Genomic DNA, 144179 nt, shown 5'->3' with positions numbered 1-144179 from the left:
TGGCCTGGAGGTCAAACCTGTCTTGGCCTGTGAGGTGGCTGGCTCGCTCCCTTCCTCGGAGATAAGGTGCAGATGTTGAGGAGGAAAACTGTGGTTTAGGAAAACTGCTGTCATGCTACACTGTGAGGAGGTGATTCAGTCAAATGATGATAATCTGGGTTATTCTCAAATGTTAAAACATTGAATGGTCATCATTGTCAGATGTTCTTACTTGTCGGGTTGACATTCAAAGAATGCCTTGTATTTTCGACTTCAAGAAAAAGAAGCTTGTTGTAGTTTATTTAATTAGTTGCTTGCGTAACTCAACTGATCTAACATGTTATATATAATATCCACCAAAACCTTTGTTAACCTTTTGACCCAAAAATAGGATTTAGTACATGCTGAATCCTACCATGAGAATTGCAGTAAAGACCTTGTGAGCCTAAACCAAAAAGCTACCACGGAAGTGTTGGGACCAACATACTACCAAGACTGGAGAGTATTGAGACCAAGATACTACCAAGACTGGAGAGTATTGAGACCAAGATACTTCCAAGACTGGAGAGTATTGAGACCAAGATACTACCAAGACTGGATAGTATTGAGACCAAGATACTACCAAGACCGGAGAGTATTGAGACCAAGATACTACAAAGACTGGATAGTATTGAGACCAAGATACTTCCAAGACTGGAGAGTATTGAGACCAAGATACTACAAAGACCGGAGAGTTTTGAGACCAATATACTACCAAGACCAAGTACAATACTTTGCCAGATTGAGAAAAAGGAAAAACTGAAATACACAGTAATCAGATAATTTATAAAATGACTCGCTTAATTAAAGAATTTTGACAACAGCATGTGCTGTCAGTTGATGTCTTTGGATAAGTGCTGTAATGAGGCGTGTCTACGTTTGTGTCAAAAATAATCACAGTATTTTGGCCTAAAAGCAGGCGAGATAGAGAGAACCTGATACCAAGACAAGACCAAGACCACCAACAATCGAGACAGAGAAAAGACCAATAATAATTCAGTTATATCAGTTATTTCAAGTACAACTTCATATTTTGTTTATATATAGCATATAAGTGTTTCTATTCACCACACATTTTTTCTTGTTTAAAATTCAGCGTGGGTAGACCAAAATCATGAACAATCCGTTCATGTTGACATTCAGTCACGACTCCTATAATGTTGGCAGTAGTTTGGTTTTCTCAATGAATCTGGACATCATGTACAGAAATGTTATTTATCACAATACCATCTTATTCAGAGTATAGTCCAACAAGCAATAGTTTTGTTACTTTAAGTTTTCCTATTTTTCCATGTCTTTTGAATTTAGATTTTCAGAAAAAAAAACAATATGATTGTTTTTATTGTTACTGCCACACTTTCTCATCATCTGAATCCTTAATCTGGATGAAATATCTATTGATTACTCTTTTCAAGGCACTCGGCAAATAAACCAGTGTACACCTGATGTCTTCTGATGAAAACTGGAAGTTAACTTAACATTATGACTTGAAGAATTGAACCGTCTGCCACAATGAAACTATTTTAAAAATGAAATTTTAGTGGAAGAAAGTATTGTGTGAAGCGAAGAGATGAACTGCTGACCTATCGCCAAATATCCCAGAATGATTCAAACAAAAGCTGCAACTCGTAAACAAGTTTATATCGGACTCGAACTGGTGACCAAGTGGAAAAAGAGGTTGTTTGAATCACTAAACAGAAAAGCTGAGACCCATCTGGATCCAGTTGCACATCAAAGAGCAGAAAAGGAAAAATAAACACTTTTTATATGATTTCTCTTTCAAAAGTCTCTCTGCTGGCATCAAGACCGAATCTGTTTTTGTGACTCAGTTAAAATCGTCTTTTTCATGTCTGTTTGTGTGCATAAGTGATTATAGGGCTTCATTTGCATATGTGTGTGTTTTCCCGTATTGATCCTGATTGATGTGGCTGAGCTGAGAGATGTTTATGTTTCAGCTGCAATTAGATGGGAAACTAGAACAGAGGTGAAGAAGCAGATCTGGAGCCAGAGAAAAACGCACATGAAGGGGAAAGGAAATTAAACAAGTAAATGAAAAACACGAGGCCAGGGCAGATAGAAGATAATGAAGGTTTAATATGTTGTTTTTTTTGATTGGTCGATCATTATACTCAACATGTTAAAATGTATAGAAATAGCAATTTTTTTTCAAATTTCAGTTGAAAAAACAGACCGATGAAGGTCACAACACGTTATGTTAAAATGTCATGTGGAAACATGATGATCATATAGATATAGAAGATCATCACATAAATGAAATTTAACAAAAATGTGGTGATTGACAAACAACGTCAATGCATATACTTTTTACGAGCACAAGCACGAATACTTTTTTTTAAAACCTTTCAAAGTTGATCACCAATTTAAAAGTAATTCTCACCCCATTCAAACCCATTATTATTTCTTCTAAGATTAAAATAAAATCACCTTTAATTTTTCAAACTGTTGCTTTTTATCCATTTTTTCTTTAATGTATGGCCTCAATCATTTAATAAACAGAGTTATGACAGAATCACATTTGTAGTTTCCAATCCTCATCCTGAATCATCCGTCATTATACGGAAAGTGTTACTTATAAACACGGTCAACAGATTTCAAACTCTCTGGGCCTACATAAGGAGACACTTGTCCTGCTCACAACAAGTCCTTACAAACAATAATGCAGGAAATTTAAAACCGATGAGGGCAAAAGGGCAGAAAATACTCAGCGTACAAATGGAGGAAATGCAGGTTATTTTCTCAAGCAAAATTCATGCATAAACCAAGTCAGCAATCGTCTCTCATGCCATCCTCTGCATGACAACGACTCAAAGCACTCAAACGATTGCTTGACAAATCCAAACCAAAGATTTTAAAATATGACATTGCGGTTTTATTGGCAGTTCTTTTATTCAGAGCTGAGTCGACTGATTCCTGGAAGATTCCGTCTCCTGCGACACATTAAGTTCCATGAATGTAAAAAGAAAGAGATAAAAGTTTCATCATGATGAGGGTAAACAGGTTTGTTTCATGCAGGGGATGACAGAGATTATTTATTTATGACAATATAATCAGATTCTTTAAGAAACTGGTTTATCAATATTTAGCTAATTTCAGGTTTTTGAGAACATGATGTATAAAATATGATGATCCATGATCCACATCTTTAATGTTTTATTTTCATTTGTATTATTATTGTGTTGTAGCTGGCATAGCCAGGGATGCAGCTTTGCTTTGCACTTGAAAACTTTAGCATTTTATATTTGGGTTATTTCCGAATTCAAATTTCCACTTCGAATTCATGTGCCAACTTCACGACATTCTAGCGGCAGCCTTAGACAACCAAATGACTCAAAACTTCGCACCGACAAAGTTCGGACAAAGATCAGTGACCCCCCAACATTTGGCAGTCACAGTAGCGTTCCGGAAATCGTGACCTGTCAGCATTGATAGCGACCCAAGCCTCTATCTAGAATCCTTCCCCCTCGAATCCGGTATTTAAACTTTGGGCGGCGCCAAGACGAACATTGTTTTTAGTAAAGGTGATATAAAATGATGTCATCGTTGCTAGCATCTTGGTCGACTAAAATTTTTCACTTGGACTTACATTCCCCCTTCTTCCCACAGTCTCAAATAACTTCAATTATGATTAGAAAATGGTTTGTTTCATGAAGTTCAACGTGGAAACTTATGCACTACAGCATTCTTGTAAAAACAAAAAACTAAAATATTTTGTGAAGTAAAATAAAGGTCAGGGGATTGATTTGAAAATCATCTGTTTCGTTGGGATTCTTGTGGTCCGTGGCTGGAATAAGTCGACAGTGAAGTGTGCCTTTGTTTTTCCCTGCCATCTTTCTCAGCATCTCTGCAGTAATTAATAACATAAAGCAGCAGCAGCAGAATTGGCATATTTAAGCTGCACTGTGTGTTTCCCCGGGTTTGGAATTCTGTCCACATGTTCTTATTTGATCCCAGTTATTGCAGTCACTGAAACACAAATCCCAGCGACATTCCCGTAGCCACATGACTGGGACAGCCCGGGGTCAGAGCGCAGAGACGATTTTGCATGTGTGTGTGTGTTGGCTTGTTCTGGTAGAAGACTTCCATATGATTCGGCTGCTACAAGTTCACCACATCGCCCCCGTCTGGTAGGTGTTAGCCTTCGTTGTTGACCTAATTACGCGATTCTTCATTATGGAGGGAATTTAAAGGTCATTTATCCATAAACAGTGAGTCATATATCTATAGATTCTATTGACTTTTAAGATGTGTCCACATAACAGGTATTAATGGGGATTATCAAGAGAATGTACAAATATCGGGAATTCTGAATGATTCGTCAGACAAATATGTGTAAATATTTCTTCAATTTTAATTTACACCATACTCCGCAGGGTGTCCTGATTTCACCTTAAAAATACGATACAAGCCAGGTCACCCAAGAGAGACTCAGAGTAGAGTCACTGCGCTTTGCACTGATAATAGATTTTTAGTGACCGGATACCAACTGGCCAGCTTCATAGAAAGGTGTCCCAGGATTGACCCACTTGAAGGACAACCGAGGTTGACCCAGGAAACCCTCATGTGTTTTTTGTTAATGTGGGAATGACCTGGAATTCTCCCAGGAGTGGAAGGGAAGTCTCTGATGTAGGGGAAGTTGTGGCCGGTGTAGATGCACATTCAATAACCCTAAAACCATATCAGTGTTTTGAATGATAATTCAGACAATTGAATAGATTATTGACATAGATCTGTAGGGAATTTTCAGTTATTTAGAGATTGTGGAGCCAGATTTTATTGTGTTTTCGTCGGATAAGCTCATCCGTGTAGACAGCAGAATCTGACCCATCTTCAGGCCACACTTGTAATTGTCTTATCTTAAATAGAAGTGGTTTGAGTAAAGAGAAGAAGCTAACCACGCAAATGGACTGTTTAGAGTTTGGAAAGACGTCCAACTTCTCATCCAAGACGCTTCTTCAGATGCCACAAATTCTTGGATGAGTTTTTAAATGTCCTTCCAAACTCTACACAGTCCATTTGCCTCGTTTTTGAGTCTCTATAAAAACAATGACAGTGTTTCCCACAGAAATGTCAGAGTCTATGGGAGAGAAAAGTGGTTAGTGTTGGGCAACAGAGCGGCAGCTGTTATTCAAACTTTTACCATACCATACCAGAAAACTGACCAGAAACTGTTTCCTTCAACTGAGAAAAACTTGACATGATCTGGAGCTTGTAATCCATGCTTTTGTTTCTTCTCGTCTGGACTATTGTAACAGTTTGTTTTCATGTCTTAACAAGAAGGAGCTGTCTCGTCTGCAGTTGATTCAGAACTCCGCAGCGAGAATTCTGACACGCTCTAGTAGAAGAACTCACATTTCTCCGATCCTTAAAACTCTTCACTGGCTTACAGTTTCTTTCAGGATTAACTTTAAAATTCTGGTTCTTACTTTCAGAGCTATTCAAAGTCAGGCTCCTCCTTACATCACTGATCTGATCCAGCCTTACACCCCAGCTCGGGCTCTTAGGTCTGTGGATCAGAAACTACTGATGGTTCCTGAACACGGTTCAGGACCAGAGGAGAGAAATCCTTCCAGGCTGTTGCTCCTAAGCTTTGAAAATATCTTTATCTCCCTCTGTGTTGATGGTTCTACTGACTCCTTCAAGAAACATATAAACTATATAAAAGTCTTAATATATTGTGAGAAGCCAAGATAGCCAGAATTGAATCTAGTACAAAAAAAGGGAAGGATGAGAGAAGAGACTAAGTCCAGGTGGATTTTTGGTCTTACAATTGTTGCTGAAATTATGCATATTAACACAATCTGTTTAACATGTATCAACTATGGCACAGTTTTTAGTGAAATAGGAAGTAATTAACATGTCATGTCGGCCCTTCTGCCCCCTTTTGTTCTGTCTTACGTTGAAAGGAACTAGAATTCTGGAGGTCTTCCTTACTTATTGTGGTTTGAATACGAAAAATGTTACTCTGGTTATCAATAAGGCATCACCGCATCATGGCCGCGTTCTAAAAATGTTCTGGTCATCGTGGTCTGTGTGATGGATTCCTACTCTGACAACTTTACTGTTAGTGAGCGCCATATGTAGCAAGGAGCCGTGAAAAGTTAAGTCCATGCTTGGTCCGCAGGTCACCCAATATGCTGCTAAAAGCCCTGCTTGAGTCAGTGGTCAACACACACCGACACACATATTTGAATCTAACAATTTGCGGTTGAAAAATGTTTTATTTCATTTATTATGTTTAATGATGTGTTCGGTGTGAGCGACGCTCTTACAGTGACACAGAACAGAGAGTTGGCAGAGACCGCCGCCTGCTTGACTCATATGGACGCACAAATGTTACAGTAAGACACTGACCTTTGTCTGACACTCTGTGGCTAAACAAGTTGGAAAAATGTCTCCCACATTGTTAACATAGTTTTGCCTCCTGACTATTCACACTGTCTCGAAAAGACCAGGCGCACAAAAGGCTCCCAGGGTGCATTAACCTCAGGTGTGGGGGGGGGGGGGGCAAAAGAGATATTTACTGTCAGAAAACAAGACACAATAACAAATATGAACCAGGAATATCCTAGAAGACTACAAGGACTCCGGACTTCCCGTTTGTTCTACCACGATACACATAGGAGGTGACAGTGAGGTGTTTGAGAGTCACTGAAGCCTGCCTGGGAACTTTTACGTTGACCAGTCCTTTGGGGAGCGTAAATGCAGTTTATTGGCTTTTGGGGGGCAAGTAACACCGAGTCAGGGCACGGTTCTCATTCTTCCCCGTCTGATTCCCTTGCTCGTCCAGGACAAGCTCACGACTTATGTTGCCTTTTTGTTAAAAGCTCTAAAAGATGATGTAAACCAGACGATTGAGAGGAAAAAAAAAAGATACTTTTTCACGTCTTCTCCCCGGCCTGAATCAATCCTCCATCTGTCTCCTTTGCATCTCCTGCCCTTTTCACCTTCTCATCCTTGTGGCGAAGAATCCGGAGGAAAAATGTGACTTCTCTTTGTACCCACATTTTCCCCGTTCTCATTTCCTTCAACATATTTTCCTCCCATCATGGCCCGCTTTGCAATTTCTCTTGCTTCTCTTTCTCGGGGGTGAAGAGTGCAGGGAGCATTTTTTGCTCAGGCATTTATGTCCATTACTGACCAATGGAGGTTTACCTAAAGAAAAAAAACAACCAAGAATTAGGAATGAATGAGGTTGTTCATCATGTGCAGCTGCTGTTGCACCAGTGGCATCTCATCACGATGAATGACAGATGTTACTTGTGCACGTCGTCTTGTGTAGCATGAAGACTTCATGAAAAAACAAATGATATGATTTTCTCTTCAGTCAAATAGAGAAACTTTACAGTAGGGATTGTTGCATTTTCTCACTAGAGGATTAATAAAGTTTCTTATCTCAAGACTGTCCCTGTATTTGTCAGCTCAAAGGGCAGTTTTTTTGAAGTAAAATAGCAATGAATGGCTAGAAATATCATCCAACTCAGGGCCAAATGCCTGTGTTGAAGATAATCTTGTATTCAAAATGGTTACCAATGGATAAACCATATTAACTTTTCATAGGCTACTTATTTATATGTGTATTAATAGGAAAGTCATAGATTAACATCATAAATCACTAACTCACACCTTTTTCATTGTGATCCACCCTTAATAGCATGATATTACGGAGTTTACAACACCTTAATTACTGATCATAAAGAAGTAATTCAAGATTAACTTTTGGTGAACTTCTCTCCATTTACCCCTTATTAGGTGTAATTACCATTACCACTGTTAAAAAGCAAAGCTATAAAAAGTATTAATAACATCCTAACTAATCAAAAACAGATATTCGTAATTATGATACATCACCAGTTCTAATGTGGTAACGTAATCATACTTAATTCACAAGTATTTGACAGTTATAAAGTCATAATATGTTTAACACTTCGTTTTTTTTATACTGGGTAAACACTAATCTACAAGTAATAACACAATCCTTATTATTGTACATATTCACGTACTTATTTTTGACTAATTAGGATCCTTTTAATACTAGTAAAGTTTTTTTTTTTCCTTTAAATAGAGAAGGGATTATTGAAACTGCCACTTACATATAATAAGAGGTAAAAATAGAGGTTATAGTTTTCACCAAAGTTAAGCTTTAATTACTACTTTATTACCTGTTAATAATAATTAATAAAATACATTTTTCAGCGTGAACTCATAATTATAATTGCTATTAAGGGTAGAAAATAGACCCAAAGAACAAGGTCGATGTTAGTACTTTATAACGGTCAATACGTGGCTTTAAAATCATGTTACAAACTTGGATGCAAGAATAGATCCAAGAAAGAAATAAAAAAAGTTAAATTTATCAAACAATAGCAAGCAATAATCTGGCAGTGATTGTTTTTGTGGTTCAGATTCTTCCTGAATAGTTGCCAATTATTGTTGTTTAAACTTTGTAATGTCATCATTGTGTGTCACAAGCCGAAATAAGAGTCGCTAAATGCTCAAACATGGTGTCTTCATTAATCATTTAAAAAATTAATATATATTTATCCATCAACATATCTAAAATAATATTATTTAGAAACTATACTATGATTTACTTGAAATTTCTTTATTTGACTTCAGAACCAGAATTCAGTACCCAGAGTCACACACGTGGAATAGAGAGGAAGCGCATGTTTGTGGTCAGCCTCGCGGAATTACCATAACGATTATTTCGTCATTTGGCAAAGCTCAGGGGGTAAGAAGGAAAGACTCCACGAAAACACCAAAAGCCACAATAAAGCATTGCTGCTGAGGCTGGAAACAAGGGGCAAACAGACAGTGGGCGGACGACAAAAACATAAGTGACTCCCATGGAAGGATAATTAGAAGCATGACGGCATTCAAAGGAGCTCAAGGTCATTTTTAGGAAGAGGAACAAGAGACCTAAATGTCCCTAAGGGGATAAAAGGAAACACTTGATTAGGCCCAACAGTGATAAAATGGATTCCTGGTGTTTTAATTTCCCATCTGAGTTGTTAAGATCCTAAGCCTCTATATATCTACATTAATCTTTTTTGCATGTTAAGCTTAAAGGTTCTGTTTTGTTTGTAACAATTTGATAAAGGTTGGAGGTCAGAGCATCAGAACCTCTATCCAAGATGAAACAATCAAGACTAGTAAGATGACCCCAAGAGATGAAGCTCTAAGTGAATGTCTCAGACAATGGAAATTGACAGAATAAGAGCCACACCAGTCAAGGTCCCAGATGCAGGCAGTGCAACGAGGGCACAAAACTGTTGAACTGTTTCATTGAGATCGACTTTAGATGAATAAAGTGTATCTCAATGAAACAATTCAGCCCCTAACAGCAAGTGTAGGATACTGGCAGGTAAAGTACTACCATAGAATGAATGACTTTCAATTACGTTGTGACGGATACATCAGAGGAGCGGATCTCATTAGTTAGATGCTCAAACGGGACACAAAATGGAGTCGCCACTATTGTGAAATTAATTGAATTCTTAAGAATGCCTCCAATAGTAGTTCTCACAACTTTAGACATGGCGCTTTAGACATGTCTCTTATTCAACACTGCAGAAAACTGACAAGAAAATATTTCCTTCAACTGAGAAAAATCTCTAAATTTAGGAAAATGATGTCACAACATGATCTGGATCTTAAAATCCATGCGTTTGTATCTTCTCATTTAGACTATTGTAATATACCTTATATTGGTGTCTAAACAAGAAGGAGCTGTCTCGCCTGCAGTTAATACAAAACTCTGCAGCAAGAATTCTGACCCGCTCAAGTAGAAGAACTCACATTTCTCCGATCCTTAAGACTCTTTCAGGATCAATTTAAAAATTCTGGTTCTTACTTTCAGAGCTATTCATGGTCAGGCTCCTCCTTACATCAGTTATCTGATCCAGCCTTACACCCCAGCTCGGGCTCTGAGGTCTGTGGATCAGAATCTCCTGATGGTTCTTGAACACGGTTCAGGACCAGAGGAGAGAAATCCTTCCAGGCTGTTGCTCCTAAGCTTTGGAACGATCTTCCTCTCCCTCTGTTTTCGATGGATCTACTGACTCCTTCAAGAAACATCTTAAGACGTTTTTATTTGTTCAGGCTTTTCCTTGACTTTCTGGAACTCCTGTTGTGTTATCAGTTTTATCTTGATCTTTAAAATATATACTTTATTGAAGATTGTTTTGATTGTTTAAGCGCTTTGTGACCCTGGTCTGGAAAAGTGCTTTTATATATATATATATATATATATATATATATATATATATATATATATATATATATCTTAAGATATTCTTTATTGTGCAGAAATTGGTATTGTGCTGATTGGTTGCAAAGGTTCAACTGATTTGACAAAGGAGGTTATGTTCATCACCGGCGACTAGCACATGATCAAATAAAGAGCAAGACGTATCGCTCCAGAAAACTAATAACGGGTCGAACAAATGCGAAGAGAGACGGATGACACCATGATGAGAGACGTGAAGGATTTCATTCAGAGCTCTTCAACATTCCACCTCTAAGATTTGTTCATCATTAATGAGGTTTGCGGTATAATTTCAAATGATTTATCCAGAAACAGTGATTAGAAAGAGAAGAAAGGTTTGATATCCATTTCCACAATGAAGTGTCTGTCTGATGCACCTGAAGCCCACTCCTGCTGGACATCGCTCAATGACTGCATCTGTCTTTAAGTGTCTATAACAGCCTTCATTCTGTCAGATAAACTGCCAAGTCTTTCAGCATCTTCACATTTGGACACCTGCAGAAAACAGCCACAGATGGACCACCTGCAGGTATTCTACGTTGGCAAACAACGAGGTTTCTTTGGACAGCAAACCACAAACCAACAAGTGGGAAAGTTGTTGATCTCATTTTATTTTGACCTTAGAGGTGAAGTCTGACTCATGATTTCCGATGTTCAGAAATATAGCTGTGGAAGCTAAGTTATTGCTGGCTGGGTCTCATCTGTGAAGTGAGCAATCGCTGCCATAAAAAGTGATTTGCTGCTTAAAGTGAGGTCACACAGGTTTTTATAGATTTCAACCAAAAACAGAACAAAGCTGAGAAGATATGACATCATAGCAGTCATGTGTGTCCATCTTTTTCTGGCGGTAACCACAAATCACAGTCTACCTATATCTGGCCGTATATTAGACCGTGTGTGTACGTCAATGTGAGTGAGTGTGTGTTTTCTAAAATTGGAGACATTTTTCAGAATACACTCAAAAAAAAAAATCGCTTATGTAAGTAACTAAGTAAGTAATATTTATTTATATAGCGCTTTTCCAGACCAGGGTCACATGTCTACAAATGTGACTTATTGTTAGATGTGTAGTGCAAGTGTGTATAATCTTTTGGCTCAGACAAATATTTTCCATATAATATCCATCTTAGTTTTCCTTTTTTTTATTTGTTGCATTATTGGTAATTATTGAAAACTCAACAATCTGATCAGATCTTTTTCTGACAATCCATTGACACATCTCCAAGATTATAAAAGGACGATAAATGACACAAGTATAAATAAATGTCTAAATGTATAAATAATTAAAAATTTGTATACATATCAAAATGTCAAAATAAATAAATAAACGGCTCTTTGACGAAGAATGGTACTTTTCTTTACATATATAGATTTATTTATTTATACATTTGGACTTTTATTAATTTCGCATTAATTATTTATATATTTCGTAATTTCAACATCAGCTTTAGAAAGATGTTAGGCCCGCCCATTAATTTGGCTAAACCCAATGGAATGACGAAATAAATAAAACACAAAATGTTTAAATACATAAATAAAAGTCAAAATGTATAAATAGATGTATACATATACAGAAAAGCATGGTTTGAGTACAAAAATAAAATAAGAAGTAATTTATTTATACATTTATTCATACATTTATTTATTTATACATTTAGTTGTGTATTAATAAATGTATACATTTATTTATTTATACTTATGTCATTTATCGTATTTCTTACAAGATGGTGCTGATAGTGTCACCTAAATCTAGGTCACAGTTTTAGAAAGCACTGTGAAAGTTCAATTAATGGTGACAAAACGGTAAAAAGCTCTTTCTTATCAACACTTGATGCTCCAACGCAACAATTCAAGTGAACGTTCAGTGTGTCTTGCCCAGGGACACAATGACACAAACACCTACAATCAAAGATACATTTTTCCCAGTTTAATGAAAACCAAAAAATCCATCCTTATATCTGCATTTCAAAATAAAATGTATTTATTATATTCTATGCATTGTTCCAGTTCTGGTTCAGAGCCGGCGCAATAGAGGGTTTGAGAGATTGTTCCAATGATATCATCTCTTTTTGTGTCTTCTGTGACCTCTGACAAGCTGTAAATTGTTCTATCTGTGTCTGCGTGCCTGGAAAATAGCACGTCCACTCAACCTCATAAATATCAAACAGTGAATAATAAAAGCAGACTGTCGGACCTCCGGGCTGACCCTCCACTTAGTCGTCACATCGTGCAGGTTGAAATATTCAGCCTCTTTAGTTGATTAGTGCCTCGCAGCGCCAACAGTGACAGATGTTCTCGGCACATGGCGTCATCAGACATTAACTGAATGGATCTTAAAACACAGAGCTTTTTTATGACCCGTTTATGAGGCATAATTTCTAATAATGCAATAAAAAAGTGTAACTCTCTGGACAAATTCATATATTGACATTGTGATAAATGTCAGCAGTATCTTTTTTGTTATGGCAGTTAATGACCGAATTGTTATGATCCGCTCTTAAGACTTTAGTGCCTCCCTGAGTGGGAATGCAGCATTAAAAACATTCCGTGATTTATATCTTAAATTCCACAATGAGCAACAAATCACTTTGAAGTATGTTTTTAAGAAGCTGAATACACTTTTGAGAAGCAGTTCAATATATAATAAAACATGTAAGCTCCACTTCATCTTTGTAATGAAACAAAATACTGGGTTTATCTTGAATAGTCAAAGTGCTAGACTATTTATAGTGGACTGTCTCTCCTCTTGGTCCAAACCATCTGAGTGTGGCCTTTTTTTTTCTTGTCCAAACATCTTCACTTACCTCTGGTATTCTTAGTTTTCTTTTCCTTCTTCACACATTCTTATTACATTAAGTGATACAAAGTGTCGACTGGTTTACCAAGATAGAACAATTGAGTAAAGATGTGGTCTTTAAACCTCTATTGATCCATTAGCCTGATGTCAGATTACTGTTGTAACAGTTTTATATGTATATTAAATACTAATGCTCATATATAAATATATTTGGTGTGGGTTAACAAGCCTCTAAATAAACAGCCTCACCCTCGCAAAAATAACAAGCTAATCTTAGAGTAGAGAGTCAAAAGTCCAACGTAACCATCATCTTCGCATCATCTGTTAAAGTTAGCTGCAAGGCTACATTCTAAACTATGATTTACATGTTGTTTGGGTTAGTGGGTGGTTAACCCATACAGCCAGACATTTCTAATAATTCTTATGAGGCCTGTACACCCGAGCCTGTAAAACTGAAGACATTTGAAATCTTACATAAAATTCTTCAGTCTTGAGTCCTTCTCTAGATGTTAGCATATTTAAAAGTGTACCTCAGGTTTAAAAGGTCCCTTCAGTATTGTTCATAATCAACATTAACAGATAAAATATTCACACGCAAACATCCTTATTTTACCTCCTACAAGTTTGTTGCCACTCTTTGATTTATGTTCCATAAGTGCTAATAAAGATTATATAGTGAAACAGGATTAATGTTAAATGAATATTCGGCAACGACCGTCATTTCCAGACGATAAAATGCTACGTTTTTTTACACGCTCCAAACTCGACGGTACTGATCAGTACATTTGTGAATCATGCAAACACCCTCATGTTAAAGTTAAAAGGAATCGATCGGGCTGTTGAAGAAGTAAATAAAAGTGCTGCAAGTAAGCTTGGCATCAATGAATCAATGGCGACATGAAAACAGCAGCGTAAAGATCTGACTCATTGCAAAAAGATGACGAATGTTCTCAGAAGAAGTGAAAGTAGATGGCCCTAACTTCACAAGGACTGTTCTGGCAGCCTTTTTTTTATCTAGCTGTTTTACTGCCGTGTTGCATGCACTGTTCAGGAAAAAAAAAGCATATATTTGATTAAAACATAAAATATGTTGCTATATACTATCTTTCTGTATTATTATCTCAATCTAACACCCACAGCTAGACACGGGTCGGTTTCAATATGTACTTTTCTTCTTTTCAAATGTACAATTTATATAATTACATTTATATTAAGGTGCGCTTAAGAGTGCAGACAGTTTGGCAGTCATGTTGAATCTGGTATGTAAACTTGATTCCACTGTGGTGACAGTGCATTGTGGTCATTGTAGTATAATCTTGACAACAGACTTGACATTTTCAAATTATGTAAATGTTACTCGAGCTGGATCCGACGTGATTGATACGAACCACAAAGCTCATGTTATTCCAACTTTAATAAAAAACGTCTTTCAGAAATGACTCAACAGTCCAACATTAGCGTGTATAGGGACCTGACTTACACATGTTTTTGTTGCCAACATTGTGTCACCCGAAATATGAATTAACACCTTGGATATTCTTCATCTGACTGCTCCTCTAAAGATGCATCTTCTCCTCCTGAGAAGCACAAACTCAGCCTTCACCTAACAAGATGTATGACCACTTTGATAGCAGCAATTATCCTCTCCAGCATTTCAGCAGCAACGTCTGCATCTTAGTGCACTGACATCCGGCGGGATTTAGGTCCAATATATCAGTGTGTGTTGTGACGGCCAGAGCCCATCTCTATGTTACCAAGCGCAGCAAAAGACCGCACCGCGTTCCAACAAACAGTTGAACGTAAATCTCGACGAAAATCCGGAGAGTGTGGGCGCGTTTCCGCCGGTGACCCCTTTTATATCGCTCTCGAGTCGGCCGATTTATGACAAGATAGTAAAAAAAATGTATTGATCAGGGGAACATTAGTGAGCTGGTCAACAAGTCACTAAATCTCCTGGAGTCACACATATTACTATATTAATCTTCCAAACCAGCACAATGTCCTCACGCCCCAAAGTTACAAGATATTTTAAGTCCTCTGGAAGTCAAGTCTTTATCAACTGAACAAAAATAAACATCTATTTTATAAACCTCTATTCAATTTGTAGCTGCAAGTTTGTCTGTGGATCACTGACGTGTGATAGCGGCAACAGAGTCAGACCAGGACATGCGAGTACAGCTGTGTTTCTAGCACGGATCGTCCGTCCTCGCTAACAATGATGTCAGAATAATCAGTGCGAGGGGAAGAAAAACCTGAACACAGTTGGGAAGGACACAAAGACGTCTTTATATGCTCATCTGCCCTGGTAACAACCCTCCGACAGCAACAATACGGCCGCTGCACATCTGTCTCAAATTATTTCTGCCAGCAAGCCCTTGCGATAAATCTCCATCACAAAGACCTCAGAGCTTTATCTACATGGAAGACGACAGCGTTAAGACCTCTGACACGGTCCAACTGCCACTAAAAAGAAGGAAAATCATGTTAAACTGGATAATCCGACAGTTGCATTGTCAGGTTGTAGTTTAGAAATATGTTTTTTATTTCAAGATTGTGTCTCTGGACAAATGAGCATCATAATGATCCGTAGTTTAAGGCATGATGATTGCAGGTTTTTTCAACATTTCAGGATGAATACACGTATTGTTGAACGTTACCATTGCTCTCACCAGAAGTACTGTATGGAGTCGTTGTGACCATAATAGAAATGCAGGTACAGTACTGTGATCTCCATATGGCTCCCATTCAGTCTCAGCCAAAGAAAGGCCACATTGTAGTTGAGCTGTAAAAACATCACAGTGGTGACTCTTAAATTATAATGAAAACTCTCCAGCTTTTTTTTTTTTTTTTTTTTTACATCGCCTGAAGGAGTAATTCCACCGCTGCTGCTTGAAGCACCGTCATCGACTTCTACTCTTGTTCTGAGGGCCCGGTAACAAGAAAGACACCTTGGCCATGATTTCTATAAGAATACATTACTAATCACTATTCTAAAGTGGGGGTCAGGGGTCAGCATCACAACAGCCACCTCCAGATGACCAATTGAATCATTTGGTGACATGTTTTCATAAAATCCAAATCATGCCAGTTATTTGCACCAGAACACAGTGACAATTTAGCCTCAAAACAATACTTGCAGAACAGGTGACAATGTTGTTATATCTCTAAATTTTCGGTAAAATTCAGCTCATTCTTTCAGTTCTGGCAACATTTCAAAAGCAACCGATGAACCAGTATTAGATAAAAACCTTTCAGATACTGATCCCTAAACGTACACACGGAATTGTCGTGCCATGATTTGCCTCATTAACAAAAAATTGTGACCCAAGAATCGAATCATGTGGCTTAGAATTCACTGAGGTAAAGTGTTTTATTTGGCCTATTTCACCCGTAGAAGGAGCAGTGTACACAAATAAATGTTATTTAATTTAAAATCTAAATATTTTCAGTATAAATGAGAACTGCAACCAAACTTCAATGAAGCTTTTAATAAGTCGTAATCTAATGGTTCGGTTTAATATAAAGTAATCACATGTATTTATATTTTTTTGTTTTTGTGTTCTGGGTTAACCACTGTGAATGTGGGAAGTCTGCATGACTGGTGCCTCATCGAGACCAATGAATAACATTTGCTTTCTTAATTACACTTAATTCATTACATCGTTCCACTTCTAACAGACAGTATAATCAAGCGAATACTTCAATATAAAGGCTCATTATTGTCTGCATCAGCAAATTCAAAGTGTTTTATACATAAGTGGAGAAATAGTCTTGTTGCCTCTGAAGCAACTCCAGGGAAGAATATCTGCTAATTTGATGCAAAACAAAAAGCAATAAACAATCATTTAACAAAATGTGAGACATAAAATCGTACAATTTTAAAGGCTTGAAACAAAACTACACATTTTCAGACCAACCAAAGTCCCTGAAGGCACCATGGAGTTTTTTCACTACATTTCCATGAGTTTGCATCAAACTGAAGTCATTTAACCATCTCAGTTATATTAATTAAATATAAAATCCTCAATGTAATGATTGACAGATGGTTCTATGACTGAACTGTTAATGTTTACAATGATAAGATGGATTTTACCTTATTGTGACAAATATTTCTTGTCAGATGATTTTATGTGTGGCTTTGAAGCTGCTGATGTCAGCAGAAATCCTCAGCTCTCAAGGGGTTCAATGGAGAAATGATCGATAGATTCATGACTAGATTTATCTACATTTATAGGCTTGTGATAGGTGGTCTCTTAAGTACCCTTATGTGAACACATCAGACACTAGTTTCACACATCTTATACCACACTAGCATGTTTTATTAAAAATACTTGTATTTATAATGTCAAATAAGAGGAACTTAGAGGCACATTTGTTTAATTAAAAAATAAATAAACATTTTCCTTGTTATGATGAACATAATTGTGAGTACAGCTGAGTTTAATTATCAACCCACGCTTGTGGAATGTGTCATTAAATTTTATGTAAAATACAATAGCATTTTTCATCTGTACGCTAATGGTACGATTGACAAAGCTAGTTGGCTAGGCTAGCTAGTAGAACTAGAAGAAGCTAGGAGAACTTCCAAAGACCACATATAATATAATAATTTAATGCAAATCATTCATTTAAAAAACTGTTTTTGAATTCATGCATATGCGAGTGTGACAAAAGGTAGTTTTGTGTTTAGCCTGGAGGCTAATGTTGCAACAACACAGACAGTATAAAACCAAAACAGAACATTTCCGTTAAATTAACTCAAAGTTGGAAAAAAAAAGGTATTATAATTATTTATTTGTGGCCCGTCTTTAAACAATGTCAGATGGTATAGAATAAAGATCATCAAATGTTATTATTTATATAGCTTTGATTATATAGTTAAGAGGGATCATCTTTATTAAGAAAAAATCTAATTGGGAGGAAAATGTCCCAAATTATTAAAAACACCCATAAAATTGTAATACAATTAGGATGAATGACGAAAACGGTATCTCTATGTATGATATATGTATCTCGAGGCCAGTTGACTTTAAAACCCCTATTTTAGACTGTTCCCAAACCAACAGATTTTTTCTCGCAGCGTCAATGATCTGATCCGTGGGTTACGACCTTTATAAGTGGGATGAAAAACAACAGCGGCGCTTATGGACGGACTTTTTAACTTGATTTATTGTGATAAAAGAGAGCTCTGAGGCCTTGGCAGACATCGCCGCATATTAACAAAAATGATTATTGTGCGCTTTTATTTGTGTTGGGACTGGAGCAAGACTCGCTGCACGTGCTTGTGTGTGTGTGAGTGTGTGAGTGTAGACTGGTGTGTATTTGTCTAGCTCCACAATATGGACTTGAACCTTTTCCAGCTACTGGAAACATTTATTTATTCTTTCCTTCTCTTAACGGTCGCTGTGTTAAACGGTGTGTGTCAGGATTTGTGTATTTTCTTATCTCGACACAAAGGATGTCTTCCAGCCTGTGTTGAGTTAAGTTCATAACTTAAGTCTAATATTTCACAAAAACAAGAATATGTCTACAAAAGCTGAGCTGGTGCTGAGAAATGCCACCTCGGTGTCGACACGCCGGTTTAAGAACCCAACCCTAAAAGTCATAAACATTTTCACTTTTCACCATATGTGTGGATCTGTTTCCTGTAATTGGCAGAATCGTCTGATTGGCCGCTGGATCTTTGCCAGCAGCCACTCAAAGGCCTCGTTCTGATTAAAATCATGGCTCCTTAAACAGCAGGGGAGCGACGTGTGTGCATGTGTGTGCGACTCAACACACAAGCACACACCAGTGCACCTCAACACATGATGCACCGTTACAGCACAGATCCACATTCAGACACAATATTTGTATTGTGTGTGTCTGTGTTGCTCAACTGAAACATCAGAAACATGTGTACATGTCTCTTATAGAAGTCGGAGAAGTTGATAGATAAGCGATGTGAATATGAAAGTTAGGCTGGACCACAGATGTACATCTCTACATACTGTTAGCTGTACAATTAAATATGGATTTTTTATTTATTATTTATATCTTTAGTTCTTGTTATGCAAACACGGTAAATATACATATAATTATTGTAATGTCATTCATTTTCTACAGCTTTATCCCTTACCGGGGTCGCATGGAGATTGGAGCCTATCCCAGTATCATAGGGCGAGAGGCAGGGGACACCCTGGACAGGACACCCATTTGTCGCAGGGCACACAAAAACAGACAACCATTCACACACACCATTCATTTAAATAATTATTTATTTAAATCCCTGTTTTTAAAGTCTGGACTACATGTACCTTCCCTGTGCAGTGCATTGTGGGAAATATATGAGTGGCTAGAGTGAGCATAAATTGAGACATTAATAAAGGAACAATACCATGACTTTTACTAATATTTAGGTGGTTAAATTCTGGCTTTTGGTTCCACAACATGCATGTGAAATATATATGTAGGAAAGATGATGTTTATTGAGCAAGATATAAATACTATTTTTTTCCCTTAAGGTTCTTAACGTAATTTTCATAGTGAATGCGCATCAGTGTTGAGCTTTTTGAAGTGTCCAACTTTGGACAGGGATCCAAATCAGAATGAGGGGGCGTGGTCCAACAAGTTTTTCCATAAAAATATCTCAAATCAAATCAGCTAAATCCATTTATGTTTTTGTAATGCCTTTTTTGTTTAAACCCTAAACATTGTAAAGCATTGTAAAATAAGCCATTATTGAGCATATATATTTTTTAAATAATTTGATTAATAGATCATTAAAAAAATATGTTTTAACAAAGTGGAAAACTTTTCTTACTATCAGTGATAGGTTAACGAGGTTTCATAATGCAATGTCCTCATTTTTGAAGGCCACTAGATGGCACTCTCTGCTCTATTATTTGTGGCTCTTAACTCAAAATTCTATTAAACATGATATTATTAAGTGTCTCATGAAACCTCATCAACCAATCACGACTTAGCATTGACAAGCGTTTTACCATGACTTGAACTTCACTGTAGGGAATAATAACAGGTTAAGATCATCTTAAATTCAATAACTAAAAAAAAAAATTGTCAAAAACAGTAATCAAATCAAATTTCAATTTAATAATACAATCATTTTTCATGTCAAATATTTATGGTTCTGTTAAACATTTATGGTGAAAAAAAGAGGAATATTGCTTAACTTGACTTAACTCAGGGTTAAACTAAAGAGTTGCATGTCAAATAAAGAAATATATATATATATATAGTGTTTTCTTTATTGACATTCTTCAGATACGTCTTAAAGCTTCAAAGACATTTCCAAAATGAAGAATCTTCTTTAAGTATGACGGACAGCTTCATGTGTGGAAAATAAAACACACACACATACAAACACGCCAGTCGATAGAAAAAGATTATGCTGAATTCAGCAAAATATATATTTTTCATGTTAAGTGGTCACCAGTGGAAACTGAGGCGGGCTTTGGAACAGAATCAGTGGCGATGTATGTCTCTCCAGTGACTGTCTTTGAATGTGCACGCAGACACACACATGTCCACACACACACACACACACACACACACACCCACACACACACACACACACACAGAGACACAGTTGCTGTGATAAAAAGATATTGGAATTATAATCCAGTCGTTTTCTGTCCAGTTGTCTTTTCCTCTTGCACTCCTCATGTGTTGTGCAACAGCTTGTGAAAAATAACAGGTTTGAGACGATAAACATTTAGATGGAAATGAAAAGATTGTGACTTTATATCGACACTAAACTAGGGTTCAAAATTACGAGAAGTATTGAAGAAGAAATTCAGAGCAAACTTTGCAGGAGATGAAGGCGTTGTGTTTTTCTTTTCCTCTCCTGTCATTCATGTTTTCGTCTACGTCCTCCATTTTTACATCTTTGACTTTAGTCTTGTTTTCTTCATACTTTACTTATATTTTCCATAGATCAGCAGGACTACAATGTTAACGGACAAGGTGAGATACACAGACTCATGACCACACATACATGCACAAGCACGCACACACACACATATACACAAACAGACGCGCACACGCACAGTTAACCACATCATGAGTGGATGAAAATATTAAGCAGACGCTCGTCTCTCCTTGTTGGCACCGATTCTCTCCAGACAGAAACCACTTATCGAGAGTTATAGAGGCGTTTCAGAACCTGGACCCACCAAGGCAGAGCTCCTGAACACACACTTTGGAAGACGGGGAGAGAGTGATCTCAGGGTCTCCACTTCTACACAAATGCAAGCAGACAGGATGAGTGTGATACGGAGGAAAATCTCCCCAGAAAATAGTCATGGTGGCCCCGAAAGTCTGCGTTAAACTGTCCCTGCGGTTGCCATAAAGTCGACTGTTTCATATCATGAGCTGGATTAGAAACTGCACGAAAGACCAGAAGGAACACATTGACAGAGCATACTGCAGCCAAGGAGCTCTTTGCACGACTATATAAGATGTCAAAGATGTGAGAATTGTGGTGAAAAAGAATTAAACTTACGTGAAAACACAGTGAGTGGTGATCTGTGTGTAGTTTCTCTCTCCAGCCAGGAGGTGTGGCCGGACCTACCTTCAGGAAACGCACCTGATCTAAATTAATCTCACCTTTACCTCCTGCTTCACTATTTCCGGATGATTGTTTGCTCCTCCGTGCTGACTTGGTTTTGTCAGCAGACGTCTGTCACTCCCTTATTGACTGATGAAGCTTCATGAAGCAGTGTCTTTACTCCCAGAGCCCACTAGATGGCGGTCTCTGATGAAGATTTTCTGTTCTTGTAGTTCACCTGGGAAACCTTTTTTTGCACCACAATTTAATTATTGCAATATTTGTCAAATACAGACCAACCAAAAATAAATACATTTTGCATTACTCAGATTTTGATTTTGATTTTATTTTATTTGGGGGGTGGGGGTCATTCACCAGTTTCTGCTAGTTCGTTGGAAATCTTTGGCATGTTTCTGGCGTCTCTAATCCATTGGATACCAGTTTGAGGCCAATCCCTGCCACTGCCACTGGAAGGATCTTGGTGCTGCTTAAAAATATATATATATATTTATATCCACTGTATATATAAATAAATGTGTCAAAGACTAATTTTATTTGAGAAGAAATCCTTCTATTTAAAGGTATAACAGAAAGACTCAAAGAAACACCTTTGAGTCAGTGATAACCAATAAAAAAAGAAAGAATATATGTGTTTAAAATGTATTTCTTTTTATTTTCTTTCAAGCAACAAATGTGTAAAAATGTTCAAACAAACAATGCTAAACCAAACTATTTTGCACTCTTCTTCATTTGTTTTTGTTCAACCCTTGTGTCATCTCAGAGTGTTTGCATTCTTTGTGTTGCGTTTACCTTGACCCAGAGACAAACAAAGGGATACCTCAAACACCTTTGTTTTCTGGACTTTGGGCCACCTTGTCTCTAAGATAACACAAGGGTCAAACATGCTGGCAATAATTGTGGTATTAATTCTGTATGAATTATTTATATGATCCACCACAAAACAAAAAGGGTCATTTATAACCAACACACATTAAGAAAAAATGCAAACAAACATGACAACACATTTATCACAACAAAATAGTGACCATCATTTATTTACGATCCATTGAAACCACAAAGATAAATATGACACTTTGTATTGGGCGTGTCCAAAGACTTTGAGTAGATATTATCCGACCAGTTTCCTGCATCATAAACTTATTTATTCATTAACAGAGAATGTAAACTATGTTCTTTTTATAGAAAATTGCATCTATAAACATTTCACGAGCCTAGATCCAATTGGTCAAATGTGTCAATGCTAATTTACTAAATACTGAATAAAAAATCTGTCCCTCTAGTCATAGGTTGTTAATATATTTCTTAGTGTTGAACTTTATAAACTTTATATTTGAACATCTGATGGTTTACTGTGGCTGCCCACATGTTACAAAGAAGTTTGGACACCCTGGATGTAAAATATGTTCTTGATATGTTCCTGACATAAACAATAACTGTGAACCCAACTTGAGAGAAACCTTCTTTACCTCTTCTTTAAAGCCCATCAATCATTTCCTACTAAAACTCCTAGTTCATCCATTTGTGGTGAACAGACTGACGCATGCTCTTGTTTGTTTGTTTGCTTGAATAAAGCGATTTGTTTTGTAATAATTGAAGATGCTTTTGACAACTTCATAATTCCCGTACAAAACCATAACAACCGTTGTGTTGTTAAAACGGATCTAACACTCGCGCGGCAGTTCATGTACAAGACAATGAACAATAAGCTCTTCCAGAAACTCTGTGTGCACTTATATTTATAGAGCAATCATCTCGGTACGAAACAACTTTACAACACAGAGGGATATTGTGTAACCGTGATCACCACACGCGAGATACATGCCCACACAAAGCAATATGTGGCTTGAAACTATTTGAAATAGCACAAACAAATATTAAAAAATAAACCAGAAAATAGCTGGAGCTGTGAAATCACAGGCGCAGGAAACAAACATTAAAAAAAATAAATCTCCTCCAACAATTTGCCACGGCCATGAAACCAATACACACACTTCATTTCATTTAATCACTGTTTTTAACCATCAGCCTCGAGGGTCGTTAACTATTGACTTTAACGAGGAAATGCAAAAATAAAAGTCTCTTACCCCCTAAGACGGCCGAGTAAAAAACACACTTAACAGGCTGACTTGTGATTAGCACTAATGCTAATTGGTTACATGAAATCCCACAATAGTGGTCGAATCTTGCCCGTCGGAACAAGCGTGCGACACAAACTAAAAACAATAATAAAGTCGAACAAAGAGACATTGTTTTTGTGCGATGTATGACTGTGAGACAGGACGAGGTTACAGCTCCCATATCACACACATATAGCGCCCCGATGCTCGCCTCAGAAATATGGGAAGAACATGAAAAGCATGAGTGGCTTCACAAACCTTTGTCTCCTCCACGAGTCACACTTCCTGCCCTTCAAAGGAAGTGGACGTACATGTTAGCGTTAGAGATCAGAGGCCTTCCTTTGTCGATTACAGTGTGTGTGTGTGTGTGTGTGTGTGTGTGTGTGTGTGTGTGTGTGTGTGTGTGTGTGTGTGTGTGTGTGTGTGTGTGTGTGTGTGTGTGTGTGTGTGTGGAGATGACATTCTTCAACAGCGACCTTGAAGATGTTGTCTGTGTATTCACACTGTCCTAAAACCATTTCCTTTCATATTCCCTTCAGAATAAGTCGGTTCTTGACTCTCACGCTCTTCCTCTGCCTCAAGTCCAGTCTCTCTGCTCTTGTAACGGCTGACGTGGATGTTTGAAGCGCCAACCGAGGTCAAGACATCGGAATCGTCGTGTACACATGATCATTAGAAAGAGCAAACTTGGGAATATTCAAGAGAAAAAAAATCAAATTTTGTCGAAGCAAAAGTCCTGCCGGAGTTGGCCCAGAATGTTTCGTTTTTTGTTTTTTTTCCTGACAAACCGCAAAACATCTAATGTTTATACTTTTGTTTTCCCAGAGACACGCGGGACTCTTTCGCGAAAGCTGATGATAAGTTTCCGACATCATTTGAAATACACAAATATGTGGATTGCAAATAAAAAGGAGGAGGGGCAGGTCATGGTCATGTGACAGGAAATTAGTAAATTATTTAAACATTTATTCTGCTACCATGTAAACAAATATTACCCATGAGACAAGATACTGCTAAAAAGTATTTCTAATAAATAAATGATAATTTAATTGGTAAGTTAATGACTGCAACAATGTATACCACAACAAAATCTATGAAATGAACATTGGTAGATGTTTTTTTTCTAGTACCATGACAAAGACCCTTCATTCCTAAACGAATCCTCAGCTTTTGTGCACCTCAGGGTTTCCAACCTGATCATTTTGTTAAGAAATGTATGCTGAAATAAGTATATTATCTTCTTCTATGAATCCAAAAAATGACCATTTAAAATTACATCCTTTAACTTGACCTGCACTGGTCTGAGGTTCATGGGTTACTGAAAAAATAAAAAGTAATATCCCAATGTTTGACATATAAAAAATCCTCCAGATATTTTCAAATCTCAAATTATCATTTATTTGAGAGTGTTTTGCGTTTATGTTTTTTGTCACCTCTTCATCAAATATATTGATCCACTTGTCTTCTGTTCTATGTGCACGTCAGGTGTGTTCGGTCTTATTCACACTGAGTCAAAAACACACACTATCAACCTCAGCCCACATGCTTACCTGAAGTTCCTGCACCTCCTCACATAATAAGATGTTTCACAACCAAAAAAACTGCACTTTACTTAATGTTAAACAAATAAGTTGCTGCTGTGTCGACCAACTTGACTCGGTTGCTGAACTCTTCACCTCGCTAGCATCAAGCTACAAACCACCAGAGATATGGCTGGTTTGATTTTGACATTTTTTATTGTTCCTGTTTCCACAAAAACTTGCACATCTGCCTCGGCGATAATCCTCTGATGTTTATTTGTCGGACATTCTCTTTGTATCGCATCACTCTGCAGCTGATCAGTTTTATAGTGATGATCCGAGGGATGAGCTGGAAGGCAGCCCGCCTCGCCTACCTGACGTCTAGTGAGCGCTGTGAAACTACACATGCACTTCTCAGCCCAACAATTTGATGATTAGCCTCTCGTTAAATTATGCAGCTTTTTCCACTGAGCTGTTCAACTGCATTCCTCACAGCTAGTTAACATGGGGACTAATGACGGACGCATGGTGTGCAAAAATCTTTTTATTGCTCTTTGCGGACAACAAAAAACAAACTACTGACATCTTGAAAACATGCTACAAAACAAACCTCTCTCATTAATTGACAAAGTATATCGTTTTTAAAACACTTAATGTAAAAGTTTGAGTGGCAAACCTTGTGTATTCAGGTGTATTTTTCTCTAACCATCCTTTAAATCAAATTAAAGAATCAAGATACAGATATATAAACGTTTATAAAAATCAATAACTGTCTACCAATTATCAAATACTGCGATGAGTCGCAGTGTAATACTATGGTGACTTGCACAGTAATACTACTGTGACATGCAGAGTAATAGTACAGGGACTTTCAGTCTAATACTACGGTGACTTGCAGAGTAATACTATGGTGACTTGCAGAGTAATACTATGGTGAGTCGCAGAGTAATGCAATGGTGACTTGCAGAGTACTACTACGGTGACTTGCAGAGTAATACTACGGTGACTCACAGAGTAAAACTACGGTGACTTGCAGATTAATACTACAGTGACATGCAGAGTAATACTACGGTGAGTTTCAGAGTAATGCTATAGTGAGTCGTAGAGTAATACTACGGTGAGTCGCAGAGTAATACTACGGTGACATGCAGATTAATACTACAGTGAGTCGCAGAGTAATGCTATGGTGACTTGCAGAGTAATACTACGGTGACTTGCAGAGTAATACTATGGTGACTCACAGAGTAAAACTACGGTGACTTGCAGATTAATACTACAGTGACATGCAGAGTAATACTACGGTGAGTTTCAGGGTAATGCTATAGTGAGTCGTAGAGTAATACTACGGTGAGTCGCAGAGTAATACTACGGTGACATGCAGAGTAATACTATGGTGAGTCGCAGAGTAATGCTACGGTGACTTGCAGAGTAATACTATGGTGAGTCGTAGAGTAATACTACGGTGAGTCGCAGAGTAATACTACGGTGACTTGCAGAGTAATACTATGGTGAGCTGCAGAGTAATACTATGGTGAGTCGTAGAGTAATACTACGGTGAGTCGCAGAGTAATACTACGGTGACTTGCAGAGTAATACTATGGTGAGCTGCAGAGTAATACTATGGTGAGTCGCAGAGTAATACTACAGTGAATCGTTGTTTTTGTCAATCACGCCGTTTTCAGAGTTAAGAGTTGTCGCATCTGCTTAGCGAATACATTGGTTTTATAAATCATAAACCATTGTTTCGATGATACATCATTTCAAAGCGAATCTTCGATCGGCACTGATGGTCTGGAGCTCACAACTCAACCCAGACCCGGGCAGGAATGTGCACTCTGCATGGCCCTGGAGGTGTCAGTGCGAGCTGTTAACGCACATCTGTACACATGTGAGCACTTGCGAGTGCTTGCAAGCTGATATCATGTGTCCGCAGATGTGTGCGCACACGTGTGTGTGCGTGTGTGTGTGTGTGTGTGTGTGTGTGTGCAATGCAGAGGTTTGGGTCGGAATGATAGACTCATGGCTACAGATGTTGCTACTGCAGCTTTTACTAGCTGTAGGTGTTTAATGTTACATGCCTCCTCATTGGTCCGCCACAGCTCATGTGTATGTTGGAGGTGATAATGAAACAACTTGAATCCCGTTCGCCGGTCTCCCCTGCAGCCATTTTCCAACACATCTGGTGAACGTGCCACACTCTGACCTCTTCATGTTCAAAGCAGACAAAACACCTGCGAGGAATTGCACCGACGCATGCTGGCTGTATACAAAGTGAAGTCTGATCAACATTGCAATGAGATGACAGGTGAAAAGAAGAGATGCTGGTTGAAAGACGACAAAGATAGATTTTGATTAGACCTTGTTTTGTGTGACCGAACCGTATTTTGATTTAATTGTATTTTTCTCTCATTAAGAAAAATGTCTGAAACTGTTTGGCTTTACTTCCTGTTTCTTTACTTTGCCTTCCACATAAACATGGACGACACGTCAACTTCATCCATCTTTTCTTAAACTGCATTATGAAGAAGTGTGTTAGAGAAGAACATCAGCCCAATGACAAGTGAGAGGTTATAGTTTTGCTTTCAACTTTAGCTTCTATACTTCGTAGAGTTTGAATGATTTCGGTAACGCGGTCTACCCCGGGCACTCTGGTTTCCTCCCACAGTCCAAAAACATACAGAGGTTGGTTGGGAACTTGGTGAAATAGTCCGTAGGTATGAGTGTGTGTGTGAATGGTTGTCTGTCTTTATGTGCCCTACGACAGACTGGCGTCCTGTCCAGGGTGTCCCTGGCCTCTCACCTCAAACTGGGATAAAATAAGGGAATAAGCGGCAGAGAATAAATGCATATTAAGAACGCTAAATTGCCAGTTTTTTTGTGTGCTCTGAGAAAAACCATCTGGATCCTGTTCTGTATTTGACAGACTGTAGCCAGAGCTCGATGGACTCGTTGCTCACTTTCTACTGGATTGTGCAAGTGAGTTTTAGAATGCTCATGCCAGCAGCTGTCCTATTGAGCTCATATGAATTTGAATTTAAATTATGCAATTATTTCAAATGCTTAAAAAAATGTTTTCAGACTAGGGGGATGCAATTAATGTTGGGTAAAATAACAGGTTAGTTACAAGCTTTTTAGAAAACTAACAAATTCAACCCCCATCATTGTAGAGCAAGATGTACATTCTCTTTTAGAATTCACTGATGAGAACAAATAAAATGATGTTTATTAATTAATTAATAATATATGTACATATATATATATATATATATATATATACTAAACAGGCTTTTACTTTACTACGAATACATGGAGTCATAATATAAGTTGCAGATTTTCTTTGGTAGAAACAACATCAATTTAAGTTACTATGTCGCTGTTGCTGGAAACGGGAGGAAAAAAGCGAGTTATTCGTCGATATTTTATTGTCAGAGCAGACGAGGAGCCCGATGGGAGGGTCATGAAGAGAAGCAGCAGAACTAAGTAGACCTTGAAGAAGAAAATGAAGGTCAAGGAAAATGAGGGAGAAGTGAAGACAGACCACCACCACAGGCCACCCACACTGCATCCACACTCTTTCTGTGGTCAGCAGTTCACCTGCAGTTCACATTGACCAAAACAACACCCCTGAGGAAAGCAGCTAAAGAGAGAACATTGGAAAAGACGAGAGAGGGAGAGAGAGAGAGAGAAAGAGCGAGAGAGAGAGAGAGTGAACACTAGGATGTCGAACGAAAGAATTTGTTTGCTATCTTTCTCACACGTTGAGGTCAACATCATTTACCTTCCTTTGTGATATTAAACCAAAGTATTACTGGCAGGATAAGATTTCAAACTTTGTTACATCTTCACAAAAAAAACAATAACTTTAAATGTTGACATTAGGTGTGTTTTCGTCACAGTTTTCCACTAAAATATCCGAGCTATCTTTAGTGTTCTAGTTCTCAGATGGTGTTGGTGTTGACGGTCTATAGTTTCGGTCTCAGGTTCTCTACGTATCTTCCAGTAATAGTTGACTGCGATCACATTTACTTTATCTAAAAATAAGAATGAACAATAGTGACGTCATTATCATGTGACGGAAACGAAACAAGAAACAAACTAAATGCTGTTTATGTGACAATAATAATTGTCAAACTTACACTGCATGTCGTTGAGCCAGGTGAGTGTGATGCGTTCAATGACGTAGAAACAGCTACGGATCAAACCTTAGTGTAGAAAAAACAAAATACACCGAAAAAAAATCAACAAAACAAAACTCAAATCAACTACCGAACACATTTTATTTTCCAAAATATTTATCATGATCTTAATGTAGAATAATAATAATATTTGTAATTGTGAAATGAGTTGAGATGGGGTTACTTGTGTTGGTTTACACTAAAAAGTAAAATCTATTTAAAGAGATCTAGTGTGTTTCCAATTTGCTTTCGACTGTGTTGTTTCCATTAAAAGTATTTTTTTCTTTTGAAACAATTGATTTTTTGCCCTGGAAATTTTAGTCCATAAAATACTTGAAAATGTTTCGAGTGTACCGTAAAATACATTCCTGCAGTTATAGACACAAATGTTTCACCACAACAACAGGAAGAGCGATATAGAGCCACAATGAGGAATATAAAATGCCTCTTGATTTCATTCACTTTCAAGTTGTACGTGTTGTTGATCACTTGTGATCACTAAATGACAAAACTACAAAAGCTTGTAAACTCTTTATTGATATGATTGGATATTTTCATTTCACAGCAAAAACCCAGCCACGACAAAAAAAAAAGTGTTCATCTACATGCTGTTGTTTGTTAGTGGACGTTATGATTGTTGTGTCGACCAAAGCTTACACACAAACACAACAAAGCTTTGAGACACAAAAAAACATGATCTTTAACATGTACTTATTTCACTGGTAAAAGTAAATCATAACCAATTATACTTGATATTGCTGTTGAATGAGTAACACGTTTATTATCTAAGGCCTAAAAGACGGAGGCAGCTATGTCTGACTGTACATGAAGGCATCACAGCTTAAGATAAAGGAAGCCATTTTTTAATATCTATAAACAGTCTCTCTCACATTCCACCAAAACCTTCTGGTGATGCTTTTTAGTTAGGTGGTTCTGAGGTCTCTGAGGACCCCCCGAGCTGGGGTATAAGGATGGATCAGATCAGTGATGTAAGGAGGAGCCTGACCATGAATAGATCTGAAAGTAAGAACCAGAATTTTAAAGTTGATCCTGAAAGAAACTGGAAGCCAGTGAAGAGTTTTAAGGATCGGGGAAATGTGAGTTCTTCTACTAGAGCGGGTCAGAATTCTCGCTGAGTTTTGTATTAACTGCAGGCGAGACAGCTCCTTCTTGTTTAGACACGAAAATAAACTGTTACAATAGTCTAAACGAGAAAACACAAATGCATGGATTATAAGCTCCAGATCGTGTTGTGAAATCATTTCCTAAATTTACAGATATTTCTCAGTTGAAGGAAACAGTTTTTCTTGAGGAGTTTAACTAAAAATTGTTTAATTTAGCAAAACCAAGTAAAGATGTATCGGAAAAACTTATTTTTTAAATACATGTTTCATATTGAATGTTGTAAGGCCACTTGTTTTTGGGGTTTTAATGCATGCACTTAAAAGTTAAATATTTTATTTAAATATCCTTTTTTTCAGCAAGACAAATACAGTGATTTTCTTCGTCTCAAACTTTCTGCCTGTGATTTGATTTTCTAAGCATAAAAAAATAATTTGCAAGAACTGCTCGGATATTGAAACCTTAACAAACACATGAACTTAAATTGACTGCTGGACACAACAGGCATTTCTGCTGAGTAAGCAACTGCTCTCGATCTTATACTCCACTTCCAGCTGAACAAAGTAGAATAACAGGTGAAAGGAGGCCCAGTAGTTCAACTCAACGCTTTCATACATTCAAACGCAGAATCACTGCACACGCATACACACAGAAACATGTATGTTCAGGAAATTCTGCATAATCCAGGAGGATTAGTATGTCTCCTCTAACACTTCCTGTATGTGCCATATTCAGGCGGTAATTGCCCGAGAGCACATGAAAAAATAGCAGGACCACCAGCCAGCCTTGACCTGAGGTGCGTTTATAAATTCATCCTGTTGAAACCAGCCTAAAACAATAAATGATAATGAAGTTAAACAGGGCAGACAAACCACCTACACATGCTCCTGACACCGCCTGTGTGAAGTTAAAACCCCCTAAGCCACGAGAACAAATCCCGCTCTAAATCTGTTGAGCGCTGGCAGAATAAAAGAGTGGAGAGAGAGAAGGGAGAAGGGATGAAAGGTGAACTAAAGATGGAGGGAAACATTGACACAGCAAAGTGTTGCTGGTTAGAAATGTCAATAGTCGCTGGTGTAAATAAGAGACGGCATGTGGGTGGAAAAAATGATCAGCAAGTATTTATGTGAAGTGTGGGTGAGAAGCTCCTGCTCCTGCAACATAACGAAGGTGGTGTCTTTTTCAGAAGGAGATGATAAACATGTAGCACTGAATATGTAATAATGTGTTAAATATATTTTAATTGAATGTCATCTTTCAATCATCAAACAAATCTCAAGATGGGCTGGAGTTGTGAGGCTGATACAGCAGTTTGAATTTCCATTAAAACATTACATAATTTTATATATATTTTCTTTACATATATAGATCATTATTTTTATTTATTCTTTTTTTTTTTGTTCAATGCTTTTAAAACAGCTGTCTGGGGCATCTGCTCCTTTACATCTGAAAGATTTGAAGTTTTACTTTTTATCTCTAGTTCCTTCAACAGCTAGATTTATCACCTTTAGCCTAAAACAAATTGAATCATATGCATTTCAATATGTTCTCTAATATTAGAGTGTGCATGATGTGAAAATGGACTGTTCAAAGGAAATCAAAAGAAGTTTGATTCTCCCTCCAGAGAATCCCTGTTTCATTTCTCTGAACAGCTCTTGGTGAGATCGATCGCTGTGGACGGAGGCATCGCATCGATGGTCACTCCGGAGCTGTATATCACCCACAATGCACTGTGTTGGTGCATGAAAAATACATCCATACGATGGCAGCAATGCACTCTAAACACTGTTTGTCTGTTGTTTGTTTACGGCCGAATAAGAAGAACATGGTCAGGATGGAAGGTTATTTGAAATAGACAATATTGAGCCATGATTGGATTGTTAGTGAACTAGGTTGTTAGTAACCCATGTGAGCAAGAAAACATCAACCTGCAGTTGAAAAGAGCCAAACTATCTTTGAATTTGTTCCACCTCTTGTTACGGAAACTATCGTCTTAGTCAGTGCACGCTCTTCATCTGTCTTGCTGTTCCTGATAGAGCGCCTCCTGGAGGAGGTTAACCAGTCAAATCAATAGATTAACCGCATCAGGGTTGTGACCATGTGCAAACAGTAGAGGCTTCAGTGATGTTCTTGATCTTTATCTTAATAATAAGAAGCTTATCTGGGCATCTTTGGACTTTTAATGATCACGGAGGCAGAAAGCCACAGGTGTTTAAAAGTGAAAATGCAGATGAGTTTGAAATGAATACATTAAGGACATAAATGAAAGAAATCATAACGATCTGATGGTCAGACTGAAGTAACTGATTTGAGATGCATAACCATCTATAGGGTAAAGTTCCCCGGTTTATGACTTCTTCACGTGAAGGATGCTCCAAAGGAAAGCGTCCTGAAAGAGAATGTTTCTGAATGATCTGACTCTGAAAGAGTCACCGCTGCCTGACCTGACGTCAACCCATTGAAGCGGCGGGGCCGCTGGGACGTGGCGGGGGGTAAGAAGATCAGCTCGCAACATTTCCATCTTTGATTCAACTTCTGCTATCAGCCGTGTTCTCTCACGCCTTTTCTTCTCCCTCATCTCTGTGTGAGCGCGAGACCAGAAAAAAAAAAAAGAGGGGGATTAAACTGAAAAAGAGATTAAAGGAGCAACCGGGGAGACAACCAGGACAAGTAGGCAGACAAGACACGCTGTGATGTACAGATCAGACGGAGAGAAAAAAGGCACGAAAACCTTGGGCGCTTTTGCTTAAAGAGGGCAAGCCTGCTTGAAGAGTGAGTTCACAAGTTCATGGCTGCTGCTAACACTCAACTTTATCATGATGACATAACATTTTGGATGATAGTTAAAAGCCTTTTTCCCCCCAACTTTTAGAACTTATTTTTCTTTCTTTTTTGATCACTCTGATGTCTTGGCTGGTCCGAAGGGTCCCACCATCTTCATAGCAGCATAGTTCTAGAAAGTGAGACGGATGTAAAGAGAGGAAATGGGTTATTCTTTTTTTATTCATCTACAAAAATCAATTATCTCCCCCCCTGTGTGCCATTTCCTTCTATCAAGTTTAATTTGGATTCTTCTACACTTCAAACACTTTCTCAAAGAGGAACTTTCTTTTCTACAATCAAAGTTCTTACAAAGTTTCCCCATCGGATTGTCAAAGTCTGCTTTTTTTAATCGCATTAATCCATTTTTTAATGACTTATTTTACTGTTTCTGTTTGCAACAATGGTCAGTCACACCCTGAAGTGGACATTGGCTGACGAATGGGATTTTTTTTAATCTGCCACAATGACTTTTTAAACATTTCTATTCTTCAGAAAGGTTTAAATGTGTTCCATTCCAAGGCCTCATTTAAGTTCAAACACATATAAATGAATTCCCTCAAGACAGAGTGTGACTCAAACATACTCTCTTACCGGGAAAGAATAGAGGAAGACCCCTAAGAAGAGGAAGAGGAGGAAGAGGACGATGAAGAGCAGGATGAACCACTTGAATCGTCTCCACAGGATGAACCTGAGCGTCTTGTACGGCGAGGAGAACCACAAGAACGACGTCTCTGGTCGTCTGCGAGGTCGGAGAGAGAGTCAAAGGTCATCGTGTGTAAGTGTGTCAGTGTGTAAGTGATTGGGTTATTACTGAGGTTCCTCCAGGTGAGGGTTCATGTTGGGTTCATCTCGGCCGAGACCTGCTGGTCTCTCTTCGTTCTCCTGCTCCGTCACGATCTCCAGAGACATCTCCACCTTCCCCTGCGAGCAGCAAGACATGGATTCATCAGATGAGACTTTTCTCATTTAGAAGACATTTATTTCACTAAATGAATCACCAGAAAAGAAATGAGAAGAAAATAATTAACTAAATGTCATTTATTTTTATGTTTTTTTGAATGATTAAAGAAATGATTCTAAAATTTCCACACAATCGCATTCCTTTTGTTTTTCTAAAATAAGTGCCAATCAAATATTAAATAATATGAAATAATAATAATATGATTTAGTTAAAATTTTAATGTTCCTATTTAAAGGAAATATTTTATTTTAGGTTCTGTTATGAGTGTAATGGGGAAAAAAAAAACAAAAAAAACATTGCGCACTTCTGCATTTACACTTTGATATTTTGAGTGCACAAGTGTGTTCACACTGAGCAGTGTGCGAAAATGTAGTGCGCTGTGCACATTTCATTCGCGCGCCCAAACAGCCAGAAAATTGGGATCAATGGGCACTTTCCACCCTTAACGGCCGCCATATTAGTGACGTAGATGACATTACGTCTAGAGCTACGTCGCTAAACGAAGTTACTTCGCTAAACAAAGCTACGTCGCTAAACGAAGGTACGTCGCTAAACAAAGCTACTTAGCTAAACGAAGTTACTTCGCTAAATGAATTTACGTCGCTAAACGAATTTACGTCGCTAAACGAAGCTACAGCGCTAAACGAAGGTACGTCGCTAAACATAGCTACTTAGCTAAGCAAAGTTACTTCGCTAAACGAAGCTACGTTGCTAAACGAAGCTACGTTGCTAAACGAAGCGACATAGGTAAACGAAGCTACGTCACTGACTTCTTCAGAAAGAATACCAGCTTAAATTATTTGAGAAAACAATCATTTTACCAAAAAACAACACAACAGCAATATTAAGACAATGAAACACAACATAATAACTTGTTTCGATTAGCGAAAAGTGCTGTCTACCTAAGTACTTCAAATTTGCACACTGCACACTGTAAAGCAGGGCACTAAGAGAAGTGCATGATGTGAGAAACCGCACATATGTATTTACCGGTTATGTTTGGTAAGTGTGTAAAAAATAGGTTTTATTTTGACCAAGAGCATTGTTTAGAAGTAAATATCGTAACAACTTTAAGAACTTCCCATAATGGGAGGCCACATTAACTAAGCATCTGTCGGCGTACATCATGAAGAAGTTTAAATAGAAAGGTGAGTGTCTCCTCACTGCGATGGTTCTCTCTCCGTTGTTGGTGCAAGTGCACGGCCACCAGCCCTTCACCGTCCTCTGCTCGAACAGGGAGACCAGTTTGTCGGCCGGCTGCTGGAGGAGCTGCAGGTCACACTTCTCTGGAGACTTGGCCGGGCGCACCATGTGGTTCAAGTCCATGGATATGTGGCCTAAACCAACAGTGACATGTTGCCAAGTTAGTAGTGTGGAAATGTGTAAAAACCTATCCAACATATTGACTCAAATGACTAAAGTTTGAATACATAACAAGAGAAAATCACCATATTTATGAGTCTTTGCACCAAATAAATGTCTTTCAGTTCTTTTATCGCCTCTCAATCAAATTTGATAGAAATCAGCCTTCAGGTTTATCCATAATCCTGCTGTCACACAGTCAAGTAACAGATGTGGCTGCTGGGCACGGTTGTATCTGCCGTCCTTTATCATCAAAATACTCCTGCTAACATGCATGCCAAATGTTCGCAGGTGCTTTTTGCAAAATAAAGAGCAAAACTTTTTTTGTATACATAGCCGTTGCAAAGGGCTCTCTGATGTCCTGATCAGGCTTTCATCTACTACCTTTTGAAACAAATACAAACAGAAATAATTATCTAAGGTTGAAAGAAAATGAGGGTTATAACATGCTGATATCATTTGATTACAGTTTAGTCTTTTGTCAATACAGTTTGCAATTGAAATGTAAATTGAAAACATTTAACTAAATTAGTTAGCAAATAATAAAAAATATAAACACATTATTAATAAAGTGAATAAAATAAAATCTGAAAGTGGTTGATGAGATCTGAATATTTGTTTGATTACAGTTGAGAATTGATTGATTACAGTTGAAAATTGTTTGATTATAGTTGAGAATTGTTTGATTATAGTTGAAAATTGTTTGATTATAGTTGAGAATTGATTGATTACAGTTGAAAATTGATTGATTATAGTTGAGAATTGTTTGATTATAGTTGAAAATTGTTTGATTATAGTTGAGAATTGATTGATTACAGTTGAAAATTGATTGATTATAGTTGAGAATTGTTTGATTATAGTTGAAAATTGTTTGATTATAGTTGAGAATTGTTTGATTATAGTTGAAAATTGTTTGATTATAGTTGAGAATTGTTTGATTATAGTTGAAAATTGTTTGATTACAGTTGAAAATTGATTGATTATAGTTGAGAATTGATCGATCACAGTTGAAAATTGTTTGATTATAGTTGTGAATTGTTTGATTATAGTTGAAAATTGTTTGATTATAAACAATATTGATTGATTGTAAAAATATAAACACATTATTAATAAAGTGAATAAAATAAAATCTGAAAGTGGTTGATGAGATCTGAATATTTGTTTGATTACAGTTGAGAATTGATTGATTACAGTTGAAAATTGTTTGATTATAGTTGAGAATTGTTTGATTATAGTTGAAAATTGTTTGATTATAGTTGAGAATTGATTGATTACAGTTGAAAATTGATTGATTATAGTTGAGAATTGTTTGATTATAGTTGAAAATTGTTTGATTATAGTTGAGAATTGATTGATTACAGTTGAAAATTGATTGATTATAGTTGAGAATTGTTTGATTATAGTTGAAAATTGTTTGATTATAGTTGAGAATTGTTTGATTATAGTTGAAAATTGTTTGATTATAGTTGAGAATTGTTTGATTATAGTTGAAAATTGTTTGATTACAGTTGAAAATTGATTGATTATAGTTGAGAATTGATCGAGCACAGTTGAAAATTGTTTGATTATAGTTGTGAATTGTTTGATTATAGTTGAAAATTGTTTGATTATAGTTGAGAATTGATTGATCACAGTTGAAAATTGTTTGATTATAGTTGTGAATTGTTTGATTACAGTTGAAAATTGATTGATTATAGTTGAGAATTGTTTGATTATAGTTGAAAATTGTTTGATTATAGTTGAGAATTGATTGATTACAGTTGAAAATTGATTGATTATAGTTGAGAATTGTTTGATTATAGTTGAAAATTGTTTGATTATAGTTGAGAATTGATTGATTACAGTTGAAAATTGATTGATTAGAATTGAAAAATGTTGAATTATAGTTGAAAATTGATTGATTATAGTTAAAGATTGTTTGATTACAGTTGAAAATTCTTTGATTACAGTTAAAAAATGTTTAATTACAGTTGAAAAATGTTGAATTATAGTTGAAAATTGATTGATTATAGTTAAAGATTGTTTGATTACAGTTGAAAATTCTTTGCTTACAGTTAAAAAATGTTTAATTACAGTTGAAAATTGTTTGATTAAGGTTGAAAATGAATTGATTATTATTGAATTGTTTTATTATAATTGAAAATTGATTGATTACAATGGAAAAGTGTTGAATTATAGTTGAAAATAGTTTCATTATAATTGAAAATTGATTGATTACAATTGAATAGTATTGATTTTCAGCTGGAAATTGTTTGATTACAGTTAAATATATATTTATTATAGTTGAAAATTATACGAAAAACAATTAATTGAAAATGTATGGTTGCGTTAAAACTTACTGATAATTTTGTAAATGACAAGATGACATTGTAATAAATAAAAAAAAACTCTGTGCGACTATGGTAAAGGATGTTATTCAAGATTTGCCATGAGACACTAATAGAGGTATAGGACACACTTGCTACTGGAATAGTGGAATAGTGAAATGGGAGTAGTTTTATTCATTTGGCTGCATGTTGTGTTTTTAAAATGTGAAATGGAGCCGTTGGCAGAAGTATGCACTGTCTTGGTCTTTTACTTTTTTTTACAGTCTTCTTCAGGAATCAATGAAAAGTCTGTGTTTTTACAGGGATTTTTTCCCAATCAAACAAGAATACAGGTCGTAACTGACAGTCAGCTGACACCTGTAATGATAGTGATTTGAGGATGGATTATACTGTTTAAAAGGAACGTCTCACTGCACTGTCTTCATAGCATTGGTTTAACTGTCCCAGGATATACTGTGGCCCCTCTGGAAAATTAATAGTCTGTCCCTGATTGAGTTTTCCTCGATCACAAATACGCCACTTTTAAGAGGTTTAGCAGCACATGGTCGTTAGAACAACATTAGGTCCGGAGACGTAGATCCACGAGGATCGGCTCCACGTCCGTGAGAGGAGTTTTTCCAGCGTCATAAGCAGTTTAGCAGCACAAATGGAGGATCATGGCTCACGTCTGACCCTCGCGCCACGAAAGAAGATTAGGAGAGTCGGTGGTTGGCTATGACTAGCCGAAGACAAGCGGGAATGGAAGAAATGCTTTGAGGTGGCTGCACACCCACGAGCGCGAGGAGGACCGCGCACTGGACCGGCCCAGTGATGGACAGGAACAGGTCGGAATCTGGATTCCTCATCTCTTAACCGCAGACGAACATTCATTCTGATGAGGGATGAAAGTGAGGAGGCGGGGTTGCTTGGAGGGGACGCAAAGGCAGAGTCCCGGGGTCAACATTTTAACAGCTCGAGGAGACAGAATGAAACGACCCGTCGTTCTGTGAAAATGTGCCAAATCGGTGGAAATAGAAGTGTGCTGATTATAAAGGTAAATGTTATAACAGTAGGTCGCACGAGGCATGCGGCGGGATCCAGATCCAAGACCCGGGCAGGAAAACCGAGAGTGAATTAAACGTGTTGATAGAACGAGAGGACATGGAGGTGTGGGTTTTGTCGGGGGGGGGGGTTGTTTTAGTAGCCTGGAGCGTCTGAATCCATTTCCAGTAAGTTTTTTTTTTTTGGCTTCCTGTGGTTCAGGGGAGAGACGGGTCAACTAATGTTTTATACCCATGAATAGCAGATGGAACCGTCAACCAATCAGTGCAGTTACATTAAATTATGTATAGAAATATTCCACTCATGCCGTCTCAAATAAAATGTTTTTGTTTTGCTTGTTTCGGGTCACAGGTTGTAGTATTTGTGAATACACAGCCTTATTTACCAAGATAGTCGTCAAAGGAGAACTTGTCATTGTCCCAGATTTGAAGGACGAGTTTTGGAGCCACTTTGGTCTCAGCTTTGTCAATGCTCCAGAAATGTTCCTGTGAATACAGAGAGAGAAAATTCAAACTAAAGACTTGTGGATCATCCTATCAAAACCTGGTTCACCAGTGGAAAATGATACACACTTGAAGCTCTTATTAGAGGTCAATGGTAGAGGGAGTGAGGAGTTCATGAGGTTTCATGACACAGTACAGTGTCCTCATGATAGTACATGAACTATTTATTTAAATCAACCTTGAATCACTTAAGAGCCCCAACCCACTGGTCTCTAAAAACACTGTACTGTATTATAAACCTTGAACGTTTCATGAAACCTCATCAAAACACCACTGGGTCAGGAAAGGAAAATGTCGGATTAATGTCTACGAATCCTGATAAAATAGGTCTCTTGTATTAGTTTAACACATAAAAAATATGTTATAGATACATTTTAAAAATAGTACACTTATTTTAAGCAGTTTTATGAACAGGTACATACAATGGAAATACAAATAAATATTCCTACTGTGGAATATAATATAGTCATATGACTAAATTTTATTATATTGGGCTGTACACGTAAATGTAGGGTGTCCCAAAAACATTGTTGTCGTTTTGCAGGCCATCATTTTTGACAATCATTCTTCAAGTCGGGCCATGCCATCCCCTGCATAAGGGAAGTAATTGTGCGTCCTAGAATATGAATTTTTAAGCGTTCAGGAATAATAAGCTTTTTTTCTTCATTTGACTGAAGCATGTCAACACATAATTCTTGATTTTTAGTCAAGAATCTGCTTTTAAAGCCTAAACAAACTGTAGACGGTTTTCCCGGGATACACAAAACATCATTCAAAAAGTCATTTGAGGATTCTGGGATTTTTAAACTTGCTCTTCTTAGGACTTAGCGAGAGTTTTTCACAAACTTGCTCTACCTTTTTTTCTGATGTTCATTGTCTACCAGATCCTGGAGCCCTGCAGAAGCAGCCCGCCTCTACAAAGTTGGGTACCAAGTCCAAATTTGTTGGTACATTTTTCTTTTTTCAAAACTTACATTGAAGGAACACTGTAGTCTTTGATGACTGTTCAGCATATTACAAGACGTAAAATTATTTTCTGGGGGGGAGGGAACAGCATTGCTCAATGTGACCAAAACCAAAAATGAAACATTAATTTTTTCATATTTTTACTGGAATTGAAAAAAGTCTATGGGAAACCCTGTATTTTTAATATTTCTAAACATTGCTGCTGTTGGGGATCTGCATTGCAATGATGTGTCAATGTTATCATGTCACCATGTAAAGGCGACTGTAAAACCATCATTAGACATGTGAAATGTTCATGTATTTATAGAACTAGACAAACAATACATAATCTTTGACTTTATTTTCAATGCCTGAAATATATTATGTAATGTTTTATATTGAACTCAAAGTCAGATTAAAAGCCTTCAGCCGGCGCCATGTTGAGATTGATGTTGTTTCAGAAACATTGTGGAAACCATGATGAACACAGCAGAGCAGAAAACATGGTGACGGGATGTCACTCTGTTGACACTTCTGTCACTACATCACCACTTCCTCACTTGCAGTTTACTGTGTGGATGTGAACATGTACTTCTGCGCCAGAGCACTGTGCATGAGTACGTGTGTGTGTACTCTCCTTATTATCACGTCTAATAAAGTCAAACTTCACTGCCAGACAGTATCTGATCCAGTGTCACCTCTCCGCTAATGGGCTCCACTCTGCAGCTGCAGTACACTTTCTCTTTCCATTCCCTCACTTCTCGCTTTTATCTCGCTCGCAGACTCTGTGGCGGGCGCGCCGATTGAAAATATGGCTTTTCACACATGAAATAAAATGGGCCCTGTGTGATTTGCAACCAAAGTCAATACAACACAACATTACCTCTATAAAGGACTCTGTGACCAGATTTTCCGCAGGCTAAGAGTAACTTTTAATATGGACAAGTGATGATCGATTTGCAGCACAATTGAAAAAGGAAAATCTTCTCTTTTTTTCATTTTTAGTGAGTGTGAAGGCTGTTTCTGGTCTGGTCAAGTTGGATCTTGACTTGTTTATGAGATAGATTAAAATCATAAAACTCAGACTACTTTGAAAACAGTAGTTTAGAATAAATATATTATATATAATAATAAATGCTCGTTCCATACTACGAACATTTTGGATTCACCTCAACAACCGATATTGTCTGTTAGCCCACTGTCAATAATAGTAATAATCTCTTGAGACACGGTCACAACTGTTTGCCGGTTTCCAATCCAAACATATTTCAGAACCTGAAGTAAACGACCATGACTTGAAATAAAGAGGTAGATGTGGATCTGTTTAATGTGACTTTCTAAAGTTAAATTAGTTTTTCAGCATTCACCGTTACAATACACGGCCTCCCCCACTTTAACCAACCTTAACATCTTCCCTAGACACATGCTTTTTTTAACCACATCCATGAACCTCAATGTTTTTTTTCTTCTTTTTTTTTATTTTGTACCACTATTTTTTATCATTCTTCGTACAACTGTCCTGTACAATGAAGAGTCCGGTGAATATCATTTGATCAGAACATTGTTACCATCATATGGTCTTCAAGGAGGGGTAGGTGATCTTGGAAAACAGTTTGCGGAAGCTATGTTTTGAATTCAAAAGTTCAGTCCCCTTTCTTCAGACTCCCCCACCAGGCAACACTTTAAGAGCAGTGCATCAGGTAGGTACGAACAGCTGAGGGCGCTATCACTGTCTGGACCAGATCTTGAGACTGAAATGTGAACACTAGTGAACCGTGCTCTGGCCCAGGACTTGAGTCTGATTGATAAACAAAATAAAGATGTGAATCTTTCTCCAATTATTTCCATGGTTAAGTGATTAAAAGTTATAGTACTGTACGTTCCTCCGGTGCCTTTTCTTTTTGCAACCAGGGTGTGAAGGGTGTTTTATGGAAGAAAGTACAAACTGTTCTAAGTAAGTATCTACACTGAAAAAAATGGGTTTCATTCAATTTAGTATGGTAAGTTTTTACATCTAACTTTGGTTAGCTGTTTCAAAATAAAAGCAAATAATAATAATTCAATTTTAATACCACACTCAAATAAGCTAATACAATTGTTTGCAACATCTCAGGATACTAAATTTAATGAAACCCATTGTTATTCTATTTCTTTTATTTTTAGTGCAAAATCTTTAAGGAACAAAAGACAAATAGTGAGAAATAAATGTCTGGGATCTGTAATTGATTTCACGTAAAACCCATGACATCACACACACAACAGAAGTGAGTATGTTTCTGGTTGAAACAGCATCTCTCCTCCTGACAATCGAGCATTCGATCCACGCCCTCAATTACTACTGATCGCGGGTCGACAAGCCGGGAGCCGTAAATCTCTGAGAAACATACTCCTTGAGCAGAAACTAATTTGACTTCTGCAAATATAAAGTCATGATGTCATGTAAGTTGACAAACGAGGACCAGTCCACAGACAATATAATGACTTCACAGCGACTCTCCACACACACACGTCATACTCTCATAACAACACCCAAACACTACATGTAAACAAAATACACCCTGTCTGCAAATGGAAGTGTGCGTTTGTGTCTGTGTGTGTTGGTTTGTTTGTTGTGATGCGAAGAGAATCGATCAACTTCTACTTGCTTAAGTGCGTTTAACTCTTTACAGCTGAATCCTCAATTTTCCTTTCGTCACCTCATCTTTCTTTCCGGCTGCTTTCATGTAAGAATATGTAATTTAACGTTATAAATCATTTTGAGGGACGACAATAGATTCACGCTCACTCACGTCGTTCAGTCCAGCACATTACAAGCCTCTTTAAAGCATCCGTTCTCCGTGAAGATGTTTTGGGCTTTGTTTACGTCATCCATGAGCTTGATGTGGTTCTTGTGGATTCTACGAACTACTAGTTCGGTTCTGAGGTGACACTTCATTGTTTGCAGTGTAACTGTGCCTTTGTAGATGCATGTTTGTCGCTGAGTGATCTACAACTGTTTGACCCTGTTAGGCTGGAGAAACTTCTTTGATCATAAATGATGTTTTTCAAATTAAAAGTCAAACGTTTTAGCTCTAACTTAATTAAAAAATATATACTTAACTATTTCTTTTACATCTGTGTATTCTGCAGATTTGCCCCCGAACCCTAATATTTTAATAATTCAAATTAAAGGGCAACTGAAGTAAAAACCCAACTCTCCTGACTCACTCTCATGTTTAAAATGTTGAAGTCTTCCTCTCCAAGATGAAGTTAGTCCCTCATCAGGACGATGTTTTGAACTTTATAAAGTCTTCCCCGTCTGAAATCTCGGAGACCGAGAGGTTAAGAGAGTGGGCTTTGTTTATACAACAAGTCCCTTGGAGGTGGAAACTTCCGGGATGGATGCCGTGACAAAATCGATGTTTGACCAATCACAGCTAAGTGGATGTGGTTATGCTAAACAAGATTTAAACTCCAGAAACACAATGGGTTTTCAGCGGCCTGGGCTAAAGCAGATTTTCTAATTTAAATATTTCAATGAAAAGAGAGTTTTGTACAAACAAACACATACTGATGATACAATAGAGGACTAAAATCTATTTAAGACACACTTAAATTAAAACATTAGTTGCCACTTCAAAGTTGTTGTTTTTCTCTTTTAAAAAAAAAATATCCCATAACATATATTTCTTACAATTATGATATACACTGTATGTAACAGGTCATATCTAATATTTTTACATGTGTCGACATGTATTTGAAAAAAAGAATGCATATTTAATAAGTCTCAAATTTTCAAGGAAAGGCCTCGTCATTGTACTAAACATACATACAAATGAGTGAAGACAAGGAAAGGAAGTGGTTATACTGAAAAACAAATCATAAACAAGTGTTCTTTACCTTTTTATCAACAACACAAAGTTGTTCTGCAGGTAAATAATGGAAGGGAAAAATGAATCTGAAGTTGAAGTTTCCTTCTCCTTCCAGAGAGCGATAGTGCACGTCTGTCTTCTGCTTGTTGTACTCGTGTCCGTCGAGCCAACTGAAACCACACCAAAGTCGCTCAATAAACTTGGTCACGGTCAGAAACACAAATTTGATTCGCTCACCCTTTTACATAAATGTCACTCATCTTCTCACCGCTGATGCTGACATCATCCAGGGTGACATCACTCGTGTTCCAAACGATACAACGCAAGAGGAACCTGACAGAAAACAGACAAAGTTCATCCTAGTTTCCAAGTAAGATCGACAATTGCTCATTTGACCGAGCTCGTACTTCTTGGCTTTACGCGGTGTGATGTTAAAAGGGGGTCCAGGTGGACCAAGAGACTTAGGAAATATGTCCACCCACATCATCAGACGACCCTGAAGTGGAAAACATATTTGAAACACGATAGCATCGGACAGTTAGTGGGAGCTTTGTGCGCTACCTGCTCTATGTCAGGTTGCAGTGGGCTGTACAGAGCTCTGGTCTCTACGTGTTCAGGTACCAGTCCCAGTTTCCGCAAGATGTGGAGAGACAGCCTTTCCTCAATGGGTCCGAGGTGACGTCTGGCCTCTTGTTTGTCTTCTAAATACATTTACAACATGAAATCAAATCCAGAAAATCCAGGTTTAAGTAAAGGTCATGGCACAGCTTAAAGGACTAAACATGTGGAAAGTGGAAACACGGCGGACTGGGAGGACTGGGAGGAAAGTGGTTCACATAGGAATTATTCATTCTTCACACACAAATACTCTCTGAGTCCTTCATTGGTCTCTGAATCACAAGTGAATGAGGAAAATTGTTTCCGCTTCCAAGAAAAATGAAAATATCAAACTAGCATCAACAGTTTATGACTGTAAACTTGGAGTCACCTCGACTGAAAAAAAAAGATTTTCGGGAGGGATGACTGACAACAATAAAATGTTAAAAGGCAGATAGGATGGAAACTATGAAGGGGACATTTATTCAAAGCGGAAAGAAGAGATGCAAGAATGTGATAATTAGACAGGACAGAAAAAGGGAAAAGTGAGGTGACAAAATGAAGTTACATTTCAAAATAACCAGTATTTGGGGTGAAAGGGTCAGCAGCGGTTCTCTTCTTGTTGATTTTGGCTTCCATACAAACAATGACGAGGAGGATGACACACATTTGAACCACAACCACAGAAGAACTGTGATCAGTCTAGAGGTTTTGTGTGGGCGAGTCTGGTGCTTAGCTGGTGCTTCAACAAAAACAAGATTTTGTTGTTACTGAGATCAAAGTTCAAGATCAAAATCAACAAGAAAGCTTGTGTTGATGTCTCTGTTTCTACTGTTTCCACTCTTGAGATTTGTGTTCTACCTTCTGAGTGTGTTCTATTACACAAGAGCTGGAGCAAAGCACCGTGTCCATGTCTGTTTCTTGGCTTGTAAGCTCTGATATGATTCAAGAAGCAGAACATGGATAACCATCCAAGATACACACAGTCTTGATTCTGAGCTTTACGGTGTCAAATATTTATCACCAACACCCACCGAGATCTGCAGCTGTATATTCCACTCCTCTGAAGACGACGGAGTTGTTTCTAAAGACGGGCCCCCGCAGGTTTTGCCGCTCGCACACTCGGAACAGTAGTTGTCTTGGCGTCAGCTGCTGTCTCCACTGGTTTACACCTGATCTGGAGGGATTGAAGGGAAGAGAGGAAAATGATTTTATCTAAGTTCACGTCAGGAAGATTCATGTGTACGCTCACTAACATGCAGTAGGACTGCGGTAAACCACACATGGCCCCATGTTTGGACAGAAAACGGTTCTCCAGGTCGATCACAGTCTCTCCGATCTTCTCGTCTTTGGTCAGCATGTCGTGGTCGTACAGCATCACCCTCAGGTCTTTCTCCAGGGGGAGGGAGCAGTGCAGCTCGAACATCCTGCACAGAAACATGATGAGGTCGTCGGCTCCATGAACTGTGAGATATCATGTTGGATGAGAATTGTAACAATTGGACAAGATGGATTTTAATAAACCGTTTAATACAAAACTATCCATTTATTTGTCCACTACTTTTTTAGGCTTAACACTTCCCTCATCCCAGAAAAATATCTGAGAACTTCTTGGCCAATACTTAGAGGTAACTAGGACAATACAGATAAATCTTTTTAGTGAGTACAAAGTCCACCCAACAGAGATCGCGCAGCAGATAAATGAACATACTGACTAATGTAAATATCTTGGAGGACTCAAAATATGGGGCGCCATGTGATCAGTGAGTACTGTGCCGCTAAAATGGGATCCATTCCTATTCTACGTATCAGCGTGGCACCAATCTCCTTGTTCAGGTAGGAAATCAGTGATTGTGTGATAAGTGATATTGAGTTTATTTTACACAATAAAACACTATTTGCAGGCTATAAATTGCATGTTCAGTTGCAGCTTCCCTTTGGTGACACCAGGGATAAAGTGAGGTTAAGATTCGGATGTTCTGGCGATGCTGGTTTGGTCGGAGGCAATCAGAACAATTCATTTGTTTAATCCAACAAGCAACCACCCTCCTGATATGATTGACAGCTGTCTGATCCAATTGAATCGTTCAGCCCTATGACTGTGTGGTTACACAACAATTACTTTGAAACTTTTCGCCCAGAACCGCACATTGTCTATAAAGTTTTCAATGTACTTAAAGGAATTAATTGCCAAAATCAAACTGGAAAAAACCTACTTACTTTCCAAACACCGGCTCTAAAGTACAGGGGATGTAGTTCTCATGGTCGTTGATGGTCTTCTTGCCCAGTGTTAGCTTCACATAAGGGTCACACTGCATGGAAATAGAAAATGAAGAGGTAGTTTAAAAATAATGGAGCGGCTCTGGCTCTGACACAACCTCATCTATTCTCCTCACACCTTTCCATTGGTGTCTTTGGGCTGGAGTCCTTGGGCCTGGATGATGTAGACCCGAACCAAACAGTCCTCAATGCCATTAGGAGGAAGTTTTCTGAGCCTTCTGGGCGGAACCGTGATAGAGGGGTCTTCTGGAAGAGGGTAGATCTTAAACATGCCCTGAAATATGACAAAGGCATATTAGTTAAACAATTTGTTCTTCTTTAATTTATCAACCCTGATACAACTGTAGTTTTTTTTTTTTTGGCTTCCCCAAAAATCTTGCTTAAGGAGTCAATCGGCTCAACTTCCCAAAACGATATCCAGCATGTTTCAAAACCTTATTCAAGATAAACAGAGAATGTTTTGAGTAATGTGAGAATCTATTAGAGACAGGCCAAGAGACACAGACCTCAGCTCCAGGTTACTTCTTTTAAGTTGAAACATAATTAATTTAAAAACATCATAAACTCTGGTATATGATCTGCAGATTTGTAAAGAAGTAAGCGAAAAGAAAAACATGGATTGGAATCACTATATTTGCAGCAATGAGGGGAAAAGGAAAGAGAAAACTTCACCTTGAACTCCCCCACCACGGAAGGATCTTCTGCTTCATCCTGAGTCTTGCCTCTGTACAATTTGAAGGTTTGACAGAAATCGGAAAGACCTTGGAAATCCTCGACCTTTTCCAACTCTCTGTTGTACACCTGAGGAAGGAGAGGGCAACTCATTACATTCCGCTGAATTGGAGTCAGATGTTGCGGTGGCATTGTTCACGGATGAGAACAAGTCATGAATACAAGGATTGAAGGCAGAAGATAGAGGGGCTTTGGAGAGCGGCGAAAGTGAAAACAGAAAAGTAGAGGGAATGGAAGAAAAAGATGCAGTGAGGCAAACAACGTTGAAAGAAAGCAACACAACTAAGAGGATTAAAAAAACTCATTTCTTAAAGCAACTAGTACATGAGCAGACATTTTAAAGGGAAGAAACTGATTCAAAAATGAATGGTATCTATGAAGAGGAAATACAATTAAATGAGCTCCATCGAAACCAACAATCTTATAAGAGCAGATCATGTCAAAAGCTGTAAAACCATGTTTTTATTAGAGCATCACATTCATTTTATTAGAGCCTAAATTGAAAACGCAACCAGGTTATAATCTTCCTGAAAAGAACATGCATTGAATCTTGATTTTATTTCTGAAAATAATGATGTGTGGAATCAAACGGACATAAGTTATAATAATCTTGACCCTTGTGTCGTCTCTGGGTCAAGGTGAACAACCCCCACCACTGCGTATGTATTTCCGGAAGCCAGGGAGGTCGTTCACCTTGACCCAGAGACAACACAAGGGATACCACAAACACATTTGTTTTCAGGCAATCGGGTCACTTTGACCCAGAGACAACCCAACGGTTAAAGGACATCATACTTGTGCTGGTTACTATGTACTTGAGGTAAATTCTTGTTGAGACCAGGCAGGGCTTTAAGCTTTTTTTTAGCATGAATCCAAATTTAATTTATGTTTTCTTGTTTAATGTTTTGTAGATTTTTGTCTGGTTTAAACTCAAATGTAGGCAATTTTTTTTGTCTAAATTTAGGTGAGATTTTGAGAAATCAGTTTTAACTTAAATTCATAAACAAAGCTTTGTAGATGACATTTGATCTAATTATCTTTATACCCTTAACCCCAAGCCATGGTACTAACATGGAGTCTGTTGGAAAACCCCTGCTTGGCAAGTTTAAAATGGTTGTTTTTTTAATAGTTGATATTTGAAAACAGTTGCTCTGTGCTGATGAAGTTGTCCTTTTAATACATTCTAATCTAAATGTACCTTGGTATTAATTAATCATATTAATTGATGAAGAATATGTGAGTATTTGTTTTCATTCCAAATGTATTTATGAAGAAATGTGATGAATCATATTTAAAATGTTTTGCTCAACATCTTCCCAACATAATCCTTTCTGTTATATCTGGGTCAAGGTGACCCTGTGGCCAGGGAGGTTGTTCACCTTCACATGACAAACGTTTTAAGCTTGTTTTTGTATCGTCAGAGCATATTTACAGGTACTTACATCATTACCTTTTCTGCCCATTTGGTCATTTATACTTAAGGAGAATGTTTCTTCATCCTTTTTCTAATAACAGTTATAGTGTGTATTGTGGAATCTTCAGAAATTAAAGAGACTACCTTCGCACCAGAGAAACAATATACAATGAGTCTCTGTTGCGCACAAATATCTTCCCTTCAATCTCAAAACCAAACTGTCTTTTATACACGAACAGTAGAGGAAAGTAGCAGAATGGTTGAATGGCTGAGTGAAACCACGGATGGAAACAACATCTCCGCTGACAGGAGCTCACCAAGGATTGCTAAAGGGCAGCGGGAAAAGAAAAGGTGGAGGGGCAAGCAGAAAGAAGGCGGCAAAATTGGACAAACAGAAGGTAAAGGAGGTTGGAAAGGTTGGAAACAGTGGATCATTTCCTTGTAACAGTAGCAGATCTGACCAAAATGGTTTGTCGGAGGGAAAGAAAAGTTGAAAAAAGGAGGAGGAAGGTGGTGGTAAATTACAGGGAGCAATGGTGTGAGCACCAAGACGAAGGTGAAAGTGAGGTAAGAAGGTGATGGAACTGTTGGGCGTTTTGCAAGTTTCCATCCAACTGTCAAGTGAAATATGGGCGATGTTTTGAACTCCTGCAAAAAAGCACTTTAGATGTGTTTCCATTGGCCACGAATCATTTAATTGGCTCCCGAAATTAAAGGGGAACCTTAAAGTTAAAAGAAAGCATTTAGTGATTGGATGGGATGTTATTACTCGTAATGGGTTGTTCATTCGAACCGATATTAACTCACCTTCATTTTCTTCAACGTCGCGTTTCCTTTTATAATTTCAAAATTGTTGGATAAGTTAATGCATCACTTTAAATGGAGTAAAAGTAAGTTAATTGTTGTGGTTTGGGATATAAGTCTGAATCTGGGAGTTAAGGAAGTTTCGGGCAAAGAAAATTGGGATCAGGGTTGAAAATACTGAGGGTGACACGTAGGGTCTCATTCACGGGGTGAACGACAGCATGAAGTTGGTTCGTTCTACAGACATGAGAAGACATGACGGCGAGTGACGCGATGGCTCCCGTCGTACTCGCCAGTATCAAAGCGAGCAGCCTTTTTTTCCTGAATCTTTTCCTTCCCTGTGGCATTGCTCAAATGAGTCATCTGAGTCAAAATGTCGTGGCATTAGGATGCAAGCAAGGAGATGTGAGGAGATGCCAAATGACACAAAGACGACAGCGAGCGAGGAAATGAGTCTGAACCCTCTGGGAAAGTTCATTAAAATTAGGGAACTTTGAAGCCTGAGATTGAAAAAAAGAGGAGCATAGCTTCTTACTTATGACTCAAGAGATGTTTGCTTTTTGGCAACAACAGGAAAAATGTGGATGAGAAGTTGAAATGAGCAGGACAGGTGTATCTGACGATAAGTCAGGTCATCTATGAAGGACTGACGCGCCTCTATTTCTCTCTTTTGTGGCCACACATCGTTCAATCCCTGACTTTTCTCTCGTGTCTTCAGCTCCTGAGCTTTCTTTGTATTATTTCTATATTTATGTATTTAAGTGATCGTAATTGTATATTAGAATCAATTCTAATGAACTCTTATTCAGCCGGGCTGCAGGAAAGAGAGATTCCGCCACTTCTTTCTGCTCACTCTCTCACCACTCATTAATAAAAATACATAATGTTTCATTAGTCTTTATAAACATTGTTGTTCATTGTTGATATATTTATAAATGTAATCATGTATGTTTATCTATTTTTCCATTATCATTGTTATTTATTACAATCATATTATTAATATTATGTGTATGTATTATTGTTTTAGTTTATGTAATCATTTTTTGTTCTTTTTTTTATGTGTACTGTATGTCTATAATATATATATATAAGTAATATGTATGTATGTTTAATCTATTTGTTTAAAATTGCTGTGACACCATTTCCCAAATTCACCAATTTGGGAAAATTAATTTTTTGTCAATGAATCAAGTATCAATCAATCAATGATTAGAAATACAGTGGGTTAGGCTGTGACTCCTGGAGATGAAATGACACATTTGAAATTGATGAATACTAGAAAAAACTGAAGGATAATAGACAGTCTTTTATTGAGAAACTAATTTAATTTGCACGTTAGCATTCTTTATATACACATGTCCCCATCCAGTGCACTGTTTCTTGTGTTCCTGAAACTTTGAGTGACCAAAACCTGCCTTGCTTGGCCAAGTACCTGGTACTTTGTGAGTTTTAAACACTTGTTTTATCATTTTTAAAGCTTTACTTTCTCCGAATAATACAGATGATCTCAACCGAGTCCTTGTCCAGAGCATAGAAAAACATTTTTCTAAATAATAATTAGACAATTTTTGTTTTACTAAAATACATTAACTCATTGTACTTTTCTTAAGAAAACAACACTGTGAACAAAGTTCAGTAACTCTTAACTCATCGTATACTCACCTTCAGAGTGTCGAACCCCGTCTCAAGATATGAGCCACACTTGTTTTTCTCTCCAGTCGAGGCATAAAACTTACTCCACCAGTCCATGAATTCTTCCCCCTACAAGTGACAAATAGAAACCTTTTGTTAAGTGGAGTCACTACTGTGAATATCTGAGATCAAGTTTTCAATTGTTATGACTACAGAAGAGACTTAACCTCTCGTTATTGTATAATAAATAGATGGCTGTCAACCAATGCGTCACTTGAAACCCACGGCAGTAATTGTTAGGTTTCAGAGGAAAATGGAGTCCTGGGCTGAGAACAAACGTTTCATGTGCTTTTTTCTTTCCACCGATCACAGAGCGAGAAGAGGTTTGCCAACACATGTGACGTATGTAAAAGGCCTCTGGTGGCTCTGTGGCATTAAGGTCATGATATATGGTGTTCTGAGGCAATGGAAACAGGCAACACAGTGTGTATGTGTGTGTGTGTGTGTGTGTAGCCATGAAGTCTATATCAGGAACACACATTATTTTAAAACGTGTTCCATATACAGTTGTACGTTGACATGCACAAGCTTATTATCAGATACGACTTTCTCGTTCATTTAGCTCAAGCCGTGATATCCGCTCTTTTTTGTGCACGCATTTTTGTGTCCATATTTGCATTCTATTCTAACCATTTGTTCTTAGAAAATAAATGCTTGTCAGAAGCGCAGATGGTCCACAAGTGATTTACACTCATTTCCACGGGCACTTATGGGAGATCGTAAAACTAGGTGGAGCTAGTTCAAGAAAATACAAGCTTGTTTCTTGAAGGACTAACGGCAAATGCTCAGGTAAAAAAACCTAAGGTTGCCCGAACATAACCCCAATTCTACGATACGGTACCATGTCCACTAAACATTTGCTTATACCTTAGAGCAGACTCTCAAACTGAATCACATGAGTGGCCCAAATGTCTTTAGCGATCAAGCTATTGAGGCTCAAATGATCTTATTTCTGGGTTCGTCCTTCATCACTTAACAAATTCCAACATCAGATTCGCTCACATTGTTGCCGACCATAATCTCTATCTCTTCTTTCATCCTAAAGACCGACATCTTTATAAATTGATCTTTGTTGATTTTGATGTTAGCGATGAACCTTTTCCCGTTACACTTGTCATAGCTTCAACTTTCAGTTTCAAAGTGAGCTTCGAAGCTACCACCAAATAATAAAATATATTTAAATTACATGATTGTTTTTGTTTGGTTTTGTTTTTTTGTTGCTCTTTTTGTCTGATTATTATACCTGGGTATGTATCTATATATGTATATATAGAATATATATATATTAGGTTGTGTACTTGTATATAAATATAAAATTACATTTTTAAGCTCAGAAACATTTTCTTCTTTCTGATTTTTATCCTGCTATTTCCAGTCACGGTTGAGCTGTTTTAATTTTTAATAAACTGCAGACGTTTCACTTGATTCATTACATCTATATAAATATGACGGCAAACAAACGTGAAACAAAACATGAATCATTTCTCCCAAAGCCGGCCGTACAACTTACCCAGTTTGCCTTCAAGAGAGCATGTTGCACATTAAAAGACAAGCAGAAAAATCATTTCATCATTTCATTTCACACATACTAAATTTTGACACATTAAAAGGACACGCTCGAACCAGCATACACACCCTCAAACAAACTCGCTCGCATTAAACTAACAAGATTAAACACATCGTAAGTAGCTTTTCAACACATTTCATAACGCCTTGTGCTCAAAACCCATTAAGAGACTTATTTGTAATTGAAGTATTAAACATTTTGAGGGGAAAGAAATAAGGTAAATAAATGTTTTACCACATTTTATTGGCATGAGAAGGACACTGTAAAATTGTACGACTGCCCTGGTGAGTCATTTGGGAATTGCCTCATTTAATACTATTTGTTTTATGATATTATCCGCTTTTGTAACGTTTGAACGATTGAAGTGGAACAAAGTCTGCGCTTTAATCAGGTATTTAAACATTCATTTGGCAAACGTGTGACACTGGTGTAGATTCTCACAAACTTCATGTCTGTTGGCACGGATGCAGTGACTATGAAGGTTGGAAAAATGGGACAGATTAGGCCCCAACACACACACACACACACACACACACACACACACACACAGACACACACACACACACAGGCTATATTTAAATATCAAAAGCACTTTTCAGTCTGACCCGTACCCGCCCCTCAACCTTCAACCCTCCGAGGAACACTCAAACTTAAAGCACTTATGACGCATGGAGCACTTTTTTTTCTTGTGTGATTGGGAATTAATATAAAACAAAAGTGCTCTCATGACTTGGAGTTGGTGTAGAATCCCCTTTCTCCTACTTCCCACACACACACACACACACACACACACGCTGTGGTGGGATAACCACCATATTCCTAAATTTTCCAAAGACAGCATGGCATGGAAAAAGGCAACACGTGGCGTTTAAATAGGACATGAAACACACACCCGCATGGCGCTTTGTGTCTGAGGCGTGAAGTGTCCGGTGTGTTTTAATGCGTCCTCTGTGTGGAACCGGTGCCAAGCCTTGATGACAGGGGCGCCGGCGACCGTGTGTGTGTGTGTGTGAGTGTGTGAGCACCCACCAGTGTGTGTCAGGGTGTGTTCGCTCAAGTCAGCGACTCCTGATTGAGACAGATTAAGGCCGCCGGTGGAACGCTCCAGACTGTATTAAAGACACACTCGAGGCTCGGCAACACACGCACATGCAGTGGTGTGTTCAGGGTGTCAGTGTGGTTTGCGAGTCTATCATTACGCCCTACAGGGAAAGCCAGGCTAAACCAAAGCAAGCTGGCATTGCCAAGAGCTCGGTGAACAGAGAGTTGGGGTTTGCTAAGAGCTGCGGGGAAACACCGTCTAGCCCAGGGTCAAAGGTTAGTGGCGGGACAAACTACCACAGCGTTGGATTGTAAGGTTAATTGTTTGCTCAAAGCCATTTCAAAATGATCCTAATCCATTTCACCCTCAGCCACATTTGAGTTTGAATTGTTCATTTATAATTTACATATAATAAACATGTGATTGGATTATTACAACAAATATAGTCATTTGAGTTTGATTCTCTGTTGAAACATATATTTAGCTAACTTGCTTGATGACACGCCGAATCGCACACGGAACCTTCATACAGATATTTAGATATGCAAATTCTTTCATCACAAAAATACATTACATAACCATATAATGTCCAAAACACAGGAAATAATGTCCTATGACTAAAATAACTTTCTTTAGTTTGGTGGATGATATGTTTGAGATGTTAATCTGTTGTTTTAAGTTGAACACAGTTATTGTTTGTAAAATAAGATTTAAGGCAACATTTAAGGCAAAATTAAGAAATCACAGAAATTAAAATGAATAAAATTATTAGTAAATAAGTAACTTATCACAGACCAGGGTCACAAGGCACAGTCAGAATACATGCTTGTACTACCTTGAACAAATTATTAAAATAATAGTAATAAAAACTGAGGCCCGAAAACCAAGGTGTTTGTTGTATTCCTTGTTCACCTTGACCCAAAGACAACACAAGGGATACCTCAAAGAAATTTGTTTTCAGGCCATTGGGTCACGTTGACCCAGGGATAACACAAGCTGTTGTGGCAAGATGAATTTTCTTTTCTTTTTTTAATTGTTTTGCTTTTTTTATACACTTTATAATGTCTGGTATCGAGTAAAACATTTTTTTTTTATGCACTTAAACGGAGAGTAAAGTATTCATTTTGAATTTATCTTGTCCATTTTAATTACATGCACAACATATTTGGATGTAAAGTAAGATTATAAATCAAAATTTATCACAGAAATAAGAAGTTTTATTCTTATATTTAGGAAAAATGAAAGGTAATTTTAATTGAAATATTTTTCATAGTGAGAAATAGAGTTGCACTTTGCAAAATGTATAAACGTGTGGAATAACCCGTGTTTATTGTGAAAGCAAAGACTTATATGGAGACACTAAGGTGATGAAATGGAAAAGGGCTGCAGCTGGTCGTCCCATGGTAGTGGGTGGTGGGTTACAGGATTTATTGAAGATAGAAAACCAAGCGCTCTTAATAAGGGGAACTCTTTATGTTCCTCCATCAGAACCGGGTGGCTGACGTGCCTGCTATGACGTAATAGAAATGTGGATTTTGGCAGCGTTTTAATGAGACACCGTCTCTGTGGCTCAATAGACTCCAACACAAGGGCAACTTTTCATACTCGTGTCTACGGCTTTTATCTCCAATACGCAAATGGCGAAGGTGAAGAATGTGGGAACATTGGGAAATATATCCCTGCAAAGCTGCGCTTGGGACATTCCATCCAATGTGGTTTCAAGGCAGAGAACCAGACCTCAAGAAAGAATCTGTGGCATTCTCGCATAAATAAATGTCTTCTTTGTAATCACTGATTGACATTACATGGTAGTGACTGAATCTCGACCCAAATCCTGACAGCTTTTCCACCCGCAGGACGACCCACACCCACTGACAGCTTCTTTTGTGTAAACCTTTGGCCTGTGTGTGCAAGAACACTGACTTTGTGAATAAGACACTACGACAAAACCCACTAGCTCCACCCACTGCGCTGTGAATCATAACTTGTACAAATAACAGATTAAAAATGTTGGACCACGTTAACAGAAGAAAATGTCTTTCAGATCCGTTTATTTACATTTGTGTGAAGTCAACTTCAAAGTAGGGATAGATTTTTTATTTGAGTCATACACACTGTCTGTCTCAGATTCAATTTTTTAATCCTGAAATGTGAAATCACAGAGGCGTACCATTGATTATTTTAATACATTTGCTCCAGACACGTAGTGTGAATACTTTTTAAATCTGGGCCAGATCTACAATATCACAATGCAACAAAAGAAGGTTGTGTAGTTGCATTTACAGCCTCAATGTAAGTTGGATTTCATCTTAAAGCTGAATAATATTACAATTACAACTGTTTTGAGACACCAAGTGGAAGGACTACTACCAGTTTGATGAAGTATAATGAGGTTAACATGCTTTAGAAAATATTATAAATGCTAAATTATAATCATAAGAGAATATGAATTCTGTTTTTTATGACATGAACACATGGTTAATTCAAAAATAATAGTTTGAAGCAGCAGGTTGCTGACTCCTGCTTTTGTCGTAAGGTCTGTATTGTGTTCAGTACTTTTATGACATAATTTTTAGATTGAATGGATAGAAGTCTAGGCATAAGGTATGCATGAAGAAACTATGATAAAGATCAATGATTATGACACAGTTTCGTGGAGTAGTATCCAAGTCTTGTTTCAAGATTGAGGGATGAATGGAGGATCAAGAACAGCAGACAGATTGAGGGAAGATGGTGGGGATCAGTCATTTCTAGATATAAACAGCCAGATGTTTTTTCTCCTGGGCCATTTTTAGAACAAAAAGTTAGCTGATGGGTTTCCATTGCAGTTTTTAATGCTTCTATTTCTCCTGATGATAAAGGTACTTCCACACCACCCTTCCTTTGTTTGACATACCAGTAAAGAGATTGGTCCTTATCACCAATTAGGATTCATGAGTCATTTGTTCTTCAACCACCGAGGCTACAGTTTTTGTTTGGTGTCTCTGGTTCATCCTTAACCAACATTGACTGTTTACAAGATGAATCTATCAAGGAGGCTCCAAAATCAGGAGCGAAATCCTCATGCTACGTTCAACTGAGAAACAATCAATCAAAATCCTGCTATAGTAGCCCAGCATTGATTTGAACAACTAAAGGTTTATCAAAGTGGGCCGTACAATTGCTTGTGACTGAACACGGAAGCCTTCACGATGTGCACGGGGACATTTGGATTTCATTTAGGCCAGATATTTTAGCAGTCCGCTTCTGGACTGGAACGTCGTTACAGGGGGTAAATTAGCATAGCATAACCAGAAAAACAACAATGATTTAGTAAGTTTTCCCTCGGTCCCTAGTGTCCCAAGGCCAAAAGAATGAATTGGCATGAAGCCATTATTAGTCTTTTTCTTTTTGGTCGGGAGCAGCCAGACAGGATTTATGGAACAAGTGGCAAACTTTTTCAGTGTGGGATTTAAACTTCATTTGACTCTTTCTTGGCCATAAAGCAAGATACTTTGGAGCATTAATGCGAGAGTGGTGCACAACTAAAACCACACTCTACGAAGGGGCACAGAGTCATATAAGACTTGTCAACAGCAGGGGGAAAATGTTTCTGGAAGAAGTGGGGGGGGGCGGCTACTAAAGATGCTGCTACCTTGTGGTTGGGGGAACACAGAGAGATTGGTCGGACCTCTGCAATAACATCTCAGTGTCTGCGTCCTGTAAATGAATCGTGACACAAATGTTAATTTTCCATGTGAGCAAAGGTCTCGAGTGTCTAGAGGGGGAGCTGCATACAAGATTTAGGAGTCATTGAACAACTTGACAACCAGTCTTCTTAAACCTTTCCAACTGAAACTGAATCTGAGTGATCAAGCTTGGAAGCTGCTCTAGAGACTGCAGGCGGCCGCTGTAATCTGTTAATCATCAGATGTTCCTCAGTTTTTGTTGCAGCCGTGAGATTAAGTAGCCAGAATTTACTGCACATATAAGAGTGATGTTTCTTTTTCTGTGCCATTAGGTATCAGTCCTCCTTCTAATTCGGTCATATTTTGACTCCTATGATCCCTTTGCTTCTGTTTGAGTCCCTCACCCCTGCTAACCCGCCTCCCATTTATCCATCCGTGCCTGGCTCGGCCTTTAGTAACTGTCTGCTCAAAAAAGCTTGTGGTATAGAGGATCTATAGCAGCTTTGTTGACTTTGGCCACAGCCAGACAGAAAGCCAAGCCTTTAATTTGACTTTGGTTTCAATATCTGACCCTTAATAAAACAAATAACCTTGTTTGGAGAGAAAGAAATCACCCCCAATTACTATTGAGCGTAGGTAGGGGAGAGTCTGGTGCAGGTCAAGCTTAGTCTTCAAATTGACCTGGCTTAGAAAAATAAAATGGAAGAATGTTACAAGGAACGTGGCCTCCTGTTCAAATTGAGGTTCGAGTTTCATCCGTGACCACAAGACCCGGTGAGTGTTGCTCTGCTAAACCCCAATTTCTAGACTTGAACGCATTTTCCTGAGACGAACCCAAAAAAAAGAGTTTGTTTCTTTCCAGACGGAAAGCTAAATTTTCTTCATGTCTGGCTCATTCCTTCCAGATCAACCTTCGTCTCTCTGAAGTCAGTGTCATCCATCAGTGTCTTTAGTTTAAATAATCTCGGTGGTTTCTTCCCAAAAAGGCAGTGTTGACACAATGAGTGGTGCACATCGGTTTTGATTTGGATGAGAAGGTATTTCTGACACAAAAGAAGATTGCTAACATGTGACTAGAGTCCACTGTCACAAAAAAACTTCCAAATGGTGGAAACAAAAATAACTATTAATGGTACTGTATTATTTGTATATTTTTGACGGATCAATTCACGTCCAAAACTTGACAACATCATCTTTTTAAACCTTCTGAAAATAGTGAGGAATTAAAGCTTTTATGCTGAATTGATATACTGTATATTTTTTACACAATCGAGACACATTTGACAACTTGACAACCCTTTGTTGACTGGCCTCCTACTACTTTCTCAGTACCTCTCTTGTCTTTGTTGGCTTGATCTTTTAAAGTATATATTTTAGCTGTATATTGTTTTTGATTGTTAAAGGGCTTTTTGACCCTGGTCTAGAAAGGCGCTTTAGAAATAACCATTACATACTTACTTGCTTACTATTAGTTTGCTCAATGTAAAACCAATAATGTCAAGCATACACCACTGACTTGGACTCCTGGAACTGTTTAAATGTCTATATTCTGGTACCTAAATATTTGAACAGTTCATGTTTCAGAGTTATCCTGTGAAAAGGATGTGATGAAGACTTGATGAAATAAACATCAGAAAAGTGTGTTATGTCCAGAAAACAGTGTTATACATGTGTGGGTTAACAGGGAAGAGTGTTACCTACATGAAGGCTGGAGCGAGAGTAGGAGAGGTTAATGATTGCAGAGCCGGCTCCATCTGCAAGCTAGACAGACGCACATGCACGCTTGTTAGACCGACAACATTAGCATTCAATCACATTCAGGATCATTTGACATCATCTCATAAACTCAGAAAGTGGTGAACGGAATAACATGACTGGTCAGAAATCTGCTCATGAGATTAAAAATATCAGTAATGTTCTCTATCATTTAAATTATAAATACTTGTACGGATCACAGGCAGCTTAAAAGCTTCATCAAACACAGTATACTATCAGTCACTAAACTTGTCTTTTACTGTAGTGATAAGATATCCATCATTGCAGCATTAAAAACCTTAAGACAACTGACAAAACTACTCTGTTTTGCTGTGAGAGTGTTTTATGAAGCTCCTTGGCAGAGGTATGCATTTCTCTGTGCTTTAATGTATTTTTAAAGAAGCACATTTGTAGTTCAGGCATAGAAATATAAATTTACTTTAAGTATTTCTGTGTTTTTGCAGACATACCACTCACTCATGCTTGTCAGACGTTCACAGTCACAACATGAGTTTTTTTTACAGTGAGTTTTTGGTTGCTTTGAAACTCCAAAACCACAACTCGGTTCAAACACATGTTTCCAGAGGATAAACTGTTGACTCCACAATCAATACATCTATGATTTGTTAGAGTTAAGTTATTCGAAAATGTTACCAAGCTTGAGGGATGAATGGATCTGTAGCATCATAAAGCTTTAGCTAACACTGTCTGAAAGGCTGAATCAATATCATACATATATAGTTTAAATTGTGTGTCTGAGCTTGTGTGTGGCTGTGTTTGTTTGTTTAGTCGTAAACCAACCACTCGAAAAAGAGCTTAGTCTGCAGCCACAAAAGAAACCTGGGACAGATTTGAGGGCAGAAATGGCCGACATTTAAGAGCTGGTGCGTAAACATACATGCCACATAAGTATCCAAGATTTCATCAAAAGTCGGGCAAACATTTATTTGCAACTCTGCAGAACTTTGCAACAAGTTTGCAAGATCAAATTCCATACTGTGTCTGAAAACACTGACATTTTCCACAATCTGAATGCAGTAAATGTTTTGCGCCAGAGTAAATCATAATGTCCAAAAGTGTATTATATTGGTGAGTTCTTTCATTGATAAATAAAAGGAAACATAAAGAGCAGATCTGAACTCTTAATTGCACATCCGACAGTAATACCATCACCACAAATTTTACCACTTGTTGCCACATTCTAATCAACTCCACACAGACCTCGACAAGTTTATTGTTCCGCGAAACGCCACAGTTTTGTACCACCAACAAATAAAAATCACGACTTTGGAAAAACAGTCCATATTTCTCAACATTTATACGTACATGAGGTATATTAAAAACAGCCTCTGCAGATTAAGATGTGTTTGTGTGCTCATGAGAATAATCTCAAGTTTCTCTATAAAAATCAATGATGCGGGTTTAATTAGTTTTCATGTTTGTGTGTATCTATGAAAATAGCTGTTGGCGCCTGTGGGTTACTGACAAACAAACAGCGTAAAAGAGAGTTTAAAGACCAAAGGGTAGATTGGAAAATAATGGCGGGATCACACAGAGTGGAGTAAACCACAGCAAAGGGGACGGAAAAAAACAAGATAGCTTTTAAAGATCTACCAAATTAGAGCATCCGTCAGTGTGATGGTTTTGAACCGAAGATGAACGGCAGTTAAAAAAAGATTAAGGGGAGAGTAGAGAATTGCATGAGAGGAGATGAGATGATAGATATTGCCACTTAAATGGAAATTAATTAAGGAAGACAATAAAAGATGGTTTCACCAAAATGCAGGATTTTTTTTATTTCAAGGACCATGTATTTTTATTTGTATCGGGAATTAAAAAGGAAAAAATATATATATACCTGTATATATATGCTGGCTGGTTACCTTATTGGGAAAACAAAAGCTACTAAGATTTAACTGATCTTTAAGGTAAGAAAAAAAAACTTTTTGGTTGAAAATTGACTGAAAAATGATTCCACATTAATAATACAATAACAAAAAGATAGAGGTTGATTCAAAGGTCACTTATCTTTATAAGGGTTAAGATTTGCTTTTGTGAAAAGAAATAAAACGCCCTCCTTGAACAATCATCTTCAAATATCTATTCAATAGAATAAAAAACTCAAAGACTTACGTGTTCTGGAATGAGCGGCTCTTTGTCGTCGATGTCAATCAGTGCATCTCCGCTCGTCCCCCGAGGAATGTTGCCTTAATAAACAACGCGATACAAATGTTTCTCTACAAGCTCAATTTGAAGCAGTTCACATTCCGCTTGTGTCAAACCTCTGATGTCCTCCATCTCTTCCTCTTCTCCGTCCTCCTCAGTCCTGCACCGGTAGTCGTCCAGAGACCTGATGGTGCACTGACCGACCACCGGTTTCCTCCCAAACTGTCGATTGTCAATGACTTTGATCACGATTGGTGGCATGTAGAGCTCTTCAACTGGAAGTCTCTGTGAAAAGGAGATGGGAGTTTAGAACCTCTTGACAGCACGTGTATCTGAACAGCTTTGCTCTGGCTCAAGGTGCGAATTCTCGTTAATGCTTGTCCTTTCATTCTTCCACCTGTTTGCTCTAGTTTACTGTTGTATACAGTATGTGCTGGTTAAAGGTTAGAAGGGCTAACATGCTTGTTGCTAACATGAATCACTGGCTCCAAGGCTCTAAAAAAGTGTGGGTGTATTCCAGTATATTCAAGCCTTCTTGGGGCGAGAAGCATTGTATGTTTTTGAACAATAGGAGGAAATCGGAGTGCTTGGAAAACAAACAGAAATGCACACATAGAAGAAGCAAACTACATGTAGCAAGAACTAACCTTTTTTTTCTGTATAACTTTGGCAAGAATAAGAACCTAAGTGACCCATAGATGTCTCAGTTTGATCCTGTCCGATGAAAACCAACTTTCACTGACTGCAGATATTGCTGCAACAAGTTGATGCTACAGATCATTGAGTGTCTTTAATCACTTTTTTTGTTTAACTTTCATGATGTCAGCTAGGTTTAATTTGAGTTCTTCTTGGTATGATGCTCAATGATAGGGATGCACCAATCCAATATTAGGATAGGGTATCAGTCGATCCAGCCTCCCTAAGTCAGGTATCTGTGCAAATGCTCCAATCCAAGCCGTTTAATAACTATATTGTACAGCTATATTGTCAAGCAGCAGCTCAAAACAGTGGCTCGGCTAGAGAAAAAGAATGATGACACAAAAATACATTAAAAACATTTAGTCATAACACTGTTAAATGCTTTTTGTATTCAGTTAATAATCTTGACACTTGCAGGGTTGTTTGCACTTTGTTCCAAATTGTCCCTCTTAGTATTTTGTTTCACCAATGTGTCAACTTCACCAACCACTAATTGTTTTTTCAGGTTATAGGGGAAAGAAAGTTTACAATTTAACTTGTTCTCAAAATGCTGTTAAACATTAAACACTTTATTTGAATAAATACCATCTTTTTAATTCTATATGTGGTATTTTGCTTTTTACTAAAAGCATGAGCAATTTAATTTCACAACAAGGAATAAAGTTAATATTTTAACACTGATATCGGCTGATACTCAAAGCCCAGATTTCCGTTACAGGGACCATAAAAGTCGAATTGGGGCATCCCTACTCACTGATGGTTAATGCTTCAAATATTGCGCCAACAACACACCATGTAAACGTAAACCTTTTTAATAAAATACAAAAGTGACCGCCAGCATTACATCAGCAGGTTTGTCTTTTTTTTTTTGTACCGGTGTTGCACACAGAAGCACAAACTCAATCAACGTAACGTTGTTAACGTTAAATACATTTCAGGGCAAATAGGTGAATGTTTCCAGAGCTCCTTCTTTCATTTGTGGTGGTCAATTTAAGCCATATAATCGTGTTAACATCAAAGTGTCACAGCCACAGCTAAGGTCTGAGTTTCAGAGGGAAAATATGTGACTATTTGCACGCTCCAGTTAGCGCTGTCAAAATAAAAGAAGTGAGCTGATCAGCATTGGCCCTTTATATTATTAACATTAGACTCTCTGCGCCCGGTCTGAGGAAATTTGTGCACCATAATTCTACATTTACGTTAAGATTTTATGGAAAAAAGACTTTGAAAGAGAACCAAATGTGAATTAAGAGAAAGTATATCCTGGCAATTTAAGTTAGGATTCAGAAATAAACGTTGAGTGGCTTGTTTGGAGCCAAATAAATGATTGGAGCAGATATTCTTAAGTAAGCAGGAAGTGTTTCAAATGGACAGGAGAAATTCAGCATCACAGACGCATGGTTAATTCGCTATCCTCGCTGATGAAGAAAAATGACTGACACAGAACCACATCAGAAGCGAACATGCACGAAAGTTGTGGGCCTCTGCACTGATTACTCATGCCCAGCAGTTACAGAACATTGACATCCTCACCACATCAAGGAGGAGCGTGTTCACATCAAAGTTGGGCTTCTTCTTCACACTGCGGATGACACAGCTCTGGATCATGGTGCCGCCACACTCTACCTGCAAGCTCGGGGAGGAAACGCTGGCCAACTGGAAACTCTTCAGGTTGCGAACTCCCCAGGCTAAGACCTGCTCAAAGATGGGAGTAGTTTTCTCAAATGTCCTCAAACTCTAAATGATGTTGTTGAACATTTTGTGACCTCGATGGCTGTTCTCTGCAGGACAGGCTTGATCCCTTGTGGGACCATGAAAACGTTGGGTTCTCTCTGTGGTGGTGGGTATGGCAGGTCCGACTCCTCTGGCTGAAATATAAAAAAGAATAAGGGTAAAATAGATGTTGAAAATATCAAAAGTTTTTAAAACAGCTTTAATGAAAATACTGTATAATCTCTTTCTTAGTTCATATACAGCATGACATAATCTCAGATTATATTATAGCATTAGTTCTAAAGATAAGTCTTACATACATATTAATGAGAAAGAAACTTTGGTTAACTTTAAAATGTATTTTCCTTCCTTGACTCTTTATCTCGTGACATAAACTACGGTCAAATGAGTTGATAGACTTTTCATATTCCATCTGGCTTTCATCCTGTACTTAGGTCAATATATCTAAAGGGCAACTAATGTGAAAATCCAACTCTCCTGACTTAAAACTTCATCACCAAAATGAGTCTCTCATCATGACTTTTTTAAGTGTATAAAGTTTTCCCGCATCTGAAATCTCGGTGAATGAGAGGTTACAAGAGCAAAATTAATTTCGATGTGATAACGGCTTCACGCCTCCTCCAGCCAGCTGTAATAATGCCCCGCTTTGTTTATACAACGACTCCATTGGAGGGGGGTAATTCTGTCATTGATGAGACTCTGTGACAAACCTCGATGCTTGACCAATCACAGCAGAGTGGCTGTGGTCATGGTAAACAAGATTTGGTAAGTAAGTAAGTAATTTTTATTTATATAGCGCTTTTCCAGACCAGGGTCACAAAGAGCTTAAACAATCAAAACAATATTCAATAAAATATATACTTTAGAGGTCAAGATAAAACTGAAAATACAACAGGAGTTCCAGAAAATAAAGGAAAAGCCTGAACGAATAAGTGTTTTAGTTTAAGAGTGTTTTATACAAAAAGACACATAATGATGAGTACAATAGAGTCCAAGATCTATTTAAGACACACTTAAATCAACACATTATCAAACACAAAAATCAGCAAAAGAGCCTGCATACAGTATTTTTGTACTATTAATATGTTGTTGTGTGGGTCTTTACCAAAGGTCAATTCTGCAGTTTCACAAACTTTGTTTTCCGTATCATGGCAAACTATGGCGGATGCTAAGGTTTACCTACGTGTTGCTTTAGAGGGATCAATAAAGTTGATCTATCTTAAAGCATTTGTGACTTTTGGCTTCAACATCCTTGTCTTAAGGATTTCAATATCGCATTTTTCTGCTGGCCAAATATTGTGCTCTCAGCCAAGAGGTAAAATGCATATTTTTGTTGTCCGACACACGTGTTTGGTCCGTCCAAGGACTCATCGTAATTCAAGCCAGCAATCGAAAAACAAACCTGAAATCAAACAATAACTGTGGTGAAACCGTAGAAGATATCGAGCAGCTGCCTCCACTTTTGAAAAGTCAACATTTAGGTTTTTCAATGATGCCTCTAGATGCTCAAGGAGACATATCAAGACAATCGTCATAATCAATATCACTTACCCATTGTTGAAGGTTTTCACTGAGGAAGCCTGGAAACATTAACTATTTCAAGAAAGGAAGAAAAATCACAGGCTTTATTCACTTCTTTAACAATTAAAACCAAAACATTTGAGTTTGTACCTCATCCAGAACATGCGTGGACGTCATGATGTCTCCCTGTTTGATTGAAACATACATGTTTGTGTTACAAATCGAACAAGAAGATGGTAAACATACAGAGTTAATTAAACCAACCTCTTGACCTGGAATATGATGAACTGCCGGCTGGCAACAAAAAGAAAACATGTTATTCTTTGACAGTAATCTAACCTGCATGGACAGCAAAATAGGTTTGGTGGAGTTTGAGCGTTTGTAGAATATGAAATCAATGCCCATTGAGATTTTTAGAACATTTTGACAAAGGCTGCAGTAATAGAAGATAAATTCAGATCCAAATTTCCGTCTAGATCTAATCTCATCACTTTTTTTAGTGGTGAACTGCAGTGTGCAAACTCAAGAGACTTTTCTTTCAAATACTAAAAAAGCTAGTTAATTATATATATAACAATATAGAGTGAAGACCTCAACCTCAGCAAAGGTTTAAAATATTTATGAGGACCAAACGTTTTTTCATAACCATCAATTAAACACTTCAAAGTAGCTGCATTATTGAGGAAAAAAAACCATTGGAATCAATAAAGTAATAAATAAAACGATGGATAAATTTGATGCTGACCTTTTCTCTGCGTATCAGCTCAAAGGCAGCCAACAGTTCGCCGGCATGTTTGTCTCCGTACAGAATAGGAAACCAGGCCAGGTGAGGAGATGAAGTTACAGACGGTCGACACACACACCGGCCCATGAATTCATCGGCACCCTGAATGGTTGGACGTGTGGTTAGCAATGATTGATGTAAAGTTTTGACTACATCTAGAGAATCTCACATAGGTATCCTGGTCGTAGAGCTCCACGACAACGTTGGGTGGAAGGGAGAGAGTGGTCTCCGGGTCACCGAAGATCTCCACCTCGTAGAAGATGAGCGTCTGGTCCCAGGTGGGGTTCAGAGTGTTTCGCACAGTCACAGTCTTCTGCGACTGGTTGAGGAAGGACACGATGGCGTAGGCGTCTGGAGAAGGATACACAGCAATTTAAAAAACAACATTGGAAATTGATGGTTAATTTTCTGAGCCTTGAGAGAGGAAATGATGACCAAATCACTGTTTACATCCCAGTTCTGTCGGGTAAGTGGTACCAAATGGACGGATCAAGGACGGTTGTATTCCAGAAGAGGCTGAAATCCATCTTACGAAGTCATACCTGACAGTGAGGTTACAGGCCATTTGCCAACCATTATTAAACACTTAAAGTTTCATTTGCCATTTAAAAAAAATATTAAATGTGGTCGCTGTAAATATCACTACTTTCAAAGTAAATAGAAATGCACAGTGAACACGATTATTAAAGAGCCATTAGATTTTTAAGCCGTCTGTCAAAACCCAGCAGTGGGTTTGGAGGTTGAGGGTAGTTGGAGGCTCGTCCTGTCGGTTAAGGTCCGTGCGTTGGCAGCGAAAAAGGTACATTTTCCAACGCTCTGGCATCACTATCGGTAAGAAGTGACATCTGTGGCCACGAGGGCAAGTTAAAATACATCTCCTGCTTCCCACTCGGTGACATCATCGACAAGGGAATGCTTAGCTCGAGACAGAGAGCTGGGAACGACGCTCAGAGAAGTTTATTATTCCAGGTCACAACTGGTCTCCGCCGTGTAAGCACACACAACATGCAACGCGGCGACACACACGTTCAGAGAGCCCGGCATTTGTTGTTATAGGTCCAGGAGCGTCTCTGAGGAGCCGTTAGCATCCAAGTAAACAGAAGCTTACTTGCATTTTTCCCAGCAGCATTCAATTAACCCGGTGACACAATGGAGGAAACATACAAACACACACGACCCGAACGATCATCTGCACTTTTTAGACATGTTTAAAAATCAAAATAAAGTGATTTTCTCTAAGGAGCTTAGCTTTGCAATTCATGTATTTCAACCAGAAGAAAGTTAGTCGTGCGAAGATAATTTGATTTTTTTCGTATGAAGTCAACGTCAGTGACTAAAAATATGTTAATTTCTGCCAAATTTGAACACAAATATGAAAATAAGTGGGTATGCAACTTGTCTGTCGTCTCTCGTGTCTGACAGCACCATAGCTCACTATTTTAAAAATCAAATTAAATACTTTACCAGAAAAGCTGTCTTTGTCCATGGCCAGCAGGTCTCTGGCTTGGTAGATGTAGCAGCGCAAGTGGTAGCGGGTTCCACCTGCAGAGAATCACACATCAGTAATAAAAATAATGAAAATTGAGGATGAAAACTGACGTCTTACGGTCAAAGAAACAGGATATAGTCGGTCTGTTGACCCCAAACGTAGTGGTGATAGTCTTGTCGTCATTCTTGTCCTCTATGCTGCTCTGGAAACCACACATTTCAATATTATTATTTCTTAAACAATCTTGATAAATCCAGTCTTCGATCGCTGTCCTGACTTCAACATTTGACCAGCATCAGTCTCACCAGGGAGCACTCCAGAGCAAAGATGGCCGCCGGCCCCGTCTTCTCCAGGGGCTCCATGCGACACCTCCACCTGCGCCTCCTGAAACTGTCCGTCTTCCTGGGCTTCAGGTGAAACCTCCAGCCGAAAAGTGAAGCATACTCCCATCCTTCCCTCTCCAACTCATCTGGACGCTGCTGTAACCACACACACGTCTTGATATTAACATCTGCATTTACACCAGAGATAGTATTTAATGTAATAATAATTTAATATATAGAAGAGCTTAATAACTGGATATTGTCTGTAGGTTCACCACTGAAAACACTCCATCAGAAGAAGAAAATAAAAAGGTAAATATTTACATGTGTTTGAGTTTATTAAGAAGAAATATCAGGTCCAGCGTAAGTGGCGCTAGAGTCGACATTTGAACGGCTGTGCTGCTATCTAGTGGTCAATAAATTTAATGACCTCTCACGTTATTTTAAAAGAAAGAAATATGAGCGTACATTTTCTAAATTAATTATGTTTATTTCAGTATTCTTGGATTTTGTCCCTCTGATATAAATATTTGTTTTCATGTTTCTAACATGGTGATTGAGCAAATATTTAAAAAATCTTTCAACAAAATGTCTATTAATTAAAAACATAAATTATACATATAACACATAAAAATTATAGATCAGGAGAAACTTTTCAATGTAAAACTTTTATTTGATGTACGGAAGCTCTAATAATAGATAAAGTGTAATGGTTGTGCAATATAAAATAACCATATTTTTATACTGTGATGTTTTATGTCAAATTTTTTTTTTTTTTAATCACACTTAATGTCACGTATTGGTCATCCTTTTTTTTTTTTTTCTGAAACATTTTAAAACACTACTTTGATTGTCTTTTCACTGATTCACTTTACATCTATCATCACAGCTTCACTCTAAACTTTAATAATTTATATTCATTATTATTCAAAAAAGAAAGGAAAATCTGTGAAACTGTGCCTCTTTACCTTTCTGAGAGCTTCCATCTTCTGTTGGTCTCTTCTTCTCAAGCGTATCCACCGTCGTCGTCGGTTGGTGTGGTACATCTTCTCTGCTGTAACCCACGACTTGGGACGGCGGTCCGGAGGGATCGTGAGGCCGTACTCCCAACCTGAACCATCAGGTCAGAAGGTCATATCATGACGGTCCCACAGAATCATGTGTCGGGAACACACCTTGCTCATCCACAGCTCTGTTCAGATCTTCGCTCCACTCCACGTCCTCCCAAACCCAACCAGGTGGACACTCCACTTCATCCTTAGGCACTGCCTTCTCGCCATTCTGAGAAAATACATGTTCAAGTATTTCGAAGCTTCCATAATGAAGAGAAACTTAGTAATGAAGACATTTACAATGTCTGTGTATCCCTCCGGCATTCCGATCCACTGACCGCCAGGTAACCTCATCTGGTTTTCAAACACTTCCTCTGTGAAGGTCATGTGACCAGCATCCACGTCAAACAGCAGTCTGTGTATATAGTGGAAAAAAAAGGTGCCTGTGAGGATGATTCAGTTATTTTTACAATTCAATTTCTTAAAGTCAATTTTGCTTCAACATTGCAACCCATGTATTAAATAATCCAACACACAAATATAAAAATTGTACCTGTGTAATCTAGAGTATGGTAATAAAAAGTAATTAAAAAAAAAAAAAGGTTTTTTGGCCACTTGGGGTAGTATTTTTTTTTTTGCTTTGGCTCCCTCTAGTGTACAAAGAAGGAAGATGCATTCATGGGATATGCTGGAAAGCTTGTTTACATAACGGGATCTGTGTGACTATTTAAGGTCACATGTTGCAGTTGACTAGTGTGTGAGTTGTATGTAAACTAATGGTCTCACGTTTTCTCTGGACAGATGAACCAGTCTCCAGCCCAGGTCCAGCCAGGCGAGGGTTTGAAACTCTCCTTGGGCAGTTTGACTCTTCCCGTGACGTCACTGAACTTTGGGTAAGTCAGTCCTGTAGTTCCCCAGCTGCCCACTAGTGCGAGACGTGTTTGGTTCTCGTACTGAAGAACCAGAGGGGCGACATCAGCAATGGACCGAAGAGCCGACTTTTCACTTGTTTATGAAGTAAACTCACCGTCTCAGCGAAGACAGACAGTTTCCCTTCAGCGTAGTCATTGAAGTGTTTGGCATCGACCGACAACCCGAACCAGACTTTGACTCTTAGCTGACCAGGAAGTTTGGCTTCTCCGCCGCTGCCCTGTGGATACTGAAGCATGACAGTAAGTCACTGAGCAAGTGAAAATGTGTTTCCCATTTTTCATCCTACTTTGAGGAAGACGGTCTGCAGCTGTCCGCAGTGCTTCCCACAGTGCTGCTGGGAGAAGATGACAGTGTGTGCTGGGATGCGGTGGTACGCCACCCTCCGGTCTCCCTGCAGCATCCAGATGATGATGTCTGGAAGACTGTTCTGAGGCTGGAGGACAAACAGTTGTTAGCCATTATTCATGACTTCATCGTGTTTGAACTAAGACACCTCCTCGGCCATGGTCTTCAGTCGGCTGACCCAATCCTCGGCCTGCTCCAGAACCGTGGATAGTTCGGTTTCCGGTCCGTGTTTGAGAGCGAGAGCAGCTGAAACGATCTGCTGCAGGTTCAGAGTACGAATGTGTCTCAGGGAGCGGTCCAGAGGTGTCGCACACTGCCAGTCATTGATGGATGGAAGCTCCTGGCTGGAGTAGAAGAGAAGAAACATGAGAACATACAACTGCTTTAATGACCACAGATTTACAGGGTTTACCTGCAGTCTGAGATGACCTGGTCCAACAGCTCCACCACCCGCTGCTCCAGCGCCTCCATTCCCCCGCCAGCCTTTGCATCCAACCGCACCAGCTCCAGGTTCGCTTCCTGGACACAACGTTTGTAGCTGAAGAGCTAAAGAAGGTCCTCAATGACTGAGAAAAAAAACGTACCAGTCGGTCCACCATGTCCATCAGCATGTTAAGAGCCTCGATTCTTGGTTTGATGTCTTCCCACTCGGAGGATAAAACCACCACTGGCTTCACATTTCCCCACGGAAGATAATAGAAATGACAGCCTGGAAACAAGGAGGGAAATTTAAAATATATATATCATATTATATCTTATTCAATACTTGGCCAGATAAGTATATTGAGGAGAACATTTGAGAAGATAAACATTTTGTATTTTTTTATTATATTCAAAGAAGTAATGTCACAGTACATCATTGCTAGGTAGCACAATGATGTGCAACTATATTTTCTACGAGATCACATTATATATTGTGACTGAATTTTAAAACATGATTAACAAGGACAAAATGAGGGAAAACATTTTCTAATTTTATCAAAGTATTACATTATAAAGCTGAGCTGAAATTGTTTATAGAGTTACATTTTAAATTGTTCCCAATAAAAATCTAAACCCTCTTGTTATCTCAGGTTCAAGGTGACACTTGAAATACATTTACATATGCAGTGATGGAGGTTGTTCACCTTAGATAACACAAGGGTTAAAAGACCTATGCACAAAACATTTCATATGAAAGATGTTTTTTATTATGATTCATTTATTTTGAGGTGCAAAAAATATCCAAATAAATAATATAAACGAAACCTAATAAAGCTAAAATTGTCCATAGTGTTGACATTTTGTTTTAAATAATTTTCAATATAAACCAGAATGTTATTAATTATTTATTTATTTTAAGGTACAACATTTTAAATTCAAATAATAATATATACATCATGATAGAAAGATTGAAAAATCTAATAAAATCTTAAAGAATATTGAGAACTTTTCTGAGGAATAATAATAATAATAATAATAATAAATCCAAATTATTTTTTACTTTGTCCTCATTAGGGCTGCAAAACTACAGTTTAAGGGCAGTACATGGCTCCGCGGCACCAGTGTTCCCAGCTTTGACGTATAATATCCACTATGAGCTGACTCTAGGACTAAGTGTGTTCGATGAATATTTTGAAAATGTACGAAACATTGAGGAGTCTGAGTATAAGCCTGACAGCAGTCAACGTACCATCAAACACAGCCCGGCTGAACTGTGTGGTGGAAGCCAAAGGAAGGCAGGTGTAGTCGAACCTGTTGCCATAGTTACCGATGCTGACTTCAAACTGGATTGCATCGTCCACATCTTGGAGGAGCGTTGCCGAATAAAAGGCAACTAGGAGGGAGAACTTTCTCTTGCGAAGAAACTTCTGTTCGAGGCATTAACAATACAGTAATTGATGAATGGAGAATGTTTATGGCTATGTTTTTTTTTCACCGCACCTCCACCACTAAAAGATCATCCGCTGCTATGTCTTCGGTTTTGGCCTCGGGTTTGTCCATCAGTTTTGTGGTGACTTCCATCAGGACTCGACCGCGGTAGGCGACACCCTCGCCCTGAGGAACAGTTACGATCACCATATTTCACCTCAAACAGCCATCACTTTGGATCATGAAAGTACCTTTCCCAGGTTCAGAGCTTCATGCGGGTCGTTGAAGGCGACAAACTCTCTGGGGCTTCCGTACAAGTTGACAAAACACGGGCCAAAAGTCGGCAGAAACCCGAGACTGTCATCCACTACATCGAGGCAAATCAGAGATTAGTTCCATTTTCGAGCACAAAATGAGAAGGAAAATGTTGATTACATTGAATTACATGTAACAATCATCACATTACGGGAAATTACAACGGTCAGGTAGTCATTGGTGAAGATCAAAGTGAGATCAATGGTAGAGAAAACCAGAATATGATAAATTGCTGTGGAGGTGGACGTACTGCCAGAGTGGACGGTCCGCTGGGTCAAGTCGTCTGAGTGCAGGAGGAAGGAGGGATGGTTCAGAACCACAGAGATATGTTCAGAAGCAGAAAGAACAGAGGAACGGCACTCAAACGTAAAAAAAACAGATGTGATTTGGGCTGAAGCTTTCATAGATAAACCACTCCGCACGACTATCAACTTTATTATTCATGTATTTTAACAAAAGATTAGTTCTCGTTCTAAAGAAAAGCTCAAGTCACATTAATTTAGTCACTGCACGCATGCCATGCCTTCTCAGACAATGTTATGTTTTATCAAGTAATGTTAAAAGATGAATAAATTATGATCAGTAATAAATTGATCATTTCTTAATCTCACGTAAAAATGCTGAGAAAATCCCTCAATTATATTCTTTCTATTATTAATTTGTGTGCCTGAGGAAAAGATTGATATACATATAGAAGAAAAAGGTGTAATTTATTGTTTTGGACCGACGTGAACAGATGCAGTTCTAGTTATTTACAATGTGCTGTATGTGAGTGCCAGGTGTTGCTGCAGGTCTGAAGACTTTTATCTAAATAAATAACATACAACAAATATATAAAGTTTTGTTGGTCAAAGTACAAGATTGAAAATCAGATTTAATAAACAACCAACTGTGACTATAATTAATGAATAGCAAATACTGGTAATCGCATAATTAGATAGCACTCATTTTATTTTAGGATTCAAAGAACATTTTTTATCAAACAGTCGTGTCATGTCTTGTCTCATGATTTTATTTTGAAACTTGTTTTGCATATCCTTTCTGTTTCCTGAGCTCCACGGCGCCTGTTGCTCATCTCCTACTCACCACCTCGGCAGCAGAGCTTAGAACCCCTTCTCCTGCAGCAACAGGCGTCAGATTATAATCGTCACTTCCTTGTGTGTACAGTCTCTAGTCCCTCTGTTTGGATTACATTCTTTCTTGCTCTTAGTATTTTGTCCTACTTGTGCCTGAGCCTACTTTTTGTCATTTTATCCAGAGTCTGTGTTATTTCTTATCACCGCTCTCTTGTTTATTTCAGTCGCCTTGAGTTTTTGTTCTCCGCCCGACTTGTGGTGCGCTTTGAGTTCTTCGGACTGTGAAATGGACACTTGAACTCCGTTTTGTATTTTAGGATCTATTGTGATTAAACCCTTCTATTTTTTGCACTAAATAAAAAATAAATAACATACAGATTTGGCGAGCTATTGTCTCTTCGCTCTCTTTTTCTATTTATTCTTGAGATATTTTTCCCATTTGTCTATCCCTTTGTTCCTCTTTCAGTGGAAGCATGTTGCTGGGTCATCACCCTCCCCCCACAGGGAGATCCTCCAGGAAATATCAAGGTATTTCCTGGAACAATCCAGGGGCATCGTTTCCTCAGCGAGTCCTGAGACGTCTCGACACGATGTCTCTGGAAACTTTAAACCTACTTCGGCTTCTATCGCTGTAGGTGACCAGGGGTCGCTACACTTGCCAAACTTGTAAGGTCCAGATAAGACAACACTTTGGAAGGAATATTTCATATCCTCGTAAAGTTTGAATCCCACAATGTGTGTGGAGGAAATTCAACCCTTTTCCAGACTGAGAACCTCGATCCATCTACGCCTCAAAACTCTACCTAAAGATGACGACATTGACATGTCTAAAAATGGGTTAACTTGTCGCATAAGACAACCAGATCAAGGTCAACATCAGCCAATCCAGACCATTCCCCTGCACCACAGCGTGGACTCACCATCAATCTCTCCTCCGGGGGCGGATATCTTGGACATGCCCAGGTGTGCCGTGCCGATGACGTCGTTGTGACTGGCTCTGTCCCTACAAACAGCCAAATTAAAAATCCGACACGAGATGAATGAACAGTGAAATGAGTTGAATCACCAGTCGAGGATTCGGATCCTCATCTTCTCACACATGGATGGGAACTGGAGATGAGAGGGAGTTATTTTAAGATGGTCATACAAAAAGAAGAAACTGTTTCCTACCCGTATGGGCATGGTGAGACTTTGATGCCACTGTGGGTTCGCATTCCTCTCCAAAATCTTAGTGCAGACCTGGAGAAAAAATGAGTTTGAATAATGCTGAGACAGCAATTCTGCTCAAGGGGTGAATAGTTGGACTTTGTACGTACAGTTTTCCCAGCAAAGTGGATCTCCACTAGAGGATCTACAAGATTCTTCCTGTTGCTGTCAAACCCCAAGATCTGTCTCATGCCGTCCATGAAGGCATCGTCCACTGTGAGCAGAGACGACAGGAGTTATCTTTCACTCGACTAAAGTCGTTCGGATCGGTGAGAGGACGAACTCTGTGGCAGATCCTCAGCTCTGAAGATCCTCAGGGTGAACGTGGCTCCTCGGAGAGACAAACCGGCCGGTCTCAGCAGATTGCCTTCGATGTCCTCTTTGTCCTCGACGCACTCTCGCTTGTCGGCCTGAAATGACGACGCTCGTATCTGACAGAAGACTTCTAGGGCGTCACTCTTACATGTGTCAAGTCTGACGCTCACCGGTGGCTCGTCTCCAGCGGCTAACACAAACAGGCTGACTTTTAGGTAACCTTTGACGCCGGCCGAGAGGTCATCGGGGTCACACAGCAGCAGCCATTTCCTCAGAAAACAGTGTCCTAAACGTATGGAATAATCAATCAATGTTGAAAAAAATATTATAAAAACTAAAATTGCAGTTTTTGCTGTATTTGACGTCTGTGTTATCTCAGGTCCTGTCCTTGACCCAGAGACAACACTAGGGTTAAAATTTCCTCATTATTTATTTAGCTTTGAAAAAGTAGTTCTTGATTTGATTATAAATTCCATCATAGCACAGAGAAGCAAATGCAATTACATTTAATATGACTCAACCAAAAGATACATAAGGCATTTTCTTTACATAGAAACACATCATAGTATTGAAGTTTTTAAGTAGGCGGTGACTTGGTAAAGGGAGAGAAAATAAGGAAAATGTATATATAAGTTATAGTCTGAATTAAAAATGATAATAATAATAATAATAATAAAATAAAAAAGGAGATGATAGCAGCCACATTTCAGCTCCAGTCCACACTTTGTACATTTAAGACCCAAAGTGTGAACTTTTTTATATATTTTTATAGCCATAATTCGGTCATGTTACATACTGTGTTCCTGATAAACAGCACCAACATCCATCTGTGGAAAAGATACATTGAAAAAAGTTGTATTATTTGTATTAATCTTTTTTATTTTTTTATGCTTTTGATTTACAGGCCTTGTTACCTTGAACTCTCCAATCACAGCATCTGTCCTGAGTGATCTGGAGTCACAAACCTGTCGGTAAAACAGTCTTTAGTTCAATCTCAGACAGACACAAACAGCTCTTAAATTAACAGAACAAATCTTTCCACAAATGAATCACAATGTTTTTTTCAGCTGTGCCAAAAGCAGCTCTTGTGTTTGGCAACATGTTGGAAGTGTTTTGTGTGTTGATAAAGTCAAGAATTGAGTGAACTTACTGTTATGAAAATGGGTTCATCAAACAAGTCTGTTGGCGTCTCGAAGAAGTTCATGAAAAAAGTCTAAAAAGAAAAGAATCACATGATGGACACATGTTTGAATGGAACGAGTGATATTATGATCTTAAAAGAACTGCGCACCTCATCGAAGTGTGGGTTGTTGCCTTTCCTGATGCGAGTCCTCCTCGTCTGCCCGGCTACTGTCACCTTGACGACCGGTTTGATGTTGATGCCCGGCAGCTGTCGGCCCTCGATGATCCGCACACGAACCTTGGTGTAAGAAATGCTGACATTGAGCTTATGATCTATCAATATCCAGAATTTTACATTACGTTTGTTTGTGGAAGTGTCAGCACAAAAAACAACAGCCTTGAATAACACGTTTTATTTTGAAAATTCTAGTCATTTTTTTTTTTTTTTTTAGTAAAACAACTTTCATATGTAATACACAAGCATGTCCACATGGAGACGCTCTGGTCCAAACTCTGGAGTGTGTCAGGTACCTGCAGGTCCTGAGGTTTATTGGGGAGAGGTCTGGACTGAGTGCCGGACCCCCCTCTCTTCTTCTTCCTCATCCCTCCCTGGTTGTTGTGGGTCGGCGGCGAGCGTTTGGGCGTGTGTGCGGCCGGGGACTCGTCTCCCTGCGGCCCCTGGGGGCCAACTATCACCATGGAGCGCCCGTCGTCCGCACCCTGGTCCTCCATCGGCTCCACCATGATCATGCTCTCCGTGTCCTCCTCGAAGGTGTCCAAAGAGATCACTGAAAACACATGGGTTTTGAAACATGTTTTGCTGAGTCAGCATCATGGCTGTCTCGGTGCAGAACTCACTGGTGACCGTGTCCATCTCAACGTTGGGGTTGGTGTGAGGCAGAGACTCGGGCAGAGACGAGGCGTGGAAGAAGGGCCCTGATCCAGGAGGTGGGAAGTAGGAGACTTGCAGAGTCAGGGTCGCCTTGCAGGAACACAAGAGAGTTTTCAGATGCCTTGCTAGTTTAAGGATTTGAACCCACAACTCTGCTGTGAATAGTTAAAATTAAAAATTAAACTTTTTATTCCTCCCTTTTTGAAGCAGCTTCGCAAACAGACCTTTGTTTTGTTTGGCCCTCATGAGATCAGAGTACAACTCTCAACGTAATGAAGAACATATTTCTGTTGTCGACAATTTTATGTTAAATTTGTTTTATTATTCATCAATAATTGAACATTTAATAATATATTATTAAAGTTCTTTGCTTATATACATTTTTTTTTGTCTTATGTCATTTAGTATTTATTGTCTTTTAAATTACATTGTTGTAAATGTAATATTTATATTGAGGAAATTTTAATCAATAAAGATTCATTAAAATATATATATCATTAAAAGTTGATTTTGGTCTAATACGATTGTTATGATTAAAGCCTCTTTCTCTTCATCAATGTGAACATTTGGCTCAACAGCTCCTCTTTGTTTATGTTGTTGCCTGAATATAATGAATTAGGTGAAAAATCTTAAATAAAGTAAAGAGTCTATGCATATCTAGTCCTCAATGAGAAAATATGGTTCGACAAACATGAGGATTTCAATTTTATAAGTGAGACTAATTAGAATTTAAATTAAGATAATGTGTCTTATTCACCCCAGTGTTGTTTCTCTTGGTGTCGAGCAGGGAGACTGTGAAGGAAGCTTGCAGGTTTGGAGAATTAAGAACATCTCGCAGAGCCAGATGACATTCCCCCAAAAATCTGAGGAGACAAGAATTTAAAACTTAATGCAAAAGAACAATTAAGCACAAAAACCTCGCAATATTGAGATAAAGTGCGTAAAACACGTTATTTACAAAATGTGTAATTAAAATATGTTTTCCTGTATGAGTCAACGTAATATAATTTATTTAAAAATAATCAACAAAAATAGGAGTTGGTGACAACAGGTGATAGACTGGGAATAGTCTTCCTGTTGCCAGAGACTCCGAGTGAATGGGTGGAAATATCACTGAATAAATAGTGACAATGAGTGGATGACCAGCTTCTTTCAAGCCTGCCCCGTCACCTCTGAGTAAACCGTGAATGTCGATGCCATGAACTGGTCCTAAAAATAACAGTATGGAAGGGTCAGTTTACCTTTTGGGAAGTGTGCTCCCAGCGGTGTTAGCAGAGTTGGGATATAATAATTTGGATGGAAGTGAATCAGATTTCGTTTCACTGATGATTGTCCAACATGACCACTGACGTAGTTTTTTAAACTGTCCCCAACATTTTTTGCAAACCGGTTTTCATGTCGTCATTTTATTCAAGGGTCAACATTTAAGATTAGGTAAAAACCGTCATCACATAGGTTTGTGTTTCAGTTATTTTTACTACAGTAGTGACTCAATTGATCATCTTGACATGTCAGGTGTCCCAGGCTAATGTTACTTCAGAGAAAATACCTTTTTTTTTCAAAATAATACACATTTCAGACAGTGATAATCAATGAAACAGAAATTATATATATATATATATATATATATATATATATATCATTATGCCTTTGGCCCATTAACAAATGCCTCTGGACCAGTTTTTTTTATTTTTTTATCTAATTACTATTTATATATATTTATATTTCTGTGTATTTTTCAAATCTATTTTTTTCAGATATGGCTCTCCTACCATTCCAAACTGTATTTATAATCAATAAGAGAGCAGCCTCACCGCACATGCTTGCATCAAGTTCATTCAATAGACTTGTAGTCTCAACGTTTTTCATGGTCTTTGTCTCATCTCTGTCTTCATTAAGAGTATAATGTTCTACAACCCATGCAAGTGAAAGTCGAACTTTATTCTTTTTCCATTCTCGACTTGGTTTTATTCTGGAAAAGTCTTGTTCCGGTTCATGGTCTCGCCCTGGCTGAGCTGGTCTACTCAACAGAAGTACCTGTTCCTCCCCATCTTCTCATGGTCTTTGACCACACAGTGTAATTCAGCTCCAGAGTCTAGAGGAATTCCTTTCAGGTCCCATTCAAAGCCCTGACGGAGAGAGAAAGCTATGTTGTGAATCCAGCATTTACAGAGTTTGATAGAGAGTCTGATCTTCCCATTGATTGTAACATATCCAACTATCATCACCTGAGATCGTGTAAAGACGTACCTCATTCCAAACAGGGTTGGTGTTGTTCTTTATGACTTTTGTTTTCTTCTTGGACCCTGAATAAGAAAGACAGACAATTTCAATTCAATACATTTTGCAAAATGAAATATTTTATGTACTTTTTTACTCCAGCAGTCTGTAGTTAAACCCATTACATCAACATTATTTTCACATATATGACCCTCATGAGGTCAGTGTTACTGACTGTATAGAAATGTTTCTCTTGCTATATACTGCTGGAAATGATTTGTTTAACTGACAGTCACTGCTTATGCTAGTTTAGTTACATTATTTACTGCACAAGAGGAAAGTTGACATTCATAACTATTACTATTACTACTATTATTATTAGTGTTCTTGTTATCATAACTATTATTACTATTATCATTCTTATTATTGTTTTTGTTCTTGTTATTATTATTATTATTACTACTAATATCATTATTATTATTATTGTTCTTGTTCTTGTTGTTGTCATAACTTCTATTATTATTATTATTATTTGTATTATTATTATTATTATTATTGTTTTTGTTATTGTTCTTCATACATTTCTATAAGCAGCCTTCAGAGGAGTTTTCAACACCAACATTTTTTGTGCTTTTATTTATTTAAATTTGATCTTACATTGGCTATAAGATTCTTTTTTTGTGATTTAAAAATCTCCCATAAGGGAAGAAGCAGTAGAAAATGGCTGGATGGATGTATCAGTTCACACTTTTATTATCATCATTATTATTACTGTTGTTGCTATCTATCCATCTATTACTATCACTATTATTATAACTGTTACTGTTACTGTTATTATCAATAATACTATCATTATTCCTGTTTCTGATCCTGTTATTCTTGTTCTTGTTATGTTGTTGTTAATATTCTTATCCAAGACCAATGTATTCATATTTTATTCATTATTGTAATATAGTATAATTATGAATATTGATGATCTTTTTTCTCTCTTTGGCTCAAATCAGACAAGATTTGAATTCACTGGACAAAATCATAACTCTAACTAAGTAAAGCTGTTGAAAGTCCTCACTGATCCCTCCTGCACTATGATCGAACCATCCTTAACTGTCCTTTGACAGTAATTCTCAGAATGAGGAGCGATAGAATCTTTATGAAATATCTCAACTATCATCCGCAACAGGGACTCGAGAGTGATTTGTTTCCATCATCAAGATTGTCTCCAGTCGGAACATTGTTAGACAAGATCACACTAACAAACTTAAACATATGTTTATGAATAAAATAATTACAAAAATCTACTTCACAATGTACTTGTTGGTTTCCACTACAACGTTCGTTGACTTCCTGTTTTGAACCATGTTTCTGTCAAGAATGAGACCGACCAAGTGCACATTTGTTCCTGCCAGATATCTCCAAAGAAACTCCTCCACCCTTCCACTGCGAGGACTGGAAGGCACTTGACCCGGTCGTGGGTGTGGGAGCGGCGTAAATCTCCTAAGCGCTGACCTCCGAGTTGACATCCCAGACAGGAAATGGCACGGTGGTGAGTTTCTTGGCACAGATTCAGCTGCAGCCAGGAATAGAAACCCACTGGGAACTTCCAGACAACAAGATATGAGGCTAACTTTAGACTGCACCTTTTCACCCAAAATAGACGTGTTTGGTGGTGTTTACATTTTGGTCGTGGTCTAAACATCCATCTGGATCCAACAATGACTTGAAGATGTGTCACTCGGTGACGTGCAGAACAAGCTCCGGCTCTCTTTTGTGAAGTTTGTTAAGCAGACAAATCGGGGTCACACAGTTGTGTATTGGGGCGTCTTTTTTTCTCTGATCTGCACCGTAGACACATTTGGGGCGATAAAGAAATTGCCCCACCAGGCAACAAAGTCCAGGATGTTGATCGTATAAAAGACTCTCGTGTCACTAATACATTTGACATGTCTAATCTACTGAGCTGAAATAATGTAAAACGCAAATGTACCTTTGATAGCATTTATAATTTATAGGTGAATTTTAAACATGAATACCATGTAATGTTTAAAATTAAAGACAATAACAGGACCATTTGGCTTCATGAAGGCACGGCAGGAGTTATGGTGTTGAACCAAATGAACCAGCCATCACCATCCTTTGCCCATTGGAATTCTTAAACTATACTGGCAGGGTCTAGCTGTCTCTTTTGAGAAAGCGTCATGTGATTCCTAGATATTTTTAGTTAACATGTAATTTAGCAGACACCTTTATGTAAAGTTCCTTCATCTGACTTCATCTCTTCATTCATCTGCAACTTCACATATTGTTCATTCCACGACGTTGACGACAGACAAAGATTGTGTCCAAAAATGACCGCGGAATTTGTCTGCAGGATAAAAGTAAACACACTCTGTGTGTTATCTATGCCTCAAAATCTTCCAGACAAGGAGTCGTCCTGAGTAACAAAGAGAAGCGGAGAAGAGAGTGCAGACAGGGTGGAACGAGTTGAAAGGAAAAATAAGAAAATGTGCTACATTTACCATAGCAGCCTAAACACCGTGTCTTTTGAAATACAGAATTGTTTTTATATATGAAAGTAGAATGAAGAATGATCATTGTTCCCTATTTGTGTCTTTGGCGTCTGTGAACCCATCACAATTGTTTCTTAAACTATAGATTACAAACTAGTTTTTGACTGAGGACCTAAAGCCATTTGTGAGTGAAGTGATTTGATATGGACAAGTAGACTGAAGAGTTGTAACTTATCAATTCTTAACCCTTTAGTCAAAATAGAAATGCAAAATACAGTGTTCACTGATGATACAAAAACTAAAAGAATAGAATAAAAAAAATGCAAAAACTTGAAGACTCTCAAAGAAAAGGAAATATTTTGAGGGAAAAACTGAAACAACAAATATAAAATAACAAGATAATTATAAATATTATGAGAATGTTTTACGAAAAGTAAACGTAATAATCCCTTGATTACTTTTTTAAAAATCAATCTCTCCAGTAATTGACAGTGAAGTATTATTTATTTCTAGCTTAAAAAAACGATACCGTCTCCATGTATCAGTCACTGTTAACACCTGAATCCCAGAGAACAACTTCCAGATTCCACCTTCTGATATTGAGGATTCTGGCAAGTGGGTCCGACGGGCCCGTGTGTGATGGCACCAGGAAGTAGAGCCGAAACAAAGGCAGGAAGTGGAGAGAACAGCTCGCCACTTGAGCACATCAGACACTGACTTGTGGAACAAACATGCAGATGGAAAAGTTGATTCACCTCAACACAGCAAACACATTGAGCTCGAGCCAGAAAAGACTGATTGGCCCAAACTGAGAAATATACCAGCAGGTTTTTGGTGATTTTTTTCACGAATGCATTTCAAGAAAATTTGGATTTATAACCACTACACCTTAAAAACATGTGGAACAACCACTAGAGAAGGGGAAGGCAACTACATATCCCCAGGGGCCACATTATATACTGTGACTGTTGTAAGGGGCCGTCAAGCAATTACAAAGAAGGTTGAAAACCTTTTAAAAAAGAGAGAAAAGATGTCATTTGGAGATAAAATTTTACGAGAACCAAGAATAAAATGTTTTTTGATTATTCTTCCTCTGAAATACTCACGAAAGGCAAATTTCAAATAAAGAAAAACTGGCCTAAAACAAACAAAAATGGACTGTTATATGTTTAAAATATTAATAAAAATAGAGCTACAAAATAAAATTGTTACTTAGCAATCAGTTGAATTCGTACTTTGACCTCTTGAGGGCCGCATACATCCAGTCCAAGGGCCACCAGTGGAAAAGAGAAAAGACGATTTTCCCCAAATTTTGAAAGGCATTTTTAATGGAATTAATTATATATTTGTATCTTCTATTTGACACTAAAACGTGTGTTTTTATCAAATAAAAAAAACTTGGATTTAGTTTCTGATAGCAGTAACCTTATGCAAGTTAAACACATACTTATTGTAAATGTCCACACTTTTAATTTGTAACCTTCACTTTGTAAATAGTAAAACTGTACTATTTGTTTATTTTTAAGATGTTCTTTTTTCATGTTTAAAGTGGCACATATGCACCTGAACAAATTCCAAAATGCTGGAACCTTCCATTAATAATGGCGAGAAAAGTAATTTGGATTCTGAAAGATGTGAATGATGAAATAATATTAAATATGAATTCAATATAAAATATAATTCAGTGAAAAAAAAAAATTATTGTAAATCATGATAACTGGTCGCTGGGATCACAGGCGGCTGCAGGCTACCCCGGCTAGATGGTGCGAAAGAACTTGAACAGGTTGTGAGTCGATTGCAACACATTGGCGACGGCTGACACCTACACTTTACTGACGGACCTCTGTACGTTTTGCAATTATCAAATTTTCTCTCCATTTTTTTTACAGACCTGGCACGACCAGAACATCCACGGCACACTGGGACGGGAAGTCTTACCTCTGAAGATGACACTGGCCAGCGGGTGAGAGTGTCTGAGGTTGTTCGCTCGCTGAAGAACGCAACGCAACATCGCAGAAACCAAACAATGCTAACCGATACAGCATACGGCAGTGGTCCACACCTGTTGTTGTGGTTACATGACCATTAACGTGTAAAAAAAAGATCAAATAATTGATTCAACAAGCGTTTGGAAGTCTGTAAAAGATATCTTGTAGAAGAAAAAAATAATTAAAAAAGTTGAAATGAGGCTAACAACAGCGCGGTCGCCTCCTTTCCCTCGTGGGCTTCACTTGAAGTGAAACTAATGGAGGATGTCAGGAACACACACACATCTACCTCACATCCAGAGGAAATCTCCACATTTCCTGACTCTTTTCCTCACTTGTCTCCTGGTCATTTCCTTCGCTACCTCGCTCTCTGACACTAGTTTCCCAACCTTTGTTATTGAAACATTAGCCATTGAAAAAAATATAAATAATAATTGTTTATTTTTTATCAATTTACAAAATGCAAAGTGAGCGAACAAAAGAGAAATCTAAATCAAAACAATATTTGTTGTTACTACCCTTTGCCTTGTGCACGTTTGGTGAGTTCACCATTGAAATGTGGCTCAAGATGGTCAGAAATTACAATTTAGAGAAGGAGATGAAACTTCTCACTAACTGGGGGCTATAAATCCAAGAAGTGTAGGAAGATCTCAACATTCTATTGACAACCGGAGAAAATTAAAGGAGTGATGACACATTATGTAAAAAGAAAGAATGGGAAAAGGATATCAGTATTTTTCAAGAAGAATCAATAGATATTTGACAAACGCATCAAATTACAGCATCTTCCTGTATCTGGAGGGATCATTGTTGGAAGAATATTTTGAAGAACTTCCTGATGTGTTTATGTGGTGTTCTTGAGTTTTTCTAAAATAAATCAATTAAACTTGAGCAACTGGGCCTCATTGTGTAGTTTGTGACTTTTGTGAATGTTTTGAAAATGATTTATGATATTTGTCTTTATCTTTGAAGACATGTCAAATGTGTTGGTGCACGTACTGGTGTGTTACTCACACAAGCACAAGGAATACTCCATTATCACACAATGTACTGTTTGTGCTTCAAGAATCATGAGATTCTGTGATTCACTCGCACATAAGCTTCGTTTTGTTTGTCGTTACACGTCAGAACATATGCTAACGTTGCACAGGACGAGCTACATCATCATTTACATTATTCAAGGTTATTCGGATAAATGTTTTAACGTCGTTCTGCTGGAACATTGTGTTTGTTACTAGAGGTGCCTATTGGCAAAGATCCATCCATCCATCCATCCATCTCTATATCTAGGAAATATTTGTAGTATTGTCCGAGTACTTTAAAGTAGTTTTGCAGTATTTACAGACTACATGAAGAAGTAACCTCTTTCAGTCGTTTTGAAACAAAATCTATCAAATAATCAGCTTAAAAAGCTGCTAGAGTCGACTGTATCCTCTCATTCTCAGTCATTGCCACAAGTTATGGCAGCCGGTAATGTAATTGCGATACAAATTCAAACAAACTTAGTGAACATTTGTATGTTAATTCTAAGTATTGAAATCAAATTATTTTATTTTACACATACTTTATTGGATAATAAATAAATAAAGAACTATTATTAATATATATATATATATATATATATATATATACAGTATATATATATTACAAAGCCAAAATCAGTTTCTTTTTATATACAGTACTGTGCAAAGGTTTTAGACCGGTGTAAATAAAATGCTGTAAACTAAGAATGCTTACAAAAATGAGCGAACAAAAGAGAAACCTCAAAACTATTCTTATAGGTACAAAGTCAGGGATTTTGTAGGAATCTAGTGTATGATCAACCAATTTTACCAAACAGGTGTTAATGATCATCAGTTTCACAAGTAGGTTGAAACACTTGAGGCACTTGGAGATGGGCGTTACCGTTGGCGCCATGACCAGGTGCTGCGGGTCATTGCAGAGGTCATAAGCACAGGCATCTCCACCAGCAAAAATCAACAACCAACAAGGCAGTCCATCGCCTTTGTAAGAGCTGGGGAGAAGCCACAGCAGCGCAGGACTCAAGCAGGGGGGCTGCTGGCAACAGCTCAGGACTGGCAGCTGAAGGTGGACCTAGGAAGACAGCTCAAGTTCCCTGATAACATTGCAGTGACCAAACTCAGGCCAGACATAGTCCTGGTGTCTGAAACAACCAAGCAAGTGGTCCTGCTGGAGCTGACTGTCCCCTGGGAAGACCGGATGGAGGAGGCCTTCGAGAGGAAGAGGGCCAAGTATGAGGAGTTGGCAGGCGAATGCCGAAGCAGGGGATGGAGGACACGATGCAACCCAATCGAGGTCGGGTGCAGAGGGTTCATCGGCCAGTCTCTCATCAGGGCACTCAAAATGTTGGCAGTGAAGGGACCGCACATAAGGAAAGCCACCAGAGACATCACCAACACAGCAGAAAAAGCGTCAAGGTGGCTGTCTTAACAAGCTACTTAGACACAACCCGGGGCCTGATCAACCCTGGCTGGGTCGCCTGGGCGAGGGTGTCTGTTGCGAGAAACACCCTATGAACCCAGGATACAACACTGATGATGTGTCTAAGTTGCACCAAGAGGTCATACACCATGGCAAGACTGAGCACAGCAACAAGACACAAGGTAGTTATTCTGCATCATCAAGGTTTCTCCCAGACAAAGATTTCAAAGCAGACTCAGGTTTCAAGATGTTCAAGCACTTTTGAAGAAGCACAAAGAAACGTTGAGGATCGTAGACGCAGTGGTCGAACAAGGAAACTTAGTGCAGCAGATGAAAGACACAACAAGTTTATTTCCCTTCGAAATCAGAAGATGTCCAGCCGTGCCATCACCTCAGAACTGTCAGAAACCAGTGGGACCAGGTACACCAGCTACTGTCCGGAGAAGTCTGTCCAGAAGTGTCTTCATGGAAGAGTTGCAGCTAAAAAGAGATTCCTCCGACATAGAAACAAGGCCAAGTGACTCAACTATGCAGGAAAGCATAGGAACTGGTGCAGAAAAATGGCAGCAGGTGCTCTGGACTGATGAATCAACATTTGAAATGTTTGGCTGTAGCAGAAGGCAGTTTGTTGAAGGGCTGGAGAGAGCTACAATAATGAGTGTCTACAGGCAAACATGGAGGAGGTTCCTTGCAAGTTTGGGGCTAAATTTCTGCAAATGGAGTTGGAGGTTTGTTCAGGATTAATGCTTTCCTAAATGCTGAGAAATACAGGCAGATATATATCCATCATGCAATACCATCAGGGAGGCGTGTGATTGGCCCAAAATGTATTCTTCAGCAGGACAACGACCCCAAGCATTCAGCCAATGTCATTAAGAAACATCTTCAGCATAAAGAATAACACTCTGGACAGCATCCTGATCAATCACAGAGTCACCATGTTTCAAGAGCAAGGGAGGACACCAGAGTGTCTGAATTAAAAGGTCAGTACTGAGTAGACCTGTGGAGATTATAATGACTTCCTGTGACAACAGTTGATGATGGATTCTTTGATTTGTGCCGGTGATCATCGCCTCAGCTAGATCATGTATTTAATGGCATGAGTGTCTGAGAGTCACGCAGCAGAACATCCTCATCTTGAACAAGTGTCTCTGAGTCAAAGAACACAGAGAAATAATGTCCCCGGGACGTAACTATAAATAAACCTTATTGACTCCAAACACTGGCAGACACAGAACCACTGAGTCACTGCTCTTCATCTGGTGCGTCAACGACTCCCCGAACACACCCCCCTGACCAGTGGAGGCTTTCCAATAATAAACTCTCAGCTGTTTCAGATGGGGGGTGTTGGGGTGGGTGAGTGGCGGGTGGGTGTTTAAGTCATGAGCTCACGTTATACACTTTCAATCGACCCGATCAATACCTGGTACAGGAGCCCACTCGCACACCTACCTTCATAGGTGACGGTGCAGTAGGCATCACTGATGTCAGCGTCCGGCGTCTGCAGACGCTCAGCACACAGGATGAACACACGCAGCATTCCTCACACACACACACGGACCATGTGAGGTGATCAGAAAAAAAAGAAAAAAAAGAGAATCCAATGATAAAGACCCTCCGGCAGCGAAGAAGAGCAGATAGTGAACAGTGGGTGAAGGACAAGGAGAGAGGGAGTGTTTATGCTGCAGCCCACAGCTCAGTGGTTCTCTCCCTACACACACTGTCCTTTCAATCACAGCAGGCTTAAAGGGACACACACACACACACACACACACACACACACACAGGCTACGACTATATCCACAGTTGTGCTGAATGGCACAGTGACACAAAGACAGCAGGAAGCCATGGGTCACCAGAGTGTCAGCGACCATACAGTTTACAAAACCAATTTACAAATGTCTTAATTGACTCCTGTCCTCCTCCTTCACTCGTTCATCCAAAGTAAATATTGTTAAATAAATGTTCATAAATAAAGTAGTCAAACATGTAATTCAAGCTTGCATACACTGAGTCGAAAAAATATGAATCCTTTTTCATTCAAGGCTGTATAATGAAACATTTTCTGTAAAAATAAATAAATAAAGTCTCCTGGCCATGACTTCAAAATAATTTAAAAAAGTGCGTGATCCATCCATCCGAAAATATACTGCATAGCAGCTTCAAACATAAGCTTCTACATCATGTGAGTGAATGGCTGTATAGAGAGAGGAAATACCATCCAGGAAGTGCTTCAATCCTATTTAATTATAATTTATGCTACACTGTTCTCGTTTCTCTGCCTCCCTTTCTCTCTCTCTCTCTCCATCCGTCTGTCTCTCCTCCCTTACAGCCGGTCACAGCAGGAAGTTGTTTACAAGTCCTCTCCAAGATGCAGTAAGTCTCTCATCATGACCATGTTTTGAACTTATTACTTTATAAAGTTCTCCCCCGTCTGAAATCTCAGCGAATGAGAGGTTACGATCCCGTTAGAATTTAATAATGGTTATTGCTCCAGAGTACAATAGAGGTCCAACATCAGTTTAAGAGGCATTTAAATGCAACATGTCATTTGCCCTTTAGTCATAAGTAACTTTTCAATCAGAGAAAATGTGTTTTAATGCAAAGAAATGTAGTTACGACTGAGTGCATTCGAACGCTTTTCTTTTCTTGAAACATTTGTTTAGACCATCTAATGTGTAGGACATTTGTGTATTAGTTATTCAATCACAAAAGTTGCTTGAATTAAAAACAAAGAAAAACAAAGAAATACTCTTTTCAGTCAAATAAAAAGAAAGATGACTTCACTTTTTTTTAATCCAATAAAAAACAAAAAAAAACATGAAAATAACTTTTGATTAAGGCAACTTTTTATGGATAGAATAATAAAGAAACAAATTACGTTTATAAAATTCAACTCACTTTTACTTTTATAACAGCAAAGCATCAACCATTGCCAGGAAACCAGAGTCTCGTTTGTAGCTCTGAAGTTCAAACATTCACAGAACTATGTTTGCTTTTATTTGTTAAGTTATTTATTATTATTTCTTTCTTTATTATCCAATCAAAAGATGCTTCAATCAAAACTTTTTTCACTTCAACAAATATAAAATTTCATTTTTGTATGTTTATTAGAGCTATATTCTTGTGTTGAATAACTGGACAAGAGAAAAACGTGCTACAATATGGCCAAAACAAAAAAAAAGGTTACACTCATTTGTTGTTCCGTTTGTTACCACCGGGTGGTGCGGTCCCGACAGAGCAACGGGACAAGGCTCTGTTTGGAAAGAGACAAATGAGGGAACGCTTGAGGAATAATAATAATAAAAAAAACCGATATATAAACAACGTGATATATGGTATTGATAAGATGTTGAAATCAATCAGAGCTACTTAAAACCTTGTTTAACTTTGATTCAAACGTGATCATAAAAGGACATAGAGGGATATGACTGTAGTATTCTGGTTAGTGACTCTTTAACCGAAAAATAACAAGTTTGAATTAAAATCTGATTGATATACTTTCAGGTCCAATGCCTTGGACTGGTTGATCAAGTTTCATAGTTGAGATTATAGTTTCAATTTTAGATTTGTGAATTGTTTGTAATAAGTGAGTTAGTAAGTAAATTATATTTATAGAGCGCTTTTCTAGACCAGGGTCACAAAGTGCTTAAACAACAAAAATAATATCGCAAAAATGATATACTAAAGAGATCAAGATAACACAGCGAACAACACAGGAGTCCCAGAAAATAAGACCCACATTGGTCAACGATTCACCAGAAAAATATTTATTTTACAGACTGATGTAAAATTAAACATACATGATTAACAGATCTTAAAAATGAACATTTCTCACTTAAAAAAAAAAAAATCTAATTAAATTCATCAATGCAGCCATGAGTGTTAGTTAATTAACTTCTTCCGTAAATAAACAAAGAAACTAAACTTAAAGTGACATTTCAATGTGACTTGACGGTGGAACCAACGCATCTGTCCAGATCACCAGTGGTCCTAGTGCTAGACTCCAGCAGACGTGGCCTCCTCTTTACTGACCTTGGAGCTGGAATCTTTCAGCTTGTCGTAATATTTCTGAAATAAACGACACATTCAAGCATCAGTTCCTTAACACAGTTTTCTGTGTGCGTTTGTGTGTGTGTGTACCTGGAGGTTGTTGTAGTGTCTCTGACTGCTACAGTGAGACACTTTGGCGGAGCTTTCGCGCTCATAGAAAATGGAGCAGAGATTGCAGAAAAAGCCAGACTTGGGGATGATGAACTCTTCACCTGGAGTAGAAGAAGAGAGTGTCATCGACACGTCGTACACAACAGCGAGAGTCAGTCTCACCGAGAGGGTTGTTCGGTACAAACGGTGGCAATTTAAAGTCTGCGGGATGAGCAGGCGAGTCGGAGCGAGCTCGCTTGGTCTCCGGCTCATGAGAGTCCTCCGGTTGTTTCCCCGTTACTGCGGAAGAAAAGTGGACTTCAATCAACCACAGAGCAGATTAAAAAAGGGAATTTAAAACGATAATGTTAAATCCACTTGTTCATATATTCTTGTTTAATAGAGAGAGAGATTAATAATTGGCAATAAATATGATATAAAATATTACAAATGTCACAAACAAATCACTTCAATATGAAAGTAAGTAAGTTAACAATATTTATATAAAAAACATGGGACAAGAATTAATCCTGACTGACGTTTTGTGTTGTTCAAGTTGATAAGAATATACGTTCAAGTCCCTCAACTTCAACTATTGAAGGACGTCCATCCTGTGATGAAGTTAAATAAAGGGCTCTAAGGTCACCGTCTCACCACGTCTATGGTCTGGCCCGTCAGGACAATGTGGCTCCATCTCCTCTGCGGCCACACTGACGACTTCTTCTGCTGGCATCTGAGTGTCCGGCGCACTCTCACCCCGTGACTCAGCCAAAGATGAGACTTCTTGACTCTCGTCAGGTTTCAGGGTAGATTTCCTTACTATGTTTGAAAAAAACAAAAAAACATGGTGTGAGTCTAACACTTGTTCATGTTGACTGCAGCAAACACGTGTTCTTGTGAGTTACCGGGGGTTTGTTTCCTTTTCCTCTTCGGTCGACCTCGTTTTTTAGTCTTTTTGACATCTTCCTCCTCCTCGTCCTCTTCCTCTGCTGCCACTTCATCCACAGTTACGAAACCCTCAATGTCTTCTACCGAGGTCAATAAAGTTAGCACACGATTATCCAATTCAACACACTAGTAATTTAAAACAAAATGCAAACCTTTTTCATCGTGTTTACGTTTGACAGGTTGTGAGGATTCTGCGTCTGGATCTTCCGACTTCAGTTTTTGGTCTTCACAAGCTTTAGCGGAAGAGTTTGAGTCCTAAAGGGGATAATGGGGTAAACGTCCCATCAGTGCAAAACAGTGATTTTCTTCTTCACCTTCCAAACCAAGTCTCCAACCTTCCCCCGTCTGTCACTGATATAACCTTGACTCCTCTGACTCTCTCTTAACCATACATCATGCTCTAATAATCACTTCTCGATTCCCTTTCACAGATCAGTTTAAACGTTCTTTTCTCTCGTCGTTACCTTTACATGTGTGGCTTCCACAGAGTCGCGCAGGTTTCTTTTGTCTTCCCGTTTGTGTTGGCCTGACTCTGCTGGCTCTTGATCGTCTGTGATTTCATCCACTGTGACCATGTCCTGGATCTTTTCCTCGCCGCCCTCACCTTCATCAACTGCCACCACTTCATCCAGGGTCACAAGCTCACTTGGATTCATCTGCATCTGCGCTCTCCTTCCCTTTGTCCTACCCTGGTTCTTCTTAACACTTAACTTCTTTGCTTTGGTTTTCTGCTTTTTACTCGTCTTCTCTTCAGTGTCGGAGCAATAATCCTCCTCTTCCTCGCTCACTTCATCCAGGATGTCCAGAACACTCGGTGTGGTCTTTTTATCACACACAGCAACCGGTGAAGCTTCTTCCGTGGGAGCTTCGGTGTCCGTCTTGTCTGAGGAACATGCATTATTTGATTCATCAGCTCCAGAAGAGTCTTTGAGAATGTCTTTATCATCATCAGAAGATCTCACAACCGCTTCCTTCACTGACTGAACGTCATTTTCATCAGCTTCAGTCTCGGCCTGGTCAGCTAAAGACAATGTTGGACAGATGTCGCTCAGCGAGGCGTCCGTGTCCACAGTGTGGGGTGCAGTTCCTTCAGGAATGCTCATCGTTACTAGCTCATCCAAAGAGAACGGGGCAGCAATTTTATCCAGTGAGTCTTCTTGCCCGATGCCCTCTAGGAAACCAGGGTCTACGACTTCATTCAAGTCAGCCATTTTCACTGCAAGACTGGGTTCAGGTGTTGTGTCGACAGAGGCGGTGTTTGTTGGCTCGACTGGCTCTTGACTTGCTTCCATTTCAAGAAGGCTCGCAGAGGTCAACTCTTCCAGATCGCTTGATGCTACCATTTTGTCTTTTGTTGCTGAGGAGTTATTGTCTCGTGAGTCATCTCCACAGGTGGGTTCATCACTTACAATTGGACCAACTCCAGGAAACACATTTTCTTCCTTGATCAAGACTTGCTTCTCAGTATCTTCCATCATTTCGGTGCTACAACCATCAATCAGAGTAACCTCTGTTTTCATGTCTCCCTCCTCCCCTCCTCTGTCAGAAGACTCTGTAGTCATGGTTTCTACAGGACTTGTGCTGCTGAATTTGTCTGCTTCAACCGGATCTTCCCCGACAGTGTCTTGCGAAAATACATCTTTTTCATCTGTGGTGACTTTTGCAACCTTGGCAGGCGCGGCCTTTTTCGGAGTTGATTTCCCCTTCTTCGGTCTTCCTCTTTTCTTTCCTGGTCTAGCAGGCGAAGGACTCTCTTGAGCTTCTTCTTCACATGTTTCTTCGTTCGCCTGCACCACGGATGAGGTCTCGCTCTCTGATGGAGTCGTGTTACTTGCTGCTGCCTTTTCTTGGACTTCTGCATCTGTGACGTCGGGCTTATCTTGAGTATTTAGATTTGACGAGTCTTTCTTAGCGGATCTCCCTCTCCCTCGTCCCCGACCTCTCCCCCTTCCTCTTCCTCTCCCAGACCTTGTGACAATAGGAGCATCTTTATTGACCGCGGTCTCCTGAGTAGAGTCTGAGGCACTGGATGTCATCTCTACTTCCCCTTCAGGTTGGTTAGAAGCCTCAATATCTTTAACCTCCTCTGTCATTTTCCCTTCAGGGGCCGAGTCAACTGATTCTTCTTTGACAACCTTTTCGTTTGTAAAAAGTTGGCTCTTGTCATCGATGTCCTCGTGTTCGGAAGTCTTATCATCTGCCGGTGTCTGCTGCTCCTCCTTCACGATTGAAGTTTCTTTAAGCAATTCATTGACACTCTTGTTTTTCTCCTCAACCTTTTCGTTTGTAAAAAGTTGGCTCTTGTCATCGATGTCCTCGTGTTCAGAAGTCTTATCATCTGCTGGTGTCTGCTGCTCCTCCTTCACGATTGAAGTTTCTTTAACCAATTCATTGATCTTCTGGTCTCTGGCGACCTGAGCTGAGTTTTGTTCGTGCTGCTCCTCAACAGGTCCAGCTTGCACGTCAGAGTCTTCTTGCGCTTTAAATTCATCAAGAACTTGATACATTGCTTCTTCTTGCCCCGATTTTTCATCCAGCTTCACCGCTTTCTCAATCTTTGTGGATCTTTTCGGGGATTTGTTTCGACGATTTGAGCTTCTGGTGACCCTGGATTTAGACCCTCTTTCTTCAACACTAGCCGGATTGTCAACTGGCTGAGCAATTTTGTTGTCTGCGGAACTAAATTCATCAACTGTCACAAAGTCGTCCAAGTTGAGATTCTGATCACCGACGTGGATCCCCTCTTTTTTATTTTTCAAGGTTTTTTCTGAAATCTGGATGAAGACAAATGTGAAATAAAACGTCAGAAATTTAAATTCCAAGAAGCAGTACATTTTCTTTCATCTTCCTCCAAAGGTTTTCAATAGTCATGACTCGTGCAGTTGAATGGATTTATTTGTTAAAAAAAATGTCCCCTGAACCTATACTATCAAGCCATTAATTATGTAGTCCTCTAGACTAAACAACTTTGCTCAGTCACCATTTTACAGACAAACTGCTTTACGGTAATGTGTCGAAGAAGACACTTATGTTCATTTCTATCAAGGATGAAGTTCTGATTGCGAGTACTTTTCGATGCTGGTAGCGTCACAAGAAAGATCACTCTTCAGTTTTGTAAACAAATCCAACCGGAGACTGTGGCAGCAGGGAAGGGCAAGGAAGGACGATGTGATTAACCTTCTAATAAAGGAGGGAGCCAGGAACAAATATGTTCTGTAGTGCCACTTTGATGTACATAAAACTGGATTCAAGGGACTTTAAATGTAAGTGAGTAAATGCTAAACAATAAAACCTGACGCTTTAACAATAAATAACCATACAGAGTTGAAATACATACTTTAAAAGTAAAAGTAAGTAAATACCATGAGTAATATTTGTAATGCGCCTTTCTAGACCAGGGTTACAAAGCGCTCTAACAATAAAAAACAAGCCCAATAAAACACAGGAGTCTCAGAGAACCAAGGAAAAGCCTGCACAAATAGAAGTGTCTTCAGAAATTGATTTAGATGAGGGGTGTTTTTTCACATCTCATCCGTCTGAAACACACACGTCTAGCTAGTCTCGCGAGAGCATGAGTTTCACTACTGGATAATTCAGTTCTATATCCATCTCTATAGTTGGTGAAATGACCATCCTAACAGACATCTGTCATTATAATGAAGGATTGATCCAGTACCTCAGCATCACTGGCACCAGAGGTCTCCGACTTTTTGTCCTTTTCCTTTGAGCATGCGTCCTTGTCTTTGATGCTCTCGGAAGGTTCACAGCTCGACTGCTGAAGAGAAGAATCGGCCACGGCGGATGAGTCCACTTCGCCGACTCTCAGGTTTGTTCTGTTAACTAACAGCCGCTGTTTCAGACTCTGCACGCTGGTTAAAGAAAATGGAATAATGCGCTTTTAGTTTGGGAACATGGACATGAAACAATTGTGTCAAAGACTTACTTCTCAACACGCTGAATAGGATTCCTAAAAACAGGAATAGAGAAGAGAAATATTGAAGTAAGTCTCAACAAGTTTTATTGCCCATGAATCTTACCGTAATTTGTATCTTTTTTCAGGGTCTTGTTCAATGTTATTCCAATTCTTCACAACGCACATCACTCCAGCGGCGTCAGTCATCTCAATACAAACCTGACAAATTTAATGTATGTTTTTAAGAAGAAGTGAAGCATACGTCTACTGGGATTAGTCGACTCTTGTAACTGTCCACTATAACCTGACAGCAATTACAGTCACTACACGTTGTTTTTCTGTAGAGGATTGAACCGATGACTAACCATTCACACTTGTACACATGTTGTCTTACCCTGTTGGCAAGCGGCAGGAAGTTGACGACTGTACCATAACTGGTCACCATCTCCATGATGAATTGAATGTTGTCTTCGCTGAATTTACTCTGCACAATGAGCAAACGCTCACTCAGCGTCTCTGGCTCTCCAAAAGGCTAAATAACAAAAACAAAGTGCCAATGGCTGTTACTGGCAAGAACTCACCCGAGCATGCTTAGCTAGACAGAACTTTATTAAGGAAAGGTCTCTTTGGGCTTCAGTACATTTAAGATCATCTGAGGAGATACTCACAGCATTGCCAAGTTTCATCATTGATGAATACATCTTCTCCTGTGAAGAGACCAGTCATGTCATTTTACCAGGAATATAAACCATAAATCTTCCATTAGTAGGAAAAACAGCCGTTACCTCACTGGATTGCCCATCCATGGGTGCTAAAACAAAATGGGCACAAAGATCACGGTTGTTCATAGAGACAGCCTTTTTGAGATGGATGTGGGCAAAGTTGCAACAACAGTCCCAGTTATCAAAAAAAACAAATGCCTGTAAAAAGAGGGAGGTAATGTTTTACAAGTGATTTTTACATATGAAGTGGTTAGTTGAGCATCCTCGCCTTACCCTTCTCTGAAGAGGAAGGACAAGAACATTGTAGTAAAGGGACTGAAGACTACGCTCTGGAACATAAGGAAAAAACTGGCTGGCGAATGTCTCCTGCATATATGGTCCTGCTGGCAAGTTGGTGAACATCATCGTTGAGGACATTTTTCCACAACGGGTTGCCTTCTAAGAAGAAAAACAAGAATTGAATTCATTAATCTAGAATCGCTTTCCGTTTAACAATCAGTGTGAATGCCTTTGTATTCCATCACTTCAACTGATGCTGAGCAGTGAACATTTGCACTCGTTACCTTGCACTTGTCACACACACAAACATTTGAATATAATCTGTACTAAGTTAAATTAACCTAAAAAAAAGTCTTGGATCAGGATTGATCCAAAGGGATCAATAAGGTTTTTATCCATCTGATTTTGGAGAGCGAGGGACATCACTACAGCAACACTTACTACAGACTTATGTGACGACATAGTTATGCGATGTAACTTTCTAAATGTAGCTCAGCTCATGGTATTTATAAAATTATATTTGCAAATTAGACAAAAAATAACAGTGTTTGAATGTTGTTGTTTTTTACTTGTGCATTTATAAGGAATACAAATCCCTGTTTTTTAAATGTGAAATTACATTTTTTTTGGTTGCTTTTGTTATTTATTATAGTTGTGTACTTAAAAGTAAAGACTTTTTTTTTTTTAACCAATCTAAAGAATGTACCGATATTTGGTATCTACTACTGACTGTTTGGTATTGTCACATTACTAATTTTAAATAATATATCACATGTAAGAAAATTCATTTGAATTAATTAATTGCCATACTGGTGTTGACTGACCTACAGGAGGCAGTATCTGTTGGCTGTCAAATCTACCACAAAATAGTGAACAGCAATGGAGAAGAAAAAAAAACAATGAAACCTAACAGTGTTTGCTTACAACAAACAAATTAAAGGTTATCTTATAAGAGCTAGAATTCTTAAGGAATGGTTTATTTTTGTTATTCTTTACTAGAATCTACTCTCAACATGTTCAGGGAAATCAAGAAAACATCATGATTTAAGAATTTGACGGAGAATTGGCCAGGAGGACCAACTCATTGCCCTTATAATATTTGTAATAGAATCCCTGGAGTTTAATTTGTATTTTCTAATTATACAGACAAAACGGTAATATTCACCTACTGCTGGTGTGAAGGTTGCAGGCAACACGTGGGAGATCGATATAGATACCTTCTGTCATATATATCAATTTTGTGCATTGCACATAATAAGTGCAACATAGTTATGAGATATTTTTAATCAAAAAAAATCATGGATTACATCAATTGACTCCAGATCATAATTATTCTCCTTTTTATTTCTTGATAGTATTAATATAGGAATAGTATTGCTTGTTTATTAGAGGTAAATATTTTAGTCGATTGATTAATGTCTTGTAAAGATTTCTCAATTATGACAAAAGAAATCAAAACACAACGTACCTCAATGTCAGCAACGCTTTTGATAGTGAGGTACTCTGAATGAAAAAAATTAGAATTTTAATGTCAAGTTTGACCAAATCTCACTTTTGAATATTTCATGTTTACCTGGGATTTTGAACCAAGGGGACATAGTTGGAAACAGATAGGGTTCAGATGTCATTGTCACCCAGAAGGGCGAAATGGAAAGTGTAGGAACATCTCCGCTCACTTTTGCAAATTTTGGTCCTGGATCTAACTCAGTGCTGAATGCAAGAATCTTTGCAGGAAACCTTGGTGCTGTGAAGAAATGCCAAATCAGTCGAAATACAACAATAATAAAAATGTTTTGTTTTTTAATCACAGCCACCTACTAAAAAGTAAAAAACACATTTTTTAACATTATACTTACGCAGTGCAGTGCTGACGCTGGTCGGGGCAGCAAGTCGATGTACTACATAGCTAGAAGGTTCTTTTAGGAGGCTGATCCAAACTCCAAGTCGATCTGCATCACGACTGGACTTGAATTCTATGAAAGCCTGAATAAGACAGAATGAGAATTGAAGGGTTTGAAAAGAATGCGGCACCAAAAACAGAAAGTGTGAGGTTTATACCTTGTTGAGTAGAGGCAGGTAGTTGTCAATGCAGCCGACACTCGTCAACATTTCTTTTAGCATTTCTTGATTTGGCGAAATATTTTCAATGTAGATAATCTTGGAGCCGTTGTCGCACACAGACTTAAAAATATCACAAAAGAAACATGTGGGAAATAAGACTTATCCACAAAAAGGTGCGTCTAAGCATGTACTTTGCAAATGGACTCACATAATTGATCATCTTCATTACGGCTTTATAAAACCCAAGCTGAAAAGGAATGATTAGTTATTGAGAAATGCTTAAATCATAGAAAAACTAAAACTATTTGCCAAGAAACAAATCCAGACCTTTGTGAAATCAATGGTTTCACTCAGGACAAACATGCGAATGAAACCATGATGAATACGACCCAGGACCCCTTGAATTCTGCTGCACCTCGCTGCGTTTACAGCTTGATAAGCACTCCTTACAGTCGGCATGTTGACAAAGGCCTACAACAACAAAACAGAAATTTAGAGCAAATGGGAACAAAAATCTACATGTACAGTGACATTTGTTTTAAGAATAATAGGTATATAATAAACCTTTAATGTGATTCACTCACCAGTCGTGCCTGAGAAATCACATACATGCTATCAGCAATGTGGCGGTATCCATATGGCTTGAGAAGATCAGCCAGGTCCTTCTCAGTGTATTCGTCATGAGGCACTGGAAGGTTTGTCACCAACAACTGCTGCTTGCCAAATGCCATGAACTGCACACAGACAGGAATTTAAAAGAATTATAAGAGATTTAATAGTTCGAATTTTTAGATTTACGTACTTTCTCTTGCGAGGCAGCAGCCTTCCTGTTACACTCTACAAGAGGAAAGAAAGCGTTTCAGTGATTAGAACAATATGGTCATCAAAATGATCTATTAATGTGGAGACGCATAAACACACAAAACCCTTAAATGTATACCTATTTTGTTTTCCCATAAAAGTTCTTCAATTTTCTCTCCGATCGTAAGTGTGTGCTGTTCCAAGTTCACGTCATGGTCAACATTCTTTTTCATGGGGTTTTTTGACATGGCTTTGGTGGCTTGGCTTGACACTGGTTCGGAATGTTTGGTGCTTTGACTTGTAAGCTGAATTTTGCCCTTGACGTTTTCAGCCTGTGCGGTTTTAGTAGTGCTGCTCTCCATCTTTGAGGTGCTCCTGTGGAAACAAATACATTTGGCTGTTTTTACCACAACTTACTTCCCTGACTTCACTGTCCATTTGAAGGTCAGCGGTTTTTGATTGAGCAAAGTTCAGGAGTGTTATTTGAACCAAAAGTTGTTTGTAGAAGACCATACGACAAAACCATTACTCTACCTTTGCTTTGGTTTAACTCTACTATGAATTATTTTCTGCCGGTCTACATGAAATAATTACCTATTTTAACAATTGCTTAAAAAGAAAATATAAAATTATTATAAAGCAAAATTCAATTCATGAATCTCATAAAGATAACTTACGCAGTATTATTGGAAACAATGTCCTAGAGAAGAACAACAAAAACTTGAGTTAAAACACAGTTGCTGTAGAATAGACAATGATATTAAATACAGTGTAAAAATGACATTACCTTGATAATGAACGGAATCCCAAGTTTTACAAGGAGCTTTTCATCTTGTAGCTTACTAACATCCACCATGTCAAAACAAACCAATGCCTACATGCGAGGACAAATTGACAAATCTTGATTACAGAAGTTTATAATATTATCTGCAAGAATCAAGTTCCTTCATTGAACAAACCTCCTTTTGTTTACGGTGCAGAACAAGGGATTTCACTTTTCCAAACTGCTGTATGATTGACATCACATCATCGTAAGAGTGATTCTTTCCCACTTCACACAGCGTCACTTCAGCTGAAGATAATGGTTTATCCTGTTGTACAAACCAAAACCGTCCGTTATAATGTACAACAACAATCTTTAAATTGGATGTGCTTTTGTCTGAACAACTTTAATAGTGTTTCTCAGTTAGTTGTGTGACCAGATTACCTTTGCACTTCTTTTAGAGGATGATGTAGAAGAAGATGCTTTTTGGCCTGAAGTGGACTTCATTTTCTCCATCTCAGCCAGCAAGACTGGGGCCAGAGATTTCACAGCAGCATCCAGATTTACTTCTTTGGAAAATGAATGGCCTCCTGGATAGAAAAAGGAAAACTATTTAATACGACATATAAAATCCCTACCATTTGACCATCTACAAGCATCAAACCTGATTTTTCAAGCAGTTTCTTCACCAGACTTTCTGCACTCTCCGTCACGACCTCACGAGAGGAAGACTTTTTTTCGCGATTTTTTACGAACTCATCACTACTTGTTGACGGCGATCTCCTGTCACGGCTTCTCCGCTTCTCCGGGCTTCGTCTGTGAGGAGACTCTTTCTGCCTGTCCCGTCCTCTTCTGGGAGGTGACTTTCTTTCCCTACTTCTTTTGGGTGAGTAATCACGTTCCCTGCTACACTTTGGTGACGATTGCCTTTTCCTGCGTTGTTGCGAAGTTGATCGCCGGTCTCGACGCCGGTTTGGGGAAGATCTTCTCCTTAAGTCGGAGCTGCGGGAAGGAGAGGACCTCGAAGAGGATCGTGACCTGTAAAAAATTTTAAAAAAAATGTAGGGTGTGAATGAAATCCAAATGCAGTTTGTTAAATCACTGATGTTTACTACTGTGTCAAATCTTACCTGCCCCCAACAATAAAAACATCCACCCCCATTATATATGAACATTTTCATTAGTATTTTTAAATTGTCAGCCAAAGAGTACCTGGAGGAACGTGGGCTTTTTGGTGATCGAGAACGGCTTCTCTTTTGAGATGTAGAAGACTGGTCCCATTTGCTTTGCCTTTTACGGTTGCCACTTTCTGAAGGCTTGGCATCTTTAGTTGCATCACTGAAAAGATAGATACAACATATTAAATATCATACATTCTGCCAAAATTAGAAATCTTTAAAATTGTGGTGAACAAGTATACCTGCCAGCTGACACAGCAGTACCTTGCCAAGCAGGATATCTAAAAAGAAATGAAAGATTTTAATGTTAATAACATCATTGAAAGCAATTCTCCACCTTAATAAACTGCATTAAAAACTATAGGTGTCACACACAAAAATGGCAAAGTCGGAGATAAAAACATGCCACCGAAAAAGTAAAACAGTACGAGACCATGGGTCACTGAGATCACTAGGCTTGGGCCAATTTGAGCACCTATGACACAGCTGCTCATAATTGACAGAAGGAGTGGACACAAAGGAACAGTGAGATGCACAAACAACAGCAATTTTGAATTGACCAGAAGAGGCACACTTGAAGCATGCAAGCCATAAAAAAAAAATCTGCTTCAAAATAAAAAAAAAGAAGGTGACTGAGGACTTCAGGAGAAGCAGACATCATCCCCCTTTCCCAAGCATATCGGTGGAGCAGCTGTGGGATTTGCCCTTAAAAGCTGGGGGTGAACCCAAGTGAAGGCTTCATCTGCAGCACATACATCGTCTGGTAAGGATGCTCAACAGCGCCTCTTCTTCCTAGAAGAGAGTTAAAGTCCTGTCCTCTTACTACAGCTTTGTGAAGGCGGTTCCACAGCTCGGGTCAAGTAGAAGGCAGTTCTCCACAAGGTGGTGAGGGCTTCAGAGATGATCTTTCAGGGAAGCCTTACCACCACCCTTCTCATCCATAGCAACAGAAACGGAAGGACCTGCTTTTTTATAGGAAGAGGCTGAAGGGCATCCAGCGCACATTGGTCCTGCACCCTTAATTGGTCTGCAGCTCTCATCATTTTAAACGGTGCATATTGTGTATTTTTCCATTGCCGTTTTCTGGTGCTCTCACGACATCACCAGACTTCAGTGAAAACAATTGTCGAGGTAGAAAGAGCTTGGAAAAATAAACAAAGGCAAAAACTTACTTTTTAAGAAGAGCTTTGCAACTCTCAATATGAGCTTTGGTTTGTTGATGGGAAAGCCAATCCTGATGGTAAAACAAATAAATATAAAATTAGATAGCTTTTCCTATGTACATTTTAACACATGCTCAAATTCAATACAAAATACCTTTTCTTCTAAACATATGGATGGTTGGTGCATCCAATATGGATCACATCTCTCCATTAAAAAAAACATATGGAAAGTGCAATGGTTCGGTTCTGACTGATATTATTATTTGGGAATATCAACTTCTTAATCGGTAGTAGGTCCATGACCGTTTCTCCGATAGAGTTGAGATATTCGTTAATCGCAGATCTACGTAGGAGGCCATAAGCAACCTTCATGTTCACAGAAAAAAAACAGGATACCTACAGGATGGAGGTTGAATAAATCCAGGAAAAAAAAAGTTGCCAAATAATTCTAGTTCACATTACCTTAACACCACATTATTATTATAAAAATACCCAAATTATTGTATCCTTAGCCCATTGAAGAGCTCACATATTGCGATCATCACAACAGTGTCAAATATTTGGAAATGAGCATGAGGGGATGGACGGGAGGAGAGGAAACAGGGAGAATAATGGAAGAGGAAGCCTGAGGTCGGAACGTGGAGGAGATGTTCTTCATGGCGAACCAGGGACGATGCTTAGGAACCACTGCAGATCATAGTCGTCCTGAACGTCTTGGATTGGTTGCTGATGTTAATTGAACCACGCCAGGAACCATCTCTTTGCACTGTATGGGGAACGGCTGCAATTATCCACACAATAACCTTAGACGCAATTGTTTACCAGGCTCATATAGGCAACAGTTTTGCTGAAAGAGATGAAGAGCACTGCCCTAGGGTGGCAAAAAAAAAAGAAAAGTGCTCCAATCCGTGTCTGCCGTTGGCAAACAATTGGTTGTTGCCGCCTTAATGTTGGACTTCAGACTGAGATAACAGATTTAATCTTGAATGCTCTTCGGGTTGGCCGATGATGCTGCTTCAACAGAGGATCTCTGGATCTCACTTTTGGCTGTTGGAACCAAGCAGACAACAGAACACAGGAACCAGGGGCAGATGTCATATTGGAACATTTAGCATGAGAGTTTAAAATGATAGAATTCACATGCATTGAGTTAAAGGCTTCAAGAGCTTATCTTCTGTGAGCCAACACTCATTCCACCAAAATATGCATGTTTACAGCTGAACAAAGCTCAGCCATTCATAGAGTATAGACAAAATACCTTGTCTTCTGAATCAGGACTGCTAGATCCTTTTCATCACTCAATGTGTTTTGGAAAGGAGAAATCTGATATACATCAGTGGTCCTCAAACCCAGCTCTGGCACTGGTCTCAGAAACATCCGTTAATGGACCGAAAGTCAGAATTATATCAATATCATTCATCTGATAGGCGTTTTGTTTTGAAAAAAGATGGTAGAACAATGGCCTGTAACATGTTACAATAACAACCTCTTTACGTGATCAGAAGTTCAAGTCCAGATGTCCGTCATCGCATGTTCTTGACAATTGCAACTCTCCCCTGTGGAGCCTGCATATCGTCTAAACAGAGCATCCAATCTGTTCTCCAACAATACGATTTCCTGCTGTTCGGTCATGGCCTCTGATAACGTTCAGAATTCACTTCAAGACTTCGGTACTTTTACTATATGGCCAGGAAAGTATTAGGACCAGTGTATATCCAAGAAATGGTCAAGCCTTAAATGTTATTTGTATGATTAAACATGCAAATAAAAGGACTCACCAGGAAAATGCTTCTTTGTAAAAAAAACAAGAGGATGGAGAATACCACTTAACATTCGACCATTCTTTGGTTAATCCTTAATGAGCAAACTCCAACCAGGCCAGTCCTGGGGAATCTCGAAGTTGAGGTCATTGTCAGGATAGCAGCATAATTCCGCAACTCAGGCGTTCCAATGTAGGATTTCTTTGAGAGCTGGATTACCCACAATCAAACGAGATGATGTTGTCGACGTGATCCAGAAAGACCACCACACCAGTGATACATAGGTGAAGTATTAAACTTCGTAAATTCAATGTTTTAGGTTATGAAACTCACTCATTAATCCATGCATTTAGATTAAACATTTTATGAATAGAACCTGTGTGGACATGACTTAAGAAAGTCTCCGAGAAAACAAGAACCATCTTGAAAATGTACTACTCACCAATATTGAAGAACTTTTTCCACCACACAAAGAGCAGGTGTGAGGAAAAGATGCAGGCCTTGAAGCAGTGTAGTCTTTCACCATGGCCATTGTAGGAAACCCTTTTGGATCCTCTTTCGTTGAGGGGATGTTGACCCTGGCCTTCTCGGGTGGCTGAGGTTGTGCTCGACTTACTGTTGGAGCTGTGAGCCGCGGAGGAAATTGTTGTGGCACAACACTAAAGAGGCTGGGAATCTGAGCAACTGGTGGAACTTGTGTGTGTGGTCTTGGAGCTGATAAATAGGTTTGCCACTGAGGTGTCTGCTGGGTCAGTGGCATCCTCTGCATCTGGGACATCTGCTGAATCAGATGCATCCGAGACATCTGCTGAATGTGAGGCATCGGCTGCATCTGAGGCATCGGCTGCATCTGTGGCATCTGCTGTTGATGAACCACTGGTTGTTGCTGATGTTGCTGCTGCAGTTGAATATGTGAAACTTCTGGGTGCTGTACCAGATTAAGTCGCGCTTGAGTTGGCCGTTGCTGCTGCTTCTGGTGGCTGCCGTCTTTTGGATTCTGCTTTACTTGCAATTTCTGCTGAGGCTGTTGTAGATTCCCTTGAAGTTTCAGCTGTGGCTGTTGAAGCTGTTTTTGTTGAGGTGGTTGCTGCTGCTGATATTGAGACTGTTGCTGTGGCCATTGTCCTTCCTTGCCCCTCCCCATCTGATTTTTCAAGTGTAACTGCTCACTTGCACTACTTTTGTTTTTACTGTCACTCAAAATAACACCAGATTTCTTGGCTTCAACCTTCTGAGATGACAGAAAGGGTATTTCAGTTGTTGAAGCCGATAGGGGGACATGGGGAAAATGTGTGGACTGAACGGCAGTTGAAGATTCTGATTTAACTTTTCTAAGATCGACATCCATTTTACCTGGTGTGAAGACATTTTGAGGGATCTGGTTCGGCTGCATCCAACTTTGCTCATCTTGAAGACCGCCAGGGTAAGACATAGAAGTTGGAGTTGAGCGACTGTATGAAGACGAGTTCTTTTCTGGGTTGTAGGAAAAACCCTGGACGGTATTTTTATCAACCATGATGTGTTGATCACGACTACGGCCTCTTCCACCACTGTCTATTGCAGTCCGATTATCCTGATCCTTTGGCACTCTTATGCCAATCCCAAAATCCTCACCCATGATTTTATATTTGCTTCCGTGTCCATAGTCAAAAACGTTACTGGAGGTTTGTGGAGGAGACGGTCTTTCTTCCACAATCAAGCCTCCAGAAACAGGTATTCTTAAACCATCTGAAGAAGTTCTTGCAGGAGCATCACTGTAATAGTCTTCCCGATATCCTGTCCCGCTTCTTTTGTCCTTTTCCATGCGTATTTGCCGCATGATGTTTGGCAAATTTGCAATTGTAATTTTGTCTTGAGGAAATGTCATGAGATGGTCCATATCTTCCTTCTCCAGTCCAAACTTTTCAAGGATGTTTTCAGCTACCTCCAGCTGGTTAGGAGTATAACCTTCTCGCTGCAGAGACTCATTTCTGAACTGGGGTGCAGAGGGTATATTAGGACCTTTGTCGCTAGGTCGATAGAAACTGGAAGGCTGCTGGTTTACAGAATAAGATAACTCAGGTGACGAGTATTTTCTGACAAATTGCTCAGCTGGATCGCAATCTGACCGGCGATGCAACAATTCACCAGTGTTGCTGGCATCTTCAGGAATCCGGGAGTAGGAAGATGTCCCATGATGTGAGGTTAACGACCCTCCCCTATGATGATGTACATCTGTGGAGTGGTACGAAAACAATCCTTGGGGCTTGTTGATACGCATATCAGACATTGGCTCATCGTCTTTAAATGCAGCTTGATCGTCTTGATGCCTAAAGCCACGAGTGTCCCTTGATTGGATCAATCCGTCAGAAATGCCAGGAGGGACTCCCATAGAATGACTCTGCGTGGATCCAGGTCCCATTTGAGTAAACTGTTGATGGGATGGTTTCCCTGGTTCCTCGTTAGAATGTCTGCTTGAGTTCATCAACGCATAGGGGTTGTAAAAGGGTTGAGACATGATGTTACAGTCTATTACAGATCAAACAAAAATAAAATGAAAGGGATGTGGAGCTCGTAAAAGTGTTGCTCAAAACATAAAGGTGTTTTCTGCATTCTGGTCAAGCAAGAAGCCAACAAGGGGGCTCCTCAAATCCCGCTGTAAGTGAAACAGAAAAGGATCAACACACAGGTCTGGACACTGGCTTCTTGGAACAGCAATATTTTGACATCTGGGCGGTTGTCCAAGGCTTCCTTCTGTTGGATAAAGATCACCTAAGTCAAAGGCAAGAAAAGAAAGAAAAACACATGGAAGTGCACGTTTGCATTCACAACAGAATGAAACGATTAATGCGTCGAGAACACTTTTAAATAATGCATGCGTTTGTGAGCATGTATGCTAAAACATAGTTGGTATGAAATAAATTATTTTAAATAAGCGTCCACGTTATACTTCCACATAACACAAACAGCGACTCCACATTTCCTTGTTCGGCTCCACCGTAAGACCTTTACAAAAGCGCAAGATTTTTTTAAAGGTGGGGCTGGATGGCGGCTCACTTGATCGCAGTGTTCGTCAGGGAGGTTAAGGGTCATCTTTATCAGGGTATTCCATTAATAACAATAGACTGTGAAGAATTATTTCACAAATGATCCATTAAAGCCATTACATCGCAATGAAGCACACGCAGTCTGTAATGCCAATAGAAACGAATCGGTTCGGACTCCGGAGAAGTAAAAACAAAATAATGCATTTATTCTCTTACTATTTTCACCTGTGTCAAGTGAGTGCTTATCATACCTTAATTCGAGGATAAATCTCTGATGTTAGTGTTCGGAATACACCAACGTTTGGTGGATTATAGCAACCGGAAACAGAATTTCTTCGTGAGGCGCAAAGGACACAGCGCCACTCAGCGGTATGGAGTGTAGTACACTCACGAAACCCAAAACTGCTACTCTATCCTGAATTTAACCCGCCTTAAAATGAAATAGTTCCAGTGCCCAAAAATAGTGTCACGTTCGAACACCTTTCTAAAAAGACTTATTTCAAAAATGCACGAATCTTCTGTCAACACGATCAAAGAATCGGTCTGCATACAGTTTCTTCAAGATTCTTCTTTCTTACATCACACATTTGCATTGTAAATTCAGCATATAGAGTACAAAAAAGAAGAATAAAAAGAAAAGCTTACATATCAATTTTGGAAAAACTGTATTTATTTGACAACAGAAAAATAATCATACAACAAAAATCATTCTGTGTGAATATTCAATATTCTTCATTATGTCATTCACTTCCAGTTATTTACAAAAGAGTCTTGAGTGGTCGATGGTGAAAAACTGTATTTTTTTCATCCTTTCATTTTTACATGCCTCAGGACACAGTATAACGCAACTCAGAAACATCTAAAGTAAAATAACCACATGCTTACAACCGTCCATATCTTAACTTCTTTAAACTTTTATTTAAACAGTCATTTGCAAAACTTAATGTATAACAAGACAGCTCGTTTTAAATTCCAAGATTGAAAACAAACAACAAAAGATTAATTCTTTTTTTTTTCTTTTAAGATCATAAAAGTTTTGCTTTCTTTCCCTCTTTGGACATTAGTTAGCTTGGCGTAGCTGTCGGAGATTTATCAGGCTTGATGTCAGACTTACTTACTTCTGTCGCAGTCCTGTGAAAACAGTTGCGTGTTAGAACATTTTAAGTGTGTGAAAAATGAATAAAATACAATTGTACATACTGAATAATAGGTTGATACCAAGGCACAGCTTATTTCTTAAACGATAACGATAACATACATTTTAAGGGGGCGGGCGATTGTAAATAACGTTTCCCCTTTCAATAACCGATAAACTGGAATATAATCAGGGTGACGTCACAAGTACCAAGTCCATTTTATAGTCTATGGTTGAACCCCAATTTTATTAATTATCGAGTCTGAAAACTGTTTTTTAAAAACTTGTTCTTGTAGGAGGAGGACTTTAAATAATAATAATTTATCCATGAATCTTATAAAGATGACTTACACAGTCTTATCAGAAACAATGTCCTAGAGAAGAACAAAAAAGAAGGCACATTAAAACACAGTTAATATGAAAGGAACAATGGTGTTAAACTGTGTAAAAATTACATTACCTTGATAGTGAACGGAATCCTAAGCGTTTGAATGAGCTTTTCATCTTGTAGCTTGCTAACATCCACCGTGTCAAAACAAACCACTGCCTACATGTGAGGACGAATGTCTCGATTACATTCATTTACAATATCATCTGAAAGAAATCAACTTCTTTCTTGAAACAAACCTCGTCTCTTTGACGGTGCAGAACAAGGGATTTCACTTTTCCCAACCGCTGCATGGCTGACATCAGATCATCATAAGAGTGATGCTTTCCCACTTCACGCAGTGTCACTTCAGCTGAAGGCGGTTTATCCTGCTGAGCAAATAACAGTCGGAGTCACTTATAACGTACAAAACTACCTTTTCTCAATATGAGGCTATTGACCGAATCTACCTTAGGTTTTGTAGAGGTTGATGTACAAGACATTATTTTGAGGTTTGAAGGAGACTTGATTTTTATCATTTCAGCCAAGATAGGCGTCAGTGTCTTGACAACATCATCGAGAATTGATTCATTTGAAATTAAATGTCTTGCTGGATGTAAAAAAATAAAATAAAATAAAAAAAGAGTGTGAATAATACAAATGAGGGGGTTTTGAGAAGGTTGTGTATCAAAAAGTCTCAAACCTGATTTTTCTATCAGCTTCTTCAGTAGGCCTTCCACTCTTTCATTCCCATGAGGAGATGATCTTCTATCACAGGTGTTTATTGATTCGACACTTCTTTTCTTTTGTCCCTCACACCTTCTCTGTTGATTCGGACTTTGCCTGCGAGCAGATTCCGTCCGCAGACTTCCTTCCTCACTTCTACTGGTCGGCTTCTCACGGCTTCTCCTCGGAGTCCACCGTCGGTACCTGCTACCACTGGGAGGATGACGCCTCCCCCCGCCACGTGCTAATGATGGCCTCCTGTCCCGACGCCTGTCTGGTGTCGATCGTCGTCTTCTGTCTGCACCAGAGCTGTCCGAGCTGGAAGACGTAGAAGACGTAGAAGACGTAGAAGACCTAGAAGAGGAGCACGACCTGAAAACATTTCAAAGATGATCAAAAAGAAATGATAGAAGCATAGTAGTTGAGAGTACCTGGAGCTGTTTGATGATGAAGAACGACTTCTTGACCCGCTTTTCAGAGGAGAAAAGGAGCGACCTCTTTTGATGGGCCTTGGACCAGAGTCTTGAGTTTTAGCAACTTGAGTTGCATCCCTGAGAAGGTGACAAATAAAACAAATGACAACATCTGTCAAAAACAACAAATTTGTCAACAGAGGTACCTGTGTAGATGAAGTCTCCCGTCCCATGCTGGATACCTTAAAGAAAAGAAGGCCTATTTATCATTGAGCTTCCTGCCTAAGAGCGATGCCTCGGTGCCTATTTGACAAGACTGAGCAGCCAAAACTTACCAACTTCCTCAATAAAATAAAAAACAAAAATCCTTTCCGACTCATTTACAAATATAATTCAATCTCTAAATTGAGCAGCAACAAGGCTCCCTTTTTCTCGCTCCCTCTCAGTGAATGCAGCTAGGAGCAGATATTTTAGAAACCATTCCATTTTTGTTTTAATGGCAACAACTCAAGAAGTTATTCACGTGACAAATCTGCATTTCAATGCATATATATCAGACAGGATGGTCCAAAAGGGTCATTGGTTATTTGGTTTCAGAAGCAACTTACTTTTGACGTAACGTTTTGCCGTGTGCAATATGACCGATGCTTTGCTGATGGGCCACCCAATCCTGATAGGAAAAAATGTACGAATAGTAAGCATCACAAACATTACTGTCCGGGAGTCCAAACAACAATGTCTCAGTTCAAACCATGGACTGAATTAAAATAAAGAAACCAAAAACTATAAAAGATTCAACGATGAAGTACTCACCAACAGTGACTCACATTCTCTGACACACAGAGAACAGTTGTAAGGAAAGACTCTGGGGAAAGAAGACAGGTAATCTTCCATCAGGACTCTTGGGGGGAGTTGGGGGTCATCTTTGGTTGTGTCACAATGTGAATTTGCTGCTACAGGCAGGGTCGGCATTTGAGTCAGATCTAAACTTGACTGTGTCCGAGTTGGCTGTTGCTGCTTCGTTCCCTCTGGACACTGTTTATTATCCTGCAAGTGGCCTTTCGGTGCCTCTTGCTTCTGATCTGGCTGTTTTGGATGTTGTGTCTCCATTGGTTCATTCACCGATTGTCCATGTGTGGTCAAATGCTCACTTTCATGAGGATGGAGAGAGGGTCCGCTTCCTTCTTTCATCATGCCTTCATGTGCAGGTGATCTTATACCTTCTCCAGAACCTTCTTCAGAGAGATCAGAGATAACGTTTGACTCACATGGAGCCATGTTTCTTTGCTCTTTCTCTTCGCGTATCTGCCGCATGATGTTCGGCAAGTTGGCGTGGCTGAGTTGATCTGGAGGGAATTTCATGAGGTGCACAGTATCTTCCTTTTCAAGTCCGAATCTTTTAAGAATCTTTTCACCTTCCTCGGCTGTAAATAAAGGTTGACATGCCAACGTATGAGGTAAAAGGTCTGCTTGCTCCCGATATTCATGTGTACACTGGAGTGCATCTTGGACACGGGATCTACTCAACCTTGAACGCAGGTCGAATTCAGGATAAGATGATTGAGGTGACGGAATCAGCTGTGAAGTAAACAACTCCATCGGTTGAGCGTTGGCGTACATGGAAGGGTACGGAACTGATCCACCAGATTCTAGTTCCTCTTCGTTCTGTTTTTCAACACACGTACCAAGCAAGAGGTCCTCTTCAAGCTCAGAGCTTTCAATACGAGCCTCCCTTGATAGAATCGATCCGTCAGAGATGCCAAACGTGACTGAAAGCCCTAAAGGTAGACTGCAGGGGGATCCAGTTTGATCCAGTGCTTGACAGATCTCCTGAAGTCTCTCTGGTTGACCTTCCACTGTTATGCATTCGCCTGCCGACTCAAAGGGGACGTGGAAAGGTTCCGACATGATGTCTGGGTGTGTTTCAACTAAAATAAAAGGTTAGGGTAAAAAGTACTTGGAGGTTACAGTTGGCCAAAATTGAGCAGATAACTCTATTTCCTTATTTCTGTCCAACATCGGAGGGTTCTTGAGTTTCCTGGAAGACTGTAAAAATGAACAACTTCAACGAGAAAGTAAGACGTAGCTTAATATCAAATATTAAAACATACAGGAATGTAAATTTAAGATGGTGTCACCGTCGACTTTAGATTAATAACTGGAATTTGATCATAGATTTAAAAAAAACAAAAAACTACCAGACGAGATATTACGTGAGAAAACGTTTGTTTATAAAGTTTTGACTATCAATAAAAAAAAGATAATAACCGCCTCGTTTATGCAAAACGCCCTCCAACTGTTTTAATGCTAATCTCACCTCCGCGAACTTTCTCTGGTCGGACAACCAACTTGGTGTGAAGCGGAACTTTTGTCAGGAGGATGAGCTGAAGTATGTTTACACAACAGCACCACCCAGCGACGAGGGGTTTTAGTGCAGACAAACCAGCATCATCAGAGAGACATAAGACAGAGAATGTTTCCACATATTTATTATGCTATGAAAACCTCACCTGTAGGTTTACATTAAAAAGAGCCAAAGACAATAAATCTTTGAAAATCCTATTAATAGATTCATTCATCATTTGTAAAAATTTAAACGGATGCAACTGATCCATACACCATACAAGGTCTCACAAAAAACAATTAAATCTAGATATTACACAAAGATGTGATCAGAACAAATGAACACCATTTAAACAGGTAAAACATACTTGTACATGCCTGTATTCATTCATGTCCAATGTGCTGTACATAAAAAGATTTTACATTGGGGGAAGTTTTCCCCCCAAATTTTAAAATGATACAGTTGCTCTGTATTGGCCTTCGTGTTGCCTGCTAATCTGGTGTTGACAGGGGAGATGGATCTCTCGATGGTTTTGTTTCCATGTGTTGAAGCTTCAGGTTATGATTCTGAAAGGACACGAGGAGAAGCAAAAATAAAATCAATGTCTAATCAGCATCTTAATATTGAGAGAAAGGGTTATTTTGTAGAAATAAATGTAGAAAATGCTTTAAATCTTTGAGCTGATCTCATAAAAACCAAAAAACGTATTTGTAAACATAAAAGTATTGCGTTTCAAACTTTTGTTCAGTGCATATATGAAGCAATACTAGGCTCAAACCAGAGGTTTCAAAAAATATCTTGATGATGGTGAAATGCTGGCGGCGTATTATTCGGTAGCCTCGGGATGGATGCCGTTGTTACCTTAAGATTGTCGTAATGCATCTGGCTGCTGCAGTGCTCTTCCTTGGCAGTTCTCTCATTCACGTAGAACACAGAGCACAGATCACAGAAGAATCCGGATCTTACGAATTCTTGGCCTTGATATTTAAAGACCAGAGTTAGCTCGATGGGTTTAAACATTGTTGACAATGCTAAAGAAGAACGGATGAATCGTACCAAGAGGGTTGTTTGGTGTAAATGCTGGAAAATCAAAGTTGGCAGCACAAGATTTCTTGGCTTCAGATCCAGCGGTCTCAGATTTGCCCTCTGCTGAAAAGAAATGTTGACAATAACCTTTCTGAATTATTTATACCTGTGAATAAAGTCAACTCATTCAAATAATTAAATATATGTTTTAAGTTGGATAACATTCTGGCAACATAAAGTGAACCTTGAACTCCACATACTTTCTACAAGTCTGGGTTCCAATTTTTTATAATTACAGTTGGAAAGAATGAAAGAATGAGAGTCAGAGAGGAGCAAAATGACAAAAGAAACATTCTGGCAAGGTTCCTGTATCTTTCACAATCGGGAAGCAGTTAAACAGCCTGCAGAAACATTTTTACACACGCCTGGGAACCATTTAGAATTAGGTGACACGTATAATCAAGAGCAAAAAACAACAAATAATCATTTGGATATCAGGTAAACAAAAAAAGAAAAGCATCTACACACCTTCGTTGGCATTATGCTTGCGTTTCATAGAATGTGATATTTCTGCTGTTTGGTCCACCTTTCCTTCTTTCAAGGATTCTAACATCTAAGGAAAACAACACTGTATTACTGTCCCAAAGTTACAATTACGCACTATATTATTCACTAAATGTTTGTCTCACCTCTGGCACACCGGCTCCTTTTTCTTCCTCCTCCGTGAAAGACACCATCGCAAGATTATCTTCCTCCACAGCATCACCTGTTTTTCTATCGTGAATCTCACCAGCTGCCACTTCATCCACAGTCACCAGCACACTTTGGTCAATGACAACATTCTCCCTCTCCGATTGGCTTTTCCTTTTGTTGCTTCTTCTTTTCACAACATTCTCCGCTTCAGTTTGGCTTCTTTCACTTATCCTTTTACTCACCCTGAGGGGTGTCTTCACCATCGAAAGGGGTGTTTTTCTTCCTCTGGTATTTGTTTCCTTTTTGGAAGTTTCATTCAAAGTCGATCGGCTTTGGCTTCTGATGGATCTTGTTTTAGAAGTAGCAGTCTCCTCAGCAACACTGTCCGAGACCCTGAGAGAGGTTTCGTCGCATTTGTCGGGTTGATCAATTCCAGCTGTCCGATCACAGATGGGTCCCTCCTTTCCACGTCTTCTTGAACTTCTCCTCCTTGAGGTTTCACTTCTTCTGACTGGGATTGGGTCCCCTTCCACAGAATCTATGATGTGATACATTTCCTCACACACACCTGTATGCGTCTCCTCTTTGTTAGCTGTAGTAGGTGTGTTTGGCTCATCCATAGTGGTGGTTGAATCGTAGTTACTACTAATGTCCATCTCTGCAGTTACAGATGTTGCTACATTTCCTTCTCCAGACTGACCGGCTTGAGTGACACAATCCTGACCAGGTTGTTCTCCTGTATTAAGCTGAACACATAAGATTATTGTAAGTTAAATCCCTGTATTAAAACAAATGAGCATTTGTTCGTAGACTAGTTTAGTTCACACATCCAAGTAGTTCAAAAGACACAGTGAGCTATAGAACATTGAACATTTCATGTTATTAAGTTTTGATTTCAACCCCTAAAATATGAAATGTATTCCGTCTTTGGTAAAAGCTGACCAGGAACAAGTTATGGCTGGGAATAAAATTATTTTATATCGATCATATAAAAACAGATTCAAAGCTTTCATCTACTGGTTCATCCGATTACATTCCCAAGGGAATCAATACGTACATTTGTTAAGAACTGGTAAATAGCTGTTTTATGAACAAGAAAATATGAAAATATACTGTAAACTTACCAATATATTGTGGCTCTCGAATAATGCTTCAACGCAGCCTTGATTGTTGATCACATCCTTTTGCTTTCCACTGTCAAATGTCGTACAGCTTGTTAAGTTCTGCCAGCTTAAAAATGTAAAAAGATATTCTTAGTAATCTAGATAAGAATTATTAAAAAGATAAATTCAGCAAGGAATGTTCAAAATTGGTCAACTGCATTCTAGTAGACACTAAGTCATAACTGACCTTTCACAGTTGTCAACCCTACATCTGTAATCAAACCCAAAAATGGTTCAATTAAAAACAGAGATTTTAACATAATTGACATGTAGTTTATAAAAAAAAAACATACATTTTTTGGAAGACAGGCATCTTCTTGTAACATTTAACAAGCTTGTTTACATCCTTGGAGTTCACCATCTCAATGCAGATCTGTAGAAAAATAATGAACTGAGGATTATTTCACAACAGCAATGTCTTGCTCAAACTAAAACAAATGGTTTGAATGCTGAATTGTTTCTAATGGATGACTTTAAAGCAAAATGTTGACATTTCAGCAGATGCATTGGATTTGTACAGATGTTTAAGAGAATTACATATAAATCTCACTTAAACCAATATTAATGTTTTCATACCCTGTTGCCAAGTGGTAGAAAGTTGATGAATGGCCCCACAGATTTTACATCATCCAGAAGTTTGCAGATGGCATTTCTCAAACCAAAATATATTTGCATCACAACCAAACGACCAGTAAGAGATTCAGGGTTTTGAACAGGCTAAAAAAAAGAAATCATTTATTGTTAGGAAATCATTAAATATATTACATACATGTGAAGAATACGTCCTTACAATGTTACTTAGAGCCATTAAAGACTGGTACATAGTGGCCTGTGTAGAGAAAACAGATTCAGAGAATTATGCATATTTGTTTAAAGATTTGTCAACGAAGACCAATGTGTGTTGTTTTGTACCTCACTGTACTGTGGACACATGGACTGTGTCACAAGATGAAGGCGAAATACGTTTTTTTCACAATAAATTGGCGTTTGAGTGAAAGTCCGAACACAGGTGTAGCAGGAGTTCCAGTCATCAAAGTGCACAAATGCCTACAATTGAGAATATAAGGAAGAAATTTCATGATGTCAAATTAAAAAAAAGATAATTTTGCTATACAAACAAAAAAATTAACTATTTTACCCGTCTCTGCAGAGGGAGAACTTCTATATTGTAGTTGTTAAAGCGAAGTGTCATCTTTCCTAATCGTTTCTGTATATGACGTTGAATAATTTCGTGAACGCTTCTTTGTGGTAGATTGGTTAACATTACAGTTCTGTAGTTGCTGCAATCACCCTCAGCAATTGACTGCAAGAGAAGAAAAACGTTATTTGTACAGACAAATAAAATGTTTAAAAAAAAATACCAAAGTAGTAGTATTAGACATACAATACTACTCATGACTGACAACAGTCAATAGTAGAAACACTGTGACATTTAGGATATTTTAATAATGGGACGACTGATGGCCCGGACCAAGGGACTTCGGACTGTATTTCGTTGTTTGATTTTGTACAATAAAACCTAAAGAGTAAAAATTCTGTGCTTGTCATTCACCTTCACCATGTATTCGCCGTGTATGATTAAACCTTGAAGCTGTTATGAATCATTGTGGTCTCAATATAAATGCTTTAAAATAAAAGATGACAAAAGAAATCCTTAAAAAATTAGCATTACGACATGTGGTTGTCTAAATAAGCCTTACACTATTCTATTATTTTATGTTACATGTTGTCATAGAAATCTTCTCAACATAAATAATAAGTGAATAAATGAAAAAAACGTTTTATCATATAATTCTGATGGAAGAAATGTGTTAATGTTGTCTGTTAGTTAAGCTTTTATACATATCTAGACATGTTTAATTGTTATTGTAGCGGAACAGATGTTTATTTGGTCTGTTTATTATTTGCTAATGACGTGAAAGATGACAGCTGTACGACTCTAATGTGACGAATATCTGACTCCTTTTATTTGTAAAGCGCCTTTCACAGACCACGGTCCCAAAGCGCTTAAACAACAAAACAAAACATTGTTAAAAATACATATTGAAAAACTTGCAGCTTGAAGATATATCCTCAGATATGTACTCATTTTTATCAATTGTTAACATGGACAATATTACCTTTTACTCAGAATTAATCAGGCTAGGGCTCCTTCCGTGCTGAAATCAGAAACTGTAAAATGTATTTCTGAATAAATTCCACTTTTTGGCAACTGTTGTATTTGAGGTCTTGTATGGCCTACTTTTGTAATCATTTTTACGTTTAATAAATTCACTGTTTTAATTCTAAATTTCGCTCTTCCTTGGATCAAACAAATGCCAGGATATATATATATATATATATATATATATATACTGTATATATATATTAGTCAATAAAGTGTGAAAATAGTACAGGGTAAAGAGCCAAGTCCACCAAATTTCTAATACAACATATTTTCCCATTAAAAAAATATTATTAGGAGCCAATAAATTATCTTAAAAAAGGAGTGTACTACATAACACCTTAACTTTTACCAGTGACTGAACTGAATTTTTAGTAATTTCTCCTTTAACAAGCTGACAAATACAGATGGTGAAAAATAACTCTAATGCAAGTGCCACCAGATTGTTCAAATCTTGAAAATTTACATACATGATAAAGCCCCATTAAAATAGAATTTACCTCAACATCAGCCATGTTCCTGATGGTCTTGTGCTCTAGAGGACATCGATCAACAGAACACAGATCACGACACGGTGCAAGAATAGTTAAGACAACTTTTACAGGCATAAACAAAAGTGCAGTGATAATAACATACAAATATAACCAACATACATTACCTGGAATAAAGAAGAGAGGTCTCACAGTGGGAAATAAGTAAGGACTACTGGACATAGTGACCCAAAATGGTCCATGGCTTCCCTCCGGAATACTTGCATTTGATAAATGAGCATCAGAAAGATCCACATCAAATGGCCCTTTAATTGTTGATAGTGAGACACAAATGAAATGAATATAAATATTAATTTGCCTTTCAGTAATGTTTAAATCAGGAAACACTCACAGAAAGATGTGGGACCAGGATTTAACCCCAGTCTGAAGATTTTATTTCCAAATGGCTGAAATTTCTGACTGAGCTGAACCCCAAACTTATCTGCATCCTCAAGTGTTGAAAACTCTATGAAAAGCTTTAAAATGAAGACAGATTAACCGCACACCTGGTGACAAAAGGATCAAAAAGACTTAATACTTTGTTGTAGAGGGGCATCATGTATTTGACCGATGGACTGTTCTTGTAGGTGTTTTGGATTTCAGCAACTTCCTCTTCCGTGATACTTCCAAAGAAGACTGTTCTTGAGCCATCAGTCTCTGCAGACTACAGAATAATATAATGAGTCGAAATAATGTTGCTAGTTTAGCTTATTAACGTTGCCTAATGTACATACCTTCTCAATGATTTTCATAATGGTTTCATAAAAAGCCATCTACAGGAAACAAATCAAAAATATTAAATGAAACAGTGTTATCCTTTGTTTAAAAACAAGATTATTATTTTTTGCAATGCAATATTAACTTTGCAGATGGACTCATTTCACTAACCCCAAGTGTTTCTCCAATTTTTCAGATTAAATTATACTGTTTAAAAAAAAAAGGGGCCCAGCATGACTTAAGTAAAGGTACCAAAATGTAAGCAGCTACAAATGCGATATTTAAGCAACATTTACATAACTTACTTTTAATAAAAGCTGTTGGAAAAGTGTTGAACTAAAGTATGTTAATCAATTTTACTTAACCACATATAACAGTATGTACAATTGTTTGTCTGCTTCATGTGTGAGAAAGGAATTTGGAGAGATTAATCTGTGCCAGGACTCAAAGTACTCAAAGGACATTATCCAAGTGTGTTATTGTACGGAACCTTTGGAGTCCAATAATGTACGGCTTGTGTAGTTGGGAGGTAGAATAAAATAGCAACCTAACACATCATTGTTTCAGAAAGGATTGGGACACAGAACAGGAAACTCTGCTGGTCCTTCTCATTGTTATTACAATTAAAATGTGTCTTTGAATCAAGATCTGATTTCTCATCATTGTTTAAAGCTTTAAGTCCAATGTTAATCTGACGATAGCTTTTATAGATGCAGTGTATTTAGGTTATGAGCCATTTTAACACCTTTGAATTTAAATCAAATTGTTCATATTTTAGGTTATAAGTATCTGGAAAATTCACTATGATAAATCAGGAGTTTACCTTGATCCTAAAAGTGTCCTTTTTTTATCACCACCAGTAATGCCTTGTTACTTCAGTGCAATAACTCAACAGAATTGTCCACATGGCTGCGTATCGAAATTTGGTTCTTTTTGTGGAACAACCTGTAATGTTTTGGTAGTTTAAAAACATTATTTATCATTTGCTATTGGAAATTGATTTGTTTTTTTGTTTTTTCTGTAAAAAAGCCACTTGAAATGGATATTTACCAAACGATATAATATAAAATGTGTAGAGCCATTTTCAGTGTTTTTTTTCATTAATCTTTTAAAATTGGCATCAACAAAATATTGTGCCTAAGTGAAGGTTTCAATATTGAACATATTTGCATTAAACGTACATCATTGTAAAATCGCATCTACACGTGTGGCCAATTAAATTGTTGAAACAAAACAGGTATTCAATTTAATGTAAGCAACAATCAGTCAGAGTGGACAGACAACAAGGACAATGTGTTGAAACATATGCAGAGAAAAAAGGAACAAACTACAAATTAAAAGGACAAACCAAGAACATTAACACCTTACACACAAATAAGCACAGACATACACGATGAAAAAAGAGTTTAATGATTCACTTACTGGTGACTGTGCCAGGTTGCTACTCAGCATTTTCAGTTTGATTTGCCTTATGGAGTGAGGTTGCTTGGGTTGCTGTGCACATTCCATAATGGTATTAATGTTATGCCGAATAGCCCAACACGGTAGCGGGACAATGGCCTAACACAAAATCCAGGGGAACCAAACAAATAAAAATCACAAAATTGCACCACAATAACAAACAGAAAACCGAGGTTGTCTGTCACTCAAGCACTTACCACACCAACTGCCATCATGAAGAAGATATTCAGCTTCAATCCCTTTGGCAAGAAATCCAGCAGCATACTGCTTAAATCTTTCATTAGGTCTTTGTTCGGTTTGCCACAAGGAAGGTTGGTAATGAGGAGATGGTTCAGGTTATTGTGATCAAACTGCGAAGAGAATATAAAGAAAATTGGTGCTGTTAAAAATGAAATAATTGAATACATTAACAACACAGACATTCATGAACTTTCAATTGATTATAAAAATAAAAAATATAATCAGTTAAAATACTTACATCTTTCATCTTCAAGCTAGGAGTCACTTTATCAGCAAGTGCCTCTAAAGAAAGAGAAAAACATTTTTTTAGAACATTTAAGCTAGTTGTTCATCAAGATCAGTTAGAACTGATGACAAGAAAATAGCATAACAACTGTGGATGGGCTAAGATAAGAGCCTGTCCACTTTAGGATACTTACCAATTCTACGTGTGAACTGTGCCGAGGTAACCATGCTCCAAACTAATTTTGACGGCCGTGTTGACTTTGTTGTCCCTTGGCAAGTTACTCTGCTTGAGGTTTCATTGAAAGGCTTCTTCCACTGATCAACTGAAGTTGCAACAGTTTCTCTAGGAGCAGCTTGTTTAGGCTTAACAGCCACGTCTTTGGCACAATCCTCTCTGAGGAAACCAGTCAAGTCTACAACGTCAGTTTCATCAATCGGGTCTGGACACTCTTCCTTCTTCTCCGACTGTTCAGGTGGAAGGGTTTTCTCGCAGCTGACCAAATCAGACTGTGGCAATAGTGTATTTTCAGGCTGGGTTATTCCTCCCTGATCATCAGAAATATTTGTAACTTGCCCCTCTCCGACATCAGTTTGAGTTTCTGATGTGCCGTCCTTCAAGGGCTGTGGCCTGCTTGCAACTTTTACTTTTCGTCTTGTTACGGTTCCACCAGTCAAAACACTTTTTGCTTTGGAGACCAACGCATCTACTCGAGCAGCATCTGATGGACATTTTCTCTTACTTATTGGTCTTTTTTTAATTAATGATGAAGAACGTCCTTTACTGTGGCCTGGGGTTGATTTGGCAATGTTAAGAGGAGAACGTTTGGAAACAGCAGGCCTCCTGTTATTGAACACAATAGTTAAGTACCATTCAAAAACCACACTTAACATGGTTTTACTTAACTTAAACTTAAATCAAGATTTACTCAAAATGAATCATGGTATGTTAAGGTTTGGGTCTAAAACATCTGTTCCCATGTGAAGGACAGTGGCTAAATAAAAGATGGACAAACATGGTATCTATTATAAACAGGTTCTGTTTGCTTTTGTGTAAGCACTGAAGTGTATTTAAAAAGAGACAAAAAAGTTTCAAACAAACCACTGACTAATGGTATACTGAAAATAGTACTTGCAAAAGTACATCTTACTTTTTCATCAAGTTGCTCTTCTTTCGAACTTGCAACTTTTTAAGAGTTTCCTGTGGTAGAATAAAACATGAAGATAATAATAAATATAAAAGTGTTATTACATCTCCAACTTTTTTTGTTACCTTTGGTTTCACTGCGACCACACATCCTTTTATTACAAAAGTCTTCACTTTTCTGGCGTCCTCTTCTTTCTCAAAACATACCACTGCCTACAAACATTTGAGGAGATCAACTTCAATAAACAAGTGCAGAGTTGAAAGATACAACCTTAAACTACCATCTATGAACTCACTTCTTGTCTTGAACGAATAAGTAAAACAGATTTTGTCCTTCCATAGTGCTCCAAAGCTGACAGCAAATCGCGATGGGAGACAAAAGATTGAATTCCACACAGTTTAACCATGGTTGGAGGAGTGATCTTACCAGGCTGTGTAAAAAAAATGTAAATGTACCATTACACGCAAAGGAACCACAACTTTTTCAGTCAATAGAATATTTTACATTCGAAACAGACAGAAATTTGTAGAACCTTTGATTAACTCTCCCAAGCCTTTGTTGTGTTTGCTGTTAAGGAAGAAATACCAAGTCAACAGTTTAGTGACATGTTAACAAACCTCTGAACAGGAATCCTTAGCAAGTGGAGAGTTTTTGTCTTTATCCCTTTGATACGACTCTGTCTTCTTAGCATCCTTTAGACTTTTGCTGGAAACCTTGGGGTTTGGGGTGTTCAATTTCTTTTTGTTTTTTCCTGGAGACAATCGTTTGATGGCACCCCTCTCTAGAGTTGATTTCTTTGCTGGCAAATACTGTCTCTCCTTGCAAGTTCTTTGTGATGAAATGCCATGAAGTCTTGCTGGTGAGTACCGTTTTTCTTGACTCCTTTTTGGTGATGAACCATCACGACGTCCCACTGGCGAAAACCTTTTCTCCTTACTCCTTCTTGGTGAAGAACTACCATGACGTCTTGCTGGCGAGAAACATCTCTTATTGCTCCTTCTTAATGATGAACCATCATAGCGTCCTGCTGGTGAGAAACTTTTCTCCTCGCCGCTTTTTGGTGATGAACTTTCATGACGTCTTGCTGGTGAGTACCGCCTCTCTTGCGTCCTTCTTGGTGATGAACTACCATGAAGTCTTACTGGCGATAACCATCTCTCCTTGCTTCTTCTTGGTGATGAACTATCATGACGTCTTGCTGGCGAGAACCTTCTTGGTGATGAACTACTATGAAGTCTTGCTGGAGAGTACGCTCTCTCCTTGCATCTTCTTGGTGATGGACTATTATGAAGTCTAACTGGAGAGTAACGCCTCTCTTGACTCCTTCTTGGTAATGAACTACCATGAAGTCTTGCTGGCGAGTAACGCCTCTCTTGGCTCCTTCTTGGTGATGAACTACCATGAAGTCTTGCTGGAGAATAACTCTTCTCTTGACTCCTTCTTGGTGATGAATTACCATGAAATCTTGCTGGAGAGTAACGCCTCTCTTGACTCCTTCTTGGTGATGAACTACCATGAAGTCTTGCTGGCGAGTAACGCCTCTCTTGACTCCTTCTTGGTGATGAACTACCATGAAGTCTTGCTGGCGAGTAACGCCTCTCTTGACTCCTTCTTGGTGATGAACTACCATGAAGTCTTGCTGGAGAATAACGCCTCTCTTGACTCCTTCTTGGTGATGAACTACCATGAAATCTTACTGGAGAGTAACGCCTCTCTCGGGTCCTTCTTGGTGATGAACTACCATGAAGTCTTGCTGGCGAGTACCACCTCTCTTGACTCCTTCTTGGCGATAAACTACCATGAAGTCTTACTGGAGAGTAACGCCTCTCTTGACTCCTTCTTGGTGATAAACTACCATGAAGTCTTACTGGAGAGTAACGCCTCTCTTGACTCCTTCTTGGTGATGAACTACCATGAAGTCTTGCTGGCGAGTACCACCTCTCTTGACTCCTTCTTGGCAATGAACTACCATGAAGTCTTACTGGAGAGTAATGCCTGTCTTGACTCCTTCGGGGTGATGAACTACCATGAAGTCTTGCTGGAGAGTAACGCCTCTCTCGGGTCCTTCTGGGTGATTCACTAACACAAAACCTTTCTTGTGAGTAACGCCTTTCTTGACTCCTTCTTGGTGATGAACTATCACTAAGTCTTGCTGGCGAGATCTGCCTCTCCTGGCTCCTTCTTGGTGATAAACCCTCATGAGGGTTGGCCACCAAGTTTAGATTTCCATGGCTTCTGTGAGATGAAAAACATATGAGAAGAGGCTCTTAAATATGATCCCCCAATTAGAGATAATTGATATTATAAAATGTAATTTTAAAATAACCTGTGAATGTATCTTGAGGTGTGTGGCGATCTTGACCGTGATCTGCTCCGACTCTGGCTTGACGTACGGCTTCCCTGAGACCTTTTGTCAGTGGCAGTATTGGACTTTGGATTTTTCCTTTCACTGCTGATTGGAAGAGACACATCATTTCAATGATAGAGTAAAATCAAACGCGTTGAAATGCAAATATCACTAAATTATTTACCTGAGAGGAAGAGTAATAGACCCATCCCATTGAGGGTATCTAAAGGAAAGAATGGCATAGAGAACAGAGAAAATTGAGATATTGAGATTTGTTTTAAAAAGCAGGAATACCTTCCATTTGTTGTTTCTACAAAAAAAACAAGGTCAGACAAAATTTAAAGAAGAAACATTTAATAATAGCACACACATCTCAACATGCAAGAACATTTACAGAATGCGACGTAAGGTTAATGTTAAAGTTGAAACATAAGAAGCAATTATTAACCTAGTAATTTAAACTATTAAAGGAGCAATTGAACCTACTTTTTTCGGAGGAGTTTGCACTTTTCAAGATGCAATGTGCTGTTCTGGTGAGCCGCCCACTCCTGGTAAACAGAAGACAGTTTTCCATTGGCCAAAATTTGGTGTTTGCATAATACAAGGGCCATTTAAAAGATATACAAGTTTCCCATTCAACAAAACAAAAGTCTACGTAGTTGGATCAAAGAAGATCAACATTTCTAATCTAGGTAAGAATTAGCCTTTTGTTGGATGTTTTATCTTCTTGGTTTAGGGAGATATATCTTTGCCAGTCCATAACACAAGTCCAGATCCTCAGTGTAGTGGTCCTTTTCTCTTCATGTGCACATTTTCTAAATCCATGATGACTATGCATCAAGTCGTTATTTAATAAATAAAAGAAAACAGTATATTCCTTACGACATAACAATGTATGTTACCTTTTTCTATTCTTTCTGGCTTAATCTTTTGAGCAATAGCCGAAAAAATATGCATAGATCTAGAAGAATCTAGAAAATCCCTTTCACAACCTGCCTTTTCTGTCATTGTAAATAATGGCCAATGTTTTAAGTTCATTCACCGTAAACCACATACAAAGATGTCAAGAAAATTATGGGCAATACTTTAAAGGCAAAATGTTTTTTTGTCAGTTAAAATAATGTGACTCTTTATATAAATAATAACAATGATTTGATTTTTTTTTTAAATGCAATAAATATTTTATTTTATTATATATGTTTTTCAAATATTATCTTCACAAACGATGAAATATGGAAATCAAATGTAAAGCGGTACTCATTGCAAAAGGGAAACCAATCACAAAATGAATGTCATCAAGCACAGATTTTATAATCTGCAAATGGGATGAGCATTGCAATATTGAAAAGGTTTTTGTTTATTTTTATACAAGCCCACTCTAAATAAATAATTGCCAATAATAGTCCTTCTTTTGGATCACTTCATTGTCTCAATTAAACAATTAACCATAGCAGCACAAAAAGTAATGGAAAATGTATTGTTTATTAACTTGTATAGTAATGCAACATAAGATAAGGAGTTTTCTCACTCACCTTCATTTGAAAAAATTCTTTTTGACAAAGAGAACACGTATGTGGAAAGACTTTTGGTTTGGTTGCTGCGTAGTCGTGCATAGTCCTATTTGTTGGTAAACTCTTGTGGACCTTGGATGACCCTTTTGAAGTAGCACCTGTTCCTTCTTTTTGCATCCCTTGTCTATGAAGATCATCTTCTTTGTGTGTACTCTTCTCACTGTAGACGCCATTGTCAAACTTTTCCAAGTTTTCCAACACGTTGCTGTTGCCGCTCGCATGTCCATAGTCAATTACCTTATTTGCTTGGTTATGAACCAGAGCCATCTTATCCATAGATGCGTGTTTTCTTGAAGATTGAACCCCATCGAAACCGTTTTCATTGGATGTTTCAGAATATGGTTTTGACTGATCAGTACTTGAAATTGCATTTTCCTTACAAGTTCGGATTTTTTGCAAAATGAACGGCAAATTGGCAGATGTAACCTGGTCTTCTGGGAAGGAAAAGAGCGAATCGAGGTCATCAATTTCTAGTCCAAACTGTTGAAGAATGTTGGACGCTGTATCAAGTGTATATTTTGGTTGACTTGATGGAGGAGGATCCAAAGATATATGCTTTTTATGGTCGTCATCTCCTATCCCCGGAATAGATTGGTTGTAATCCGGTAAATGAGGGTTCTCTTCTGCTCCAACAACCCTTTTATTATTAGAAAGAAAGTCACTACCGTGAATTGATCGATCTGCAGAGTGACACGTCTGCTTTACAGCGAGCCTACCATTGTTTCTTTGATATAACCCTGTTCCTGGTCGAGGAGGTCCAGTACAGGAGCCTTTTTCCGTTCCATGCACGAAAGGATTATGTGAATGATGAGACATTGTCCAAACATTTTTTGGAATCAAGTTTGAAATTAGGTTGCTCCATCCACAATGGACAAAGTCTACAGCCTAATCACGAGTAAGCTTCGAGGGAGCGTTTCCAAGGTCCACATTTATTAAAAACCCTGAAGAAGAAGGTGAGGATACCTCAATGGTCCGATGGCAATGCATGGCTGAAAAAACAAAACAAAATGTTACTTCATGGGTTTGAAATCAATTGGCATCGAGCATTTAATGATGCAGGCTATACAGTTGCCTTACAGAAAGGCTATACTGAAGACAAATGATAAAAATACTCGGCCAACATGAAGAAGATAGATTATCTCTTTACCCCATTACTGACAAATGAATGCCAACAACAAACATTCCATCGAACCACATAATCATTTAGGTCTTGTGTTGTGTGGGTTTTTTAAACAACATGTTATCTTGAAAAACGAAAAAAAACATTTCACACCACACCAAAGTGGTGTTCGCACAATCAGCAGATACCTACAGAAAAAGTTGAAAAAGTTAATTGAGTCATGAGAGGAAGATACCAGCACTAAAAAAACAATGTGCATCCTTCCTCACCTTGTGGAGAGCATGCTTCACTGGATAGTTCACTGAAAATCTTGTATTTTAATCCCTTTCAAGACACTTTAGTTCATTTTTATTTTTTTTAACCAAACCAATACACAACACCTTCTGGTAAGTTATACAGTGCTTTAAAAGTTTTGTTAATGTAGGAAGGTGATACGCAATACATTTAAATATTTTTTCATGTCGAAAGAAGTATTTTACTCAAGTTTTTCTGCTGTCTAATAAAACTATCTCTAATTTCTCTTTCTTTTTCAACAATAATGTCATAACAGGAGCCTGACAGTTATCCACAACAGCCCAAGTAAGTGTTATTAAAGCGATCTTTAACGTTTATTTAAAGTAATATTCTTCATTTTTTAGTTATAGGAAATCTGCCCTAGTGCAACTAATGCATTTTAACATCACAATTTTTTGCAACGAATAACATAAAAAATTTACATTTTTCTTTATTAACGGCGCATTTTTTTCTCAACAGAACCTATTGAGACAGCAGCTGATAGTCTTCTCAACAAACTGCAATCAATTTTGAATCAACAACCAATCAACTTGGACTATTTATACTTTCTTACACACTTTTTATAATAAACAATTTAATAAACATTTCAATAAACTAGCTTAAGATGAGTTGCAGCAAGACCCGCCTTCTTCCCTAGGGTAGCTCCCTATGTGTGATTGGTGGACAAGTCCAGCCAATGGCAGCAGAAGGCTTCAAGCAGCAGTCTCTGATTGGCTGATTAGTGGCAGACGTCCAACTAGCATTTGATTTATGTCGAGCGCGCGAGACTCATGTTGTAAGCAGACAAATGTTGAGCGCGTAAATGACAGCTAGAGCGCGCGTGTATAACATTGAACGCGGATGTGTGATTTTGCAAGAAAAAAAAATTGTTTTGAGTGTACAACAACCAAGACAAACTCGCTCAAACTGTTGGCAGTAATCTCACTCCATAGTACTGAAAGCTATCAGTGCCTGAAAGTGTGTGTTAGCCCTGACATGTGATATAATTGTGGCATGTGCTGTCCTCCACCATGTGGCCTTCATCAGGAAGAAGAGCGCCCCCTACAGTGCTATCACTTATAGACTGGGACAATGCTTCAATCTTCCCTGATGATGACAGTGGTTGGCTGGTCAGAGACAAGTACGTTTTGAATTAATTTCGTTAAAATGCATGAGAATTCAAGTTATATATGGCTTTCACTGGTAAATAAATGTTATTTTTCATTGATTTGATTGAGTTGTTAGTACTCTTTGTATAAAGGCCAACATGGAGGCTCCTGCATCCTTGTCTGTACATTTCTTACGCCATTGTGGGACTTCAGACTTCAGTTTTGAAATGCGAATAAAATGTTATTTGTATAGCCCATTTTTACAAACTGTTGGTCACAAATGAGCTGTGTTTTTTTGCTTTGGTTTATTCAAAAAAAGGACTATCATGTTACTCTTCACATATCTATATGGTTTGTGTATAGTCTGTGAAAGAGTGTAAATGACATAATAATATAAGATAATCAGTTTCTAAAATGATCACACATATTTTAATAATTACAGAGTGTCTAGTTGAATGTTTTACAGTGTGTATTGTGCAGTATAATAAATATTGATTGATTTGTGTTGACTTCTGACTGAGATAAAGGTTGAGATCATATAGATCCTAGCCTGGTCTGGGGCAGGCTAGCCCACAGAATAAATCTCCATGGTAACTGATGTCAAAACATATCCCACGTTCCGGTATCCCGCTTTGTGCAACAGGATCATAGATAAGTTGAGCCAGGATCTATTAGTAGAACAAACGCATGTCATAACAGAGCACAGGAGTTGGATGTCAAAAAGGGCATTCCAGGAAATGATGACGTATGTTTAACCTCTAATGACATCCTGGACTTGTACAATAAATCGACACTGGAATCTGCTGGAGAGCAGAACTTAGTGAGCAGCTGCAGGAGCAAGTTCTGAACTTGTATTGAGCTGGCTAGGTTCTCCTCCTCACAGGCTGAATCTTGATTCTGACTTTGTGTGGTGTTTTGATTCATCATCAACCATTCTCTCCGAAGAGTCCTACCACGTCAAAAGAATTCGGGAGTGACACCTTGCAACAGAAGCACAAGTCACAACACTATCTGACTGTGAACACACTTATTAGAGTTATTGGGTTCCATCTGTGGGAATGATGGTTCATGAATGCTGAGTAATGACAACACAGACTCTTCAATCTTGAAACATTGCTATGCAGTAAGCTGCTTCAGGTACGTTCAATAAAATATAACTAATATTTGTATAGCCAAAATGTATTTATACATGACTATTCAATTACAGTATTGTGTAAAGGTATTTTTTCTGAAAACAGGTGTATAAATAACATATGCATAAATAACAATGACAAAACCACACCAACTCAAAATAAATGTGAAAACTATTTGAAGTCGTGGGTGGTCACAAATGTAAAACAGGGGTCTGCACCACAAAAACACTACTATCTTTGGGATAGCTACGATATTTAATAAAACGCCATTTAACAGAAGAGCTAAGACAAAACATACTAAATCGTTCACCTTGATTAAATAACCATTAAAAAAAAAAAAAAAAAGTGTAAACAAAAAACAGCTAACTGTACTCAGTGAAGTGCTAAGACCAAAACAAGCATCATAAAGGAATATTGTACGATTATAGTCGCAGTTTGTAGCCTTGTCATGTGAAGATAGCTTCAACAAAAATGAATAAAACCATGTCACACCTTGTTTCGTTTCAGGAGGAATGTCTTACCTGTACATTTTTGGCTCACAATCCGAAAAACTTCTTAGCCACGCTCTAGCTAACGCCGGAAACCCTAAACTACGCCGCCCCCCTGCACTACTTTCAAAATAAAAGATTACTCGTGAAAAAATAAATAAATCACAATTTCTGTTAATTTTTATTTTTTATTGATGAAACATATTCGGGTTCAATGTCACTGCACTGAAGTGACGTGTATCTTTTGACAGAAGTAGTTCATCAAGATTTATTAAGTTTGTATATTTTGAAAATACTTTTTACATTTTTTTTTACTTCTTTCATCACAATAGATATATACTTTATATCAGGGTGCTGAAAAGCTCAGGGTAAAAAAAAAAAGTTTTTAAATTATGGACATATTTGGTGATCGTTTGGGACCAGTGTCCACCCAAGATGATGACATACAGCAGTATCACTGGCAAAGATGGTGTTGACGCTGAGATGACAGAGGACGTGACAGAGCGAACGACCTCATGATGGTAAGTTATATTAGTAAATTTAGCAAACATAGTTAAGCTTTGGATAACGTTTTATCTAGACACTATCAACCTGCCTTTGCAAAAATGTAATTGTCAGGGGTCTTATCTGGGAAATGGAACATAAACTTGTACAAATTAAATGGAAATTATATTTCAGCATCTTTAGTGCATTTATAGCTACTTCACCAAGTGAAGAGAAGCATCATAAACTTTGTTATGTATGTGTTTATACATGAACCATCCTTCATGGGATCATCATGGGATGGTTTGGGTTGTATGGTGTAAATATGATTTGTTTTGTGTATGTGTCTGGCATAATATTGCTTAATAACCTTACATAATCTCATGTACATATTTAACTAATATTAAAGTATTTATTTTTAATATAGTACTGATGATGATGATGTGCTTGTATTGGTTAACTAGCATAATTAACAATACTAATATCTCTCTTTTGAAGATGATCTGTGGACAGAGAGGATCTTTGTACAAGCTCCATTATTGTTATGGTAAGGCTGATGAAAATAACGAACACCAAAAACTGCCATCTAGTTTATTAACAGTGCAGTGTTAGTGATTTACTAATATAATTCACAATACTAATCTTTTGTAGCCTGAAGATGATGCTGTGTTGATAAAGATAGTCAAGACAAGGAAGCTTCCTCATGCAGCAGTTGATTATTTCATCAAGCCAAAGCCAGAAACATTAGAAACTCTTCCTTCGTTTTTACCCACAGCAAAAGTCAGAAAACCATGTAGTCAGAGGGCATTTTTCCGCAAATATTGTTCAAACATGATATGGCTATCATACGATAAAGACACAGGAGCACTCTTTTGTTTTCTTTACATGGCTTATACTTATCCTAGGGATAGAGAGGCTCCTTCATCACTGGCATGACCAACTTAACACACATTCACCCTAGAGTCAATGAGCAAAGTGATATTCACCCAAATTGAACATTCAACAAAATTCAACAAATTGAGTCCTACTTCCTAAGGTCGTCTAAAAAACAATTATGGATCTTCTCCTGGACCTCAGATGTCTCTTCATAGACAGCAAGTCCGCAGGAGGCGAGAAGTGTTGGAGCGTCATAGACGTCATGAACTTCATCGGTAAAAGGGGTTTGAGCGACAGAGTCAAGCAGGCCGAGGCAGCATATACACTGACTATGACACTATTGATCATGGGATTTTTTTAGAAATAATTGTTTGAAATAACTTCTAATTGAGTAAGTTAAAAGTATGTATATTTACATTGCTTCAATTATCAATTAAAATATTTATCTCTTTGGTTTTAACTAAGGCTTCAGGATGTTTTTATTGCATTTCTGAATGTACTTTCAGTTCAGCTGACATATTGTATCTTGTGATTTAACTAATATTTTTGTTTCTTATTTATATCTTTCAGAGGGGACTCCAGAGAGGAATCAAACCAAAACGGACTTCAAACGCTTCTTCAAAGTTTTCTCTGCTTTTGTTATTTTTCTGTTTTCACACACACACACACACATACACACACACACACATACACACATACACACACCTAGGGGCGACATAGCTCAGATGGTAGAGTGGTTGCCTGCAGTCCAAAAGGTTGCAGGTTCAATCCCAGCTCCAGACAAGCTTGTCATTGTGTCCCTGAGCAAGACACTTCACCCTGATTGCTCCTGATGGTGAACTTGGCGCAAGTGTGCAGCCTACTCACATCAGTATGTGTGAATGGTTGAATTTCCCCTCGTGGGACTAATAAGGGATTCTAAAAAAAAAAGGCGCACACACAAACAAAGATTCAATTGATTACATACAGGCAAAGGTTTAGAAATCATAAAGAACAATATGACGCAAACATGTCTAGTGCACACACGGTCTGGTCCCAAGCTGTTAATTTTTCTTCAGGTGAATTGTGTGATTTTGTAGACCCAAGTAACAGTCCATTCTTGACTTGATGCGTTTTTTTCACTCAGTGATGACCAGGGCCGGGTCTAGGCAGGGGCAAGAGGGGGCCTGGCCCCCTCAAATAAATGTTGTGCCCCCTCAAACTAAATCCCCCAAAATATATTAAATTTCATATATTTTTTATTATCTCATGCTTCTCTCCTCCGCTCCACTTCTTAATGTCTTAATGTCTTGCTTGCCCCCTCAAATATAAAATATATCAAGTTGTTTCTCATGTCATGTTTCTCACCTCCGCTCCATCTCCCCTTTTCGCTCTCCTCAGTGTATCGGCCTGCTGCCGGTTCACTGTGAGGGATAGCTGTCTGCCCAACTTCCAATCACCCTGTAGTATGCAAATGAGCTAGTGTCAGGTTTCTAATAGCAGCTTGCAGCAGTAAACTGCAAAGCAAAGGAGCTCTGTTAAATTCGGTCATAGTGTTTTGTGTAGTGATATACTTAATTGCTAATAACATAATAAAAACAAGAGTTAATATTTTTCTTCAAAATCTTTATCAGGGTGTGTGGGCCCACAGTCCCTGTCATGTGTCACAGCACGGGGAGAGAGCACTGTCAGCTCCCTGCCACAGACTGAGCACAAATGATCTGTGCATGCAGACCCCTAAAGAAAGCCCCGCCTCCACCCAACTTCTGCAATCTGGCTGCTATTTTACAATCCCATCTTCACTTTTCCACTCCTGTAAAACTTTCAGCAGACTTGTCCCAACCTTGTGTATCTCATTCTCCTCGGGGACTCAGCCTTGTAAACAAGTGACATACAACACTAGTGTAGAGATTGCTTGCATTCCATTCTGCTGATCATTCTGAGGTTACATATACAATGCATCCGTTTTTCAGAGCTTTTAAAAAACATACTCCCCCTGCCCCAATGGAGATCATGGTGGCAATGCTCTAGCTAGCACCTCAGCAGCTAGCGCTGCACCTACCCCTACCAGTGTTGTAGCTAGCAGCGCATCAGCTAACCTTAGTAGTGGTTCTGCTGCCTGCATCACTCCAGCAGTAGCTAGCATAACACCAGCAAGCACTACTTCTACTCTACCTCCTCCTTTCCAAGCTGTTCTTACAGTTAACCCCAATTTTCCGATTTTACCCAGTGACTTAACCACCATTGCACCATCTCAGCTATTACTAAGTAGCTACCAAAAACGTGCATTTAGCAAAAAACTGAGGTCGTTCAATCCTGCCTGGTACCGCACATGACCATGGCTTGAATACTCTGCTGAACGGGATGCATGTTTCTGCTTTCCCTGTCGCAAATACAGTACTGTGAATGAGAGGGATGTTGTGTTCACTCTGACTGGTTTCAACAACTGGAAAGTTGCACTGGAAAGTGACAAAGGGCTGCAGAGGCATGTGTCCTCCCACAACCATGTGCATGCTTCTACTCTCTGGGCTGAGCACCAGAAGAGAGAGGCTACTGGGGGAAATGTTGACACATTATTGGTTGGCAAGACACAGGTAGAGAAAAACCGGTACTATGTTAAGAGTGTGAGCAACGCTGTGAAGTTCCTCTGTGTCAATGAGTTGAGTCTACGTGGAACAACGGAACACAGGCGTGATGCTGCTGGTCATGATGATGATGATATTGCTTCTGGGCTTTTTCTTAAGTTAATGGAATATACCCTTGAGAAAGATGAAAAACTAGCCAGCATCGCCAAGGGTATCCCAAGGAATGCATCATATACATCAAATCACATACAAAATGAAATTATTGACACACTGGCAAAAAAATATGAAAATGCTGATGCTGTGGGTTTTTGCCTCAAGAGTGATGGGAGCAGGGACAGGTGTAATGTCGAAAACCTGTCAGTTATGATTAGGTTTGTCAGTGCTTCCCTACCCGAGGAGCATCTCATTGGGTTGCTTGACCTCGACCAACTAGATGCACAGTACATAACCTCTGAGATCCTGAAGTGCCTCTCTGATGCTGGTTACAGTGCTGACAACATTCTGAGCCAGTGTTATGATGGAGCTTCAGTGATGAGTGGGGTGAGAGGAGGTGTTCAAGCTCTGCTCCAACAGAAGCTGGGAAAGTATATACCCTACATTCAATGCTACAACCACCAACTGCACCTGGTAGTTGTGCATGCCATGCTTCTTCTTCTTCTTCTTCCTTGTACAACTTTTTTCAGCACCACTACATCACTAGAAAATATGATGCTCCTAATCTTAGGAGGGTAATTCAAATCCAATGGACTAGCCACTATGAGGTGACACGTTGCATTACTGAGAATGAAGATCAAATAATCACTGTTCTGTCTGAGGTGGCAACGGATGATGATGCTGCAGTGGATCTGTGCACTGAAGCATCAGGCCTGCTCTGCCAGATTAAGAGGCAGCACTTCTTTAAAATTGGCAAGTTTCTGGTGCAAGTGCTTGGTCTACTGAAACCAGCAAATGCCATACTACAGTCTCAGTCTGTGGATATGTGCAGAGCCTCAAACGAGGTTGGTACAGCACTGGATTCTTTGAGGGCCATGAGGGATCACAGCGATGAATGGGGAGAGGGAGATCACACAGCAGCTGGGGATGACATTCCAGCAAAGAGAAGGAGAACAATGACTAGGCACCTCAGTGACAGTGTTGTAATTACAACAGTGGGCCACACAGACACAGATGACAGTGTTCCCCCCATAAGACACTTAAAAGACCTCTACTAAACATTCTTGACCGGGCAATTACCGAGTTGGAGACAAGATTCTGCCAGAAGAATTTGGAGCTGATGAAGGCCACGTCCAGCCTTGTGCCTACATCTGGCACATTCCTCCATGAAGCTTTGTTGCATCCTTTGGTTGAGCTGGTTGGCACTGATGCAGGATGTCTGAATAATGAAATCCTGGTGGCAAAGCCCATGTTGCTTAAGGAATGCCCCAATGAACCAGATCTGTCTACAGTGTGCAAAACCCTACAGCACTACAAGGCAGCATTTCCCTTGTTGTACAAGTTATACATTACAGCACTGGTCATTGGGGTTTCTTCAGCTGCATTTGAGAGCTCTTTCTCCACACTGTCCCGTGTGTTAACCCCCTTTCGCAGAACTATGCTGCATCACAGAAAGAGGAACCTGGTTATTTTGGCCCATGAAAAGTCAATTACATACAAGCTGGACATGGACGAATTTGTGAGGGAGTTTGCCAAGGGAAACAGGAGGCTGACGTTGACCTAGAGACCTAGGAGAACTTAACTAAAATTAGTGGCCAGCAAAAATGCTGTAGTTAGCCAACGTTGTTTGTTTTTTCTAGGCTAATAGCCTTTGTTTTATTTCTTTAATTTTTATTTAAAAAACTAAACAAAAACATCCTCCTAAGGGTGTTATAAAAATAAAAAAAATACAAAAAAATACAAAAACATCCTCCTGAGGGTATTATAAAAATAGAAAAATACAAAAAAATACAAAAAAAAATACAAAAACATCCGCCTGAGGGATTGCCACCTTATCATGGTCAGGAGGTTTGAGTGCCTCAGTGACCATAAGAGCTATACCAACAGAAGCTAGTCTTCATAGGGACACCCAAGTTGGGCAGGTCTTAGGGTAGAGGCCTGACAAAGTGCAGTCAGTTTAGGTTGAGGGTAGGACATACAACTAACAACCCAAGTTCATATATGGTTAGTCTAACAACAATAACTGCAATAAAATAAGTGTGCCAAGCATTTGAGACCACAGTACTTTACAAGGCACTTGTTCAGTGTACCCGCATCCTAGTGAGTGAATTTGTCAATTGGACATGGTCAAAGGTGCTGGAGCACAATGCCCCCTCAAGATTTGTGGCTGCCCCCTCATACATGCCTGTCTAGACCCGGCCCTGGGGCGCGTACACGTGCGTCACAACGAACCCCCCTTTTTTTCCCTCTCATCTTGTTTGTCACATGATGGTTCCTTTCTATTTTAATTTTAACCTATTTTAATTAAACCAATAGATACTCACCATAGGGTCCTTTCAATTAACATGTTTTATCATATTCTATTAAATATAATTAGTTTGTTTCTGTATCACTTACTGGCAGTAGATGGAGTTGTCGCGCCAGAGGGAATGTTCAAGCCGATAATGTATTTAGTTTTTTATTTTCTACTGACGAACGTTGTTCATATTTAACAAGAAAATAACAAACGAGTATATTGTTTTTTTTAGTTTAAATACAAATTAAAAAAGCTGGTTTCTTATCCACTAAATACATTTCACTCATTTATTTATACTCTGACGACATTTTTTTAATATTCCGTTGGTAGTAAGCATTATTTAATGACATTTAACATTCTTTAAAGGTGGGTTTTAGGAAGTAGCAGTGGCTGTGCATATTTACCTTGACTTCAATCATAATGGAAAGTTATTTGCATCAAAGCACCAAACAGACATATAAATATGCAAAGAGCTCTTCACACTCACTTGTCATATTCTGCTCTGACCCGTGAGATGCAGTCTATTAACCGGAGTGAAGTAAGTCACTTTTTCAACTTTTTCCACCTTAAAATCTAAGCTAGTCCAACAATATTTATCCAAATATTTAATACAATTCTATCCGAAATACTGATTCGTTTAAAACTAAAAATGTGATTTTGCTTCTTGTGAACATGAAGAAAAATAAATAAAATAAAAAATTAAATTCTACTTTCTTTAAGCCCCAGCAGTTTATTTTATATTTTTTAAAAATCACTAGCAAAACGGTCCAAAATATTTAGTCTTTTTTTTATCTTCACACAGAATCCTTCAGAAATATTGTCTTTAATTTTTCCAATCATGGACAAACATGACATTTTATTAAGTTATTAGGGTTTATTAAGATTTTAATTTATCAGTGTCAAGTCAGAAAGTTTTGCGAATATCGACTAATGATTATATTCATGAACACTTAAATACTATAAGTATAACACTTTATATATTTATATATGTACAAATGTTATCTTTTATATTCTTTAATTGTATATTTATGATGGAACTGCTTTCTGAAAACAAATAACAAAAAATTGAGAGAAAATGGCCAAAATTCACAGGTAACCAAAAGACATTAAAGAACAAAATATAAATCAAATTTAAAATAACGGCCTGAAGAAAATATACAGCTCAACCGAGTCTTAAACAAGAATTAACCTATGTGGTAGAGTTGAGTTTCAGACCAATGGAATACTTTAGACCAAGTATTACCAAGTTACAACCAATGTTCAACTCATAATGTAGCCAATTATTATGTTTCCACGCAGTCTCAATACGCTTTCTTTTCCCCTAATGAGAAGCAACATTCTTGAATGATTCATCAGGTACTAAAGCATGGTTGCCCAGTCTCATATTTGCTCCCCAATTTTTGATCCCTCTTTCATAGATGGAGATGCTTCCTGATTCGTCACCGTCACGGAATATCTCTTCTCATGTGATGTACGAATGTTTTGAGGTTAAATCTGTGGTGTACCTTTTTACTCTCTTCATTATCTTATACGCACTTATCGCCGTGCCTCTGCACGCCTACATCATCCACCTGAGTCGTCATCAGCAGCAGCGTTGCAGTGGAGGTGAAGCCATGGTGAATAGTTCCGCTGACCTGTGTACCTATCACCACATTGTTCTGGATAATTTGGCTGTTTTGGGGATATTGTTTTACTGTATTGGTGCATACATTGATTTTCAACAGCTGATGTTATGTGGGGTCTACTTATATCTCCTTTCCTCACCTGGACAAATGGGTTTCCAAATCCTCACCTGCATTGAGCACTATCTGGCTATAGTTCACCCAATAACCTACCTTCGTTTGAAGAGGACCAATGGCTCCCGAATCACAAACATTTTTGCTTCGTGTGTTTGGCTTTTTTCTTTTTGCTCTGTTTTGTTAGCCTCTTTGAACAGACAAAACTTCCCCAGAATCATGTATTTTGTCTACAACATCCTTGTGGTCATCCTTATTTTGTTCTTTAGATTCTCTGCTCTTAGAAATCTGGCTAAGTCAGGAGTGGGGGAAGAGGGTGGGGATAAAGAGAGGGGTCGGATGAGAAAAAGAGCTTTACTAACCATCAGAATAATAACAGCTCTCCAGTTGTTTGGGTATGGAGGACAGAGTTTTTGTAATTTAATGTACATTTTGCGAATGTTGAACAGAGTGACAAGTTGCTTTTTGGCAGTTACTTCGGCCTGCTACATTTTCCCAGGTAGCCTTGTCCTCCCTCTGCTGTTCATACACCGAGCGGGCAGACTACCGTGTTACAGATACAATACAGAGGCAGAAACCATGAAATGTGGATGAGACAGCAGCATTTAAACAAATGCTACACATAAGAGCTTATATATGTCCTTTGGAGTAAATAAATATATACATATTTTTGACTTTTGCTGTTTAACCAAAAACATTCAAGATGGGAATTTAACACAAATGTACATTTAAAAATCAGTTTATAACTTCATTTTCTTTGATCTATGGTATAATCATTGATATCTGTGTTTTTTTGTTTGTAGTAAATCGTAAACATCTGGTAGTGTCAGTCATTGTATATGTACTATTTTGATCTGTTAACATATGTATGGATGTACCTTGCATGTTTGTAAAGGCCTTTTGAGTGTAAAATCAACAAGTTAATAAATTGTGGATCACTTCCTCTTGTAGTGAATCATGATCCCTGTGGAAATTCCTTCTTTGGTTAACGTATCTATTTCAGAGAACCTTGCACAAACCCAAGGCCATCTGCAATACAATTGTATTGTATTGTAATTGTGTTGCTGAACTTTTTGAATAAAGACCCACTTGAGATGTCCTTATGTATGAACATGCGTAGATGTGTATGTATACATGTATTTGGATGCATCTACGTATTAGAAAGTGTTTGATTTGACTAAAGAAAGAAATGAAATGAAATGAAAATCCTCTGTTTGTTGGGAAGGAATCAAGACAGAACCAATCGATTGAATGATCCCAGAATATTTTTTGTTGTTCGGAAATGACGCATGAAGTATTCGAACAACTGCAATGGAGTGATGGAGAAAGTAGAAAGAAGGACATTCCACGGGTGAGCTTCAAGCAATCTGAAGCTTCCATCACATGCTTTACGCGGACCTGCCGCACTTCAACTCCTGGAAGATCGACCTGCGAATCGTACTTCCCTTCCAAGAAAAGCAAGCGTATCTTTGAGTTCCACATCATGTTCCGGTCTTGCCCTACAACTAAGAGTGAGGCCCGTCTCCCCTGCCTCACGCCCTCTCAAGAGGCCAAGAAGATCCATGCATCAGAGACTTGTGATCCCTTTGACCGAGTAAAGATACGTTCCATGGTCGGTGACACTAACTCGGTCAAGGAAGATCTCTGCCAGCCTGCAACGGAGAACCAGGCCTGGACCCGACGTCAGCGCTTTCCTCCACCACACCGTCTTCACTGTGGTCCCTCGTCGAAAGACGTTCTCCCCCCTGGTCTCTGTCTGGCCCCTCTTGTCGAAAGACTCCTTTCATCAGTATCATCGTCATCGACACTTCCATCTGCTCCTGCTGCTCACTTCTTCATCCTCCTCCTCAATCTCAACCGCTTCTTCATCACGTCATCTTCTATCCTTTTGACGACGGAAAAAACTCCATGGTTAATCATTTTTATCATAAATTTATGTGTCCTGTTTAAATCTGCTGGTTGATATTTGAGATTATGGGAGAAGATTCTTTCTCTTAATTTTGGTTACAAAACGTGCGATAGAAACTCATTTTTGACATTCATCATCACAGTTTTTTTTTAAATAAATCTATAAAACTTTACACTGCTGTACATGTATCCGTTTTGTTGTGTAACTGTAAATTTAAGAGCTCAGTAAAGAACAAAACATCACAACAACAAGTAGTGACTTCAGTTAATGAGATCTATTAAAATAAGTGTTTCATAGTTAATTAATAACCAATTAATTAATTATTATCCACATTCATTTAATAGTTTCCTTTGTACTATAAATCAAAGTTGGATCTCCAACTTCAGGTATTCTGACCTAGAGGCAATTTTAAAGTTAAATCGACCAGAATTTAGATGTTCTGAAAGTAAAACTTTTTGTATAATGGCTGTAGTCACTACACTCTTAATTATTTAACCAAGCACACCAAAAGCACATATCAATGAAACAAGTTTATTAATACCATATGACACATAATTGCAAGAATGCTACACTATTTTTGTAACAATAATTAATCATCTTGTTTTTTAGTAAGAGCACCCTGTGATCCAAACTGATGTTTCTTTAAAACCATATGCAAAACCAAGTGCAAAACATTTGTATAAAGACACCGATAAACCTCTGTGTTGCAAAGGAGCGTGGCACTGATTTAAACAGGACCGCTGACATGTGAGTTTCTTTTTTTTGTTTTGCTGATTCAACTTCAAAATATATGTCTTCTGACTGATTAAGAATAAAGTTCAGTTTGTTAATAGTTACTAAGATTGGTTAACGTATAAAAGAACATTGATTTGAAATACACACAGTACGCACTGTTTTACTTACAGTAAAAGTTAATTTGAAATAGTCTCTTATTGTAATTAAAGTGTCTCTATAGACATTATAATGTTATCCTCACAAAATGTCAGTGAAGGAGATGATATGATAGAGGACTCATTTGAAACAATAACTCCTCAATACAATATATATCAATTACTTTTGACAAAGTTATTCAAAATAAGAAATCCCAAAATTATTCTCACTTATCCCTCAGGTTGATTCTTGAAGCCATTATTGTGATATAAAACTACTACTTATCACATCAATCTCACTAAACATTATTTAGTTTACATTATAACATAATTAATATTTATTTTGGATGCATATACTGTATTGATGGTACATCTTATATGTAATCTGTTTAGTCTCTTAACTAAAAATCATAATCTACTTGTGTGTGTGCCAGACAAAATGTGGAAAAAACTTAAGAGAATTATCATGATTTGTATTTAATTTGAGTTACAGCTTTTGTTGCCAGGTGTTTAAACTAAATCTGCTAACTGACTTTTCCCTTGTTTTCCTCTCAGCGTGAACATGTCTTCCTCCTCTCCAAACTTCTCTCTCACCATTCATCCTGCGGAGAACTTCTACACAAACATGCGGCACTGCTTGCTTTCTAACCTTGGCTCTGTGTCCACACTGGTCTACAGCCTCATAAGCTTCACTATCCTCCTCCCTGCTTGTATCTTCATCATCCACCTGGTTTGCCAAAAATGGCGACAGCAGCGCTCCGGCACAAAAAACATGTCCCATACGGATGTCATCACCTTCAACGCCAGTATCGCAGAGCTGTTATCTGTGGTGGGCTCCACAATGTGTCTCTGTTCTGCATACTTGAGGGATGAAGGGTTGCTAAAGCCAGGGCTATATTTGTGGTCCATAAAACTGTCTGGAGTCATTTGGTTTCACATCCTAACCTGCTTGGAATGGTACTTTGCTGTCGTTCATCCTGTAACTTACCTGGGCCTGAGGAAGTCGGGCAACAACCGTCAGAGAAACATAGCAATTGCATGTGCTTGGCTACTAAGCCTATTTGGAATCCTTTTCTTTGACATCCTGGATTATCAAAGCCAAGTCTTGTCATGGTCCATTATCATCGCACTTGCCATGATCATCCTCGTTTTTTTAAGTTGCTCCCTTTTTGTTCGACTGATGCGCCCAGGACCACAGGACCGCTTTGAATCCAAGCAAAGTGTAGATCCGATGAAGCTCAAGGCACTGATCACCACTACAGCGACAGTGGCAGTTATTTCGATGAAGCTGGCGGTGAATTTACTGGTTCAAACAATGGGGATACAGCATTTTGAGTTAAATGAATCATGTCCTTTGATGATGTCTGTGATCTGGTTCAGTCTTCCCAGTGATTTCATTCTGCCACTGCTTTTTCTACACAAATGGAGATTTCTGTGTCGTAAGAACAAAACCGATATGTTCAGAGTTTAGAATGTGTTCTAGTCTTTCTTTTTGGAAGAAATAACCCTGGGACCTACTTACTGGCTGCTCAGGGTGAAACCATGTTGGTGGAAAATCGGGTACGGACATGACGGATTGTTATTGCTGCAACACAGACTCATCAGATTGAGCTAGATGGTAAATCTGTGTCAATGTGAATCTATCGGTTCTCATGACAAAAAGGGGTGTAAGCCTCTGTCTGCTTTCTATTACTGAATTATAGTTTAAAAGCCAAGTTGCAGCCATCTTGGAAATGCAGTTTTCAAATTCAACTTCAGAGTTCGGACACGGTGAATTTCGATTGGTTGACAACATTTCAAATTCACAGAAACCAATCAACAGAAATGTTAATGGTATTAATGTTTCAGAACCAAGATATTTTGGACAAGCTTCTAAATGTTTTTTATTTCGAAAAAATCTTTTTTTTTTTTTAGAGGGGGTGTATGTGACTTTTGGTCTTTCTGAACACTTAATCAAATCAAAAATATTTTGAAAAATATTCCACAAAGGTTGTATATATGTTTCAATTGCATACATTCATACATTTGTAGTAATAAAACCCCTCCGCTGCTGTTCAGTATGAAATGTTTGGTGTATTATTCTGCAGAAAACCAGCAGAAGATTTTTGACAAAATGCCTCGTAGGTGTGTGGCCACGGAGCGATCCAACATGGACCGACCAGAAACATCCAGAGTTCAGCGGACTTCAATGTATTATGGTTATGAACGTGTACATTTTAAATGAAGACCCTTCCGACCTTCAAAAGAGGATGGAAGGTAGACTGTAGTGAACATAAAGTTTGGTCAAGGACCGTGGATAGCATTAATCTTCAGTGGAAACAGAGAAGCTGGTTATTTATTCTAACACAAGGATATAAATGCTGGACTTATGACGTATGAAGGAGTTTGAGGATCTTTCTCACTTAAGGGATATGCGCTTAGATTCTGTCATGATTTTGTATGTAAGTCTGAGACGATGTAAGTCCTTCAGTTTCTTCTATATCACATCAGTTGTTTCATCTCCGTTCACTTGTTTTTCCTATAGAAGTCGATGAGATGCCGCCAAACCTTATGTCACCCATTGTTCTGTCAGAACAGAAGGGCGGCTGAAAAAAAAGAAACCTTTCAAAAATCCATCCAACTACGAATATAACTTAACTTGAATTAAGAAAAAACATTAATTTATTTGTAACCCATAAATGATCCCAACAAAAAAAACACTTAGCATCTGTCTGTAGCCCCATGACACACATAAAAACAAACAAACAAAACCCCAAATATTTTTCATGTTAAAAATGAATGCTCTTCCTGCAACACTTAAAAAACCCTGAAAATGTTTCAGAATAAATGTCAACAGATGTTTAATGTGTTTTTTCATTTTGCATAATCACCTTTATCCAACTCATTCATCTCAGATTAACTTGCGTTTGATTCCTTTTATGAGCAGAATTAATATCAAAGTTGAAGTTTTTCCAATGGTTATGATGAGGATTAAACGTATTAACGGGAGGAATCAGCTTCACACTTTCCTGTATAAATCTGGAAAAAAAAACAACATCAATCATAGTTATGTAAGTGAAACTGGAATGAACTTTACCGAATAATATCGTGTGAAACGCAGGTGTGTAAACAGGTGTCCTGAACTGGTTTGAATGAGGAGCGGAGTTTATTGGCTCTTGTTATTTTGGATGCAAATTAAGTGTCTGCATGGGTTGTC

The 144179-nt window shown here is 38.5% G+C and overlaps 4 protein-coding genes across 17 annotated transcripts; all 4 read right to left on the bottom strand.

Moving 5' to 3' along the window:
- Positions 1-30003: 30003 nt before the first annotated feature.
- On the bottom strand, positions 30004-88729 carry dysf (dysferlin, limb girdle muscular dystrophy 2B (autosomal recessive)). Of its 7 annotated transcripts, none has more exons than XM_087789661.1 (57): positions 88403-88729; positions 80044-80099; positions 79831-79922; positions 78551-78656; positions 77760-77883; positions 77433-77689; positions 77071-77199; positions 76930-76992; positions 76694-76744; positions 76576-76606; positions 75950-76065; positions 75748-75874; positions 75575-75678; positions 75429-75497; positions 75325-75368; positions 75179-75261; positions 73433-73465; positions 73119-73234; positions 72940-73053; positions 72689-72866; positions 71601-71725; positions 71429-71535; positions 71165-71360; positions 70958-71104; positions 70766-70897; positions 70525-70691; positions 70039-70153; positions 69862-69967; positions 69655-69797; positions 68669-68839; positions 68481-68565; positions 68339-68416; positions 67044-67225; positions 66836-66976; positions 66355-66384; positions 66241-66276; positions 66121-66162; positions 64602-64703; positions 64369-64530; positions 62253-62421; positions 62104-62177; positions 59917-59976; positions 51909-52007; positions 47969-48097; positions 47415-47570; positions 47237-47328; positions 46273-46443; positions 46051-46193; positions 44981-45120; positions 44827-44915; positions 44657-44752; positions 44448-44589; positions 39506-39605; positions 35555-35727; positions 34241-34350; positions 34021-34168; positions 30004-33559 (listed from the first exon to the last, which is right to left on the bottom strand). In XM_087789661.1, exons 1-57 carry the CDS (start codon positions 88488-88490, stop codon positions 33503-33505), a joined length of 6396 nt encoding a protein of 2131 aa, XP_087645787.1. In that variant the 5' UTR covers positions 88491-88729; the 3' UTR covers positions 30004-33502. The 7 variants fall into 7 exon arrangements, with proteins under 7 accessions (XP_087645787.1, XP_087645785.1, XP_087645788.1 ...); XM_087789659.1 differs by having other exon boundaries at positions 68669-68842; positions 88403-88728; XM_087789662.1 differs by lacking the exon at positions 88403-88729 and adding an exon at positions 84459-84824 and having other exon boundaries at positions 68669-68842.
- Positions 88730-90705: 1976 nt separating this feature from the next.
- Positions 90706-108027, bottom strand: LOC148082472 (uncharacterized). 2 transcript variants are annotated; one of them, XM_087789645.1, is made up of 33 exons: positions 107959-108027; positions 105124-107316; positions 102931-102992; positions 102001-102039; positions 101793-101918; positions 101245-101618; positions 101025-101170; positions 100777-100908; positions 100605-100691; positions 100495-100517; positions 99957-100192; positions 99819-99853; positions 99601-99750; positions 99344-99487; positions 99225-99263; positions 99014-99136; positions 98812-98938; positions 98529-98699; positions 98424-98458; positions 96950-97114; positions 96740-96874; positions 96623-96661; positions 96349-96486; positions 96079-96173; positions 95985-96008; positions 95718-95910; positions 92506-94815; positions 92194-92296; positions 91999-92121; positions 91748-91912; positions 91277-91393; positions 91094-91215; positions 90706-91021 (listed from the first exon to the last, which is right to left on the bottom strand). In XM_087789645.1, exons 2-33 carry the CDS (start codon positions 107176-107178, stop codon positions 90950-90952), a joined length of 7905 nt encoding a protein of 2634 aa, XP_087645771.1. In that variant the 5' UTR covers positions 107179-107316; positions 107959-108027; the 3' UTR covers positions 90706-90949. The 2 variants fall into 2 exon arrangements, with proteins under 2 accessions (XP_087645771.1, XP_087645772.1); XM_087789646.1 differs by having other exon boundaries at positions 105124-107414; positions 107959-107984.
- Positions 108028-108429: 402 nt separating this feature from the next.
- Positions 108430-112711, bottom strand: LOC148082471 (uncharacterized). Of its 4 annotated transcripts, XM_087789652.1 has the most exons (11): positions 112666-112711; positions 111162-112394; positions 110957-111018; positions 110555-110590; positions 110367-110486; positions 109913-110307; positions 109680-109819; positions 109470-109601; positions 109303-109389; positions 109194-109216; positions 108430-108838 (listed from the first exon to the last, which is right to left on the bottom strand). In XM_087789652.1, exons 2-11 carry the CDS (start codon positions 112254-112256, stop codon positions 108772-108774), a joined length of 2157 nt encoding a protein of 718 aa, XP_087645778.1. In that variant the 5' UTR covers positions 112257-112394; positions 112666-112711; the 3' UTR covers positions 108430-108771. The 4 variants fall into 4 exon arrangements, with proteins under 4 accessions (XP_087645778.1, XP_087645779.1, XP_087645780.1 ...); XM_087789653.1 differs by having other exon boundaries at positions 109470-109598; positions 111162-112699; XM_087789654.1 differs by having other exon boundaries at positions 109913-110289; positions 111162-112699.
- A 109-nt stretch (positions 112712-112820) lies between these two features.
- Positions 112821-130180, bottom strand: LOC148082470 (uncharacterized). Of its 4 annotated transcripts, none has more exons than XM_087789647.1 (30): positions 130131-130180; positions 125936-126963; positions 124890-124951; positions 124588-124626; positions 124383-124508; positions 122674-124291; positions 122352-122486; positions 122182-122268; positions 122060-122109; positions 121106-121752; positions 120925-120968; positions 120644-120796; positions 120408-120545; positions 119003-119041; positions 118807-118932; positions 118621-118744; positions 118397-118534; positions 118239-118273; positions 116713-116877; positions 116487-116621; positions 116365-116403; positions 116151-116291; positions 115868-115947; positions 115762-115785; positions 115536-115641; positions 114408-115157; positions 114247-114331; positions 113749-113841; positions 113554-113669; positions 112821-113258 (listed from the first exon to the last, which is right to left on the bottom strand). In XM_087789647.1, exons 2-30 carry the CDS (start codon positions 126788-126790, stop codon positions 113184-113186), a joined length of 6225 nt encoding a protein of 2074 aa, XP_087645773.1. In that variant the 5' UTR covers positions 126791-126963; positions 130131-130180; the 3' UTR covers positions 112821-113183. The 4 variants fall into 4 exon arrangements, with proteins under 4 accessions (XP_087645773.1, XP_087645777.1, XP_087645775.1 ...); XM_087789651.1 differs by having other exon boundaries at positions 113749-113838; XM_087789649.1 differs by having other exon boundaries at positions 122674-124288.
- Positions 130181-144179: the final 13999 nt, after the last annotated feature.

This window comes from Callionymus lyra, chromosome 4 (assembly GCF_982586985.1).
Source record: "Callionymus lyra chromosome 4, fCalLyr1.hap1.1, whole genome shotgun sequence".
NCBI classification, from domain to species: Eukaryota; Metazoa; Chordata; class Actinopteri; order Syngnathiformes; family Callionymidae; genus Callionymus; species Callionymus lyra.
The sequence above is the reverse complement of the archived record's forward strand: the minus strand, read 5'-3'. Positions and strand labels throughout refer to the sequence as shown.

Bases quoted from the DNA above. Each gene is read 5' to 3' on its own strand.
- LOC148082472 (XM_087789645.1), bottom strand. From the start codon at position 107,178: ATGTCTCAACCCTTTTACAACCCCTATGCGTTGATGAACTCAAGCAGA. The intron at 99,854-99,956 runs GTATACATTTAA...TTCCTCTTGTAG, and splicing joins TTTATGGGAAAACAAAATAG to AGTGTAACAGGAAGGCTGCT. The intron at 96,875-96,949 runs GTAAGGCGAGGA...CTCTTTTTACAG, and splicing joins TCCTTCCTCTTCAGAGAAGG to GCATTTGTTTTTTTTGATAA.
- LOC148082470 (XM_087789647.1), bottom strand. From the start codon at position 126,790: ATGTCTCATCATTCACATAATCCTTTCGTGCATGGAACGGAAAAAGGC. The intron at 122,487-122,673 runs GTTTGTTAACAT...TTTTTTACACAG, and splicing joins CTAAGGATTCCTGTTCAGAG to CCTGGTAAGATCACTCCTCC. The intron at 115,948-116,150 runs GTATGAAAACAT...ATTTTTCTACAG, and splicing joins TTCTACCACTTGGCAACAGG to ATCTGCATTGAGATGGTGAA.
- LOC148082471 (XM_087789652.1), bottom strand. From the start codon at position 112,256: ATGTCGGAACCTTTCCACGTCCCCTTTGAGTCGGCAGGCGAATGCATA. The intron at 109,820-109,912 runs GTTTGAGACTTT...TTTTACATCCAG, and splicing joins GAAGCTGATAGAAAAATCAG to CAAGACATTTAATTTCAAAT. The intron at 109,602-109,679 runs GTAGATTCGGTC...TTATTTGCTCAG, and splicing joins CAACCTCTACAAAACCTAAG to CAGGATAAACCGCCTTCAGC.
- dysf (XM_087789659.1), bottom strand. From the start codon at position 88,490: ATGCTGCGTGTGTTCATCCTGTGTGCTGAGCGTCTGCAGACGCCGGAC. The intron at 77,690-77,759 runs GTGAGTTCTGCA...ATGTGTTTTCAG, and splicing joins TGAGATGGACACGGTCACCA to TGATCTCTTTGGACACCTTC. The intron at 47,329-47,414 runs GTGTGAGGAGAA...ATTTCCATGCAG, and splicing joins CCAAAGACACCAATGGAAAG to TGTGACCCTTATGTGAAGCT.